Source organism: Cyprinodon tularosa, unplaced genomic scaffold (genome assembly GCF_016077235.1).
Source record: "Cyprinodon tularosa strain WSP-4 unplaced genomic scaffold, ASM1607723v1 ctg31, whole genome shotgun sequence".
In the NCBI taxonomy this organism is placed as follows: Eukaryota; Metazoa; Chordata; class Actinopteri; order Cyprinodontiformes; family Cyprinodontidae; genus Cyprinodon; species Cyprinodon tularosa.
The window spans coordinates 1,077,346-1,188,022 of record NW_024039019.1 but is presented as its reverse complement, the minus strand read 5'-3'; the positions used below and the strand labels follow the sequence as shown (position 1 = coordinate 1,188,022).

Genomic DNA, 110,677 nt, shown 5'->3' with positions numbered 1-110,677 from the left:
AGTTTAGGTGATAGCAGGAGTTCCCAAACATTTCAGCTTGTAACCCAAAAATAACTATGCAGCAGACTGGAGATACCATAAAACTACTTTTAATTACTTAAATCTATATGCATTTACACTTGAATAATTACATTTATTTTACAGTATTTCATTATTTAATTACTCCTTTTAAATCTGTTATAATGGGATATTTAATTACTTAATTGTGCCTTTCACAATTTAATGGGATATTTATAGAAAAAAAATAACAACATTTATATTGAACTATGTATTCGATTAATAAATAGATAAAGGTCACATCTACATATTTTATGGTACATTTGTTTATTTCATGGGACATTGTTATTGATGAATTTTATGATACTTTGTCTCTCTATATACTTTCCGTTTAGGTTCAGCTGCAGGTTTGTTTTTTTACATTCATTACTGAAATTAATTTACAACAAAGTAAGTAAATAATTACAGTTCGAGCTTTATTAGATAAACAGATTTTTTTGTGTTGTTTTAAAGAAACAGAGCCGATTGCATTAAATCAGTCATCTGCAGAGTAAAGAATATTTTTCTAGTGTCTGTAAATGGCTCACATGAAAGCTGATACTCTATCTGCTCCTTCTAAAAGGCCTCCAGCGTCTTTATTGTGTGAAACTGTAAGCTGAGTTAAATGTCCTAAATACATTTTCCCTTCAGAACCCTTCCTCCCATATCACATCCTCCTGGGAGTCACTGGAGAGAAGCAGCGGAAAGGCTTCCGGAGCAAAGCTTCCAATGCTTCAGTTTGTCATTAGAACTGTGGCGGCATTTTTATTCTCTTTGGGAGTAATGGAAAAATCTGCCTGGTGTGGTTAAAGAAAAATATGATTAATTTAATTTCAGCATTTTTCATTTTGAAGGTATGGAGCAAAATACGTCCAGTTTGGTACAATGCAACTGATCCGGATTCATGAAATTTACACCAGAACATTCTGATATACCACAGATAGAGAGCCTGCCAGGAAAGTTGCTCAATTACCAGCTAGTAATGTCTTAAATCCTGAGCAAGCTTACAGTGAAAGTGGAGCGAAATGACTCTAGTTTAACACGAAAAAACTTCCAGGCTCAATGTCTGCTGATATGATGCAATTTCATCATTTTAATTTGTTTTTATGCCAAATTTTACATCACACCTCTGTCTCATTTTCTGTCTGACTCATGACTTTCCTCTCTAGGTGCACTGTAGGTAATTCCAAAACAGACTCGATATCTATCATTGTCTAACAAGATTGACGAGCTGACTGCACTGAACAACCAGCGGATTTATAGAGAAAGCAGCCTGCTCATCTTTACAGAGACATGCCTTAACTAACTCGTATTGGACGCTAATGTAGACATGCTGGGATTTACTGCATTGAGAGCCAACAGAGACACTAAAGCTAGTGGAAAATGGAAAGCTATGTTAGAGAAGCCAAAGGCATCTACAGGGGGAAGGTTGAGCAGCAACTGAGGGAGAATAACATAAGAGTCGTCTGGGAAGGTATGAGAACCATCACAGGCCAAAACACAAAGACTAGAACTGTTGAAGGCACAATGGAGAGGGCAAATGAACTGAACAATTTCTTCAACAGGCTACTGAAAACCTGTGGAACTGAAGTGGGGGAACCACTACGATTGGACGGTGGAAGAGAAAAGTACATTATGAACAATGCCAGTCACCCTTTGCACACTGTCTTCACCACTCAGAGGAGCCTGATCAGTGGGAAGCTTTACAACTCCTCACTTGGGGGAAGGAGGCAATGATAGGAAGAAGTACAATGGTCAGCACTTCCGTCCTTAGACTTCTTATGACAACATTACCTATTGTCACTCGTGAAATATTCTTCTCTCTCACTATAAAATTATACATGCCAACTACTGTGTAGTCTGTGCAACTTTTTACTTATTTATAAGGTCAGTACATCTCTGCAGTAGAGGTGGGCGATACCGGGATTTTTTAATCGATCCGATACCAAGTAAATACTGGGTCAGTATCGCCGATATCGATACCGATACCGATACTTTTTACATTTAAGCTGCACTTGCCTGTTGCTTTTTTTCTATAAAGTTCTCAATCGTGGAATAAATAAGAGATTATCTAATGTTAGCTTATTTTAGCTAACAATTTTTAATGGGATAAATGTACTGGGTTTTTTCAAGGTCTTAACTACACTTTCTGAGTAATATATGATGTATAATGAAGTGCTGCAGACGATGACCACTGTTATCTACCTGGATATTCTCTGGAGGACTGAAACGCTTGGGTCAAAGATGTCTGTCTGAGGCTGGAGGCGGGTCTTTGGTCTCTCTCTCCATCCAAGTCTGAGTGAGCACTCACCCAGCAACCGGCAGCGCGGTTGTCTGTGTGACGTAGTGCTGAGTGGGCAGGCCAAGCTAAGCCTGCGCGCTGATTGGCTGGCGCCGCTGAGCCATGTGACTGTAGGAGAGGGGAGGGGGAGCAAAGTGCTGTTACACATATGGGGAAACTGGTGACTCCGCAGCAATCAGCGCGCGCGAGAGAGGATAAAAAGTATCGATCTTGTTAAACGAATATTGTTCAATATAAATACCAGCGTTGGTATCGATAGTATCGATCCTGGGATCGATCCGCCCACCTCTACTCTGCAGAACAGGCGCAGTAATCCAAGTCAACTACTCTGTTGTCATCCCTTAGCTCTCTACTGTGCAGATATTTTCCTATCTAGGGAAACATAATCCAGGACATTATGACTTTTACATGCTGTTTAAACAATATATAAACACTTTTTATATTGTTTGTTGTATTTTTGTCTTTAATGAAATCTTGCTTTAACTCTTTGTACTCTATATAAGCTACTGGAACCAAAATTTCCCCAAAGGAGTTATCCCAAGGGATAAATAAAGTCTAACTCTAATCCAACTTTTCACAAACACTAGGAAAAGACCATTGTGCTTTAATCATCATCCATCCATCCATCCATCCATCCATCCATCCTTCCTTCCATCCATCCATCCATCCATCCTTCCTTCCTTCCATCCATCCATCCATCCATCCTTTCATTCCGTCATCCATCACACCACCCATCATCCATCTATCATCCATCCATTGATCCACTGATGGATCCATCCATCCATCCATCCATCCATCCTTTCATTCCGTCATCCATCACACCACCCATCATCCATGCATTGATCCACTGATCGATCCATCCATCCATCCTTTCATTCCATCATCCATCACACCACCCATCATCCATCTATCATCCATCCATTGATCCACTGATGGATCCATCCATCCATCCATCCATCCATCCATCCATCCTTTCATTCCGTCATCCATCACACCACCCATCATCCATGCATTGATCCACTGATCGATCCATCCATCCATCCATCCTTTCATTCCATCATCCATCACACCACCCATCATCCACCTATCATCCATCCATTGATCCACTGATGGATCCATCCATCCATCCATCCATCCTTTCATTCCGTCATCCATCACACCACCCATCATCCATGCATTGATCCATTGATCGATCCATCCATCCATCTTCCATCCATCTATAATCATCCATCCATCCATCCATCCATCCATCCATCTTTTCATTCCGTCATCCATCACATTACCCATCATCCATCTATCATCCATCCATTGATCCATTGATCGATCCATCCATCCAACTTCCATCCATCTATAATCCATCAATCCATCATCCATCATCCACCCATCCATCCATCCATCCATCCATCCATCCATCCATCATCCATCATCCATCCATCCATCCATCCATCCATCCATCCATCCATCCATCCATCCACAAGTAACTGCTTTACACACAATTTCCAAATAGTCAACACTCCTAGCAAAGCTATACACATATAAGGCTATTATTGACAATATTGTGTCTGGCACACTGCCACTTCTTAAAACTGTTTTAGATAATTACGTAGTTCAGTTTTCTATTAGCCTGAGCAACACAAATAAGCTACAGTGTGGAGAACAATAGAGGGAGGAAGAAGAGTGGGAATTAGAGGAGGCAGAAGAAGAGGACATGGAGGTGAAGAAACACGAGAAAGAGGAGATCGAAGAGGAGACCAGATATGTCATTGTATAGGACAATGTTAGTTTCAATTGGGCTGCTTTGGTCTGCTACTGCTTTACAAATCAACCACTGCTCACTGAATTCAACCTCCCCCGATAATCTCCACCCTGGATTCTGATTGGAGATCTTCTCTGCCTGGTAATGACATGATGTGAATTGGAGCTATAGAAATAACCTCAATTGAATTTAATTGAAAGCTTAATGTTTATAAGTGGTTTCATCTTAACACCAAAAATCTGAGGCAAAAATTTGAATCTGAATTACTTTATTAATCCCTAGTGAGAAATTATTGTCTTTTAGTGCAACCATTTACAGAAGAAGGAAAAATAAGATTGTAAGTACAATAGAACAAAACATGATATAATATATAACAGAGTAAAATAAGTGAAATCACAAACTTCCCTCATAAATAGTGTAAAATAAGATATGGATCACATTATACACAATCAACAGTATTTTTAATCTTAAAGTCTGCCAAGTACCAAATTACAATTATTGCACATGATCATGTTATTGCGCAAACTGAAGTAATGAAATAAATACATAAATAAATAAATGAGTAATAAAATGAAATGACTGTCAGAGAGATGAATTAATGATGACCACAGGCAGGAATAAATTCCTGTGGCACTCTGTGGTCAAGCAGGATGAAATGATTTTGTCTGACTGAAGGTCAGATGGTTCTGCTCACACCAGGTGACAAAGTTGTCCACCACACCCCTGTACTCCATCTCCTCACCAATGTTGATGCATCCAAATATTGCAGAGTCATCAAAAAAACTTTTGAAGGAGGCAAATCTTTGTGCATTAGCTGAAGTCCATGGTGTACAGGGTGCAGAGGAAGGGAGAGGGAACAGTCCCCTGCCTTAGGGGCCCCGGTGCCGCTGATCACCTTTTCTGACTTGCACTTCTGCAGGCGCACGTACTGAAATGTAGGCAATATTAATTTTTATTTTGTATACACAGAATTTGTACAAAACAAAATTTCGTTTTGTACAGCTTTCATTTAATGTCCATTCTACAAAATGCAGCAGGAATCAAATCAAATCATAGTAGGAGAAAAAAATATTGTGCAAAAAAACTCATTTATATGGAATTTCAAAGCAGTGCAAAAACAAACGAATATATATGGTGCAATAATGCAGTAGGAAATTTTTCTTTTTCTTTTTTGTGGTCTTCCAGTTAGGTAATCCACAATCCGGACACAATGGGGACTTCCGCCTGCATCACTCAGATTCCCACCCAGTACAGCGGGGCTGATGGTGCTGGGTGCCCTGGAAGGAGTCAAAGAACATGACTCACACAGAGGTGTCTGGCTTGTCCAGGTGGACGTAAGCATGGCTGAGCAGGTAGATGATGGCGTCCTCGACTCCAAGTTGGGCTGGTAGGCAAACTGGAGGGGGTCCAGAAGTTGTCTGACCATGGGCCGGAGCTGCTCTAGGATGAGTTTCTCCAGGATCTTCATGATGTATGATGTCAATGCCATGGGTCTGTAGTCCTTGGAGCCACTGGGGCGCAGTGTTCATGGTACAGGAATGATAACAGGTGTTCATAAAAAGTTAAGGTGAACAACAACTCCGGTACAGGTGACCGTGGGTTCAATTTCCGGCATGGACATCCAGGTGGACCCTTAGGCAAGGTCCTTAGTGATTAGTGGCCTACCTCAGGCATGAGTGAAACCGCAAATACAAGAGCCATACCGGCTCGGACGTCGCCCGGGTTAACAAGGTCCGCGTCAGTTGAAAGGGAACCAGGGCAACTTGATGACAAATTGGCTACTGGAACAAGACATAGATGGACTAGAGCAGAAAACTTGGAACTGATGAAATGCTACTATATATTTATATATATATATATATATATATATATATATATATATATATATATATATATATATATATATATATATATATATATATATATATATGAATGTGAAGAAGCCAAAGGACATCATCGTTGACTTCAGGAAGAACCGTCCTAACTACGCTCCACTGCTCAACTCCAGAGCTGAACTGAGGTGGTCAGCAGCACCAAATTCCTGGGGGTGCACATCACAGAAAACCTCTGGTCTTTAAACACCACCTCACTGGTCAAAAGGGAACAAAAGCACATGTACTTCCTGCAGAGGATGAGGAGAGCCCACCTGCCCCCACCCATCCTCACCACTTTCTAGAGAAGCACCATAGAGAGCGTTCTGACCAGCTGTCTCACTGTGCGGTGTGGAGGCTTCAGCGCCTCAGACTGGAAGAAGGTGAGAAGAGTGGAGTGAACAGCAGGAAGGCTCGTCGGAGCTCCTCATCCCTCCACAAAAGACATTTCATCCCAGCGCTGCGTGTCCTGAGCCTGTAACATCATCAATGACCCCTCACACCCCCAACATGGACTGTTCTCCCTGCTGCTGCCCTCTGGGAAGAGGCTTTGCAGCATTCAATACAGAGCCAGCAGATACCGAAACAACTTCTACTCCACCATCTGACAGTTTACCTGTTAAAAAAAATCAAAATCCCGTCAGAGACTCTGTATCAAGGGGTGGCCATGGCAACCCTGTGCAATGCTTTGGCCACCACACTGGCCCCCCACTCATCGGTGTAAATTGTAGTAGCATCAGTTTTGCGTTTCATCCCATTATGCACAGCCACCGATGTATCATTAAATATCACACAATACACCAAAATATGAGTAGGTGTTTACTTAAGTCTTTATGATCTCTACACGCAGGTTTACCACAATACTAGATTAAAACCATGAAATTATAACTTTGAGTTTCAGTGTCCCACCCCAAGGTTTTTAGTGGCCCCATCTGGGAACCCCTATGAAACATTTCTGGATGTTGCTTTTTTGCCCCATGTTTTTTCCCCCACAGTGTTTGATCACTGCAGAACTTTAAGGAATGGAAATGTCATGAGAGCCTTACAAAACAAAATGTCGTTTTGTATACAGTCTGTGTATACAAAATGACAATAAAAGTTGTCTAAGTCTAACTGAGGCACGGTAAGGCACAACTGGGTCAGGCTGTCATCTAGTGGACATTAATGAAAAGAGCAGGTTTATTGGTTTTCTGTACCTGTGGTGATGTTAACACAGACCAATCTCTCTTTGAAAGAAAAAATAATAGGGTCACCTATTGGCCATATTCATAACAAAATGTGTGAGATCCCTGGATAACAATAGAAAAGTTCCCACATTCCAAATGTTTAGAGTTGGACGCGAAAGGATAAAAGGTATTTCAAGCTCTTAAGAATGTTGAGCTGTATACCTGATATCAAATAGCCAAACTTGAAGCAATGTTTAGTCCCAATTAAGTAAAGCCAAATATTAGGGCGGAACAAGATTGGGAAAAATACAAAAGGTATTTTTTATTTGAATACTACCAATCAGATATAGCTGCAATATCGCCAGATTTTCCTGACTGTGCTGTTCCTTCAGTTACAGTACGTGCTCAACATTCTCTATATGCATCTCAGCTATTCTAATTTCAATCATGCACTGCTATCCACTTCAGAAAGAGTGAGGTTACTGTAAAAACCTTTGACAGATGTGTGCACAAAACCTGTTAAAACTGTTTTAATGGGGCGACTTGAGCAGAGCAGTGGAAATAGGAAATCTATCCTATTTTTCTCAATGGCTCTGGACTTAGGTGCTTAAGGATTTTTGTTTTGTTTGTTTTTTTCATTATTATTTGTTTGAAATTCTTTCAGAGGCATCCATAAACTTTTCCCCAGATAATGACAGATTGGAAAGTTTGTGTATATAAATTTAAGGAAGTTGCTGAGTTAACATCCTTTAAGCGCCCAAATAGTGCCCTTATTACAGTTTCCAACTTTTTTGGACGAAAAAAGTCCCTTTGAGTTACAGTAGATTCTGATGTAAGGCTCTCAGATTGGAAAATTTGATAAAGAGCTGCTGACTTGCTTGCTGTTTATTTAGGCCACAGAGACACAAATCACATTTTGATATTAGGAAATGACCTTACACTAAAGTAATTCTTATTCATAATGTATACTTCATGTTAGATGATTATTTTCTATTTAATCATATTTTTTACATTTATTTTTCTGAGTTGTCCAAATATCTCCAATTAAAACTCATCAGAGGAAAGAAAACTCTTCAGCATTATTTCTGTTCTTAATGTACTGACTTTAAAGAGCCAATAGAGGTCGACAAATACCTTACTAGAAATAAAAAAAACGACCAATCGTAAATAGATTTTTAAAATCAGTTATAGCTGATGGATGAAGTTGCTCTAATTTCGGTCTGTGCTCAGTTATATTATATGTTTAAGTTAAAACACTAAAAGCTACTGAAAGTTAAAAGACCTTCACGGCCACAGCTCAATTGTTTGGGATTAAAGAGATCTGCCGTAATTATCCCAAGCCAACAGTTAATCTACTACTACTGAGCCTGGAATAGATAGCTTACTGGATGTTACTCATCTGCTCCACCTCTTTGGCTTTGGTCTATCTTATGACACTGAGATGGATTTCTTCTGAACAATACAGAGGCCAGAGGAGGAAAGCAGTGCATTGTGTTCTTGGATAAACACTGAGTGTTTTATTTCTATCTTCTGCATATGAAGTAAAAACTTTTTACTGTCACCAATGTCTAATCAGAAACGTGAATTTAAAATTCTCCTGTAAACTGGCAACAAGTTCCAAAGGTTAAATATTTTTCAGGAACTTGGCTCTTATTGCTGGCTTAATTATTCCTTTCATTCATCTGTCTAACTCTGCTTACTTTCCAATTACTGCTCATTTCATCTCTAGCAGTGGTGTGCACAAATTTTAGGGGGGCCGGTGCTCAGGTTGGAAAAGGGGCGCCTTATACGTCTCATGGAGCAGCCAACAGCGTCTGTTACGACGTTTAATAATTTTCCTCAGTCCAAAGGTAGCAATTAGAGCTGGGGATAAATCAAATTAATAAGATTAATTAATGTTTTTAAAAGGCCACGATATGAAAATTTGCTAAATCAATAAATTGTGGAAGTCTCTTCTTCTGCAATTTTTACTTGCACGTTTGCTTCCACCGCCTCTTTCCTCCTTCCACCTGATGGCATGCTGCACTGTTTACTCACGCTGCTCAATCTGAAGAGTTGGTACCAACAAAAGGGACTCATGTTTCGTCGATTATGTGGAAGTAGTTCAGCTATGACAAGGCCAATGTGGAGCAGACTACAGTAGTGTGCAACTTACTTGTTTCAGCATGTCCTGCAAAAGCCCCCCACAGAATGGGAGCAGCGCTCACTGCTTTTGGAGTGCAGCGTTGGTAGCACGGGCAAAGACAAACACGACCACGACATGAAAAGACCACAAACCCTGGCCACCTCATTTTCTAAAGCGTTGCCGACCGATAGGTGTAGTGTGGAAGCAGATGACCGACGCTGTAGCTGTTCATATAGGGATGGACATGGTGCCCATTGACACTGTAGATATGCCCGGCTTTCTACACATGCTAAAAGTGTGTGATCCAAAATATGACCCGCCGAGTCGCAAATACTTTGCTGAGGTTCCTCTCACCAAAAAAGTTGGACTGGGCTTTGTTATTTGCAACTACTACAGACCTTTGGTCCAGTTGATCTTTTCAGCCATTCATGACTTTAACTGCATTATATCAACATGAACTGGGCTCCCAACAGCTGCTGCTTACAAACCACCTACTTGCCAGAAGATCAATACAAGTCATTGACTGTTTGATAAGATATATACACTCACCGGCCACTTTATTAGGTACCCCATGCTAGTAACGGGTTGGACCCCCTTTTGCCTTCAGAACTGCCTCAATTCTTGGTTGCATAGACTCAACAAGGTGCTGGAAGCATTCCTCAGGGAGTTTGGTCCATTTTGACATGATGGCATCACACAGTTGCCGCAGATTTGTCGGCTGCACATCCATGATGCAAATCTCCCGTTCCACCACATCCCAAAGATGCTCTATTGGATTGAGATCTGGTGACTGTGAAGGCCATTTGAGTACAGTGAACTCATTGTCATGTTCAAGAAACCAGTCTGAGATGATTCCAGCTTTATGACATGGCGCATTATCCTGCTGAAAGTAGCCATCAGAAGTTGGGTACATTGTGGTCATACAGGGATGGACATGGTCAGCAACAATACTCAGGTAGGCTGTGGCGTTGCCACGATGCTCAATTTGTACCAAGGGGCCCAAAGAGTGCCAAGAAAACATTCCCCACACCATAACACCACCACCACCAGCCTGAACCGTTGATACAAGGCAGGATGGATCCATGCTTTCATGTTGTAGACGCCAAATTCTGACCCTACCATCCGAATGTCGCAGCAGAAATCGAGATTCATCAGACCAGGCAACGTTTTTCCAATCTTCTATTGTCCAATTTCGATGAGCTTGTGCAAATTGTAGCCTCAGTTTCCTGTTCTTAGCTGAAAGGAGTGGCACCCGGTGTGGTCTTCTGCTGCTGTAGCCCATCTGCCTCAAAGTTCGACTTACTGTGCGTTCAGAGATGCTCTTCTGCCCACCTTGGTTGTAATGGGTGGTTATTTGAGTCACTGTTGCCCTTCTATCAGCTCGAACCAGTCTGGCCATTCTCCTCTGACCTCTGGCATCAACAAGGCATTTCCGCCCACAGAACTGCCGCTCACTGGATGTTTTTTCTTTTTCGGACCATTCTCAGTAAACCCTAGAGGTGGTTGTGCGTGAAAATCCCAGTAGATCAGCAGTTTCTGAAATACTCAGACCAGCCCTTCTGGCACTAACAATCATGCCACGTTCAAAGTCACTCAAATCACCTTTCTTCCCCATACTGATGCTCGGTTTGAACTGCAGGAGATTGTCTTGACCATGTCTACATGCCTAAATGCACTGAGTTGCCGCCATGTGATTGGCTGCTTAGAAATTAAGTGTTAACGAGCAGTTGGACAGGTGTACCTAATAAAATGGCCGGTGAGTGTATATCAGCAAATTAAGCTTTTTTCTCGCACTTGTATTGAATATAAAGGTGTACATTTTTTACTGATAAAAAAAAAATCAGTACAATTATTGTTGGGTGAACATTTGTGTTACTTGCACAAGATTTATGTTATGAATACTTAAGTTTACATTTTTTTTTACAATACATTTATTGTTGGCTAACTATTTGTTTCTTTGCACAATATATTTTTGAATAAAGTCAAACTATTTTAAAATACATGCATGTAGTTTTTAACACTTCACTTAAAATCAAATTAAATTGTAATCATCCAAGATGTCTAAAAAATCTAGATTTTATTTTTTAGCCATATCACCCAGCCCTAGCAGCAATGCCACATTCGTGAGTACACAGTCAGTGTAGTCCTGTGGAGCTGGTTGACAGTTGCCTTTTGTATCTCTGCTTCTTTTTCTATGTCTGCTTCTGTCACCTAGAACCCCAGTCGCCTCAGCAGATGGCCGCTCACACTGAGCCTGGTTCTGGGTCTGCTGGAGGTTTCTTCCTGTTCAAAGGGAGTTTCCCACTCAACTGTCGCTACATGCCTGCCTGGTGTGAGGGAAGAGTTGCTGAAGAGTCAATGAGTCGATGCAATGAATTGGTTTTCCAAAGATAGAAAACTTTGAATAAATCTGACTGGATGATCTGGTTGAATTGTCTCCTTAAAGAGATCTGAAATGCAATGATGTAAATTGGCGCTATAGAAATAAACTGAACAGAATTGAGTTGGTGTCACTTGAATAAATAACCATTTCAAATCCACCAATATAAAGCAGAAGAATCCAGAATATCTTAAAATTTATTGGGTATATTTGACAATTTGCATATGATCCAAGATTTACAAAATGTTCATGTAAATCCTTTTATTGTCTCACACTGGTGAAATTCAACCTCTGCATTTAACCCATCCCCTTGGGGAGGAGTGGACTGCCATTGTGCGGTACCTGGAAAGAAGTGTGGGGTTAAGGGTCTTTGCTCAGGGAGCTAGAGTAGCATTCTAGTCCACCATACCCACACCATTTAATTTCAAGTGCATAATATATAATAATCTTTTTTTAAGGTTTAAAACCTCTCATTCCACTGATGGATCATTTTATTCTCCTGTTTAGATCTGGGAAAATAGTTTTTTTTAGAATATTTTACGTATTTTCAGGTCAGTTACCTGTACTGGCCCTTCACCAGGGCATCATGAATGGATGCGGAGCTACAAGTCTTATGGAGCAAAATTACAACAATATAGACTTTGGGTTTGATAGAATTTTAAATTCATAAATAATATTCTGGGCCAAAGACTAAAAAAATAATAAAAACAAAAAACATTTCAGAAGGGTAGTTTTTTGTCCAGTCAGATAGATTGCTGCCTCCGCGACCCGGCACCGTATAAGGTGGAAGAAAATGGATGGATGGATGAAAGGATCCAAGAATCCCTGCTCCATAAAATAAGTTATTCATAAATTTTTGCATTGCACTGCTTTGCATTTCCAATCCAAATGAAATAATACATACCAAATATTTTAAATTCCCTTACCCTTCGTCACCATGAAAACCAAACAGACTACTGATACACTATATTGCCAAAAGTATTTGCTCACCCATCCAAATTATTGGAATCAGGTGTTCCAATCACTTCCATGGCCACAGGTGTATAAATTCAAGCACCTAGGCATGCAGACTGTTTTTACAAACATTTGTGAAAGAATGGGTCGCTCTCAGGAGCTCAGTGAATTCCAGCGTGGAACTGTGATAGGATGCCACCTGTGCAACAAATCCAGTCGTGAAATTTCCTCGCTCCTAAATATTCCACAGTCAACTGTCAGCTGTATTATAAGAAAATGGAAGTGTTTGGGAACGACAGCAACTCAGCCACGAAGTGGTAGGCCACGTAAACTGACGGAGCGGGGTCAGCGGATGCTGACGCGCATAGTGCGAAGAGGTCGCCAACTTTCTGCAGAGTCAATCACTACAGACCTCCAAACTTCATGTGGCCTTCAGATTAGCTCAAGAACAGTGCGCAGAGAGCTTCATGGAATGGGTTTCCATGGTCGAGCAGCTGCATCCAAGCCATACATCACCAAGTGCAATGCAAAGCGTCGGATGCGGTGGTGTAAAGCACGCCGCCACTGGACTCTAGAGCAGTGGAGACGCGTTCTCTGGAGTGACGAATCGCGCTTCTCCATCTGGCAATCTGATGGACGGGTCTGGGTTTGGCGGTTGCCAGGAGAACGGTACTTGTCTGACTGCATTGTGCCAAGTGTAAAGTTTGGTGGAGGGGGGATTATGGTGTGGGGTTGTTTTTCAGGAGCTGGGCTTGGCCCCTTAGTTCCAGTGAAAGGAACTCTGAATGCTTCAGCATACCAAGACATTTTGGACAATTCCATGCTCCCAACTTTGTGGGAACAGTTTGGAGCTGGCCCCTTCCTCTTCCAACATGACTGTGCACCAGTGCACAAAGCAAGGTCCATAAAGACATGGATGACAGAGTCTGGTGTGGATGAACTTGACTGGCCTGCACAGAGTCCTGACCTCAACCCGATAGAACACCTTTGGGATGAATTAGAGCGGAGACTGAGAGCCAGGCCTTCTCGTCCAACATCAGTGTGCGACCTCACAAATGCGCTTCTGGAAGAATGGTCAAAAATTCCCATAAACACACTCCTAAACCTTGTGGACAGCCTTCCCAGAAGAGTTGAAGCTGTTCTAGCTGCAAAGGGTGGACCGACGTCATATTGAACCCTATGGATTAGGAACGGGATGTCACTTAAGCTCATATGTGAGTCAAGGCAGGTGAGCAAATACTTTTGGCAATATAGTGTATTTCAACCCCCATAATCCTAAACTTCATCTCCATAACTGTCACATGACCAAATACCACATAACTGATCTCCTTCCCATTATAAATCAAAAATAACAACTACATGAAATATTGCTTGTTCTAATCCTTATTCATATGGAGCCAGTTTAACTTATAGAAATTATATAAATGCTGATATATCATGCATTGCTATACTGCATATTTTTCTCCATTTTACTCTCAGTTTTAACATTTGTCCAATAGTAATGCCGGCCTGGGTGGAGAGCCTCTGTCCTTCAGTCTATGCTGAGGCTGGGAGCTTCTTTTTACAGTGTAATTCTGAACTCCTCCCACACCATGTCACACACGGATTATAAACACAGCCCAACCATGCAAGCTCAGGTAGGGAGTCCACTTTGGTAACTCCTGCTGCACAGCAACAGGTTCTGGTTCTGCCGGTTGTTCTGAAGACATATCTGGACCGCTGGTTCTGCTCCATCCTCCTTTCTGATCTTTTGTGTGCGGAGAGAGATGTAAAGGTCTTTGGGAATAAATGCAGAGTTTCTAGTTGTTCAGCCCCAAAGAGCTGAAGGAGACAAGGTGAGTGTTTGTGCGCACTTTATTGGATTATCTTCATATAATCTGTGCCTTGGCCTGGAGAGGGATCATTCTGAGCTTAGGTTGACTGATATGTCCTCCTGCAGTTTAACTTTGTTTCTTAAGTTATAATTATAATATTAAACACAGCCTTAGTGTAATTCATATATTGTCCAAGCAAGATTGTTAATCTGCAGTAATAACTGTTGACTTAATTTAACATGTGGTGGAGAAACCAGTTTATTTTGCCTTTTTATGAACAAACAGCTACCTTAGAAAAAACTAAAATAAATTAAAAAGGAGAGGGACAGAAGGTGAAAACTTATCCATCAGATAAACCAAAGTAACTAAATGCAGAACTCACACTTTAAAGTTTATCAGTTTCAATATTACCAGGTGACCTGAGGCAACCTTTTTTTTTAAACTCATCCTTTCTCTACATTTACATTTTGTAGAAACTCATTTTAATTCATTGTTAAAGATTTGCAGTGTGTCGTCTTCTACCAGCAGGTCTGTGGAAGATAATCCATTTAAATTATTTCCTTTGCTCAACAAATACTAAATGCAAACTTTATTTGAAGACATTATCAACCAGTATTGCAAGAATGACATTATCATCAAAGCCTGTATTTGTCTGAGTCTCTGGCTGCACATGAGCTGCTTTGGTGGTAGGATTCATTGCATGCAAATCTGCACCTTAACTTGGAAAGGTTTTCTCTTGTCCTGTGAGCATATGATCACCTTGGCAGCTGGTAATCTCATTGCCTTTGTTTCCTGCTTGAAGGCTCCCACTGTTTCCTTTGTGTAGATATAGAGTCACTAATGAAAAGCAGTCTTGTCCAGCTTAAGCAGGAGTTATTATTAATACCTGCTGCAAGAAAGCAATGACTTCAACACCAAAGTGATCACACCTTGTTGCTATTTTTCACAGGATGAAAGAGAGCACATTCAGTTAGTCACAGTCAGAGAAACAGGACTACACTGAAAAACAGGCCAAGCGCCAACATATAGAAACAAAGGTGTTGATGGCAGCAGCACAGTTGATATTTCTCTACAGGAAGGAGTCACAGCCAAACAGGAACAGACCAGATGGAAAAGGGGTCCCTATGTCCTCCGGCAGTCTAAGCCTATAGCAGCATAACTATAGAGATGGTACTGGATAACCTGAGCCACTCTAACTCTAAGCTTTATCAAAAAGGAAAGTTTTAGGCCTACCCTTAAAAGTAGACAGAGTTTCTGCCTCACGGACTGAAACTGTTATTGGTTCCACAGCGGAAGAGCCTGATAACTAAAAGATCTGCCTCCCTTCTAGGTACCACTAGCAAACCTGCAGATTGAGAGCAAGTACAGGCAGTTTTACTATAAATACTAAGCAATTTTTTATAAGTGAGACAGACACCTGGACATCTTTTGAATATTAGCTCAATGTTTGGAGAACATTGGAAGCGAAATGGTTTTGGGATGCTCTACTGCAGCAGGACCTGAACAGATCATAAATCCAGAATCCAAAAGATGAGTTTATCTAGTGTTTATCTAAGTTTTAATTGTCCTTTTTCATTGAGACATGATGTATTATAGAGCTAAAGCTTTGGAAAGGTTTGTAATTTTATTTATCTGCTCTTCTTTTGTAAAATGAGATTATTCTGATGTGTATTAACTTCTCCATCTAATCAGATGACAGTTTTCTTTATAAAACATAATTTAATAAGCAACTATTAAATGAAGAATATTGGTGTAAATAAACCGATTTAGCAAGATAAAATTTTTTTATCAATTTGTTTGGATGATGATAAGATGTTTGCAAACATCAAAAGGTCTTTCACATTCCGATTTACATTTAATTGATAAGTCTATGATCGATATGATGCAACATCATCTGCACATCTGATACAATTACTTATATTCATAACAACTTCCAAGATACAACTTAGATATGATTTGATTATTTTATTTTTCCAAGCTCCACCAGGCTTTAAAACTAAAAAATTTTATACTAATTATGAAAAAAGGATATTGATTATAGACAATATCTATACAATGTCTACTGTCACATTATCTATTAGGATACATAAATTTGTTTTACTTTTGAGGTTTTCAGACAACATAAACTTAGTTTTATCCAAATTTAGAATAGAAAAGAAAATATCTTTATTGTCATCGAAGGGGAAATTCTGGTGTTTTCAACAGCAAAAAGATTATAGAAAACAAATGGTCAGCCAATTAAGGACCTTAGATAAATGTATAAGAATACAATTATAATAAAGAACTAAAAGTTAAAAGAAACTTTGCAAAACCGCATTAATGTAGCAACTTATTGAGGTTGTTGGGAACAGTGGTGGTTATAGAGTCTTACAGCTGCTGGGAGGAAGGATCTGTGATAACGCTCCCTGGTGCATTTAGGGTGCAGCAGTCTGTCACTGAAGGAGCTCTCCAGTTCTGAAACAGCATCATGCATGGGGTGGAAAACATCCAACAGAGATATTAATTTAGTTAGGATCCTTTTGTTTCTCACCTCTTGCACTGAGTTCAGAGGGCGTCCAATCACAGAGCTGGCCTTCCTGATCAGCTTATACAGTTGCTTTCTCTCAGCTACAGATAACCACCGCTCCAACATACAGCTCCATAGAAGATGGCTGATGCAACAACAGAGTCATAGAAGGTCTTTAGAAGCATCCCCTGCACTCCAAAAGACCTCAGTCTCCTCAGCAGGAAGAGTCTGCTCTGCTTTCTTATACAGTGGCTAAGTGTTGTGAGTCCAGTCCAGTTTGCTATTCAAATGAACACCTAGGTACTTATAAGAGTCCACTATGTTCAACGGTGTCAGTGGAATGGATCTGCTTCTGCGAAAGTCCACCACTAGCTCCTTGGTTTTCCCTGCATTAATTAGAAGGTGGTTCTGCTGGCACCAGACCACAAAGTTCTGGGTCCACTGTCTGAATTCTGAGTCGTCGATACCTGTGATGAGGCCAACTATGGCAGAATCGCCAGAGAACTTCTAGAAGTGTCAGAGATGGGAATTGATAAGGAAGTCTGCAGTGTAGAGGGATGGTGCAAGACTGTTCTCTGTGGGAGAACATGGTCCTCACAGTGCTTTCAGGTTTCTCTAGGTGAGCCAGGAAGATAATCGCATCATCTGCCCCAATCCCAGGATGGTAGGCAAACTGCAGTGGATCTGATGAAGTCTTCACCAGGAGGGGTAGATGGTGAAAGACCAACTGTTCGAGGGTCTTCATCAGGTGTTAAGTCACCGCTGCAAGCCTGATAATGATAGTTTGTTAATATCAAACTTGTCTTAACTCGACATAACTCAAGATTGATATCAGCCATAAGCTGATCCAAATTACCATCTGTACAAATGATGTTAGTAATGTCTGCAAACAAATCAAATTTAGGCATTCTAGAAACTTTGCAGATGTCATTAATATAAAGAATAAATCATTTTGGCCCCAATACTGACCCCTGGGGGACATCACAAACAATTTACGAGCACGATGACTGGCAGTCACCCGTTTGCGCAAATTGTTGCCTGTTGCTTAGATAATATTTCATCCAGAGTAGTATTACTCCCTGGATGCCATAATGATCTAATTTTTTTTTATCAATATTTCGTGATTTATTGTGTCAAAAGCCTTCTTGTGATCAATAAATACACCAACTGCAGATTTCTTTTTATCTAAGTGACTCACCTAAGTCAGTTAAGTGACTTCTTCTATCAATTCAATGACGGCCGTTGCTGTATATCTTTGTGATCTAAATCCTTACTGACTTCCTTAAAGCAGTTTCTGTTTAATCTAATCTATCCACAAATAATTTTTCCAAAATTTTGGAAAACTGTGGAAGTAGTGAAACAGGCCTATAAAAAATTCATCAATTACCTTCTTAATAACAGTCATATTAATGTCATCACAGTCAGTTGATCTCTTGTTATTACATTTATTGACAATATCTGTAATTTCCCTTTCTCTCACAGCAATGATATACATTGAACAACGATTTCTGCTGATTAATGTTTCATTCAGAGCTCCAGTTATTGTAGGATCTGGGAGTTTTTCTGCCAGTTTGGGTCCCACAGTCACAAAATATTTACTGAGATTATGAACAACGTCATTAATATTCTCAAAGTTGTTATTGTTATTTACAAAAAACTGCAGAAATTTCTCAATAAAATTATTCCATATATTCTAAATCCCTTTGATATTATCTTTATTTCTATCTAATAATTTACTGTAATAATCCTGTTAAACTATTCGCAGAATAGCAGGAAATTTGTTCTCTACCTCCTTATGAATTCTCACTATAGTTTTTTCTCTTTTTTTTTGCAGGCATTTTTATAAACCCTTTGTGATCTATGAAGCTTCTGAGTATTTGTTTTTATGAGAGAACATTATTAATGGACAGTTTTTATCATAAAATACTTAAAAAGATATTCAGAAAATTGTCATAATGCTATATCGACATTATCTTCTTGCAAAACAGACTCCCAGTTATGTTTTAATAAGTCCTCTTTGAAAGAATTTAGTTATTCCTCTGTTGTTACTTTTTTAAAGTGTGGATTACTTTTATCCTTATTTTTAAATAGAAGATATAAGTAAGATTTTGTGACTATACTATCAATGTGACACTGTGAAGTGTGATCCTGTTGGGTCTAGTGATTTTGGGAAAAAGGCTCAAACTGTATGTGGTGTTAATGAATTCTTTAGTAGGTTTATGATTATTTGAGTTAAGTAGATATATATTAAAGTCCCCACAGATGAAGAAAACCTTCTGGGAAGTAATTGTGTTTGTTTGTTCAAACCATTCTCTAAATATTTCCAAGTTGGAACCAGTAGCTCAGTATGTACAGTACAACTAACAATTACATTTTTTGACTTTTCCACAAATATTTAAACTGTTAAACACTCAAATGCATCTTTAGTCCCTCTGGTCATGTTTTCTACTATTCTATACTTTAAGGTTTTGTCAACACACCAAGTTTTCCCTTCTGTATTGATGTAATATGCTGGTGAAGACTGTCAGTCATCCAGGTCACAGTCATTCCAAAAAAGTTAAACAAAAAATAATCCACTGGACTATTTTTCCAAGTTTGAAAACATTTTGCTTCCCATCCAGGAAGCGATTTTGAATTCCGAATGACAGAAATAGCATTGAGTTTGAAGCTTTATAGAGTTGACAAAAAATAAAGCCTTGTTTTAAATTAATTCTTCTTAGGGCCCATGCTGGCAACAGAAATGTAAACACCGCCACATCTTCTCTAGAGAAGGAGTCCAATAATTCAGTCAGAGACAGATTTAGCTCAACTGTCCCGTTAGAGATAAGGACAAAGGAGCATTTTGGTGTTTAAAGCTTGTTGGTAAACCTGGAAAGTGGCCCATATCAGGAAAGGAAGTGGCTACTCGTTCCAGCAGATTTTCAACAATATCAATGAGGAAGATCTAGATTTTGGGCGAGATTAGATAAATTTCATACATCAAAAAGCCCTTCTCATATTATGATTAAAGAAATCTATCAATTGTCTCCTCTTTAAAGTAGATTTCAAAAAAAGAAAATTGATATTAAAAAGGAAGATAGAAGTTTAATTTGTGTTCACTCAGTTTCCAAGTTAGAACAATGAATATCACAAGCTATTTATGGGTTTGTTCTAGAGGTAAAATAATACATTAAGGGGCAGATCTTTAAATCTGGACATGTGTAGAAAGTGTTACGGCATAGTTTTATCATGTAAATGAAGATGAGAAAACAATATCAGCTCCAAAAATTGCCCCAAAAGATTGGAATTGCATTTCTCTTTTAGGTGAAGCGACTAAAGGAGTTTCTGCTGTTTTTGCTCCTTAAGGATAAGAAATTGATGGAATCTGGTAGATTTTCTAGACAGAAACGTTTTTTTTATTTAGGAAATGTTTAGATGGAGATTATTAAAATTAAAAATGTGTCTCTTTCTTTCTTTCTTTCTTTCTTTCTTTCTTTCTTTCTTTCTTTCTTTCTTTCTTTCTTTCTTTCTTTCTTTCTTTCTTTCTTTCTTTCTTTCTTTCTTTCTTTCTTCTCTCCCATAGGTTACATTTATTTTGGATTAAGCGTTTCTAGAATAAAGCTGCCACCATCTTCTGAAAATAAAATAAATCCACATTCACACCAAAGACTGACTATCTGACTATCAGAAAATGTTCCTTCCTCGGGTTGAGGTATTGCTGCAATGTTAAAAACTAAATTGAATTGGTGAGTGTTATGGGGGATAGAAAATGGTTTAATACTTAACATTAAATTATCATTTAAAACTGACAACGTGGTGTTATATTTGTGAAAGAGTCCAGATGAATGGGATAAAATCTGTATGATTGAATTGGAGTGATCTAAGCTGAGTTTGGATTAAATAAGATTAAACATATTATACACCTCTGTGTCTTTAGCGGCTTGTTTTTGAATTAAGCCAATATAAATCACACTATTTAAGCTGATTAATCTGTCTGGAAATCATAAACAGGTTTCGTCCGAATGAAAGGAGATGTCAAACTTACACATTAACATAATGTTTAAACCCTGAAAACCCCATTTTCTTTTTAAGAACACTCTGCATAATTCTGAGAAGAGAGCAGAGATCTCTTGCTCTTCTATAGAGTGGCTCAGGACCAATATTACTATATATGCCCAAAATAATTCAGAAACCAGTAAATATAAAGGCAGCTGTCATGAACCCAGTGAGCTTTTTTCTTTTGATTGCCAACCTGCTGATTTCTGTGTTTTACGGTCTGCAGATTGCCTTAGGCTGACTCAGTGTTGGCTAAACACAAACCATATCATTATGTCTGTCCTAGACAAGAGTCACCAGTAAGTAGCTTGTTGATTTATTATTAGAAGTGTCGTCACACCAAACAAGGCTAAACTATGTAAACATATTTACATTGTTGGGTCAAAAAGGTGTCCATATCTCAGCAACAAGACATGACACGGCATCTAGGGGAAAGTGTAATTAGTTGTTGAGCAACAAGGATGTTTTTGAAGGCTTCACTAAAACCTTCTTGCCTTCTTCAGGGTTCCCAGCTCTGAGTGGGATGTTAACAGACTGGTGGCGCGTTGAGGCTGAAGGAGCATGGTGAAACACCAACCGTTACAGGTCTATGAGAAGCAGGTCTTTCTGTCTTTGGTTACTGGGATCTATGGTTGCCGCTGGAAACGCTACCAGCGTTCCCAAGACGAGAGCTCCAAGGTAAGAGTATAATGCACAATCTTGTATTCGTGAACATCAGAATAACAAAAAACTGGTGCGAAAAAAAAATCTGTAAAGATATATATTATTTTTTGCAGGAGAAGGTGGACAGATATCAGATATATTTAATTCCATTTTAAAACTGTGAGGAGGACAAAATGATAGTGTTATGTCATGATTTTTTAGAAGCTTTCTAAAGTCAACTATAGATAGAGGGATACTTTGTTAATCCCTAATAAGGGAAAATCACCATATATACATTAGTCGAGTTGTAAAAAAAAAAAAGAAGGGGGATGGTGGAATTTCTTTTTTGAAAGCATACATAGCCTAATTAAAATAGTCTATTAACCTAAAGCAGTATGCATGGCATAGTTGTTACATCTCAGGTACGTCGGTCATTGACCTTGACCAAGGCACCTTACAGTAGAACTGCAATCTGGCATGATTGGCATGGCTGTCTGTCACTGCCCTATAGGGACAAAACATATTTCCCACTGGGGTCATTTGATTTTACTTAGGAAAATCTTTTTGAAATGAATACATTTAGATTTGGAACAAGACCTCACAAAACATTGCAAATGAATACCTGAATCCTTTCAAGTCAAATATTTTTTTTTTTAATTTAAATTGAACTAATTAAATAGAAACAGCTGAAACAGTTTTTCAAAATCTGAAAAAAAAATTGCTTACAAATTAACATATATTCAAATTAGCCTGAAAATGAAATAAGCCTATATAAAACCTAATAATTTTACTCACCTTTCAACTATTCATTTAGAGTATTTATTTGATAAAATAGACTGTTTATCAGAAAATTAGTATTGCTCCTATTGGCTAATTTAAAGTAAGCTAGACTACATGCTGGCAATGAATGAGTTAAAACTATTCTAACAGTTCCGTCCAATTAAGCAATATACCATTGATCAGACGACAGGCTTTCTGCAAGTAACACGAGAGACCACGCAGTCAGAGGTCAACATTCAATTCATTTATGACCGTTGGTCAGACATTTACATCACATTTGGCAGTTCCTTCAAGATAATATTCTTAACATGTGTCTTAATTTGCTTAATTAAAATGCATTTTTCAAATGTTCTATTCTCTCCTCGAGGTTTCCTCCACTGCTCTCAGCCACAGCTCGAACTTGTCTCACCAACATCTTCTTGATTCTGGCCGTCACCTAGCAAAACAGCAGCAGCCTACAGATTAATTTATGTTCGATTCACAACCAAAATGCAGATTTTGAATGTTCAGAAAAATGTTTGCGCTTCAAACTAGTTTGCCTAGTTTTCCATGCTATCGCTATGTCCGGAGATTGATTAGGACTTCTACAAATTTGACAACAAAATGGTAAGCTTGTAAAGGTAATGTCTTCAGACTCTTGACTTGAGCTGAAGTGTTAGTTTTTGCCTTCTTAAAAATTAAGTCCCTCAAATAGCGTTGTCTTTGCCGCTTGGTTCAGAATACCGTCACCTGCTCCACTAGTTGCGCCACTGAGGTCGAAAATCAAATTGCATGTGTGCCCTCTGGGCCACAGTAAATTGGTCAGGCTACTCGTAAGCACACAGCCTGCCAAATGTTGAAAGGGCAATATTATTGCCAATAGAGTTTGCTGTTAATATATAATGGAAATGTACACATTTAGTGATGGAATGTTACAGGAGATGGTATGTGAGGGGAGGCCATCACCCCACAACTCGAGTACTGTATATATTTATATATATATATATATATATATATATATATATATATATATATATATATATATATATATATATATATATTAGTGCTGTCAATCGATTAAATTTTTTTAATCGCGATTATTCGCATCAATGACTGAGTTAACTCGCGATTAATCGCATTTTAATCGCAAATTTTTTTTTTGATTGAAAATCATTTAAATACTCTCGATGACATACAAAAAATACATACAGGCTAGGTTTGTGCCAATGTTCTTTTTTTTAAATGAAAACAGGTCACAGACACTGATTTATGCCATAGAAACATATGGCAAGAAGATGGGGAGGGATGTAGCAAAAAATAACAAATATGTAGCCAAAAAAAAGGCCATGAAAACAGGCTGATGTAAAAGACAGTCTTTACAGTTAATACAGTCTTTTGAACAAAGACAAGCATTTTACCCTACTGCTATAAAATGTAGTACAGTTAACATTAGATGTCAATTAACCAAGGTAATAATGAACAATTTTCAATCAATACATCAAAATCAATAGACCGACATCACTAGATGGTAGAGGTGGGCGATACCGGGATTTTTTAATCGATCCGATACCAAGTAAATACTGGGTCAGTATCGCCGATATCGATACCGATACTTTTTACATTTAAGCTGCACTTGCCTGTTGCTTTTTTTCTATAAAGTTCTCAATCGTGGAATAAATAAGAGATTATCTAATGTTAGCTTATTTTAGCTAACAATTTTTAATGGGATAAATGTACTGGGTTTTTTCAAGGTCTTAACTACACTTTCTGAGTAATATATGATGTATAATGAAGTGCTGCAGACGATGACCACTGTTATCTACCTGGATATTCTCTGGAGGACTGAAACGCTTGGGTCAAAGATGTCTGTCTGAGGCTGGAGGCGGGTCTTTGGTCTCTCTCTCCATCCAAGTCTGAGTGAGCACTCACCCAGCAACCGGCAGCGCGGTTGTCTGTGTGACGTAGTGCTGAGTGGGCAGGCCAAGCTAAGCCTGCGCGCTGATTGGCTGGCGCCGCTGAGCCATGTGACTGTAGGAGAGGGGAGGGGGAGCAAAGTGCTGTTACACATATGGGGAAACTGGTGACTCCGCAGCAGTCAGCGCGCGCGAGAGAGGATAAAAAGTATCGATCTTGTTAAACGAATATTGTTCAATATAAATACCAGCGTTGGTATCGATAGTATCGATCCTGGGATCGATCCGCCCACCTCTACTAGATGGAGGTAGTCTATGCTCTAGAAAGTTACTTTTCAGCCTCTTAACAAAAATGAGAACACACACACACACCCACTCACAGACACACCCACCCACCCACACACACACACACACACACACACACACACCCACCCACCCACACACAGACACACCCACCCACACACAGACACACACACACGATACCGACCTGTTGCGTACACAGACAGCAATAGTGCCGTAGCAGATTCCATTTCACCTCAGTAATCTGTTTTCTCAGCGTATTTCAGGTTGCTACTAGTTACCAGACACTCAACTTGTTTGTTGGTGGTGGGGCTTAAAGAAAAGGCACTAGCGTCACCCAGTGTATGAGCGTCTTTTTTCCTTGAGAAGCTCCGCTCTCGAAGCCTATGAGAAATGCATAGACTGGGGGAAAATAGCCCCGCCTTCCCGCAGGCTGCAGCGGGATGTACTTGGAAAATTGTACCATAAAACCACATAGCGTTAATCTCACGTTAAAAAAATTATCGCCGTTAAAATGGCCTCGCGTTAACGCGATAATAACGCGATAATTTTGACAGCACTAATATATATATATATTTATATACACACCTGCGTTTAGGCACTTCATTTGGCCAAAGAACACCTTGCCAGGACTTGAACAAAGAACATTTGCTTTCACTGCTCTTATCTTTGGGTTAAAATGATCCCATTTTTAAAGCAAACTCGTTGTATAACCTTTCTGTAGTGTCTGTACTGTAACCGACCCATTACCTCATTCACTGTCTTGCACACAGCTAAAATCAAATAAATTAGAAAAAAATATTCCTGTCAGAAAATAAATAGTTCTTATATATTAAAAAAAATATATAATGCTGACTAATAGCTTCTCCATTATTAAAGTGGTACATTCTTTTTTTTAGGTTTGTGACACAATATTGAGCCATGCAAAACACAGATTTGCCTTCACAAAGCCTCAGATGGGCTAGATGTATGTACAAAAAGTAAACCTGTACATGAAATTAAGTTTTGCTTTATAAAGTGTTTTTGTAATATTTTTTTGTTGTCAGCGTTCAATAGAGTATACTGGAGTGTTGGCCTAGAGGTTAGAGCAGTGCATTTGTGCTCTGAGAAGATTGCAAGTACGCGGTTCGAATCCCACAGCTTCCACTCTGGGTTCCTGAGCAAAGACCTTTAACCCCACACTGCTCCCCGGGCGCCACACAATGGCAGCCCACTGCTCCCCAAGGATATGGGTTAAATGCAGAGGTAGATTTCTCCAATGTGAGATCAATAAAGCTCAATTATTAGTAGTATATATTTGATTGTTTTTTTGTGAACATCTATTTCACAAGAAAAACGAAGAAAACTCCACTAGCCACCACTGTAAACTAGTACTCCTACTCCAACAAATGTAATTCACATTTCTCTTGTCATAATCTCATGGCTCAGCTTAAGTTTTCTCTGATGTTTTAAATATTATTTCAACAGCCTGAATCTAAACCTTTAGAGGCTGATCGTATTTGTGTTGTGTGGTGAATTCCTGAAGGTCTTCCTCATTAAGCCTCAGTTACAGCAGGGACTAATGTTCTCTATAAAGGTTGCAGTAAATTTAGTGCGGCATTGAAGTGATTTAAACAGGTTCCAGACATCCAGCTGTGTTAATGATGTGTTGTGCTGCAACAGCTCCTGCTGCTGCATGTCTGCCTGGATCACAAAGAACCAGCAGATTTGCCATAAATTAGCCTAATTACTGTTTCTAAGCCGGGAAGTGTTGATATATAAACTAAGAATATGAGAACTGTCTAAGCATCTATGTGTCGATGTTTAACCCACCCACCTCCCCCAGTGGGGTCAAACTCTGTTAATGTCTTCAGCATTCAAAATGAGAATGAATGTCTTCTTCTATAGCCTCAGTGATATTTAACAGATCTTTCTCTCTGGGGTCAGCCGGTCTCCCGTTCAACAAGATTTTGAACTTCACAATTATTTTTACCAAAGGGAACCTGTTTCCCAGGAATGAACGATCTGGGAAAGGTAGATCGGAAAGTCCAGGAATTGGTTTGAAACCAGCGATTTGTTTATCTACTACTTTTTGGTCAAAATGATTCTGATGCTTTTTTTGTGTGTGTTTTCAAAAAACAAAAAATCAAATGGCTGACTTTTATTGAATACATTTTGATTTTGAAATTGGATGAAATGAAGCGATTATTCTGTGACATAAAAATGAGTCCTAATTTGCATCTTGTAACAACAAAATTTGGGTTGAAATAACAGTGGATTCTTTTCACTACATTATTTTTTTTGACATACTTTTAGAACTGAATATACGATAGCTAACCTGCATGTAGAAGGCGAAACTTATTCTGAAGGAACTGGTTCTTGAATGTAAACTAAAGTCGTAAACTAACCCGGTAGCATTAACTTTGTTGTATAACATTATTTAACATTTTAGTGTTACTTATTTAGCCTGTTCAATAGATATACTAGTTTAATGCAAAGTGCTGAAAGTACTTTGGAGTAGCTCCACTTACCTGAGAACTTCCTGTAGAATTTAGATTGATTATTGCTTCGTTACATTATCTTATACTGTAGGTACAGACAATAGCATGGGTTTGATAGCACAAACATTGCACGAGGTCACATGCAGATTTTTAATGTACTGTACTTCTGAGTGTTCATAGTAATCAAATCCTTTTTGTCCTGTTTCCTGTTCAGGGGCTGCTGAATAAAACCTACTGCTACTGTAGACAAAAACCTCTGCAACATTCAGATTCATCATCTGAAAAACAAAAAACCTTAAAAGATGCCAGAGACACTGAATCTGAATTAGACCCAAGTTGCAAATCAAGGGTCATCAAATTTTCATTTGTTTTTCTTCACAGTGGGAATGTGCATGGTTCATCATCTTGAGCAGTTCTTTCCTCCTGCTTCTCCTGTGGGCCTATTTTTGGTTGGTTTCTCAGAATGATTTTAATGACTTCAACTGGTAAGTGTTTTTCTCCATGTTAAAATTAGCATTTAGCAGAGGTTTGCTTAGAACATCTGATAAAGTCAGAGAAGCCTTGATGAGTTCAGTATCAGAAAATCATGTCAGGAATAGAGAACATATGATAAATCTACAATTTCCTGATTTAAAGCCTTTACAGTATTTCACCATAAGATATAGTTTACTTTTCTCTAAATGTTGTTCCATAGATCATATGCCAATGACCTATTTTCCGATGGAGAACCCGTTTTAGTCCAGTGGTGTGTTCAGATGAAACTTGATGAGTTTTTTCTAACCAAAACCTTAAAAGCTGCTTTGAAAGATGAGGGGAGATTTGCTTGTTCCTGGTTATTATTCAAACAAGACAAGCCTGTTGCCTTCTGCTTGTCTCAACTCAAAGGGTAAAAGAATAAGCAGGAAAACCAGACATATTTTTCCCATTCAGGGGGAATCTCAAAGTAATCTCAACACAGAAGGGACTCTCCCCTCTTTAATAGTTTCTCCCAGTAAAGTGCCCTGGATATAAATATGGAAGGCCGTTTACCATTTATTAGAAGCACTGTCTTCTCAGTTATTTGTTGATCATTAAAATAGGATTCTTCCTGGTTATAACTTCATTCCTACTAGTCAGAACTGTAAATATAGATTTCCTAAATTGCATTTTTTGCCAGCACAAACTACTTCAGGATGCAAAAAAAAAAACCAAAAAAAAAAACCAAAAAAAATAAAAAATAATAAAATATATATATATATATATATATATATATATATATATATATATATATATATATATATATATATATATATATATATATATATATGTATATGTATATATATATATATGTATATGTATATGTATATATATATATATATATATGTATATATATATATATGTATATATATATATATATATACATATATATATATACATATATATATATGTATATATATATATATGTATATATATATATATATATACATATATATATATATACATATATATATATATATATATGTATATATATATATATGTATATATATATATATATAAATATATTTATATACACATCTGGAATGTTCATTTAGATTAGAGGAAAGTTATTTTAGATAAAGCCCAATACACATGAATAGGAAATGTGATTTAATTTGCATTAATAAGAATTACATTTAAGGTATCTGAATTAGATATTCAGTCAAGGAAATAAATGTCAAAATGGTGTGCCATATTTCTCTTCATGCTAAGGACCAGCACATGAATTTGGTCTAAAGGTTGATTTCAGTCACTGGAATCCAGGAAATGATGCTAGCCTTAAAATAATGATGCTTATTTTTTTTTTTAGTTGTTTTATCGGAGCCCCTCCTTAGATAGCTGAACTTTATTTGTTCGTACCACAGGTCCGTCTACAATCATTCTGGGAAATGGAGGGACGAGACCGTCCCCATTCTCACCTCAACCACTGTGGGACTCAGCTATATCACATTCCTCTTGGTAATAGTTTTTTTAGTTTTTTTTTTTTTATCCAAACCCTTTAATCAAGAGACCACGTGATTGACAAATGGTGGATTGGGTCCTGCTTTATTCTTTCAGATTTTGGCACTTTTCCACATATCACTGGGTCAACAACTGAACCTATACTGGGTTCATAAGGTGCTGTATGATTTTCCTTAATTGTTAGATATCCCATATTTGAACTCTGGAATTACGGTTTCTTTTTATCCTTCGTCTGTACAGATCGGAGTTCTGGCTACGCTACTCACCACTGTCTCTGGTTTTGTCTCTGTGGACGACATTTGGGGAGATGAGTGGGAAATCATTCATATTTCACTACAGGTGGGCCTAAAACCAAAGTTGTTTCTTTTTCTTTAAGCCACTGTTAATACATCCTCAGATTTATAGGAATTATATCTTTTTAAGAGACTTTAATGAAGCTGTTCTGTTTCATTCCTTCCTGACTGCCAGTGGCAGTAACAATTAACAAGGTGTATATGTCTCCTCGCACTCTGCCCAGGTCAAGATAAAATGCAAACAAAGTCACGCACGTGACACGTAGCTCACCTGGGCGTGCGTCTATAAATAGCCATTTGAAGGCTACGTTTGGTCTCTTTGATCTTCTCGCTGTCAACTAGGCGTGTTTCGCAGGTGATTGCTCCTATAAGTCAGTGATTCAGAACTTATTGGTATTTGCAGGTCTAAGGGGTAAGAGTACAGCGTCATCCTGCCTGTGATTTGTTAGTCATAGTGCTCTTGGTAGCCCTCTAAGGTTGTGGTTGATGTTTTGTCAGTTTGTTTTAGTAGAGCAGACGGCTAGCATCAGCTTCTGGCTTTCATTGTTTATTAGCTGCTGAAGCTTCCTTCCCCCTTTGATATCGCGCTGAACAAGGTGTTCTTCAGCCCTTTTTGAAGTCTCACTCTGGTTGGTCAGTAGCCCCACATGCAGGCGTGTGCTCCCAATATATTGATCGTGTTCTTCAGTTTTTTTGAAGTCCACGCTTCTTCCAGGAAAAGGATAGCCATGATCTGTGCCCTAAATGCTTGGGGGTGGGTAATCTTAGAGAAGCTCCGACTGACCCATGCATGAACTGCAGCATCCTGCAGTTGTCTGTCAGGGAGGACAGGCTACGTCAGCTGTAGAATCTGCTTTTTTCGGCTGAGCTGGCACCCTGAGGTGCACCTCAACCATGTTCCGGGAGGCGAGGGGATGCTCCAGCTAAGAGCGCCATAGTCTGCTGAGATGAAGGCCTTAGCTGGACCAGGAAGTAGATTCGCTGGAGGCCGAGGTGGAGCAGCTCAAAGCTTACTCAAGGTTCCAGTCCCCACTTCAGTTCCCCAAGAAAGAGCGGCGTCCTGGGAATCAGGGGAGGATCTGGAGGAGGATGGAATCTCTGTGAGGGCTTCCAATTCGAAGTTTCAGTTCCTTGGAGAGCAAGGAGAATCCTTCCCAGATGCTTGTGATCAGGAGTTTTTGAAGCCAGGATTGTTCAGGAAATTCCCTGAGGAGTTCAATTTGCTCTGACCCAGGGGAGGACCCATGTCAGCTGCACGCAATTATCATGGCAGCCTTGGCCAGAGTGGGCCTGGATGATGCTCCAGCATCCCGTCCTGTCGGAAATCCCTTTTTCCGCAGGGCCCCAGCGGCACCTCCATTCCCCTCATTGCCGCCCATGACTCCCGGCCGTGCATTGTTCTTCCGTCGTTGGTGAGACAGAGCCTATCTGCAGCACGGAATCCCCCTTGGTGTGGTTCCCGCAAGACACGAGGGGGTTACTACTGATGCATCACCCCATGGACGGGGAGCAGTGTGGAAGTGCAAGCCTGTTCAGGGTTTTAAAAGACCTGTCCTCTCCACTTAAAAAAAAAAGCGCTTGCGAGAGCATGCATGAGCCCATTTCTCCTCGTGTACGCTCTGTTTAAAAGGTGCTGTTCTCATTGCTCATACAAGCTTACTGTGTCTGAACGTCCACCCTAATCCTTACTCACTATAAAGAGCGAGGACTATATTGTGGACTTTATAGTGAACTCAATTATCTTACATTTCGGAAAGATGATCACTTCTCCGTTTGTCCACTGCGCGGTGCCAGTGCCATCTTTGTTATTAGTTGCCGCTGTCGGGGAGCGGCAGGCTATGGCAGCAGCCTATGGCGACAGCAGGCCGCCGTGACAGCAAATCCCATAATGCTTTGTGAGGAGAGCTCTCCGCAGTGAGAAAGGTGAGCTTCAATGACCGTTTGAAACCGTAGTTCATCACAGATATACGCCGGAAAGTGCGCATGCGCAGAAAATGATAGCTAAAGGGACGAGCACGTAGGACGGCTTTACGTAAACATATCACAAGAATGAATGACAATTAGGTGGACCACTTATTTAGATGGTCCACCTGGAAAAAAAGATTGTTCACTATACCTTTAACTACAGTAATGAAATATTTGTACGTCATTAAATCCCACCACAGAACATAACTTAGGTTGTAATTATAGTTCTATGAATTCCTGGATGACTGCCTCTCGCACTGGTCAATCGGAACTTCTCCCACAGCGAGATGATCACAGGAGACTGAACATAGTCTTCAACATACCATTTATGGACGCACACCCAGGTGAGCTACATGTCACATGGGTGTTTTGTTAACATTTTAAATCGACCTGCGCGGCGTGCGAGGAGACAAATCCACTTTTTATACTGCCACTGGCAGTCAGAAAGGAATGAAACAGAACCCTAGTTACAATGTAATTTACATTATGGACACTGCTCCTGAGATGAGGTTCTTTGGAGCAGTTAGCGTTTATTATCGGCAAACATAACGGTTTAACTTGAGCTTGTAAGTTGGCCCTGAGCTAAGATACAAGATGTTTTGTATGAAGAGCCCAGAGAAAACAAAACTTCAAGAAAATCTGAAATTTGCTTTTATTACAGTCTTGAATTGATATAATTAGATTTACTGCTTAACTTTAGTTTTGTTGTTTTTTTAATCTGCGTTCCGGCTTAACAAAAAACCTGCTGTTTTTTGTGGTTTATTTTTATAATTTCCAATGAATTAATGTTTGTCTAATAAATGGGTGCACATAAAAATCTGAACACAGCTGCTGATTTTGTTGTCAAAAGAGGCCATTTCGCCTTTCATGACTTTTTGTAAGATTTAATAACAAGATGTATTTTTCATATAGTATCAGTTCAACGGCACATAAGATATTCAAATTTCATAAGTATCTTAGTATCAAGCACATATTTTAGATTGGTTTAGAAAACCATCTGCCATATTCTGATGACTAAGAGCTGTCCTATAAATCTCTTCCTTATTGCCAGTTCACTGCCCCTTTCCTGCACATCGGAGGCCTGGTCACTGTCACAGCTGTCAGCTGGCTGGTAGCCGGCTATGTGGTTCGCAAAGAGAGATCCAGTGAGTGTTGACCTGACATTTAGTAAATACTTGGAATAATCCAGCCTTTGGTTTCTTCAGTGTTTGGGCTATTATTACAGACAGCATGTTGTACTTTCTAATTGTACAAACCTAACTGATTTATTTATTTTCCTGAAAAATACTGACATCACCTAATTAACTGACTCTTAACTTTATTAACACTTATTCTGTTACTCCTGTTTTTTTTTCAGATTTTCAGGGGATGGTGTTGGCAGTCTTCATCATAGTCCTTCTGGCTCTCTGCCTTGCTCCTCTTACCTTCACCTGCCCCTGTATTATGGACCGTCATGTCCTCAAACCACCACCAGCCATTATTGGTCGACGAGGAGCTCCTATGGTGAGCTGAGACTGCTCCGGTTAATTATTGAAAAATAGCCCCTTTCAGCATCATGGGGAGCCTGAATAGAGGCCCCTGCCCTTTCTCCGGCATTGGTTGATTTAACGTTTTCTCTTAAAACTCTGGCATAATGGAACTGTTTTTTGTCTCTAACACATAAACTGAATTTGCATGACTGTGCGCTACATTTCAGTGGGATTTTTTTCAACTAGGTTTGGGGTCAGCAACCCGCGGCACCAGAGTCACATGCGTCTCTTTATAGCCCCTCTAGCGGCTCACTTTTAAACATGTATGAACAAGGAAAAAGATGGATTATTTTTGTTTCTTTCTTTCTTTTAATATAGTGTGTAGGAAGACAAACAAACATTCATTATGTTTCCATTGCTATTTGTATAATAAAGAATGTAAACAATAAATGTAAACATTTCTATCAAAAAAGAACAGCCATTGCTAGGCAGGTGGCTGTTGTAAACAAACCGGTGGGTGCTGTAATTAAAATATATCTGCTTATTTTGTTTCCATACCCTATTTAACTCTTTAAAAGGCTGCTTGTTGCAGGCTGTGTTTTATTACACTGTTGCTCCGATAAGGAGGGAAAAAGAAAGGATTGTGTTGTTACTGCGGTTTGAAGATGACAGCATTTTATTTCCACACGAAGGTTTGAAATTAGAGAAGTCCTATTATGCACATTTATTTTTTTTTTCCAATCCTCAAAATAAATATAACATCAAAATTGGATTTCTTTATCTTATTTCTACAATTCCATTAATTCCAAATAATACTTTAATACTGTGATGGAAGTTAAACCTAGAGCAGCAAATGTTGTACAGCAGATTAGATATATGGGGTCATTTTGTCCAGGATGCGCTGCTGGAAATATAAACATTTAATCATTAATACTTATATTGTATTGAAGCCTACTTAGTCATTTAGATAATGGGCTTATATACACTTAGAGCCCTTGGAGGCTTATATAAGACTTTTACTCTTATTGCGGCTCCAGGCGGATCTGTTTTTTGTTTTTTTGGTCCCATATGGTTGCTGACCCCTGAACTAGGTGCATGATGGTAACAATGGTTATTGAATTGATCAAAATGACTGACCTCAAATTCAATTCACTTCAGTTTATTGATGCCATGCAGCACCAATTCACTTCATGTCTTTTAAGGCAGTCTACACTGAAAGAAATCGCAGTAGACAGACGGGGGAAAAAAAAAAATCTAAGAACCACAGAATCAGGGGCTCCTTCTATGTTAAAGAAAAGTGCAAAGGTAGAAATAGCTACTATGGTACTTTATCTAGTAGAAAAACACAGCTAAGACCACAGGCAAAAAAGATCTATTCTAGATTTAACAGTAAGCAAAATAGGACGGATATGATCTCTATTTTTTATTGTCTTTGTCTTGGATAAGCTGAAGCTTTTAACCGAATTTTGCAAACTTAATTACATTAAAAAATTACAACAGACCTGCTTTGAAATGTATGGAAGAGTATTAGGGCCACAGAAAAAAGAAAAAAAACATGTTTTTTAAATATTATTTTCATTTAATATGGGAAAAAAAGTCAGAAATCTGACTTTTTTCTCAGAATTCTGATGGAGTTCTGACAGCTACATAACAAACATGTTAGCATCAAGCTGTAGCTATGTCTGTTTTAGAGACTAGCTCTCTCTCCATTAATTAAATAGCATCAGCAGGGACCCCTTGGTCACATAAAAATTTGCCTAATTCCTACATTTTCCACCAATGTGTTACTGGGCCTCACAAACAATTCACATCTTTGTTAGTGTGCTGAGTGCTCCCACATCTCTTTCTTCTGGTGCCCATCTACATTAAGATCCAAAATTCTGAGATCAATGTCTCAGAATTTAGATTTTTTCTCTGACTGAGAAAAAAGTCAGAATTCTGAGATTAACGTATTAAAAGGTGTTCTGAGATTAGCGTATTAAAAGATATTTTGAGATTAATGTCAGAATTCTGTGAAAAAGTCAGAATTTTAAGATTAAAGTCAGAATTCTGAGATGAAAGTCAGAATTCTAGCAAAAAAGTCAGATTAAAGACAGAATTCGGACTTTTTTCCCATATGAATCTGAAATTAAGTTTAAAAATCAGTTAACTTTTTTTTTTCCTTTCCAGTGGCCCTAATCCTCTTCCATAGAAATGATGATTTTCCATGTCTCTCCTGGACAGGATTGTTTTCTTAGTTTGACAATTTTCCAGAAATAAAAGATAGAAATCGTACAAAACTTAATAATATGGGATTTACATGGTGAAGTATTTCATATTCTTTATTTTATTATTTGTGGCATTTATTGAATGATTGAACTAGCAGTTTATGTTTTTTAAGACTCTGGTTCAAAGACGAGCTAAAGACACATAACTTGTCAAGGTAGGTTGGAGATTGGTTTGGGGCCCAAATGCAGAGTTGAGCTTTGCTGATTTAATGAAGGGCGACAACAGAAAAACAAATCCAGGAACAAAATACAAAAAATAAATAAATAAAACACCAGGAGATACCAGGGAAAAGCACACATGGGGGCAAAGTCACAACGAGAAACCAGCACCGAGGAACTGCAGAGGAGGAGTATATATGGGACACAGAACAATGACTGGGGTAATCAGCTAAAAGGGAGCAGGTGTGGATAGAAGCCAATGAAACTAGGGGAAAGGGAAGGGGCACTTGGAGGCAACAAAGAGTAACACCAAAAACTCAACACGTTCAGAAAAGTATAAAGACATGAAATCACAGTGAAACTAAAAGCTTTTAAAAGAACCCTAAACAAAGGGCAGAACCATAAACATAACTGGGTAATTAGCTCAACGGTCAGACTTACTAGAAGATATTTCTAGTTTTCAGTGCAGTAAAAGTACACTAAGGTAATGCACAGAAATAACTGTAGTAAATCATAAATGTAACAAGAAATGCATGTATTTACCCTGGAGGGGAGGGGGAGGGGTGTGTGTTTGTGTGTATGTATATGTACATATGGTAGTATATATGTGCAGTTCTCTCTTGTAAGGTATTCAAAGTTTCAGGTGACCTGGTTTATCGTGCTGCATTTATGTTGAAATATTGTATATGTGGCATCAGTATTTCTGTTATTGATTTAATTGCTCTTGGCTCAGGGAATGTTCTTTTGTTGTGAAAAGGTTTTGAAAATAGTTCTAAAAAAAAAGAAATGCATGTATTTTATTATCTCCCTGTTTTTTACATAATTTTAGTGACTGACTGTAGCCTTCTTTGCTGCAGCTGGCCCCTGAAAACACCATAATGTCATTTAGCAGAGCCCTTCAGCATGGAGCTAGCTCTCTGGAAGCAGATGTCACCATCAGGTAATTAATAACCATTTATTTATATTTATGGTTTGATTCTCCACATATAAATTATTGCTGACATGTGGGTTAGTAGAGTTTGATTGAAAAAATGCAGTAAATTTTAAGCAAATTCTGCTTCATATATTTATTTTATGTTTAGCTGAAGACAAAGCAAAGTCTTTTTTACATCCTGTAGTGTGGATGGAGTTCCTTTCCTCATCAGGGACCATACTTTAAGTCGGACTACAGACGTCAGTAAAGTCTTCCCCTCCAGAGAGCACGAAGATGCCTCCTTCTTTAACTGGACAGAGATTCACTCTTTAAATGCAGGGCATTGGTTTTTGGAGGTACTGCATACCCTAAATGTGTCAGAACCGCTGAAATATAAATGTTGGCATTAAGTTGCAGTCATACATCTAATGAAGCAAGGAGTTTATGCAACAAACTAATCTCAGCTTCTCAGTTGTATTTTATTTTATTTTTTTATCCTCCAGAGCGACCCCTACTGGACAGTAAAAACCTTGAGCACGAAGGATCGCACCAGGATAGCAAACCTGACAATTTGCAGCTTGGTAGATATGCTACGTCTAGCAGCCAGAGCCAACTGCTCTGTGTTGCTCAACATCCGCAAGCCTGCACCAGATCACCCCCGCTTCCGCAGCTGGTTTATGGACACACTGTGGACTCTGCAAAAAGCAGGGATTTCCCAGAAAAAGGTGACATTGAATATACAAATCTTCTGGTTTTGAGCTTTTTACATTTTTAACCTGTCAATCTGAAAAAAAATTAAAATCCCATGTCCTAATACTTTGCAAAAATTGAGACTCAGGCTTTAGTTATACTTTTACTCTGACTATCCAACATTATTCTCTGGCAAAAGTCTCAGGAACAACATTTTTGTTGTGTAATCAGAGGCAAAAGTAAGACAATAAAATGGCCAATGACCTGAATTTGTTGAGTGCTTTATCAGGTCTGAGGACCTCACACTACAATCAGTCATTCAATTTGTAGGCTGAAGATGGGAAACTACACTCCAGTACTGAGACAGACAAAGCTGGATTTAAAACCGACAACCAGTTTGTCTTGCTACTGGTTAGTGGAGAAGCTCTTACCTGTGTTAGGTTTATTCAGTTTCTGATACGGACAGCTAAGCATCCACTTGATGCAACACAAACTCAGAAGGTATAAGAAGCAGGAGATGACGTTGTCCGGGGCTCAAACTTTGCCGGACGCTCGCGGATGTGATTTTTGAGACCACAGCTGTGCAAGCTCTAAGCATTTTTCTCTGTCCTGTAACGACCTGATCTAGAATAAACTCTGTTACTTTTTTACTCCTGTTTTTATAGTCATTTTTTATATGGTTTTACCCAGTTTGAGTTAAGAGTAGTAAATAACTTGCTCCCAGGAAAAGAACCAATGAGAAGGCCCCTGGGGCACTACAGCCTTCCTTACAAGGGGACAAATCCTTCTCATTTTAACACCTGCCAAGGTAATTTCAACCAGTGGCTTATCAATCAATCAATCAATCGATCAATCAATCAATCAATCAATCAATCAATCAATCAATCAATCAATCAATCAATCAATCAATCAATCGATCAATCAATCATTCAATCAATCAAGTTCTTCATTGTCAACTACAATTTGCATTGTAATCAAGATTTCAGTTTGAGTACAAACTGTTCATCACTTACATCACAAAAAACACCTCTGTACAAAAAAAGCCCATATAACATGAGACAAACATTTCACCAAAAGAAAAACATTGGAGGCACATGAAAGTCAATCTGACATCTTGAGCGTAATTTTATGTATGCATGATGAATGCATTCTATTTATCCATGAACGCGGTCCTCAGGCCATTGACCTTGATAAGATGGAAGGGTAGATGGGGGGGAGCCAGCAGTTCTGGGCCCTTCCGCCATAACATCCAGGGGAGGTTTGATAATGTGGAGCCAGCCTTTGAGTCTTTTTTTGCTGGCTCCACATGGCAAATCCAATATTCTGAATTTTTTTGGCTTTTCCACCTTGAAACGAGTGTGAACATCCAAGATATTATCCCATCTCACCTCTAAGTTAAACCACCACACCCAGCCTATGTTAAATCGGACTCAGCATATGGCTCATCTCGCGGTCCTGCTCATTCACAGCCTTTGTGAGCGTGTCAACCGCTGCCGGCAGCCTGATCAATGCCCAAATTGCCGCCGACATCCTCTGTAATTGTAGATGCATCGGGTATTCTCCAAACCCAAACAGGAGAAATCAGAGTATCATAAATCCGAAAATCCATGTATCTTTGACATCCTCCACTGACAACGTTGTGAAACACACCAACCTCCAAGCCTTCCATGAGTCCATGGTGTATCCCACTAAGTATGTCCCAGCAGGACAGGAAGGGTCTACTTTTCCCTGTCTTCCAGTTGAGAAAATTTGATCAATTGCATTGACAGACCAGATGACCAGTTCCATTGTTTGAATTTGGATGATATGAAGAGAGGGCTCAGAAAAGACAAGACACAGCAAAACAGGGACAGGCATGGATGGTAGTTACTACACTAGCATCACCCATCCTTTACACCACATTATTTGAAAACCTCTTCTCACTTCGAGGCATATCTCTGTTCTGTACTAGTAGACCAGATAAACTGTCCAAGGATTGAAGGTATTTTGTGGCTCTGGTCTGTCGTGCTATTTTTTCTTTATTAGCACACGGGCTAATACTTTCCACTTTGGACCTCACGCGTGTTAGCTGGGTTAGATTTTTGGCTAATGAAAAAAGCTCTGCTTCCCCTCACACCAGAGGAGGCAGATATTCTGAGACTCACCTCTGCAGCAGCAGGAATGAGACTTCTAGCAGAGATCCATAGTAGAATAGTTTGAAGCCCTGGGATCCTGGAGAATTTGGTCCCACTTCATTACAAACCGCGTTAATAAATGGCTAGCATGCTGAGCCAACCTCTCTAGCAGGTTCCCCTACTTGCTGTTGAGTGAGTCGCCACCTAGCAATGACATTTGGGCCTCATTACAGTTTTGTATTCTTGTTGTAAATTTCACTTACTTTTTGTCTCTTACAAATGCCCCACATAAGATTTAACAAACTTTCTTAACTTCAGTACAAGATCGTAAATGATGTTAGTGAGCGTGTACCCAAGAAATTGTAAATCTGCAAAATTACTGCCCCAATAATGGCATAGAAGGCTATGGCTTCTCATGCCTGTTTATTCACAGAAATAGCATCGAAGATGAGAGACTTTTACAGTTTTGAGATCTGCCCAGCAGAATTAAATGATCAGCACAAGCTAAGCAGTGAAATGAATCAAAAGAGGTATAAATGATGTGGTTGTACTATTAAAGATAAATTTGGATCATTTGATCTAAAAAGAGTAGATGAAAACTGCTGATGGAGGAAAGAGGTGCAACACATAATATAAATGCTTAATATGAGTTCACCATCAAACAACACAAGACATTATGCAAAATCTTCTTTTAATACACACGCACATGTGTACCCTACATCTTCAGTTAGACCACGTCTGCCATCCCTTTATGGCACTCTCTCATTCAACGCATTAACATAAAGATTTTGATGACAAAACTCTAGTTTGACAAGTTCAGACAGACCAAAATCCTAATCCTCTACAGTTTATATAATACAAAAGTCTGACCGTTAGAAGAGCAAGTTACTTAACTTTATTATGAACTTTCCATCCATTTCTGTTCCAGACGTTATTTCAATAGTAGCTTGATCTCACATAGAGCTCAGTGACCTTTTTTTAATGAAATAACAAATTTATTGGCCTCCACCATTCTTGACGTTCATCTCAGCCATTTGCCTATAAGGGATTTTCCACACTGGTCAGCAATGCACTGGTTGGTGGATACACTGTATATCAGCTCCTGAGTGGACAGACATGGCAGGTCCTGCTATGGTAGGACATCTTTGGCAGGGAGGACAGTGTTTCACTCACAGGCAGATTACCTAAACTATAGGCCTTGCTTCTGAGTGGTAAAATGTAGAGGCAGCAGGGCGATAAATACCATCCTCTGATTGTAAGCAAAAGGTTTTTGAGAATTGGTGCTCTGGCAGGAGACTGCTTGACAGACAATAGCCTTTCTGCACAATTAAGATATACAAGGGTCTTATCTCAACCGGCCACATGGGCTTTGAAGGTAAAACTGCTAGCCAATGTCCTTTGGTAAGGGATTTTATGAAAGGGGTCAAAAGGCTTTTGTGGGTTTCCAGGTTTTAGGCTGTCCCATGGGATCTGGTGGTGTGTTGGTAGGCTTCACTGGCCCACCATTTGAGCCTTTAGAGGTAGGCTTCTTGGATAAGGGACGAAGCGTCTTCTAGAAAACTTTGCATCCAGTTGCCTTAACTGAACTTTTCAAGTTTGAACGTGACCTGGATAGATGAAAATCTTCACAGATACCTTTAGAGGACGTTGTTTTCAAATGTTTACACCTCATCAAAGTGTTATTGTTGGCTTTAACTCAGTTTTCTATTCACTTTATTTAAATAGTGCCAATTTACAAGCCATCTCATCACAGGACACTTTACAGAGACAATATAGTCACTTTGTTTAAGAAAACCAGTTGATTGCATCCAGTCATTGACTTGTAAGAGATGCTCCTGCAGGATGGGCTTCGAGTGACGATTTTCGCTTGTATTTTGTGGTTGAATCTTCAGCAGTCCCTCACACCAAGAATGCTTGTAGTAACAGTGGAGAGGAAAAACTCCCTTTGAACAGGAACAAACCTCCATCAGAGCCAGACCCAGGCTTAGTTTGAGCGGCCATCTGCTGAGACTGACTGGGGTTCAAGGAGACAGAAGCAGACATAGAAAAATAAACAGATATTTAGAATCTGCTAAATGTGTTAGCAATACCCACTCTCTTAGTGAGCTCATCATGCATCAGGTTTGGCGCTGGGGATGTGAGCCTCTTACTGCAGCTCAACCCAGTTTTCGTGCTGAAGGTTTTCGGATCATTACTATCAGAGCCTTCTCCCCACTGCCTGGAAGGGCCACTGAACAAACTTTGTCAAGTTTGGGCTTTGGGTGCCTACTTGTACAGAACTAGCAACTTTTAAAAAAAAAACAAAAAAAGCTATTTTATCCTGTCCAAATCCTCATGGGGGAAAGCCCATTGCAAAGCAGCTCCTCTTACTGGATTGTGAGAGCGAATGTGTAGGCCCAATGGTTTCAGATATAATTGGGCCAATAGTTGCATAGAGTACCATGCTCTGAGAACCAGGGTCACACAAGTAACCTGAAATTATTCCCAAAAAATAAAAACAAATTCACTTGACTTGATTGTTTTTGTTTTTATTTTTTTGGAATGACTATGACCCGGATGACTGAGAACCTTCACAAGCAACCTGAAATTAGTGTAATTTAAAAGTGACATCAGGTTTAAAATCAAACATTCTTCACTTGTAAAGAAACTCAGCAATAACCTTTGTTAATGAAATTCTGATTTTTTTCTTTACATAGATTTCTGATTATATTTTTAATGGAATAAATGTTAAATTTAAAAAATGATTAAGTCCTGTTTTGTGATTTTTTTTTTTACAACTATTTGGTGAATTATTGACTCTGGCACTGAGGAGTTTCATGTGTAATAATGCATTAGCTATAAAATATGAACCTTAACTTATAGCAGAAATGATCACTCTCTGCCTGTAACTGTTTGGTCAGGATCTTTATACTTTTCTTTTTTGTTAAACAGGTGACATGGGCCCCTGACACAGACAGAGGACGGGTGCGAGCCCTTCACCAAACCACAAACGAGAAGCTGTCTGTGGAAGAGATAAGGCACAGGGGAATTACAAGTGTGACCCTCCACTATAGAAAGATCAGCTACGAAGACATTCAGTAAGCACAGCCAGCTATTGCTTAGCAACCGATAAAAGGCTCAGATTCAATATGAGGAAGATAAAAGGAAGCTTATTTTTAGCTTAACTTGTGATAGTTTAGCTGTCATTAGTTTAGCTTTTAAACATAAACATCCTCTGATTTTATTTATTTTGCTATTAACCAAGTGATGTTTTTTATTTTTCATTTAAAGATTAAAAGACGTTAAAGCAATCCGGTAAATGTCCAATTAATTTCAATTTAATCAAAAATACAGCATGAATCCTAAAGGGAGAGATGAACTTTCTTGATAGTTTATATCAGAATACCATTTTATAAATAGCAATTTTGAAATATATTGTGATATAACGTTTGAATATATGGTCCAGCCCTAAAAATGCCTGATTAGTATCTGATTAGTATTATGATTTCATGATAAAATTATATAAAACACTAACATCTGTGTCCTTAAAAAAGAAAGACAATAAGACTCATCTCTATGGTGACCTAAAATATTTTTTTCCAAGGATAGGGTCTACAGGTGCTGGTCATAAAATTAGAATATCATGAAAAAGTAGATTGATTTCAGTAATTCCATTTAAAAAGTGAAACTTGTATATTATATTCATACATTACATACAAACTCATATATTTCAGATGTTTATTTTGTTTAATTTTGATGATTACAAATGACAACAAATGAAAATCTCAAATTCATCATATCAGAAAATTAGAATATTACTGAAGACCAATAAAAACAAAGGATTTATAGAAATGTTGGCCAACTGAAAAGTATGAACATGAAAAGTATGAGCATGTACAGCACTCAGTATTTAGTTGGGCCTCCTTTGGCCTGTATTACTGCAGCAATGCGGCGTGGCATGGAGTCGATCAGTCTGTGGCACTGCTCAGGTGTTATGATAGCCCAGGTTGCTCTAATAGTGGCTTTTAGCTCTTCTGAATTGTTGGGTCTGGTGTATTGCATCTTCTTCTTCACAATACCCCATAGATTTTCTATGGGGTTAAGGTCAGGAGAGTTTGCTGGCCAATTAAGAACAGGGATACCATGGTCCTTCAACCAGGTACTGGTAGCTTTGGCACTGTGTGCAGGTGCCAAGTCCTGTTGGAAAATGAAATCTGCATCTCCAAAAAGTTGGTCAGCTGCAGGAAGCATGAAGTGCTCTAAAACTTCCTGGTATGTGGCTGCGTTGACCCTGGACCTCAGAAAACACAATGGACCAACACCAGCAGATGACATGGCACCCCAAACCATCACTGACTGTGGAAACTTTACACTGGACTTCAAGCAACGTGGATGAAGTGCCTCTCTTCTTTTCCTCCAGACTCTGGGACCTTGATTTCCAAAGGAAATGCAAAATTTACTTTCATCAGAGAACATGACTTTGGACCACTCACCAGCAGTCCAGTCCTGTTTCTCTTTAGACGCTTCTGACGCTGTCTGTGGTTCAAGAGTGGCTTGACACAAGGAATGCGACAGCAGAAACCCATGTCTTTCATACGTCTGTGTGTGGTGGTTCTTGAAGCACTCACTCCAGCTGCAGTCCACTCTTTGTGAATCTCCCCCACATTTTTGAAGGGGTTTTGTTTCACAATCCTCTCCAGGGTGCGGTTATCTCTCTTGCTTGTGCACTTTTTTCGACCACATCTTTTCCTTCCCTTCGCCTCTCTATTAATGTGCTTGGACACTGAGCTCTGTGAACAGCCAGCCTCTTTAGCGATGACCTTTTGTGTCTTGCCCTCCTTGTGCAAGGTGTCGATGGTCGTCTTTTGGACAACTGTCAAGTCAGCAGTCTTCCCCATGATTGTGTAGCCTATAGAACTAGACTGAAAGACCATTTAAAGGCTTTTGCAGGTGGTTTGAGTTAATTAGCTGATTAGAGTGTGGCACCAGGGGCCATCAATTTTGAACCTTTTCACAATATTCTAATTTTCTGATATGATGAATTTGAGATTTTCATTTGTTGTCATTTGTAATCATCAAAATTAAACAAAATAAACATCTGAAATATATGAGTTTGTATGTAATGTATGAATATAATATACAAGTTTCACTTTTTAAATGGAATTACTGAAATCAATCTACTTTTTCATGATATTCTAATTTTATGACCAGCACCTGTATTCTGTATGGAAAGATGTCTTATATTAAATTATCTACGTGAACATATTTCCAAAGGCCAACTGATGCTCTGTTTCTTAAGAAAGTTGAACTTTTCACTGGCTGCAGAGTGACACCACAGGACACAGGACTGTAAAGGGAAACTAGGGGCCTCTTTTTTCTCTGCTGACATGTACTTTTGCTTCCCCCTCCTGTCAGGGAATATCTGGCACACAATGTGAGCTTGACTGTCTACCCTGTGAATGAGCCTTGGCTGTACTCCATTCTGTGGTGTAGCGGGGTGCCTTCCGTGTCCTCCGATGCCCCTCAAGTTCTTCACAAAGTGCCTTACCCCGTCTGGCTCATGGTAAACATTTCTGTCATCTGGTAGATCTCACACACATAAACAAACTAGCAATGAAGGTTCCATAGAGAGACATGAGGACAGAGGGGGAGAGGATAGAGACTGGAGATGGTCCAGTAAGGCCGGACCTTTTGTCCAGTCCTGGGAAAGAGGCCAAGAACAGATCTGATGTGATGACGCTGTCTTGAACTATTTTGTGTTCCTCACTGCCTGTTATAGCTTAGAGTAACATGTGACATCCAGTGGATATAGCAGGAAACTACTTTTTCTTTCCTTCTCTCACAGAGTCACAGTGCTTACAACTTCATCTGGATCTCTTCAGACATTGTCTCTGTTGCTGTCATCATGGGAATTTTCTTTTTCCAGAAGTAAGTAACTCTACCTACTACCCGAAAGACTGATTCAGTTCAATTCAGCTTAATTCAATATGATTTATTCTATACCCATGGGGAAACTTCTTTTGGGCCAAAAAATTCTTCATTAAAGTAAATATGGTTTAAAATGATGCAATTAAACAATTACATATAAACAGTTCCACATTAAATATAAAGCCCTTGTGTTGTTGAAAAGTTGGTCTAAGCCGCAAGGAGATGGAGAAGAAGTTTAGGTCCCGTCAAGACTAGTTTGGGTATGTATGACACACCAGTTGCGTTTCCAAACTGCAATGTGCAGGAGAGGCTATAAACTGGTATGTGCGCATGTGAATGCCAATCTAGAGTTTACGCATCTTAATGGTGCGCAGGCAGTGACTAGAGCAAGTGATTTTCAAGTAATAGCCATTTAAACATGCATAAAGGAGTGGGTTGGGTTATTGGCAATCAGGATAAAGCTGTAGGCGATGTGGAAACACAGAGAGAGGGAAGCAACATTTTGTAGAAGTTGAAAGATATTAGAGTTTCTTTGTGTTGCATATACCGGTCAGGGACTGGATGTGGTTGTGATTGCTGCTGGATTTGACATTTTTCATTCAGAAACTGATCAGCGCTGTTACTCGCTCTTAAAAGAGCCATGGTGCAGAGATGGGGGATCCTCAGTCAACTAGTCATCTCATTTGTTCTGCTCAGCCACTGAACCAGGTGAGTCCAATCTGTACAAGTTAAACCAGATTGGACTCACCTGGTTCAGTTTAGCTGGACAGAACAAATACATGACATAGAGATGACTTGATGGCTCCAGTCACCCATCTCTGCCACGGAGCACAGAATTTTCCTGCGCTATATGTAGTTTGTCTGAAAGGAGAAATGTCCAACGACAGGTGAATCACATGAAGTTGCTGATTTTGTTGTGAATGGACCTTTAGAGTGATTTAGATTGTATGTCAGGGACTATTTAATTGTTTATAGATTTTACAGTTTGGCCTCTTTTCCCTTTTGTTTATTGTGTACATTCTGCTTCTCTCTTCATTCTTCTACCTTATTTCCTGTGAGGCAGTATCATTTATAAATGGAGTGGTGACCTAGTGGTTAGAGCATATCGCTTGGACCTTGGATGTTCTATGTTCAAGTCCCACACACTCCCACAGACTGCCACTTTGGGTTCCTGAGCAAGACCATTCACCACAGACTGCTCCCTGGTGAGGTTGTCTGTGATGTGCAACCCCAGGAATTTGGTGCTGCTGACAACTTCTACAGCTGAGCTGTTGATTAGCAGTGGAGTGTGGTTAGGCCGGTTCTTCCTGTAGTAGACGATGATCTCCTTCGTCTAACTGCTCATAATGACTATTTATTGGGTTGATATTATCCAAAGCGCGGCTGCAAACAGACACTCAGTATCTATTTAGGGAGTGTTGGCCTAGTGGTTAGAGCAGTGAACTTGTGCTCTGAAAAGGTTGCAAGTACCGTTTCGATCCCTACAGCCTCCACTTTGGGTCCCTGGGCAAGACCCTTAAACCCACCCTGCTCCCCGGGTGCTGCACAATGGCAGCCCATTGCTCCCCAAAGGGATGGGTTAAATGCTTAGAGTTAATTCCCCCATCGTGGGAGAATAAAGGGATTTACATTACATAATATTCTGTAGCCAATTAACTGTTGCAGTTCTGCACTGATAATTGTATTTTTTTACATTTCCTAAAGATGTGGGAATGATCTATGTTTAAAGATCCACAAGCTGTCATTCTTTTAAATTTTGGTCATTTGTGTATTTCTGTTTGTCATCTGTGCTGAAACCTCTCACTGTCATCCTGTCTTCTTCTCCTCTGACTCTCTTTCTTTGTCCTGCATTCTGTCTGAACTGCATTCAACCCTCCTCTGCTGCTTCCTGGCATCTGTCAGCTATCATATGATCAGGTAACTGCAGCATCTCCCTCAGCCTTCATTTCCAGCTCTCCTTCTTGTGCTTTTCATCCCTCACACCCCATGGCTGACCCCCCGTTTGTCCACACTTCTCCTTTACCTGATGTTCACTGATTGTGTCACCTATTTAACATGTCATGTTACTTTTTTATATAGAGTAGTTTGCTTATTCTTTCCAGTGTCATTATAATGGCTTGAATGTGTTTTTTTTTTCTGACAGGTGGAGAATAGGCGGGATGCAGAACTACAATCCAGAACAGATCATGTTGAGCGCTGTGGTGCGACGACCCAGTCGAGACGTCAACATCATGAAAGAGAAACTCATTTTTTCAGGTGCAGCTCAGATTGCAATCATACATAAAACATTTAACAGCTGTCATTCCACTGTTTTTATGTTTCTGGATAAGCTTTTAAGTGAATGGTATAGTGTGATGTTACTTTTATAAAATTTGTTTTGTGAAGTTTTGACATCTAAACTGTTTCCCCTATGATGTATGATTGAAGCATTAGGAAACCTTGGAGCAATAAATTAGGTGATTGCCAACGCTGCACATAGTTATAGCAGCTAAAACTGTACAGATCAATCTCAGTATCATATTGTTTTTTGCCTTTCAGAGTTGAACAATGGGCTGGGCAGCACTGAGGAGCTGTCTCTGTTTCCTGAGAACGGTCATGTCAGAAGCTCTCATGGACGCCTCAACTGCTGAACAACACAAACTGATATAAAATATATTCTGTCTGATGCAGTAAAAAAAACCACTGATTATTATTCAGACTAAAAAGGTCTCTTGTTAGCGGCACTGATGGAAGGTGCTGCTTCTAGCCGAAATGCGGATAAATGTTTCCCTGTATAGCCTGTTTATTAACTTGAATATTATTATAAAAAGGCTGTTTTGGTCAAATAAATAACTTTTTGATGTGTTTTATTGTAAATTATTTTCCTGACGTTTTCAACAAACCTGCAAAAACTAAAATAAAAACATTATTCATTAGGGCAACAGTGGTACTGTAGCCTTAAGTTTGAACAGCTGGCTGGTATCCTTCATTAACTAAGAGACTGGTTCAAAAATGAGATGAAGAAATGAAAATGCATTCCAAAAAGTAAAAAACAATCCACTGGACTTTGTTTCCAAATTTGAAGACGTTTCGCTTCCCATCCAGGAAGCTTTTTCAATTCGAAATATCAGAATTAGCTTTGAGTTCAAAGCTTTTATAGAATTGCCCAAAAACCAAGCCTTGTTCGGGAAAAGACTCGGCGGTACATCTAGACCTTATGGACAAAGGACATTCTTTTGAGGACCAGAATGTGTTAGGATTTGTTTGTGGATAGTGGACCCAAAAGCAGAAGGCAGAGGTGAATTTATAGTAGATTTAATAATGAGTTACTGGAAACAGAGGCAGGTTATCAAAAAATCTAAATGTAATCAAAGTCCAAAACAAACAAGAAAGCAGGAGTCCAAAAATGAAAAAGTTCAAAACATGAAAATAAGTAAAACAAACCAGAAACAATGGAGACATCAGAGGAATGACTGTAATCACGAGGAAGGCTCAGAGAGACAAGTTGGAGGAAGATTGACGAGGTTAGACAGTGTTTGACGAGGACCCAGCAAAGGGGAACTGAAGAGAGAGGGCTTTTAAAGGAGACTGAGAAAAAGAGAGGGCTAATAAGGAAACTGGGAGCAGGTGTGCACAGAACAAGAGAGGGAAAGTGCTAGGGAAGAAGGAGAATATAAGAGGGCAGCAGAGGGCAACAAATAGAAACCTGGAAGAATGGAAATAACAACAAAATAATAATTAAACTACTAGGACTATAAAACATGGAGAAAAGAAAACTAAACACTCAAAAGAAAACATAACAGAATCCAGACTAGGACAGTAACTGGGAAAAAAAAAACAAAGAACACAGCAAAATAAAAATAAAACCACTAACACTAGAAAACGAAGAGTAAGGCAAGACTGAACACTAAAAAGAAAATATAACAGAACGAAGACTAAAACAGTTACTGAGAAAAAACCAAGGAACTCAATAAACTAAGACTTAATCCACTAAAACTAGAAAGTGTGAAGAAAACCATTTATGTTAAGAAAGAAAAACAGACCTTTAACAGAGGGGTGGAGGTTTCAGCTCTCAAAAACCTGCAATGCAGTGATAGAGTTGATTCCTTCCCGCTATCATTGCAACCCTCGCCCCCATACAGCAGACCAAAACATCTTTCCTGTACAGCCAGGCCAACAATTCCCCTAACAACCCCCCTTTTAGAGGAGTAGGCCAGTTTGGGTATTGCAGGCTAACAAAAAACCCAAACGGCTGCCCATTCCTAAAGGGCAGAGCATTTCTTCTGGTTCAATTTGCATGTTTTCTAAGCCAAAACAAGGCTTTGTTTTTGGTCCACTCTATAAACTATCAACCCAAAGCTAATTCTGACATTTTAAATTGAAAAAGCTTCCTGGATGGGAGGCAAAATGTTTTCAAATAAGAAAGAAACGACTGGATGAGTGAGAATCTTCACCAGCAAAATGGAACTACATTTCTATTTTCTTTTGTTTCTCCTTTAATAAAAGAGTAGCTTAAACACATGAAAGCTCAAATGATTTGCTTACTACTACTAATAAAAGTAATCTTGGCGCTGGGGCTGTGATAAAGCTGTACTATTGGTTGTTCTGGTTTTCCACATTCAGATTTCTCTTTAATTCAAACTTAGCTGGACATCTTTGTGTGATTAACTGATGTAAATATAACCTTTATGTTTTTTTCCCTCTCAGAAGATTTTAAATGTTTTTAACTGCTTGGATTGTTTGATTTGATTTCTCATCTGTGACATCTATTGATATGTTGGCTAAGGAATATGTAAAGATTCTATTTTTCTGCATTTTTTTTGCTTAAAATGCTTTGGGGGCTTTTTTAAGGATCTTGATAATATTCTGCCTCTTCTCTCATGTCACCATTGTTCTATTTGTACATATTTTAGCTGTTGGGACTTTCACATGATGCCTTTTAAAACTTAATAATAATATGACCTTTGTAGCGTTACATAGCGATATTGATTTCCTCTTCCTGCAACTAATTTAGCCTCAGTTAATACTTAATAAAATTTACCTTTTATTATAAATGAACAGCTTGTCTTTTTTGAAAAAGTTCTGAAGAAAATATGCTTTATTGTGGACTTTATTGCTTTCTATGGTTCTATTTTTGTCTGTTAGCAGGTGCAGGCTAGTTCAAATTTTCATTAAAATTATCTAAATTAATAACATGAAAAATCTTGGTGTTATTATTGATTAGGACTTGTCATTGAAATCCTGCACCAAACAGATATCTAGAATTTCCTCTATAGTTATGCTGCTATAGGCTTAGGCTGCTGTAGGACGTAGAGACCCTTTGCATCATTCTTCTTCTTTCTATTCCTTTCTCCCATTTTGCAGTATCTCTTAGTTCAATCTCTAATGTTATGCCCTCTCTACTTTTTCTCATAGTAGCTTCATCTGGTCGGTTCCTTTTTGGCTGTGACTCCATCCTGGAGAGAAATATCAGCTGTGCTGTTGCCATCAACATCTTTGTTTATAGATGATAGAGTTGGCCCTGTTGGGTCTTGTGACTAAGTATACAGGTGCTGGTCATAAAATTAGAATATCATGAAAAAGTAGATTGATTTCAGTAATTCCATTTAAAAAGTGAAACTTGTATATTATATTCATACATTACATACAAACTCATATATTTCAGATGTTTATTTTGTTTAATTTTGATGATTACAAATGACAACAAATGAAAATCTCAAATTCATCATATCAGAAAATTAGAATATTACTGAAGACCAATAAAAACAAAGGATTTATAGAAATGTTGGCCAACTGAAAAGTATGAACATGAAAAGTATGAGCATGTACAGCACTCAGTATTTAGTTGGGCCTCCTTTGGCCTGTATTACTGCAGCAATGCGGCGTGGCATGGAGTCGATCAGTCTGTGGCACTGCTCAGGTGTTATGATAGCCCAGGTTGCTCTAATAGTGACTTTTAGCTCTTCTGAATTGTTGGGTCTGGTGTATTGCATCTTCTTCTTCACAATACCCCATAGATTTTCTATGGGGTTAAGGTCAGGAGAGTTTGCTGGCCAATTAAGAACAGGGATACCATGGTCCTTCAACCAGGTACTGGTAGCTTTGGCACTGTGTGCAGGTGCCAAGTCCTGTTGGAAAATGAAATCTGCATCTCCAAAAAGTTGGTCAGCTGCAGGAAGCATGAAGTGCTCTAAAACTTCCTGGTATGTGGCTGCGTTGACCCTGGACCTCAGAAAACACAATGGACCAACACCAGCAGATGACATGGCACCCTAAACCATCACTGACTGTGGAAACTTTACACTGGACTTCAAGCAACGTGGATGAAGTGCCTCTCTTCTTTTCCTCCAGACTCTGGGACCTTGATTTCCAAAGGAAATGCAAAATTTACTTTCATCAGAGAACATAACTTTGGACCACTCACCAGCAGTCCAGTCCTGTTTCTCTTTAGCCCAGGCAAGACGCTTCTGACGCTGTCTGTGGTTCAAGAGTGGCTTGACACAAGGAATGCGACAGCAGAAACCCATGTCTTTCATACGTCTGTGTGTGGTGGTTCTTGAAGCACTCACTCCAGCTGCAGTCCACTCTTTGTGAATCTCCCCCACATTTTTGAATGGGTTTTGTTTCACAATCCTCTCCAGGGTGCGGTTATCTCTCTTGCTTGTACACTTTTTTCGACCACATCTTTTCCTTCCCTTCGCCTCTCTATTAATGTGCTTGGACACTGAGCTCTGTGAACAGCCAGCCTCTTTAGCGATGACCTTTTGTGTCTTGCCCTCCTTGTGCAAGGTGTCGATGGTCGTCTTTTGGACAACTGTCAAGTCAGCAGTCTTCCCCATGATTGTGTAGCCTATAGAACTAGACTGAAAGACCATTTAAAGGCTTTTGCAGGTGGTTTGAGTTAATTAGCTGATTAGAGTGTGGCACCAGGGGCCATCAATTTTGAACCTTTTCACAATATTCTAATTTTCTGATATGATGAATTTGAGATTTTCATTTGTTGTCAATTGTAATCATCAAAATTAAACAAAATAAACATCTGAAATATATGAGTTTGTATGTAATGTATGAATATAATATACAAGTTTCACTTTTTAAATGGAATTACTGAAATCAATCTACTTTTTCATGATATTCTAATTTTATGACCAGCACCTGTATGCTCTCTTTCATCCTTTTGGCATTAAAACTGGCTCAGATCTCGTCCGCTAAACTGTTTGTGAGAGATTGCTGTAGAGTCAACGACATAATAGAGCCTCCAAATCCTTCAAAGTCAATGACTGGAGGTAATCAGTTTTGCTCATATATAGCATTTTAACTAATCTAACTGGATGGTTGATTAAGTTGTCTCTATAAGGCTGTTTTGAACCAGACTCACATAAATAACCTTACTTGAAATCTAAAAGAAGTTTTGTTAACTTAGTTGCAAAATATTTGCAAGTCAAAGATGGTGCTGCGCATGCACCAGCCTGTTACTTTGGCTCTGCGCTCTCTATTTTTTGTGTTTTTTGGAATGTTTTTCTATTAGTGAATACCGCATCTGATATTCTGAATGTATGCACACAGAGTAAGCCAACTTGGGACTGTAGTGCTGAGCTTTCTCCTACTTTCGGCAATTTTGATGCTGCAATGTGGGACCCCATTGTCCACGACTCCGAACGCCATATTGTTTATACAAGAGACCAGCTCCTTGGACTACATGACTCTATGTACAGCAGCCCTGTTCCCCACCATGCTATGAGATTACAAATCCCTGCAGAAATAAGGAGAAAACAGAGGCAGCAGGGGTGGGAGGATGAAGCGGAGGAAAAGTTATTTACCATCGGTTGTCATGGGTAAGATCTCTCCGCAACAAGACTGAGGAGCTTGCAGCATTAACCTGTTTTCAGAGAAGGTACAGGGACACTAGTATCATGTGCTTCACTAAGACGTGGTTAGATGGATTTGTCCTGTCTTAGTGGTTTCCCTGGACAACTTTAAACTCATCCACACGGAAAGGAATTTGGCGGGGGAAAAAAAGAGCAGAGCTGGCGATGTTTGTGAGTGAGAGATGGTGTAATGCTCCTCATGTCCATGTGAAGGAACTAATATGCTCCCTGGAGGTGTAGCTACTCGCAGTGGGTGACTGTACTATCTTCCACAGTTTGGGAACGTGATCGTACTGTGTGTACACATCCCCCTCTCTACAGACCTCATTGCTGCTTGCGAGCGGATCCAGGCTGCAGACAAAGCACCCTCATGCTCTTGTGCTCACCAGAGACTTCAATCCAGTCTACCCCCCTTTCACACTCACTACGCTCAACCAGTACGTCACCTGTGAGATGATAGATCCCAGGAAGTGGAAAGACTCCACAGTGTCAAATGTAGAGTCACAGAGGATGATGGGGATACAGTAGCTGGGACTGGGCTCTTCCTGAAGTCCACAATCATCTCCACTGTTTTTAGAGCATTGAGCTCTAGATTGTTTTCCCTGCACCAGGTCACCAGATGGTCAACCTCCCACCTGTAGGCAGACTTGTCTTCATCAGAGATTAGTCCAATGAGAGTGGTGTTGTCCACAAATTTCAGAAGCTTGACAGACTGATTACTGGAGGTGCAGCTGTTGGTGTACAGGGAGAAGAGCAGAGGAGAAAGCTGTGAGTCGGAGACATGTTTTCCCAGCTTCACACATTGCTTCCTTTTAGACAGGAAGTCTATAATGCACCTGCAGGTGGAGTAAGGCACACTCAGCTGGGAGAGCTTCTCCTGAAGCAGACTTGGGATGATTGCATTAAAAGCAGAGCTGAAATTCACAAACAAGATCCTGGTGTAGGTACCTGCAGAATCCAGGTGCTGGAGGATGTAGTGACAGTGTTGTCTGCAAACCTGTTGGGTCTGTAGGCAAACTGTAAGGGGTCTAGGAAGGGGTCAGTGAACTGTTTCAGGTGTGAAAGCAGAAGGTGCTCAAAGGACTTCATAACCATGGCATGTATTGTGAATGGCGCTATATAAATAAACTGAATTGAATTGAATAACCACAGAGGTCAGGGCGACGGGTCTAAAATCATTAAGTTCTTTGGGGACCTTGGCTTCTCGGAACAAAGATAATAGTGGATAGTATGATTCTTTTGTTTCACACAGCAGTTTTTTACCCCCAAACATGTTGGTTTTCTCCATTCAAATTGAGATTCAATCCCAAAATTTTATTTAATATCACACCTCCTCCTCACATCACCAAACTGGATTGTCAGACTCTAGTGAAAAGCGGTGCTATGTGAAACTTTATTGTCACTATAAACACACCAAGTGTATAAAAAACTAAATAACTAGAAAAACAATAAAAAAAAACACCTGTTCTTTGTGGTTGATTTGGTATTCTTTCATATTAGATTTCTATTTTGTCTGGGCAAGCTAAACACATGCCTGTTATACTGTTTGCCTTTAATACTGAATATTTCAGATAGAAAATAGCAGATAAAAGTCTGCCTAAAAATCACTACAGAAGCGCTGATTTCAGGGAGGACAACTTTTATTCATTAAATCATAATTACAGATAAATCATTTTACAGATCATGTGAAAGATCTCACACATAAAAATTGCTTTAAATTCTCCAGCATTATGATTATTTGCAAAAGAACCTCTTCAAGATACTTTTATTTCTGACGGTGCAGCGCATTCAGAGAGAGAGTGAGGTTCGCTATCCTCTGCCATGAGGCAACCAGAGTCTCTGGGATTGTTTATATCTCCAGTCTTGTCTTCACTGGACGTTTCTGGCGCCGGACGGGCTTCGTTCTCCAGAAGACAGTCGGCTGTGAAATAGAGAGTCAAGCCTGGTTGTATTGCATGTGTAACCACTGAGGTGAGTAGGTAACTGCTACCCCTGCTATGATTGGGGAGGAGCCTATCAGCCTTTAGCTTCTGCACTCATTTGTCCTGCTCTATTCTCAGAAATGCTCTTTGAGGTTATCCTGTTAACTTTAACCTGTTTAGCTTTGCACCGGATATCTTCCTAATCACATCTACTTAAGCTTTAATGTCATTTGTCACCATTCCCTTTCTAAAACCTCCATGCCCTTAAGTTTGGCCTCAGATTGTTTACATTTATAAATGTTTCTAAAAGATCCTGAATAGATTTGTTTCTGAAACGTCCATCACTTACAGTGGAGTTGCTGCAGGGAGCTAACAGCAGCAATCAGCCGTTCTCTCTCTCCTGGATCAGTGACATTCAGCTGCATCAGGCTGCTCTCCCTCCGCGTCATCAGGTCATCTACTGTCTGATAGCCACTCAGCTGCAGGGCGGAGGAGGATTCCTGATGAAGCAAAAATCCCTGTTTAGGACATGATGGGGATCCTACACTGAAATCAATAAAAAAGGTGGATAAAAAAAGTAGGAACTGTACCTCTAAAACTTCCTGTACCATTGATTTCTGTCCCACTTTGTGCAGGTTTGGGCCAGAGCTGTGTGTCAGCACGTCCACATAAATAAACTTAAAGTTTCCTATCCGGCCGTTCAGTGAGCCGGTCCATATTCCAATGGGGGGCTTGGCAATGACATCAATTACATCTCCTACCTGCAAACAGACATGCATCAGTAAGATAGTTTCTATACAGGTTTATAAAAAATTCCCAAACATGCCTCAAAGAGCAGCTGTATACATAGTTACATTTGAAGTTAGGCATTTACATACTCGGTGTATAAAGGAGATTTTCGCCTGCTGTCTGATTGATTGACTGAGTGGCAAAATTCTTTCTGTTTACTAAATTCCAAAGTAAGATATTTTTGTAAGAATATCCAATTAAAATTTTCAGACTCACAAGTTTAAATACATAAAAATTACTTTGCATCCAAGCTATCTACCAAAAGTCTGATGGCTTTTTCAGCTTCCTACGGTATGAAGTTGACACTGACTGATTTGTTTCTGGATGCGCTTTTAAAAAGGCTGGTTCACGAACAGAAACACCAGTCAGTCTACATGAACCTTAGCTAACTGATGCTGGTCTTGCCTTTATTGACTCGTGTAAGGGAAGACTTACCCTCCGTCTTCTTTAGTCATGGCTTCACTTTTTGTCATCTGGCAGAAGATGACAATTTACATAAAAAAATCAATTTTGATATGTGTGTGATACCTATAAACCTGGCGGCTTTATAGCTGCATCCAGGTTAGTATTTCACTGCGTTAACAGTAGGCCTACACACAACACTGATTCGTTCTTGCCGCCAGATATACATCCGTGGCAGATCTTTAACGGACTGTGAGAATAGATTAACGGCAATATTTTTTTTATCGCCCGATAAGAGTCTGGTGTTAAGCACCATTTCAACGCAGATAATAGCACAGCATTAATATATATATATATATATATATATATATATATATATATATATATATATATATATATATATATATATATATATATATATATATATATATATATATATATATATAAAACTGTTTTCTCACCCCTCGTGGGGTGGTATGTGTCATCCTCAAGCTCGGGTCCTCTACCAGAGGCCTGGGAGTTTGAGGGTTCTGGGCAGTATCTTAGCTGTTCCTAGGACTGCGCTCTTCTGGACAGAGACCTCTGATGTTTTACCTGGAATCTGCTGTAGCCACTCTCCCAGTTTGGGGGTCACAGCCCCCAGTGCTCCAATTACCACTGGCACCACTGCTGCTCTCACTTTCCACATCTTTTCTAGCTCCTCTTTCAGTCCTTGGTATTTCTCAAGCTTCTCGTGTTCTTTCTTCTTGATGTTGCTGTCGCTTGGAATTGCCACATCTATCACTACTGCCTTCCTCTGCTGTTTGTCGATCAACACGATGTCTGGTTGGTTAGCCATCACCTGTTTGTCAGTCTGGATCTTGAAGTCCCATAGGATCTTAGCTCGGTCATTCTCAACTACCTTAGGAGGTGTCTTCCATTTTGACCTTGGGACTTCCAGCCCATACTCATGGCAGATGTTCCTGTACACTATGACAGCTACCTGGTTGTGGCATTCCATGTATGCACTTCCTGCCTGCATTTTACACCCTGCTGTTATGTGCTGTATTGTTTCAGAGGCATCTTTGCACAGTCTGCATCGGGGGTCCTGCCTGGTGTGGTAGACCCTGGCCTCTATTGATCTTGTACTGAGTGCCTGTTCTTGTGCTGCCATGATTAGTGCCTCTGTGCTGTCCTTCAGTCCAGCCTTTTCCAGCCACTGGTAGGATTTTTTGATATCAGCCACTTCTTCTATTTGTCTGTGGTATACGCCGTGCAGCGGCTTGTCCCTCCATGATGGTTCTCCTTCCTCACTTTCGGTTTTCTCCTGCCCGAGGTACTCACCGAGCCATTTGTCTTTGGGGGCCATCTCGTGGTTTCCGTTAGCCTGTGGCACCCCAAGGTATTTGTAGCTGTCCTGAACATCTGTTATGAGGCCTTCTGGTAGTCCAACCCTGACCATGCAACCGCACTTGTCCAGTCCGAATGACATCCCAATGTCGTTGCTGTAGATCCTGGTAGTGTGGATCAGTGAGTCGATGTCTCGCTCACTCCTGTAGAGGAGGTGACTGATGATTGTTCCGCTTCGGAATTGGTATCTGGCTGAGGGGGTTAGTGCATATGCCGCACTTGATGGTGATTTGTGCTATTGGCTTTGCATTGGCTTCCAGTCCTCTGGTGTTGCTGCCTATTCCCTTCTGGGAAGGGTGCATGTATTGAGCCATGTTGTACATAGGCAAGTTATTGGCCGGTAGTTGGATGGGGTTGTTCCCTTCTGCGGATCCTTCATGATCAGGATTGTCCGTCCTTGGGTTAACCATTGTGGGTGGGTCCCATCCACCAGCAGTTGGTTCATTTGTGCTGCGAGGCGTGCATGAAGTGCGGTTAGTTTTTTCAGCTGCTGTCCAGCTCTTCATACCTGCCGCTTGGACGCGGACCTTGTTAACCCGGGCGACGTCCGAGCCGGTATGGCTCTTGTATTTGCGGTTTCACTCATGCGGTCACTCCGGTCACCTGTGCCGGAGTCGTCGGTGTTACCTACCGAGCTATCCAGTTGCTTGAAATATATATGTATATTATTGCTTGATATATATATATATATACACTATATTGCCAAAAGTATTTGCTCACCTGCCTTGACTCACATATGAGCTTAAGTGACATCCCGTTCCTAATCCATAGGGTTCAATATGACGTCGGTCCACCCTTTGCAGCTAGAACAGCTTCAACTCTTCTGGGAAGGCTGTCCACAAGGTTTAGGAGTGTGTTTATGGGAATTTTTGACCATTCTTCCAGAAGCGCATTTGTGAGGTCGCACACTGATGTTGGACGAGAAGGCCTGGCTCTCAGTCTCCGCTCTAATTCATCCCAAAGGTGTTCTATCGGGTTGAGGTCAGGACTCTGTGCAGGCCAGTCAAGTTCATCCACACCAGACTCTGTCATCCATGTCTTTATGGACCTTGCTTTGTGCACTGGTGCACAGTCATGTTGGAAGAGGAAGGGGCCAGCTCCAAACTGTTCCCACAAAGTTGGGAGCATGGAATTGTCCAAAATGTCTTGGTATGCTGAAGCATTCAGAGTTCCTTTCACTGGAACTAAGGGGCCAAGCCCAGCTCCTGAAAAACAACCCCACACCATAATCCCCCCTCCACCAAACTTTACACTTGGCACAATGCAGTCAGACAAGTACCGTTCTCCTGGCAACCGCCAAACCCAGACCCGTCCATCAGATTGCCAGATGGAGAAGCGCGATTCGTCACTCCAGAGAACGCGTCTCCACTGCTCTAGAGTCCAGTGGCGGCGTGCTTTACACCACCGCATCCGACGCTTTGCATTGCACTTGGTGATGTATGGCTTGGATGCAGCTGCTCGACCATGGAAACCCATTCCATGAAGCTCTCTGCGCACTGTTCTTGAGCTAATCTGAAGGCCACATGAAGTTTGGAGGTCTGTAGTGATTGACTCTGCAGAAAGTTGGCGACCTCTTCGCACTATGCGCGTCAGCATCCGCTGACCCCGCTCCGTCAGTTTACGTGGCCTACCACTTCGTGGCTGAGTTGCTCTCGTTCCCAAACACTTCCATTTTCTTATAATACAGCTGACAGTTGACTGTGGAATATTTAGGAGCGAGGAAATTTCACGACTGGATTTGTTGCACAGGTGGCATCCTATCACAGTTCCACGCTGGAATTCACTGAGCTCCTGAGAGCGACCCATTCTTTCACAAATGTTTGTAAAAACAGTCTGCATGCCTAGGTGCTTGAATTTATACACCTGTGGCCATGGAAGTGATTGGAACACCTGATTCCAATAATTTGGATGGGTGAGCAAATACTTTTGGCAATATAGTGTATATATATATATATATATTTTATTTTTTTTTTATCTGAGAAGTTGAATACCTTGAGTGTGAGGGATTCTGTGTCATATGGACTTGGCACAAACTCTGTATGGACTCTTGCTTGGCAGCAGAACTGTCCTGTGAAGGTTGGCTCATCCTCCAGCCTCAGACTATCTCTGTTGCTGGAGCAGTTTGACCCACTGGTGACTCCACCTGATGTACAGAGCACAATAAAATATACAGACTTCGTATACATAATTAGAAACAACGATTTTCCTGGGCAGTTCTCAACAACTTGTGATACAAGTAGTACAGGGGGGCAATGCCATTAGTGGCCTTACACAATCGCTTCAATCTGAAAGACAAATGTGATTACCGGCAGGTCTGGTGGTAACCAGGCAGCGTTAAAATGACAGAATTTCATTGGCCCTCTTTGTTCTGTACTTCCCTTGAAATATATGATACTGGTAGCCTACTTCCACTTAGCCTGCCTCGAATAAAATTTCACTGTGATGGCAGAACAGTTTCCATTAATTTTTTTAAAAACTTTGTTTCGCAAGTTAGTTTTGCCAAGATTCCTTGTCTTTTTTTTCCTTCGTATTGCTGTGCAATAAAATTGTAGCTGCTGGAAGATGTCTGAATAATGTTCTGTATACTGTTATGGTAACTGTACAAAATCTTGTTTTTATTCATTCCACTGGTAGTCTGTTTTGATCAAATAGAAATAGAAGCCTGTTTCTAATTCTGGCCTCCTTCAATAATGGCCTGGACCAAGATGTACCTGAGGGAAATAAAGGCCCTGTCCTATATTAGAGGATTTACGGTATATGTTCAATCTGGTAGTAGAAGACAGAAATACCATACGTTATTGGTTTGTGCTGTGCAAACTTACTGGAGGAGCTTTGTCCACTCTTGAGGCTGTAGAGACTTTCTATTGAGTTTCTGGATTGTCTGTGTCCTTTAGTACATGTCCTCCTGTGGTCTGCTTCCCTCTTTACCGCTTCATTGCTCTACATATTGAAAGGAAATATTATCACTTGCCTTCTAATATATTTGATGAAACTTCTAACTAACTAGCTAACTAAATATAAAGTTAGGAGAAAGCAAGCAGATAAGCTGAGTCAGGCACCAAGGTACAGTTTAATGTCTGGTGTGACAGGGCGGTTTAAATTCAGCCCTTTGCTGAGACACGGGGCCTCTCTGGGAAGCAATACACCTAATCCTGTGAACATTGCCTTGCTTTTTATAGTCAACACCAAGGTGGTTTATTCAGGGTGTAATCCCTGACTACAGCTCAGCGTTACCTTCCCTGCAAGCCCCAAACTGTACAGTATGGGATGATATTCACTTAGAAGAAGTGATAGAGGACTTTATTCAATGTGCCAATAATTCTGCAGCAGCTAAAAACCCTGCGAACATACAGGAGGAGAAGCTAAGCCTATCTATAAAGTCTTTCTTATGATGAGTCCTGCTGTGTTAGGATGAAAGGCTTCAATGCATGGAGACAATTTTTTTAATGCTACTCCACTGGGCATATCTTGTTTTACCTAAAATTTAATATTCATCCAGAGATAAAAGCATTAGTGGTGTGTCAGTGAAAGAATTATTGTATATTTGCTTCATTAGGCAAAAAATAGGAGCAACTGGAGTTGCTTCAAGCATCTTGCTTACTGCAGTGAGTGAATCATAATCAGGAACATCTGCATTTGTTTAAGGTCTGTAACAGTTGCACATTGGTGCCTTAAAGGAGAAGTCCGGTCATTTTCAGAATTCAAACTTTTGAAAGTACTTTAAATATGAAATTATTATATACTGTTCAATAAGTGATAAATATTTTCAATTAAGAGTTTTCTTTTTATTTGAATGTGCTTTACTGGAGACACCCATGTTTGTCAAAGAACACCACTGCCACCTCCCGGTTTTTGATGTCATGATGCGGTATCAGCTGTTGAGGAAGTCCCAGTGCTGTATCTGGTGTTTTTCACAACGCGCTATTATCAAAGTCATCTGGAAAACATTCTTCTTTGAAATGTTGGCTCTATATTATGTGTTTTTTCTCCTGCCAGAAGTTCAATGGCAAATCTTCCCTCTTCAATTTTACAATCCAATGACAAACCCGTCCTTGGAGCATAATGATTTGGAAAGGTGAAATAACTTCTTTTTCTTTTTCACTTTTACCTGATGTATTACAACATCCAACTGCCATGAATGTGGGCATTGTCAGTTTAACTATAGCTCTCACAAATTTCAATGGTAAAGTCCTCTGGAAATCTTAAATATTTGTTGTTGATTAAAGCATGTCTAGTAGTTGCCATTGATTTTGCTTGTAAAGCGGGGAGAATGGTGCTAGGCGTACCGCACCATGACGTTACTGCCGGAAGATGTCAGGAGTGAGGTGTTACTATATTTGGGCATAAATGGCTGGTCCTGCAATCAGTGAACACGATAACATTTTTTATTTTGATTTTTTTACTGATTAAGGCTAAATTAGTTTTAGGTACAGATCATGATCTATTGATTATTCCTTGCTGACCGGACTTCTCCTTTAAATCTGGTGGCTCTAACCTTTAACAAGCTCATGCAAGACAATTGTTTAACACCTTCAAAGCACACCATGGCGATCTGTCAGAGGCAGCAGATGAATTGTTAATCATCTTTAAATCCACATCATATACTTTTACATGTATTTTTGTCGGCTGTATGTCCGTTTATGTGTATTACCTTATCAGCAAAGCAAATTCCTCATACTCTACGTGTAAAAGACTAATTGGAAATAAAGCTTTTCTTATTCAATGGGTAGATAAACAAACCTAGAGTCACCCCTCTTCATCCTCAGTTTACCTAAATTCATGTGGCCACACCACATCCCCTCAATAATGCACCCAGCCTCCATTTGGAGCGACACTATTACTTTATTTACATGTGTCATTTATAAAACTGTAAATCCTTACAGTGGGTCTGATAGAAAGTTGGTTGTGTTAATCATCTTTTCTGCTTGTATAAATCAGCAAACAGGTAAAAACTTAAAGCAGGGAGATCAGCATGTCACTCAAATGAGTTTTTGGAACTTGGGATGTCTGTTTGTGCATCCTCTAGAATATAGTGTTATTCACATCAATTAAACCCATTTCTATCAATCCCTTACATTCAACAGCTATAAGCATAGATATGTTAGCTTGGTGTGATACACAGCCTGGTTGATAGTTGGAGTCTGGCATTGCAGGTGTTGTGCTTACAGCTGTGGGTAGAATTATCTCCTTGTTTCAAGCATAACTTACATTTTGAGCTGCTTGTGTTTTCTCTGGTGAGATGTTGATGTAATTTGGGTCACTTTCTTTTGAGGTCTCCATCTCCCTCCCCTCCGACTTTAGTCCAGTCTCCTTCTCCTGTAAACAACAAAGCAGGTTTAAACCAACTTTATTTGCGTCCTTTCCTCTAGTTGCCTATGGTAACCATGAAATAACGATGATCAGCTATGTCATTTTAAATTCATGAGTGATTCATGTGATGCTTTACATGTACAACTTAAGGTTGCATGTGGAGGGCTACACACATGGCCGTAGGAAGTGGGGGTGCTGCAGCACCAACTAGTGGCAAGAGGGAGATTTAAAAAAATGTATTACAAATACTTTTATTAAAATATACTTCCGGAAATGATTTTGACTTTTTTTTATTTCACTTTTGCATGTATTTGGATTTTTATTTCATTATTTTAAGGCCTAATCAACACAAGTTCACACATTCTTCTTCATGAATAAAGCTATTATTGTAATAATTGTCAACTAATTTAGCAATCGATTTATTATTAACTGTAGTTTAGAGACTGTAAAATAGGCTCTAGGTCACAGATCAACAACCTTTCAGCAGCAATTAAACCAAAATTGTAAAACAGATGCATAAACATTTTGCATTTAAGATAAAAAAAAAAAAGCATTATTGTCTGGCAATTTGTCAGTGTTCCGCCCTCTGCTTGGGTTTATTTTTAGTTCCTTTGTGTTCTGTGTCTTTGTAGTTCTACCAGTGCTGAGTTCTTTAGTTCCGGTGTTGCTCTCTGTTGCCCTCTTGTGTTCGTTTCCTTTTCCGTTGGTCCCTTCTTGTTAGTCCACGCACACCTGCTTCATATCTGCTGATTAGCTTGTCTAGGTTCAGTCTCCCAATATTTACCTCACCTCTGCAGTCACTCAGTGCTGGTTTGTTGTGTTGTGTTGTCTCCCTTGTCTCTGGCTTCCTACATGAGTTTTCCCTGGTGATTTTGGTTTTTTGGGTTCTTTGTATTTTTGTATTTTTCCTCAGTTGCTCCATTAAATCTGCAAAATTCACCTCTGCCTCTCTGTCTCTGCATTTGGGTCCTCCAAACCTCAACCCGACCGTGACAAATATGCTCTGTCCAGAACTCCTCAAGTGGAAAAGTTTTAGTTCCTCTTGGTTTAATTTAGTAAAATTCTTCTTTAAGGAACTTTTTGATATCCGATTATTAATCGAGTACTTGAAAAGATAATCAACAGATTTATCAATTTACAAAATGATCGTTAGTTGCAGCCCCAGTTGATCTAGTGTTATTTTGAAGTTTAATTAATAGCGCATATATTAACCTGAGAACTGATGATGTCTGTGTGTTACAGACCCTGGTTATTCCAAAAACGTAAAAAAAAAAAAAAAATCCACTGGACTTTATTTCCAAGTTTAAAGACCTTTTTTTTTTATTCAAAATGTCTGAAATAGTGTTGACACTGGTTATTGTATTTTAAGTAGGCCTATAGGTTCATAGATCTTTTGCCCCAAAAAAGAAAAAACAAAAATTTCCATAAAAATGTCCTGTTCAAAGATACTTCCAGCGGGCCTGGCTGCACATGAGGTAGCGCCTTGAACGCAACCTTGAGGTAAAGCTGGGTTTTATAAAATGCTTAGTTTTGTGCGGCAGGCTTCATAAATCAAGATTTGTTTTTCACTTCAGGCTATTAGTATAGATCCTATGCAGTGTTTAATAAATGAGACCCATGCTTTCAAAGGATATGAATCAAGATAATTTTGAAGATCAGTACACATGTTTAGCCCCCTCCTCTCCACCATCACATCCCCCCCGCCACAGGACTACATAAACAGTACATTGTCCAATCTATAGTTTCATGTGTAAAAGGGCTTAACCTAATTCTAGAAGAAAGTCAGACAGATCCAGAAGCTGTTTTTCCACAGTATTCTCCTAAGCATGCAAACATGCCCATCTGCCACTGCTATATGCATATTTTAATCCCTCTATAACCCAAACAATTGTTCCTGCTTGGGAGATTTATCACTGGAAAACATTCGGCTCAAATGAAAACAGATTACAAATTCGAAATCTGTTTGGCTCTGGAATGCGTCGTTTGTACTGTACTGACTAAGAACTTCCTGAAAAGTTAAGCTGTTTGTTTTCAGCAATATATTCGGTGGTTTCTCTGAGTTTTAACGAATGCAACAAAATGGATGCATTGGTCTTTGGATTATACTCAACATTTATGTTTAGCACCGTACATTTCAGGCCACATTTTGTGCATATGAGACTTCAGGAGTTTAAATAAACTGTCACCAGATTATATAACTATATTAATTTACACAATAACTTGTAAATTTATCCAGAATTTAAACAACGAGGATTATCCTCTTAGCGACTGACACCTTCACCCATTTCCCACTAGGGGAAAAACAATGTACCACCTGAGAACAATGCGCTTTTAGAGGCAATGGAAACAGCTCACTGACGCGTGTCTACCCAGTTCAACGACTCTTAGAATTAGAGTTAGACAAACTTTTTTGTCATTTTGTAAACAGAGTCTAAACAACAAAACATTTGTTTTCAGCCTTTCGATAGTGAATGAGCAGTTTAGCGGTGAAAAATTAACATTTTCATTTATAAAGTGCAGCGGTATTAACAGTGTGGGAGACACATTGTGCAAAAAGACATTGATGTGGAAGGTGCTTTTTTGCACCATAAAAATATATGGTGCAAAAATGCAGCAGAAACATATTGAAGTTTCACCATGTAGTACAATTATGATGTTATCAGTGTGATGCAGAGTCTCAATTTTTGACTTATTAGAGTTTTTAACAGTTTAACAGTCTTATGGCAGCGGGGGAAAAGCTGTTGCATAATCTGCTGGTCCTGCTGCAAACAGGTCTCCTTTCCATCCATCACAGGGCAACACAGACACAACCACACACTCACACTGATAACTTATCGAACCCTTGACCTTTTGCAAGGCAGCAGTGCTGTAAACTACTGCATGGCATTGTTGCTCTCTAATCTACTTTAATTAGTGAAAACATTATTGGTGATGTTTCCAACTGTTTCCTGTTTCTAAAAGCTCATCAATGATTTCAGGAAATCTCTGTCATTAAAAAAGAATTTTCATTTAAAGCATACATAAATACTGATTTTACACATCACAGTAAAGAGTTAATAGTAAAAATATACATAACGTTCAATTAGAAGATGTGGTTGTAGATCTTACTGGGATTTTTAAGGGCTGCAGATCTGCAGGGGGGCGGACCATCTGTGACAGAGACAGATCCGACTGTCTGCGGTCCAGTTCCTGGATCAGACTCTCAAAACGATCCCAATCCGAGTTCCAGGATAGGAAGGAGCTGTTGCCATCGTGGACGCACAATCCATCTGGATTTTGCTGGCAAATGTGTTGGCATGGAGGCCAGGCCTCTGGACGCTCAAAAGGCTTCCATGTATAATGTCCAATCTTAGGGATCCAGAACTCTCCCTCTATTGGATCTTCATGGGAACTCCTGGTGTTCTCTGGTAGCTGAAGTGGCTCTGATGCTGCAGCAGCTTTATATGAGCTCTTCTCTGTCCTTCCTGAGAGGCTGATGCATGTAAGCGCTATGCTGTTGCGTCTTATCCCCTCCACCAAGCAATCTAGACATGAGCAGAGACTATTTATTTTATTCCCTTATTCCACACAGATCACTGAACTGACAGAACAACTTAAAATATCTCACCGTGTTTCTTAGCTGTGCTTCCATCATTATCACCATCATTCTGAGGGCTGGTCTTTAAGGGTACCAGTTTCTGCAGCTTTTTTAATCTTCCTACGGTCTGGCTGCTCTCATCGGAGTCTGTTAAAAGGTCGGAATGCTAAACACAGAAACAATGCATTCATTCAAAATGTCACAACTATAAATAAAATAATGAACATGGTTTTAATATGGTTCATTTCAGCTTATTTCAACTTTTAAAAATTGAGGAAAAGGATAATGAGGATGGGTGGGATAAACAGTGCTGTAAGGTAGGAGGAAGACAATCAGGAATGAAAATGGTGAAGGAGAGGAATACTTTCTAAAGAGGGAAATTAATTAGATCAGAAGTGATGCTAAAACAAAAAGGATGATAAATTCAATAGAAAAAGATTGTAAAGTGTAATAAAGAAAATATGCTGAAATCAAAGATGTAAAAAGAGGATCATTTGAATAAAAGTGAATTCATATATATATAGAGGAGGTTGGTGAGTTAAAAATTAGCACAATTGGAGAATTTGGGAGGATAAAGTATGAACAATAGAAGAGCAATCGGGTGGGGAAACCCAAAGTCAAAACAATGAATTAAAAGGGGAATGGTGAGGAACTGTTGCAAGAAAAGAGAGAATTTGAGTTTTAAAGAAAAGAAGAATAAGTGGCAGCAGCTCTTAAAACATGAGGGCAATAAGTGGAATGAGAATGGCTCCAATGGAATTACAAATTCATCTCTGAGTGCTCAGAAATCGGCCCAAAATATCCGGAAACACCTTAAAAGGCATATATCAAATCAGCTGCCTTTCTTCAACCCTTAAGAGGATCTAATCTGCCAGCACAGTAGCCTTGTTGTGGCAATATGAGGCTAGAAGTTTAGAGGAACCACATTATCCCGCAGACAGGACTGGACTGTTAACCTTTAACTGAAGGGATTTTAAAAAGGAATGGGAATGATAAGAAGGATAAAAACTAAGGTAAAGATTGGAAAAAAAGGTTTTGAAGGATGACCATAAGAAAAGTGCAAAGAGTTATAGGGAGAATGTGAGATGAAACAGCGTTAAAACTAGTAGCAAATACATTAAAACAGAGCATAAGGAATAAAAGAGCATAAGGTGCCAGCTGAACAATCTCTCCAGATTTTCATGGTAATGACAAAGATGAAATGAAAGCCGTAAAATACATCTTCTAGCAGTCTAGACTATAAAGCGAGACAATAAGTAGGTAGATTATTTTAAAGAAGGCGTTGAAAATAGTTAATTTCACAATAAACAAATTTTAATAGTTTCGAACAATAAGTTAGATTTAGGAAAAATTTGTCAATAATGTATTTTAAGCATGAATACGGAAGTTAATTAGGAGACGAAAGGAGTGATTCAAGGAGATGGGATAAACAGGTTTCCTTATTAAAACTCCCTACACAAGTATGGAGTTATGTTCTTGGAGTTATGTTCTTGTAAGCAGGAAGGATCTCCTCTGGAGGTCTGTCTTGCATCAGATCTGGAGAAGCGTTTGATCAAAGACACTGATGATTTGACTTTATTGGTGTTTAAAAATCTCCTAAAGAGGATGGTCACTGTGGTCCATAATCTTCCTTCTTCTCTGTGAAATCATCTCCAGAGGTTCTACAGGGGTTCCTAGAATAGAGCCAGCCTTCTTTATCAGCTGTTAATTAAGTCTAAGTAAGTTAACACTCAGAATTGTAAAAAAAAAAAAAAAAAGTTCCTTTAATAGGGTAGTGCAGTAAAGCTTCTGTCACACTTTTTCCTGCATTACTTTTATACTTGAAATGTTTTAAAAATGGTGCTTTAGAACTTTGACTGGGGTAAAAATATTAAATAAATAAAAAACAATTGATCTTTATTGATCTTACTCTGGAGATATGTAAATCTGCATTTAACCAATCCCCTTGGCGAGCAGGGTGCTGCTATCATGCGGCTCCCGGGGAGCAGTGTGGGGTTAAGGGTCTTGCTCAGGGACCCAGAGTGCAGGCTGTGTAGATTGAACCAGGTACTTGCAACCTTCTCAGAGCACAAGCGCACTGCTCTAACCACAAGGCACCACTCCCCCCCACTTAAACCTAACAGTTAAGTTGATCTTCTAACTTCTACAAAAGTGTTTTTAAACAGTAGGATTTATAATTCTACTGGAGTAATAAACATTAATACTTTTGACACCTCTGAGCCTATAATTATCCTTCAAGTAGATTGATCACAATGACAAAGAGGCATTCAAATGTGCAACAAACATTCCATACAGGTGTAAATAGGATGTGATCTGTAGTGTACCTCAGTTAGTAGATGCGTCCTGTTTCTTTCTGAGACCGTCTCCTTCTCTTGAACTTGCCTTGTTAACACACCACTCTCATTGCCAGCTTCATAAACCAGAGAAGGGCTTTCAGTTAAAGTTATGATCAAACACACAAATAATAAACCTTTTCAATACAATGCATATGAAAATGAAAATCTCAAACTACATGATTACAGAGATTTCTAGCTAAATCTATACAATGTGGATATTAACCATGTCCTTTGAAATCAAAGAAAATAACCTTAAAGAACAAAATGAACTTTTCAGACTTAATTGACATCAGAAAAACACTAAAATCAAACAAAAATACTAAAATTATGCTGTATGGAAAAGTTCAAGTCAGGGGTTGTTTTAATGACTTTAGTGTACGTTGGAGAACCAGTCTATTCTCTCAATATAACAGTGCACATCTACCAGCAGGGGTAGTTAGATCATGCTAGGCCTAATTGTCTTAATTTGTTAAACTTTAACCAGAGAACTCATCATAAAGTCAGATATGGGTTTGCAGAACAAATCAGACTAATTTTGCTTCCGCATAGCATTCTCAGCATGCAGGTATAATATTTTGTACGTACCAAAAGTTTCATTCTCCAACATGAGAGTTGCCTGATATGATCTAAAAGGACAAATAGTATTTAATAAAGATTTTATTTATTGAAGAAATAGTGAGTTGTTTTTATAGATCTGAGTCAATAAACCTTGATAAAATACCTGCTGTTTTCACCTTTGGATCTGGTCACAGTCTGATGTTTGTCCTTGGAAACAAAGAATTAGTAAAAAATAGATAATTTTAAAAAAGCTTAGATTTACTGCTAAAACCAGTTAGATTGTGTATATGATTTAAAACTTCCTCCTACATGAGGAGCTTTTGTTCCAGTGAGATCTGAGTGTGTAGAGGAGGCTTTTATGTTGTTGCACCAGAATCACACATCAGCCCCATTATGGGCGATGTTGTGTAAAACTGGAAAAATTACTTAAGAGTTCAACATTAGTGTCTGTTTATTGTGCAGTAAAGAATAGAGGGAAAACTTACAGATGGATCAGAGCTGTCCCACTCAGCCTTGCAGCTCAGAGACTCACAACTGTTCTGATTCTTTGGTAAGGCTTCTTTTAGATTTGGCTTTTTCACGGCTTCATATATGCTTTCCGTAGATCCCTCCTAATGAAACAAAACAGTCAGATATAATTTTTTTCTTCTCAGCTTTTATTGTCATTACACTGTCACAAGTAGAGAGCAATGAAAAGAGCTCTCTGCATTTAATCCATTCCCTTGGGGAGCAGTGGGTTGCCATTGTGCGGCGCTCAGGGAGCAGTGTGATGTTAAGAGTCTTTGCTCAGAGACCTAGACTGGCAGTCTGTGGGAGTGGGGCTTTAACTCAGAACCTTTTGATTCCAAGCACAATGCCCTAACCAGGCCGCCACTCACAATAGGGGGTTAAAAAACTGTTTACAAAGTATGACAAAAACTCCAACTAAAAGCTAAATTGAAACCTTAAGTATTAAACGTCTTTTTGAACTAATCACCATAATAACAAAACTACTAACTTTTACTTTTCCGCTTAAAAATTTGGTGGATTTTTTTATTTATTTTTTTTTTTAATGACTTGGGGATATGTTGTTGGGTTGTGGACACATAGTAGAGTTCACCATTGCAGATTGATCTCAGATAGGGAGTTTGACAAAGAGCAATTTAGAAATCTTGGTCACTGGTAACAGCAAAACAAATGGTAGCTACCATAATGTGACTGCCCCAATCTGTATTGAGTTTGATGTCAGGCTAATGGTGTGTTCACACCAGACATGAATCCAGCAAAGAAAAAAGAAAAAAAAGAAGTCACCACTCTCTGGTTCTTCTGTTCACCTCACATTGTGACAGAAATTCATCTGGAAAGCAGCAGCAATTCACGCGACAGGTGACTGATTCAACCAGCTGGTTGTCTGTTTGACCTCAGCATGATGGATCTGGATTCTAAGGAGTGTGTTGTGGTACTTTAGGTACTTTGAAGATCCAAACAAATGGGTCCAACAGATCCTCCATGGATGCTCCCAGTTTGGGGAGTTTAGTTCATCAAAGTTGCACCACTAAGGAATTAAGAGTTAAAAAGGCATGGAGAAAATGAGCTGCATGGGCCTCACCACTCTGGTTGTGGTTCTAATTGTTTTTTTGCTTGTTTTGATATGTGTCCCTGTTATCAATACAGAACTGAGCATCTATGTCCTGGTGCTGGATAGCCCAAAATATTCGCTTTCAGAAGTCAGGGCTATTTCTCTTAGCTTCTGCTTGGTAATTGTGTAGGGAACTTTATTAGAAGTGTCTTTGGGGAAGGAAAAAAAAAACATATGCAATGACCACAGAGGCAGAAAAGGAGGTGAGATAAGAATTAAGAGAACAGAAAAAGACAATTAAAGAAAACAACAAAACACATGGCCACACAGTAAATACATGCATACAAATATCAAAAGCAATGAAGACACACGCTGGTATTCAGAGCTCTAAATAATTGAAGCAGCTGCTTGGTATAAATTGTAAATGTGTATCTGGAGAGGGAATGTTTACTTATCATTTCACTGTACTTCACACTAATTTATCAAAACATCTCCATGAATACCTGCTGTATCCAAACCAAAGTCCTGCCAACATTCATAATCTACAGATCCTCAGACAGAAACATTTTGGTAGGCATCAGTTCATCGTTAACATCACGTAAGTTAAGCTTATTTAAAAATGTATTTGAGTAACAAACTTTATTTGCAAAACAGAGAAAAAATTGTTTATTGGTGCCATTAAAACACATAATTTCTAATATTTAACTAACTGGAATCAGTTGTTTAACACTAAACCTATCACAGCGCTTACAGTCTAGTTAATCACCTTCTAAATCTTTATTTTAAAAGTAATTTTTTTAGTCATAGCTGGTGGTTTTAACTGCTGTTCTTTAGCATTACATTATCATTATACAATTTAAACTATTATCTCCAAATAAATACTGATTCCAAACATGTTTATTTTTGAAATATTTGGTCAAATTGTGAAATATCCAGTTAGCTGTTTTTTGTATCATTTGGTAGAATAGATACATTTAAAAGCAAAAATAGAAGTATGCTAATCATTAACCTAAAGAATCCCCTTTACACCACCACCAGATTGGACAACACTTTTTAAATTCCTCAGCTCACTGGCTACTTTTAAGGTTACGGGAGCCAAGCAGTCTCCAAACCAACATAAAACATTTCAGTCATTTTAGAAGCGTATCCTTACCAGCGTGAAGCAAAATAGGTCCATGTTGAACATTCAGGGCAGGAGACACCAGAACCAAAAAAAGAAAAGCTACACTTTATGGCGTCTGAGCAAACTCACTGTCACACAGCAACACATGTTCTCCAACACACCCCTGTAATGTATAGAGTCACACGGCCCACATGCCGCCTCTCAACCAGAGGCCTAATCCTAGATTTAAATCCGTTCTATAATCCAATAGATGCAATAAGCCATGACTGTCCACCGTTGGCCACAGACAGAGTCAAAGCCCTGTAATGACAAAAGGAATATAAACAAGACAGCCTCTTTGTTTATCATGAGGATCAGACGATTATAATAATCTAAGCCTGGGTCTGAATAATGACTATGTGATGTTAAATTTTTTGTAATAACCTGTTCCAATGAAACAATTGTAGTGTGTTCCTAAATATGTTTTTTTAGGTTTGGATGCATAAAAATATTCAGAGGACAATTTGGCATTTATTGTGATCCCTTTGTGTTTTGGTTTTGATTTTTTTCATTGACCATTTTGTTTTTGAACAATCAAAGCCCACACATATTCTCTCAGGTTTGTGGTGGTGGTAAACTCCATGATGCGGGATGTCCCATGCTGTTTTGTTGTCCAGCTCTTGTTCTGGCACCTTTTCTACATCTCCGTAAGTTATAATGTCATTCATGAACTTAAAATTATCTTTATAGTATTTTGTTCCAATGAAGACAATCTGTTTTCAGCACTTTGCTTGTTATTTGGGAGATTCGGATTGTCTGTTTTGAATGGTAACGGGAGTTATTAATGACCATCTTTCTTCTTTTTTATGCGGTTGGTCACCTTTAACATTAATTTAGGTGCCAGAACACTCCGGTGGTTAGCAGCCTTGGCTTTACTAGGTACTGCAAATTGCTCTCCTAGCCCTTTTATAGTCTTGTTGTGACCTAAGATCAGATAACAGGGCCGATGGGACTTAAGAATCCTTTTCCTGAATGGTGAACACTGGTGGCTAAAACCCAAACAAATCATAGAACGGGAGGAGCCCTGTGGTGCTAAAAGGCTCCACCTAGGGAAGTTCGCTGGACCACTTATTGCAGAGGTGTCAAACTGGTTTCAGAGAGGGCCATGTGGCTGGAGGTTTTCTTTCCAACCAAGCAATAGCACACCAGACTCCAGTAATCTCATCAAGTCATCATGTTAAGACTGGACTCACTTGACGAGATGACTGGAGTCTGGTGTTCTATTCCTTGGTTGGAAAGCAAACCTGCAGCCACACGGCCCTTTCTGGAACCAGTTTGACATCCCTCACTTATTGGGATCTTTCTTCTTTGTCAGGTTTTTGTTGTCATTACACTGTCAAAAGTACAGAGGAACAAATGTAACTGCATTTAACCCATCCACTTGGGGAGCAGCGGCCCCTCCATTCAAGGGTTCTCCATCTCCAACCTTCTTCGAGGAGCTTCATCATTGTTGAGCAGATCCTAGGTGCCACTCCCACCCTGGTAGAGATGCGTGGACGCTGGTATCTATGAACAACCCTGGGGACTGTGGTCTGGACCTCATTCTCCCAGTGGACCACTGCATTGCGAGTGAGAGTATGACATTGCAGCTTGCATGCACGCATCAGGAACTCACCCTCCACTCTCCTGTTGGCTCATTCCTAGACTGAACCTTGTGGGACCCTGGAGGGGCTGGAGAGGTGCCGGCGCACCTGGGATTTTAACGAGGTGCATGAAGGCAGTCTTGAGCCCTCTGTGCCAGTCGGGTAGATATTTTGCCATATCTAGATGACTGGCTGATTTGTGCTGTCCCTGAGCAGCAGATCCAGTGACGTTGAGGGTCCTGACCCACGTCGAAGGTCTAGGGCTAGCAGTGAACAGACAGAGGAGTGCCCTAATCCAAGCGCAGCAGGTGATCTTTATGGGCATGGACCTAGATTTGGTGATCATGCTGGCCTGAGTCACCATGCAGAGGATGGAGAGAATCCTTTACTCCAGTCCTTTCAGGTGGGACACCTGGAGAAGACACCCGTGTGCGGGTTCTGTTTTTGGACTTCAGCTCTGCTTTCAACACCATCATCCTACAGCATCTGATAGTAAAACTGGAACAGCTGGGCTTCAATATAACCCTCTGCAATTGGCTGCTAGACTTTCTCACAAAAAGACCTCAATCAGTCTGGATCAAATAGAACACTTCTGATGTCATCGCCCTAAAGACAGGCTCCCCTCAGGGCTGGTCCTGACCCCACTGCTGTTTGCTTTGATGACAAATGACTGCATCCCCAGGTTCACCACCAATCACATCGAACTTTGCAGAAGACACTACGGTGGTGGGCCTCATCTGTGCTGGTGCAAAGATAACAGCCTGATCCTGAATGTGGAGAAGATGGTTCTGGAGTGAACAAATGATTGGTAATGAGAAACTGGGGGGAGCTATAAAGGTGAATGGAATGAACAATCAAGCCAGTCATCAGTACGAAGATCATCACAAAAGCATTTAGTTTACAGGGATATGTTTAATAATCTCACAACTGAAGTTTTTGCATTAATACTTTATTAAATTAATATCTTCACTGGGTAAAACACAAGTTGAGAAAGTTTAGATATTTGCAATCACTAAACATCAATAATTTCAAACTATTATCTAAATTAGTAGAATTTGATCTTGCTATAAAAGCGAAAACAATCAGTTCCAATTTGTTTTATTTAAACCCCTTTTCATGAAGAATCATAATATGAGTTTTCTGACATTCTGATTAAACACTTTAAAACACCAACTATGCAATGTAGATTATTATGCTCACATGTTTTAAATGTGGGGCTGCCACCTGTGGAAATGACAGGTTGTTGTCATGATGGGTTCACTAATAGCGACCCAAGTATGCAGAACACCACTGACGGACACAGGGATAAAAGTTCAACAAGTTTATTTTAGCACAAGCACACAGAAGGTACTGGTTCTGGCTCGTGCCTGGACACTGGTTCACCGGAGTCTGCCTGAGAGACAGTTCAGTTGCGTTGCAAGCTGGAGCTTGAATTCTTGAAGATAACTGATTGTACCTTGAGGGTTCTTGAGGTTAGCTTTGGGAGAGTCACTGTTGGATCTGGAGAGGAGTTGATCAGCAGAGTCCGCTTGCTGCTTCAGCGTCTCACGTCTTATAATGAACAGACCTTGGCTTAGGATTTTCCAGCTCTTAGTCCTGAGCTGCATGGAAGTTCTCTATGAATCTTCAGGTCTGAGGGTCGGCTCGGCAGGTTAGCTCTTCCTGAGCTTCACAGAGGAGACACTGGTTTCCTGGAAGACAGAGACAACGGTTAGAATCCAGGCTGGATTCAAAGTCACAAAGTAACACTGAGAGTCTAGGCTTAGGCGCTGACCAACTGGATCAACACTGCGGCGTTGAGGCAAGGTCTGAAGACAGCTTAAGTAGTGGATCCTCTGATGATCTTGATGGGCTGCAGCTGTGCAGGAGGTTCCCTCACAAGGATCCACGGCGGACTCTGCTGGAGAAAGGTGGAACTTCTCCAGCTCCCAACAGTTGTTTGGAGAAGACCTACATATAGTACCACAAAGACCCCTTTAAGAGAACTTTAAATTGATATAAGGTTAAAGTTCATATCAGAAAGAACATCAACAAGCGTATTTTGCAAACATATCTATTTTTGATACACTACTTTCATTTTTCAACTACGCATATTTACTTTAATTAAAAATAGATTATAATCTGATTTCAAATTATTGAGCATTTCCTTTACTTGTAGGCATGTGGCCAAAAAAACCTCCAAAAATGTCCTAAATGTCAGTGAAGCATAAATGCAGTCACTGTAGGACCACTAACCCATAATTTGTTTGCAGTGTTATAACTTGAAAATAGCTTGTCCTTCATTTTGACAAATCACAGGAACCTCAAAATGCCAACCTTAATTGGAACTTTTTGTTGATATTTATAATCTATTGTGTAACATCAGTGAATCAGTCTTGTTTGCTGTGTTAATTGAACACCCTAAATTAGGATTATATCTACCATCTCTGCAGTCATGCCCATGCATGTACCTTCCTGCAGCTTCCTGGCAGGCGCCAGGCAGAAATAAAGGTAACTTTTCATGAATGATGGTTCTTACAGACATACTTTGAGCTGTTCCAAGTGAAAAATATGTGTTTGCAACGTTTGTGTAATCTGTTTTTTGTAGTTATTTTGTGGCAGCCTACTTTTCCAAGTATACCTGTACCAGCATCATCATTCTATTGTCCCATATTGTTATGGTATTCATGGCTGTCTTGCAATCCAGAGAGAAGACCCCTGGAGAGGTGAAGGGATAGGAGCTGTAATATTAGGTATACAGATAAAGCCAATGACTTTTCCACAACCAGGGGACATGATTTTGATGTGATTATAAACAACCAATTTAAATCAGTTTCTCACAGTTTACTGATGTTTAATTAACTAAATCCTAGTTAACCCCTGCCTTATCTTTGCTGCTCGTTTTTATTCCCTATGAAAATACAGAAGCCACTGCTTTTGTCCATGCTTTGGATTATTTGATTATTTCAATAAGTAGAATAATTACTCTCCTTTTGGTGTGGTGAGTGCTAAAAGCTTTGGCTCTGAAGATTTTGAGAGTCAACTTTTAAACACTTCATAATGTTCTAAACAGAAATAGGAATACATTAGGGTGTGAACAGAAGTGTTTTTAGGTTTGACTTTTAACAGCTGCTGTGTATTAAGCTCCACAGCAATGTCAAGCTGCTGTGTGTGCAGGTGGGATCTCAAGAATAACCAAAAGCCCAGGGACCAAAAATTAGCACTCTTAGGAAAAAAAGATGGTGAATCTTAACAGGTAATGTTATAAAGGAGCGTCCTTATCACATGTTCTTGAATTATGTGACAGTATAATTCAAATTCTTCCCTCACTTTATAATTAGAGCTCACCCAGGACAACAAAGAATGGCCTCGGATCATGTGGTAGAACATGCATGCCAGGTAACAAAGATTAATGCACAGTTTGGCATCAGTTTTGACATCTTTTTCATCAGGCTGTGCATTTTAAATACTGCTGCTTGGCCCACAGTCAAAGTGTCCCATGTAAAGCATTACCAATGACACTGTTGTCATTGAATGTTAATGCACTGCCCTCTGCTGGTAGTAGCCAAACATACAAGTTCATGCAGTAGTGTCTTTAACAAACATTCTAATACAATTTGAGCAAAGCAACTATAGCTTCTGTTGTCTTTGTTTCTAGATGAGACACAGACCACATGGTAACACAATTGACTTGTGATGTGAATTGGTGGTGTAAAAATCAACTGAATGTAATTGAATTAACACAAAAACACATAGAAAACAATTTTATTAGACGACACACACATAATAATTTGTTTGGTGGAAATATGTAAGTATAACAGCTAAAAGATGTTTTAATATTTTACCACTAGATTATGAGCATATTAATAACTAGATCTGGATGCTGCAGTTGGATAATAGGTCATTCAAGTAAATAATTTTACTTAAATAGTCATAACGTTCTATGTGCTGATTTTCAAGGTTTTATTATTCCCTGACCTTTGTGGCTGGACGTCTTGAACTGCTTTGTAAAAATCCAATGTGTCTACACTATCCTTAAATATGAATCAATTGGTTTATAAGTCAGGTACAGTTCTTAATAATTAATCACAAGGGAAATATCTGTCTCTGTTTATTAAGGGTAAACAAAAGGGAGGGAATCTGGCTCTGAGTGATAGATCGATGGACAAATAATCACAAAAATTTCTTTATTAATTAATAAACCAAATTATAGTGTATCTAACATCTATGGAAATACTACACACTACTAAAAATAAACACTAGTTAAATGAAAGCTAATAAATGCGGAAAAGAGCTAAGATTCCTTTCAGAAATTCCACATTTAAAGTTAGATAGCATTAATGCATTGTGTGATGTCCATTAAAACATTAGAAGGAATACATGTGAATAATAATGAATGCATAGATCTTAAATGCAGTCAAAAGAGTTTTGTTTTATCCAGTTTACAGTGAATAATGGCAGTGATTCTGAAAATGCAAAAAACAATAGCAGCATAGCAGCAGAATGGTTTATCACACATAACGCTTGAGGCTCAGCTAGGAGGCGGGGCTCAACAAAGAAAAAGAGTCATAAAACCCATAACATGGCTGCTTCCACACCAAGTGACCATAAGGAGCTGGCCAGGAACTAAGAATGCTAGCCACTCATTTTTAGAACCTTAACTTCCAGAGAAAAAGGAGGGAAAGAGAAAACCAACCCATGCGCAGCTAGGGTTGGGAATTGATAAGATTTTCACAGTTCTGTAAAACGATTCGATTCCTTATCGATTCTCTTTCTGTGAAACAATGAACTTGGTAAGTGCACAGTGACATTCGTCTTACCTTCGTCTGGGACTTTCTATTTCTGCCTGCCACGTCGAAAAACAGAAGGCAGTAAACAGGAGCTGCAGCCTCTGAGCCAGCCAGGCTACCGTCTCCTCACAGTCATCCTAATCTTATGGAGAAGGCATCCGTTTAATGAAAAAGCATTACTGTACAATTTCGGGAAATAAACTCATCACCCCCTGATTTAAATAAACAAGCGTCATCTTTCTCTCTCTCCCTGAACTGCGGAGCAACTTCGTAGAATGTTTAATAATAAAGAAAGGTAGGAAATTGGTTTATTTCCTGAAATGTCATTTACTAGGTTCCTAGGATTTACTAGGAACCACATTAAGCACAGCCAGTGATATAAAACTAGCTACTTACCACCAGAGTTGCCTTCCATGCTGATCATAACTTTAGCTTCTGACCCGACACATCAAAAACACTGCATTCGTTAAAATGAATACTATGTTGTGTGCACAGGTGTTTCTGCATGTTGGATGTATTTCTTCCCGCGGATGCAATTGCCACTTTGCAAGGATTGCAAAGCGCCTTGTTGCATTCTTTCTCTTCCTTAAAATGAAGCCAATCTTTCAATCGCTTTGACCGCTTTGGTTTTGCTTTTCTAGACTTACGCCTGATTACGTCATACTTGCTTACTGAATGCCGTGTGCGTAACTTGCGTAAAAAACGTGATGTAAGTCGTGCTGCATAGTGCTAGGCTCTGGTGCTGCCTGGAACCATTTAGAGAACCGTTAAGCGAGCTGCCAAACGGTGCCATGGAATTGGAACACACTTAACCGGTTCTGAATAGGAACCAGTTTTCAATTACATCCCTGTGCGCAGCGACTCACACTCATTCACACACACACTTCATAAAAACAGTGTTTGGTTCAGAACTTTTTCATATGAAACCATCAACTTTAAAAATCAAGAGTTTAAATAAATGCATCCAAAACCTAACCAACTACACTCGCCAAAGCATAGAGTACCTTAATTTAGATGGAGAGATTGAAAAAAGGTTTTACTGTCTGTTGATTCAGTGGACTGGAGCACATGATTCTGGCGGTCTGGCCTGCCATCCTCACTGATGATGCGAGCTGTTGCTGGTGCCACGCCTCTATAGCAGTGGGTCCTCACGGCAGGGGGAGGCCCAATCTCCGTGGCAGCAGCATAATAGTGTGCTCGACCAATGGCAAACTCTGCAGTTCTCATGATTCTTGGCACTCGTATTGGTTTGATTCATAATTGAAATCACCTGTCAGTTCTGCCCCGTTCCCAATCAGTCACCATCATATTCACCTGTTTATCTGATTATATAACCAGCTCTTAGACCAGTGACCAGGGCTGGGTTGTTAACAGCCATCTATGAGTTGAGTGCAGCATTCTTGTCTGCCTGCCTGACTGCCTGATTCTGACCTGATTCTCTGAGCTTGCCTGAACCCTATCTGACCTGTCATAATGTGTTTTTGGATCTCTGACTTGTTTTCTGTGCCCTGGCCTCGCTCTCGGAATCACCCCTGGATTGTCTCTGGTTCTCGGATCATCTTGCTGTGACTCTGGACCGGCTCTCTGATCCCCCACCCTGGTTTGCCTTATTTATCTTTCTGCCTGTCTCTGCTCTCATGGATCTGACCCTGTGCTTTCCCTGGACCAACAGCTAACAGTCAAAGAAGGATTCCTCCAAACCTACCTGGGTGGGTTAAAGATTCCTCCGAGGACCGCCTGTGATGTCACACACCAACCGGCATCTTCAGAAACTCTCAAGGTCTCTCCCAAAACCCCTCAGAGAGGGTTAGTGAACCAGAATTCAACCTTGGGAACATCCCCCTCTGTTTCTCCCAACTGTCCAGTCTCCTTCCAGAGCATGTTTGGGCAATTCCAGTTCCCGAGATGTGCCTTTCTTTCAACACACCTGAATCAAGTAATTAGAGGATTGAGAGGACTCTGAAATAACTGACTGAACACTGAGGAAGTAACTCAGCCATTTCATTCTGGTGTTTTGAACCTAGGCTAGATGTAAAAGTTGCAGGAAGTTGCCCCCAGGAACTGGAATTGCCCAACTCTTTTCCAGAGGTTCTTGTTGATGACTCGGGTGAATCCCTTCCAACCTGACAGTTCAAATGTTTACTGTTGCCACTGATTGAATTCTGGGTCTTCCATTTTCTGGTCATTATAGCAGTTTTCATCTCAGCAGCAGGCAGCATTGCACTGCAGTCAGAGCTTCTGATTTGCAGTAAAGACATGGTCTGGATTAGTGGGCTCCACTCCCTTTTCAGGCTGGCAGCCCTGGGTGGAAAGAGGCCAATCCAATAACCGCGTTTCTCTTAAAAAGCGGCATGATGTCAGAGGGTTTTCTGTGCCCGCATAATCATCATTTGAGCCAGCTGTATATCTCAAGAAGTGACGTGCACCACAGCCATCCGATTTGGGTGTGTCTGTCTTAAAGAGACACGCACTAGTAAATTGGCCAGCAGCATTTGTCTTAAAGGGATGTACAGTCATCTGGCTTAATCAGACTATAGTGATGTGGTCCGGCAGTCTTTGTATCACAACAAAGACATTCAATGAATTTGTTCAACTCTGCTAACAAAATTTGTTACAAATTGATCCAATTAATAAAGTAATGATAATCAATTTGTGATGTTCCTTGACAGCTACTCTTTACTCCCGAGGATCACCTGATTAATGTGCAGTACTGCAGTAATGTAATGTACAGTAAGCAATCATTTGCCACAATATTCGGTGTCTTTTTGATTCCACCACAGTGTTTGACTTGTCTTCTTTTTTTCTTCCTTTGTGTTCCTCACATGAGAAATATGGCGCATTTTCTTCTGCATGATTGTGATTGATCTGCTACCTTGAACCCGCCCCTTTATACATGCCATTCACAAATTCATGATGAATCAATGCTGGATTGAGTTAGTTGATAAACTGGGGTCTGTTTCACAAAGCAGGTTTAAGAAACTCAGATTCCAATCTAAGACTCTAAAATTATCTGTCATGGTTGGCCTTAAGGATTTTACCCACATGCAGAGAAACACTCAGAGAACCAAGGATAAAAATTAACTGGTTTATTTGAAGGTTTACAAAAACAGAGAGTGAGATTATACTGCTGGGAAAACTCAGCTGGACCTCAGCAGACCACAATGATCAGTTCAGGGTCCGTAGGAAATATGACAGAGACCTGAGATTTGTGGGAATTGGACTCACGTTTGGGGGGTTCTTGGTTTTCCCTTGGATCCAGTTTGTGGGGTTTAATCCAGAGATGAAAAAACTCTTTGGATGGCGGAACAGGCAGACTGGCGTTCGATCCAGAGGACTAATGGAGCGGACTGTCACCTGGTTTTCCTGAAGTTGACTTGAAGTTGACGAGTCACCATGACGACAGGCAACAGGAAGAGAGAAAGAAATGAAAAAAAGAATAATAATTTTAATAGAAAGAGAAACTGCTCTACAGCTCCAAAGGAGAGGAAGATGGTGAATGAGGAGATTGTTGCTGAGTTAATGCGTAAGTTTATATGAAGTGGGCTGGTAGGCCGTTTTTACATTTATTAAAGCTCTCTCCTCTCTGTTGTTCCATTTGTAGATCACTAAAATAATTTATTCCTGATCTTAATCACAGTCCTGGACCTAACTGTAATAAAATATTTTCTAAATAGAATTTTTGCAGCAGAAAAAGCAAAAAAAAAAAAAAATCAACATGATACTAGTAAGAATTTAGTTTTATATACCTAGAAATATTTACACTTTTTAAGTGGCCGTTCTGACATTTTTCAACTTGACTGAATATGCATTTATGATATCTGAAATACATTTCTTTATAGTCAAAGTAATACAAACACTGACAGTAACAAAAGGAATATGTAGATCTGAAATTGTCAGGAATCCAGTTTGTGTGGTCTGGTTTTGTGTTTCCTTTTTTCTTCCACTAGGTGGTGCCCAGAGGCGCACCTTGTCAACAGGCAAACCAAGCAACTGCTTGGAGCCCCGTGCCGCTGGGGGGCCCCCGAGAGCCAGCTACTGTACACCCGGTAGATAAACAGCAACAGGCGAGCATGAAGTGGCAACGCTATAGTGACTGAGGAGATGCACAACCGCATATAAAAATTCAGATTGGATGGAATGTTGATTGACAAGACATTGGCTTTGCCCAGTCAAAATCCAGCCCTGCCCAGGTGGATAACTTCCCTCAATGAAAATGAACGTAGCCTAGCGAATGGGTGACGTTGTAGGCCTATCGTTCAGTAAATTGGAAAGCAATTATGTAACTCAGCTGAAGGAAAATTATTCATTTTCCATGTCTCAAGAGAGACTTTCAGGACTGGCGCTTATTTCTATAGAATATAGTGTGCAAAGGTCTTTGGATCTGGAGGACTTATGTCTGCATTTGCACAAGCCAAGGCCCGTAAGCAGCAATTCTGGAAGCAGTATAGGACCCCAATCATTTCACTACACTTACTATAACTACTTTATATTTTGTACAAAGTTTATATTGGGTTTTTAAAGTAATTTACTGTTTTTTTTTTATTTTATTATACATTTATTTTGATTTATTAGTTTATTCTTTACTTTTATTCTTTTATATTTTCCAAAATAACAAGGTTGTTCATGTTTAGAACATTTGGAATAAAAAAAAAGGTTTTATTTAATACCGTAACAATTAAAAAAATATCCACTGGACTTGGTTTTCAAGATTTGAAAACGTTTCGCCACCTCTCCAGGAAGCTCTCTCAATTCAAATTAGGATTAGGAATGCGCACAAAAAGCTGCTTAGTGAGAGGATTAGACAGACTCACTTCACAATTGAAGCTATCTCGCACAAAATAGATCAGATAAGGCAGAAGCTATCCAAACTTCTCCCCGAAACCTTGTTTGAAGAAGTTGCTATTTTTGTCAATAAAGCCAAGCTTTCACAACATCATAAAACAAAAGAAAGACAAAAAGCCAAATTCAAAAGATTACAACAGAAAGCAGCAATTAAACAAGAGAGCAACATGACTCAGGAGGATAACATCAAGGTTGAAGACAAGTGGGTAAAAAACCTATCTAGCAGACCACTGACAAAACCAGAGATGGATGTACTGAGTAAAGGGCTGAATTTTGCCATTGCTCCACAAGAAGTACCCATTGTGGAACTGATCACGGCCACTGAATCTGCCATCAGGAACAACAACCTGGCTGAAACGGAGGCAGAGCAACTCAGAATGAAGATAACAGCCACCCTGTCCAGCGCCAAACCACCTCCTTCCAACCTCACACCCCAGGAAATGAAAGCCATAACATCCCTGAGCCAGGACCAAAGCATCACCATATTACCAGCAGACAAAGGAAGATGCACCGTAGTCCTCAACACCTCAGACTACCAAGACAAAATTATCACTCTCCTGAAGGACACTAATACGTATGAATCCTTGAAAAGAGATCCAACCAGCGGCTACAAAAAGAAAATAATAGACTATCTCAAACAACTTGAAAAAGACAAGGTAATTAACAGCACAGCCTATTTCAGATTATATCCAGGGGAGGAAATTCCATGCTTATATGGACTTCCAAAAATTCACAAAGAAGGGGCACCACTCAGGCCCATCGTCAGCAGCATTAACTCAGTAACATACAACATTGCTAAAACAGCTTACTAATATCTTAGCTCCCTTGGTGGGGAACACACCACATCACATAGAAAACTCCAAAGACTTTGCCAACAAAGCCAAACATTTAAGGATGGCTCCAGGAGAAACCCTGGTATCGTTTGATGTTACTTCACTTTTCACATGCATACCTATAACAGAGGCAGTGGAAACAGTCAGGACACGTCTTGAACAAGATAGTGATTTAAACAACAGGACTAATTTCACTCCGGACCAGATCTGCACACTACTGGGCCTTTGTCTTTCCACAACCTATTTCAAATTCAGAGGTAATTTTTACAGACAGAAGCATGGCTGCGCAATGGGATCTCCAGTATCACCAATTGTAGCCAATCTTTACATGGAAGAAATGGAAAAGAGAGCTTTAGACACTTTCAATGGAATACCACCAAGCCACTGGTTTAGATACGTGGATGACACTTTCGTCAAAATCCAACTAGAGGAAGTGGAAGCTTTCACCAAACACATCAACTCTGTTGACCGTAACATCAAATTCACCAGAGAGGATGCCAAGGACAACAAACTACCCCTTCTGGACTGCCTGGTGAGCATGGAAGGAGATGGAAGCCTAAACATTGAAGTGTATAGGAAACCTACTCACACAGACCAGTATCTTCTTTTTGACTCACACCACCCACTGGAACACAAACTCTCAGTCATCAGAACCTTACAACACCGGGCAGAACATGTCCCTACTAAAACAGATGGGAAGCAAAAACAACAGAAACACATCAAAGATGCTCTCCGAAACTGTGGATATCCAAACTGGAAATCCAAAAGACACGCAACAGAAGACAGCGATGGGAAAATTAAACGCAAAAACATCACAATCCCTTATGTTGCTGGAGTGTCTGAAAAGCTCAAGAGGATTTTCTCCAAACACAAGATCCCAGTACATTTCAAGGCAAACCAAACCCTTAAACAGAGGCTAGTGCATCCTAAAGATAAAACCCCCAGAACGAATATGAGCGGAGTGGTATATGCTGTTCAGTGCAGCGAGGAATGCTCTGATCTTTATATTGGCGAAACAAAACAACCTCTCCACAGACGCATGGCCCAACACAGAAGAGCGGCCGCCTCTGGACAAGACTCCGCAGTACACTTACACCTTGTGGACAAAGGACATTCTTTTGAGGACCAGAATATCCATATTTTGGATAAAGAAAATAGGTAGTTTGAGAGGGGCGTGAAGGAAGCCATCTATGTTAAGAGAGAAAAAACAACTTTAAACAGAGGTGGTGGACTCAGATTCCAGCTTCCAAAAACATACAATTCAATCATAGACATGATCCCTTCCAGATATCACCAAACCCCCCATCCCATCACAGAGGAACGAGGGACCTACCCGCCCCATCCGGTGAACAATACCTCCTTAACGACCAACCCTTAACATCATTGACAGGTTTCAGGTATTACAGGAGACAATCCCCCCCCCTTAATGGCAATCCCCCCTTTAATGACCAACCCCTAGAATCATAGACAGGTTCAGATATTACAGGCTAACGATGGAACTAACGACCCATTCATCGGTTACCATTGCATGTTTCCAAGCGATACAAGGCGTTGTCTATATAAGACTCAAACTCACTGCGGATCCAGACATTTGAATTGAGAAAGCTTCCTGGAGAGGTGGCGAAACGTCTTCAAATCTTGAAAACCAAGTCCAGTGGATATTTTTTGAATTTTTACGGAATGACTTTGACCTGGATGACTGAGAACCTTCATCAGCGTTTTATTTAATACATTTTTCATTGGTGTCAGATTATTTATAGCCTAATAATGGTGATGAACAATGGTCAGTAAGGCCCCCTAGGATTTTTTGCTTGGGGCCCCCACAGACTCTAGAATCGCCTCTGGTGGTGCCCCGTCCTCATTGGGCCTTCCTGCACACCTGCAGCTAGTTGCTTTATTACCTGTGGAGTGCTCTTAAAGGAATAGTACACCCAAAACATGATTAGCCTTCATTTTCTACTCACCCCCATGCTGAACAACACTCTGGAGTACTTTTTTGATATCTCAAATGCATCTGGAGATCTGGGAGGCTTCTTGCTGTCTGCTGACATTCAAATAATGGAGGTCTATGGTGACCGAGACAGAAAGGTCCATAAAAGTCCACAAAAACGTGTCAATATTCCTCCATACTGGTCGTCCAATGTATTCCAAGTGTCCTGAGTAGGTAGCATCCAGAATTTACTCGAAACGAAGTCATTTAGAATGTTTTTAGAGCAGAAACAGTAGTGTAAAGGATTTCCTGAAAGCGCGCACATGCGCGATCATGACGCTACGGAAGCCGGCAGACCAAACCAGATGAAAGTGCGCATTCAGCGTCTGCTCTGCCGATAATGCAAGCGTAGAAGAAGAAATGTGCTGTTTACCTGTGCAAAGAAAGAAACAACGAAAGAAAAATGTCTGAGGACTTCAGTGTTGAGGAAGAGCATGAGTTCTTTGCCGAGCTGAATGCCCTGGTTTGGTGTACCGGCTTCCGTAGCGTCGTGAAAGCGCATGTGCGCGCTTTCAGGAAATCCTATACACTACTGTTTATGCTCTAAATTCTGGATGCTACCCACTCAGGACACTTGGAATACATTGGACGAGCAGTATGGAGGAATATTGACACGTTTTTTGTGGACTTTTATGGACCTTTCTGTCTCGGTCACCATAGACCTCCATTATTTGAATGTCAGCAGACAGCAAGAAGCCTCCCAGATCTCCAGATGCATTTGAGATATCAAAAAAGTACTCCAGAGTGTTGTTCAGCAAAGGGGTGAGTAGAAAATGGAGGCAAATCATGTTTTGGGTGTACTATTCCTTTAAGCTGCTGACTGCCACTACCTTGATGCCAGAGTGTTTGCCAGTTAGGGTACTCTAGCCAAGCTGAGTTTTTCTTTATCTGAGTTTTAATCTTGCTGTTTTGTCCTTGCCTCTCGGCAGGAAGTCATCTTGCAACTGGATGTTTCGGACCTTCTCTACCCTGGAAGGATCTTCTGTGAACCAAACTGAGCTGAGGATTTAAGTTTGTGGTTTGGATCAACCATTTCCCCCAAAGGATTGTCTGGGGCTTCTCTCTGAGCAGGGGATTCATCTCCACAGTAACCTGTTCAAGTACCGCAGTAAATCCAAGTGGCAGTCAGCTTCTCAGTTCACCAAGGAACAACCGCAATCTGGGTAAACCCTGTCCGCCCTCCATCAAACAAGACAATCACTGGAACATCCCACTAAGACTGGATTCAATAAAAGACACCTTTTTCTGGAAACGTGAGTCTGCAACCTATTCCTCCTCTTCAAGTCAAAGAATCTAATTTCCCACTGAGCCTGAACTAACCGCAGTGTCTTCCCCTCACTTTCCAGTTCCGGTTTGACAGTGTCCAGAGCAGCACTGGACTCATCTCTTTAATCAACGACATTTTGTTTTCTCATTACATTTCCATTTCTTAAAGTGCAGCAGTGATCAAATATTAACATTGGGAGAAAATAAAAATACATGGTGCAAAAAAAAAAAAAAAAAAAAAAAAAAAGCATTGATATGGTTAAATTGAGAGACTGTGTTTTTTTAACATTCAGCTTTTTTTTCCAGTTTTTTTTTTTTTTTTTTTTTTCCAACATTCAGCTGTCTGTTCCACCACTCTTCTCACTTTCCCTCAGTCTGCGGCGCTGCAGCCTCCACACCACACAGGGAGACAGCTGGTCAGAACGCTCTCTATGGTGCTTCTGTAGAAGGTGGTGAGGATGGGTGGGGGCAGGTGGGCTCTCCTCGTCCTCCGCAAGAAGATGTGCTTTTGTGCCCTTTTGACCGATGAGGTGGTGTTTACAGTCCAGGTGAGGTTGTCTGTGATTATTCACCCCCAGGAATTTGATGCTGCTGACCACCTCTACAGCTGAGCTGTTGATGAGCAGTGGAGCACGGTTAAGCCGGTTCTTCCTGAAGTCAACGATGATCTCCTTCGTCTTTTTCACATTCAGGATCAGGTTGTTGTCTCTGCACCAGTCCACCAGCTGCTCCACCTCCTATCTGTAGTCCTGGCTGTTGTGGTCTCTGATGAGGCCCACCATTGTGGGACGCAGGTTTACCACCAATAGTAAACTCTCTTTGGGAAACGGAAAACCCCTGATGTTTTCATCCAGGCCTTAAAAACATTAATTTTCAAACCACTGTTGAAAAACAGAAGCTTGCAGATCATTGAAAAAGTTATATTATGTATTTCATGCATTTCAGAGACAGCACCTGCGCAATAACTGGCTTCTTTTGTGAACTTAAAACAGGACACCTATTTTTCCATGTTTACTGTATTTTTTATGTGGATGCAGGTCAGTTTGGTGCCACATATAGTTCAGATAAAGGTAAGGGTAACAAGTCTGTTTTTTTTGGGGGGAAAATATCTTATCCTAGCTTTAAATGCAATGTCAACATAGCCATAGAGTAACAAGTAACTTCAGGAATGGGATCTGAAGAGGTCCACCCATTTTTAGCTGAGACCATTCTAGTTGAAATGAGATTTATTTGAAATGAGATTTATTTTTTGAACATGATACAAATATAAAAAAATAAAATAGTGCACAGTAACAAGAAGTGCATAAAAAAGAAAAGAAAAATACAGATATTTGTTTCCATTGACATATCATGCTCAAAAATGGGGTAGGAAGAAGTGAAAACTTATTAACTCCTACCCCCTAAACACATAAAAACTTACAGTCCTACTGTTATAAAACAAAAACAAAAACAAAAAAGAAAAAAATCAAAGTCAAGTGAAAGTCAAAGTGGCAGTCAGCAGTTACTAATATTTACCTAACACATTTCCCTTTTTATGCTGGTTTGTCTTTTCAAACCCTTACACCAAGTTGTTATCTGTAATACACACATTTTTGCTTTCTCTCACTCATATGTCTATCTCTATTGAAAATGACCTCCTTATATTTTCTATTGAATTGTATTAAACTATTGCTTTGTTTTAAATCTTCATTTAAGTTGTTCCATAACTTTACAGCTTTAATTGAAATACAGAAGCTTTTTCTTGTTGTTCGCAACTTGCGCATCTTTAAGTTTGAGTAACCCCTTAAATTATAACCCACTTCTCTTTCAGAAAACATGCTCTGTATGTGCTCAGGTAACAACTTTTTAGATACTTTGAACATAAATTGAGCCATTTTAAATTCTACAAGCTCGTCAAATTGGAGAATTCTGGATTTTTTGAAGAGTGGGTTTGTATGCTCATAATAACCAACATTATGGATTATTCTAATGGCTCGTTTCTGTAGGATGGTTACCGGATGTAAAGAGCTCTTGTAATTAACTCCCCACACTTCACAGCAATATGATAGATATGGTAAATCAGAGAATTATATAGGATATGAAGTGATTCAGCATTCAATACATGTCTAGCTCTAGCCAATATAGATATGCTTCTACTAAGTTTACCCTGTAAATGTTTAATATGAGGTTTCCAACTGATTTTGTCATCTATTATTACGCCGAGAAACTTATTAGCAGATACCCTTTCTAAAGTTACGTCCTCTATTTGAACTTGGATTTCAGTATTTTTGTAACAGTTCCCAAAAACCATGATTTTTGTCTTGTCCAAATTTAATGATAATTTATTATTGTCAAACCATATCTTTAACTTACTAATCTCTGAGGTGACTGTTGAGAGGAGATGTTCTAAATTGTCGCCAGAGACTAGAATATTTGTGTCATCAGCGAATAAGATAAATTTTAATACATTGGACACTTTACTGATATCATTTATATAGAGATTAAATAAGACTGGTCCTAATACTGATCCTTGTGGTACTCCACAGACAGTCTCCTGCCAGTCAGATTCCACATCTCCCAGTTTCACAAATTGTTTCCGGCTCTTTAAATAACTCCTCATGCAGTCCAAAACTACTCCCCTAATTCCATAGCGTTCTAATTTTTTAAGTAGAATTTCATGATTTATTGTATCAAAGGCTTTCTTTAGATCTATAAATATCGCTATTGCCATTTTCTTACTATCTGTTGCATTGGTTATTTCTTCTATTAAGTCAATTAAGGCCAGCGATGTTGACCGGTTTGCTCTGAATCCATATTGATTGCTGTTAAGTAACGAATGTTTTTCTATAAATTGTTCGACTCTTTTCTTAAAGAGTTTTTCCAGGATTTTAGAAAATTGTGGGAGAAGAGAGACAGGCCTGTAGTTAGTGAAGAGGTGCTTATTGCCAGTTTTATACATTGGTTTGACCTTAGCTATTTTCATTTTGTTGGGAAATGATCCCGTTTGAAATGATAGATTGCAGATATAAGTTAATGGTTTAGCGATTCCTTTGATTACTATTTTAATAGTTTTCATGTCCAGATCTTCACAGTCAGTGGATGTTTTATTTTTACATTTATTCACAATGTCTATGATTTCTTCTTCTAATACAGGGTTGAGATAGAAGGAGCTGGAATTATTCTCAATTTGATATTGCTGAGTTGCAGTTGTTATAGTCGTTATTTTTCCTGCTAATTGAGGTCCTATATTAACAAAATAACTATTGAATTTATTGACGACACTTTTCAAATCAGTAATATTCCGTTCATTCTCTATAAAATAGTGTGGATAGTTATTATTGTTAGAAGATTTCCTAATAACTCTATTTAAAATGTTCCATGTTTCCTTAATGTTGTTTTTATTACTCTCCAGTAATTTATGATAATGGTCCTTTTTACATGTTTTTATAATATTAGTTAACTTATTTTTATATTTCTTATATTTGTTTTCTAATTCTAACGTTCTATATTTTAAAAATTCTCTATAAAGTTTGTTTTTCTTTTTACATGCCTTTTGTATTCCTTTTGTGATCCACTGTTCATTTTTTTGATTACTTTTCCTTTTATATTGTTTGATTGGGCAATGCTTGTTATATAGTATTTTAAATGTTTTTAAAAATTCTTCATATGCTGAATTCACGTCATTCATTCTATATATTAATCTCCAATCGTAGGCCAACAACTCAGCTTCTAGAGCTTTTAATGTCTCTTCAGACGTAACCCGTCTGTAACACATCTCTATTTTTTGATCGTCTGTTATGCCCTTGAAGTCGTAGACTATGAACACTGGTAAGTGATCAGTAATATCATTCATTAATATTCCACTAGTTAAATTATTTTCCAGCACATTTGTGAAAATATTATCAATTAAGGTAGCACAATGCGATGTTATGCGACTGGGTCTGGTGATTTTAGGATACAGACTTAGGCTGAGCATGGTGTTAATATATATAGTTGTTTTTCTGTTTTTCCTGTAGATGTCAGTGTCCCACTTACAGATTATTAGTCAGCATGTCTCTGCAGCTTCAGCTGAAGGCCATCCCTGTCTTCTATGCTAAATGTCTTTTATGTGTTTATCTAAATTATTAAACATCTTACAGTCTTTGAATGTATTTGCAGAACTTCATTTTTAGTCTTGTAAAAACAGCTGCCATGGGATCTTATATTATGTGCATAAATTTTCAGATGTGCAGCAGCGCTTAGTCGTGAAAGATTTAATTAAACCTACTAATTCTTCTGTTGACGGACTGGATATAATATGATCCATTGATTCCCTTTAAATACCCTTCATTGAGTGTAATTAGAATATTAAATCAGAGCTCTACCTTTAGTACCAGCCTGCTCCTGCCTCAGGTGAAGCTTGACCTGCAGAGTCAGAATAACAGAGTTATTCCTTTTACTTCAACTGTTCCTCCAGAAAAAAACTGAGGACTGGGACCACACTTCTGAACCTGGCTCACAACCTCTCTTTACCATGCATTCCTGTGATGACCTTTGACCCCAGGACACCGAATTTTAGCCCAGAGGCTGCAACCTGGTGCCCTCTGCTGTGACCTTTTCACCTCCCAACGCCCCTCAAGTCAAAAGTGAAACAGCTCATCCCGGTGGAACAAACGACCTCTCGTCCTCTTTTCTGGCAGAGGTATGTGAATACGATGACCTCGCTCAACCTTTCATTAGCGCTCCCTTTTATTACGCTGTTTCCATTCTGCTACTTCGTCAGCACATTATAGATGGGGTGGAGGCGGAGGAAAGGACAGGTGGAGGGGGGCAAGGGAGAAAGAATGTGGGAAAAAAAGAAAATGTGGTATAGAGAGGGAGATAGGGATGTAAAATGATGGCAGCAGGCAGAAAGTTGCAGCATCCGCTGTACTGACTGAAAAGTAACCTTTAAATGGCTTCCCTGTCCTTGATGCTGGATATCCTTATCTGATCTCCCTTCTCCTAGGGAGTTGTAGCTCTGATCACTAAAGTGAGACACAAAGCAGATTGCCTGCTAAAACAATCCCTGTTCAACATTAACTGCAAGCAGAATCATGATACTGGCTTTTCTGGACTTTTTGGTTCAAGTTTTTGGCTGAAGTTTTCTTTTTGGAATCAGAGTTCTGCTTTATTTTATGTTATTCTGTGTTTGTCAAGATTTATATAATTTTTGAATTCTTACTTTTACTCTTAGTTATTTCTTTCAGTTTCTTTTCATCATTTTTGGTATTATTCATTCCTTGGTCTAAGTTGAGTTGTAATCATTAGCTTATTTAATTTAGCTTTATTTAAGTTTTTTCCTAGTTAAAGTTAGTTTACTCTCTGTTGCCCCCTAGTGTCCATTTTCTTTCCCCTTTGCTCCCTATAGTCACTTCTATCCACACCTGCTCCCTATCAGCTGATTAGCCCAGTCTTTGTTCTGTCTCCCATATATAAACCTCCTGTGCACTTCCTCATCCCTGAGCGTCTCCTAGTTTAGGTTGCTTGTGTTCTATCAACATCTTAATCAAATCTGCAATAAATCACCTCTGCCTCTCCGTCTCTGCATCTGGCCCTCAACAAACACCCTGCAAACCTGACAGTGAAATCATTTCTAAAGTGTCCTTTTGCTCTGTCAAAATGTCCCTTTTTCTGAATGAAGAGAACAATTAAATATTTTTTTCTTCTCTCAGAACTTGAAATGTTACTCAAATTTTCAGCAATGAAACTTGAAAACATTTTTCCTGCTTTATTTTGATATAATATGAAACAAGATTTTCCATGGCTACACAATATGACACCCTGAACCTTCTAAAACACAAACCCTAAAACTACATTTCTGTTTCACGTGGACAGTGGATAGTGTACACACAGGAATGCATCCCTCTGAATTATTCTACTGTAGTTTTTTACTGTGTATTAAAGGTTACCTTCTTACTAGACTATGAAATATTGGCCCAATCTCAGGTTGTCTTTATAATATAACAGGATTTATGCTGAATGTAACCCCATCCATCTTCCCATCAAGTCTGAATGACTTCCTTAATTCAGCAGGACAAAGGTATTCCTACAGTTAGATTCTGCCTCCAGCATATATATATATATATATATATATATATATATATATATATATATATATATATATATATATATATATATATATATATATATATATATATATATATATATATATATATATATACATCCATAGATTTGGTGTTAAGAGTGATGTACAAACTTTTTCTTTTACCACATGCAATCTTGTTATTTAGACCAAAACGTTTATTATTTTTTCACTCTCACTGAAGCGCCTCGTTGACTGTGTTAGCAGCTTCCGCCAATCAGCTGGAGATTAGCTGCAAATCAGATTTTATTTTGATTCTCTTAACAATCTTTCATCTTGCTTTCATATCTCTTCAGCTTCTTCAAAGGTCCTGTGGTTCTCCTTGCTTGTAAGTTTACACAGGTGTACAAAATACTGTTGGTACCGCTCGTTTGAAAAATCCACAATGGTTACGGATATTTGTTGAATATTGGCAAAATTCATACCAAATACAAATTCTATAAAAGTAAAGATATTGTAGGTTTCCCATTTCAACCAATCTTCAACAGAATGATTAAAAAAGGAACACTGAAGAACACTGTCCCTACTTTGAAACATGGAGGAGGCTCTGTTATACTCTGGGGCTGATTCATCTATAAGTCCTGATCCACATCGTACTGGTTATCTTGGGTAAGAAGATATAAACTGGAAAAGGCAGCCTTCAAAGCTGAGACACCTGGAGCAGTGTGCTCATGAGGAGTAGAAGTTTCATTGACAGTTACAGGAAACATTTGATTTCTTTAAAAGGTTTTGCAACAGCACATTGAGTTAGGGAACTATCATTTTTGTTCAGGCCTGTTTCGTTTGGAACTTAATCAGTCACAATTTTCACAAATACATATATGTGATTCATACAGGTACAGGACAAGTTCCACACACACACACAGCACGATTCACGCAAGCAAACAAGATTCACACATGCACAGCACATGATTCGCCAAAGTATTTCTGGTCCATAAACAATAATAAAATAAAATACAAAGTACCATTGGTCTATAAACTCCACGCCTTTTGTGTGTGGATATTTGAGACTCTCCTGACGTGCCTCGATACACAAATGCATTTTTTCATACAGGATATGGTTTGCAACCAATCACGGCGCTCCCTAGTATAAGACAATCATCAGAAACTATTTCATGTGGGATAACTATTTGCACCACTCGGGTGTTCTGTGAGCTCATCATACCTTGTCAGGCCAGCATACCCTTAGTAGTACGCATTACATAGAGTTTTCTCTGTCTTCGCTCTCCTTACATTCAAGTACACTGTTTTATTTCGCAATTTAGTCTGGTTTTTGTCGTAGTTTGTGCATAAAACAAAACAAAACAAAACAAAAAACCTTCACTAGGTTCGTTTCACACATTACGTTTAAAAACAAACACTGCATGTCCGTTAGATGAGGATCTTATTAAAGAATGATCTGATTTTTTTTGCAGAGAATAAAATATTTATAGAGAGGGGATTCTACAACTCAGTTGACAGGATATAAATTTTTTTTGTTTTTAGTTTGTTTAATCTGAGCGACATCCGGATGATTTTGTTTTAATTTATATATTTCCTGTGAATGCATATATTGTATGACCCTAAAAGTTCTTCCATCTTTTTGTCACTTTTCTTCCTGACCTGCTTCATTACTTGCTCTAAATTTCTCTAATGAACCTAATGTACTGAGCATATGTAGACTCTAATTACGTGTTGGCTAAACTGAAGTTAACATTTTTTTTTTCCTTTTGTTTTACAGTTATTTGCTAAGTTGTCATATAAGACCATATATAAATACTGAGGAGTTTGAGGTTCTAAATCTGCCTCAAGGCGAAAGCTGCACATCCACATGTGGAAAGCAGCAGATCTTATTAGCTGGCGCTTCATATGAGAAGCAGCTGACACGTGTAAGACTCTTCTATGTATGCGTGGTCATGACATTGGCGCGGTGGCGGTCCAAAGCATTTCGGGGCTAAGTCAGATTACTCTGACATTGCCTCCATACGGTGGCTTACTACAGGGGCCGTGCCATGCTAGATGTGGCTGCCATCTTTTATGTCACTGTCTGTAAGCCCCTCGCCAACTACTGGCTCTCCCCCCAGGGTCATATTCACCCTTCAACCTGACAGTAACGCTGCAAAAATGAGAGGTTGACCAGATCTCGTCGTCACTTCTCTAAGGCTGCTGTTTACTCCTCTTTTGCATAATCTATTGTGTCACTGTAGGACGTTACACTGAGAGATACTGTTAAGGTTTAGCCGACATAGCTATGCTGGGAGTTTACAAGGTGGAAGGAGCTGGATCGTCAGCTTTTATTGGTGGCCCTAAAATGACCTTTGATCTGGTGTGACCTAGGGGTCGTAGCACAACCTTTCCATCCCAGCAATAGGGTGACGGACTGCCTGTATCTGAGCGCCATGCATTGACTTATGGCTGGTGGATCACAAACAGCCATAAAGCTGCTGCTGCTGCTGTAACTGAGCATCGGAAGGTGAAGAAGAGCATGTGGGTTTAACACGGTTGTTGACATTTCAGCTTTGATGAGAATTAAATCTTTGTTAATTTCACAAACAAAGTTTGTTGTATTAATTTGAGTTTAATGATTTAATATAAAAAAAGCCTTGTGCCAACATTCTTGACCCGGAATTCAATTCTACATTTTAAATATTAGCCTCCTGTAAAAAACGTTATGATTATATCGATGATACATAAATTTATGTGCTTTTTAAAAATAACATTAGCAACACTACACCCAACTTTTTTGTATTAGCTTTACAAAAACTCTCAGACAACATTGTCTTTTAAATCCAGTTGGATATGATCGATATTTACATTTCATAAAACAGAAAATGATTGTATGTTTTCAGGTGATGCTATAAGTTTAAAAGTGAATTTTGTTAAACTGAAAGTGTATTTAATGTGAAACTGATCAAAACAGCATTTAGCGATTTTAATTGAACTTTATTGCAATAAAAACTCACTTTGGTTAATTTCACTTTCAGTTTAACTAGATGTTTTTTCGTGCCACACTTCCAGACATGAGTAATTAAAGAGAGAATCTCATGAAGTTGAATTAATGGCAGCAAAACTCTCATTTGCATAAAACATATTTTATGAGTAAGAAGTATCAGGTTAACAAATGTCCCTAAACGTCATTGTTGATACGAATAAAGGTTGTCCTGCCCATTAATATATATCAGTGACTGCTACTTTAGTATAAGTTCGCCACAGGCTCCCAGGGTGTGCAGCTATAACTTAGACTTAGACAACTTTCATTGTCATTTCGTATATACACAGAGTGTTTCGTTTGGTAAAGCTTTCATAACAATTCCTCAAAGTGCAGCAGTGATCAAATGTAAACAGTGTGGGGTGAAAAAATGCATAAAATGCATTGATATTGAAGTTCAGAGCATTAACCCTCCTGTCTTCCTTGGGGTCAATTTGACCCCATTCAATGTTTATCATTCAAAAAATAGTAGTTAACTTTTTTTTTTTTTTGCTTCATATTTCATGACTTTTCCTAATTTGATGGGGACAACTGGTAAAGCATAAAATTTTTGTGATGTTATTTTTTTAATGTGCTGAACACATATTACACGCATTGGTTGTCCTCTGGGGTCAATTTGACCCCAAGCTGTTTTAGCTGCTAAAACTTGTCAGTGACCTAACATGACCACACCTGCAGGTGCAGAGTTGATACATTTTAGTTGATACATTTGAACTGAGACATCTGGGGATCTGTGTGACCTTCTGAACTCACACCTGCCAAAGTAGAACTGATTTTTCCCGCCTTGTGAAGGGCGGGTTATTCCTACAACGCCATTGGTAGTTCATGCCAAATCAGGGAGGAGCAAACATAAGCTTGCACTACAGTCCTCTTTCCAAATCATTCCTCACTGTGCTCTGAGTATACTGCAATCTGCACACTCTCTCTTTGAAAATGTCTTCTGGAAAAAGGTTTACTGTCAAAGAGGTTTTGGAGCAGCTATTTGACAGTGAAAGTGACTTAGAGGAGACTGTCTCTGAGACTGAGGATTGTGTTGAGGAGGACCCTGATTTTGAGGAATTCTCATCTGATGAGAATGAGAGTGTTGACCCTCCTGTTGTCCCTCACCAGCAGACACAATTTCTTCCAAAAATGGAAAAATAATATGGTCCCTTTCCCCACTGAAACAGCAGGGTAGACATAGCGCAAGTAATATAATCAAAATGGTTCCAGGACCCACCAGATATGCAGTCAGCCATGTTGATGACATCAAGTCATCATTCGAGCTCTTCATAACACCATCAATTAAAAATATTGTGCTTGGGATGACAAATTTAGAGGGAAAGCGTGTTTATGGGGACAGTTGGAAAGACTTGGATGTAGTTGACTTGGAAGCCTACATTGGCTTGCTAATTTTGGCAGGAGTTTATAAGTCAAAAGGTGAAGCAACAGCAAGTCTTCGGAATGCTGAGACTGGAAGGGCAATATTTCCAGCCACCATGTCTCTGAAGGCATTCCACATTTTGTCTCGTGTCATACGCTTTGATGACAAACAAACAAGGCAGGGCCGTCGAGAACGTGACAAACTTGCTGCAGTAAGGGATGTGTGGGACAAGTGGGTGCAGCGTTTACCCCTGCTTTATAATCCAGGAGCTCACGTGACTGTCGATGAGTGCCTGGTTGCGTTTCGTGGGCGCTGCCCATTCAGACAGTATATGCCTAGCAAACCTGCTAAATATGGCATCAAAATATGGGCAGCATGTGATGCACAGTCCAGCTTTGCCTGGAACATGCAGGTGTACACGGGCAAATCTCGTGGCGAAGCACCAGAAAAAAATCAGGGCACAAGGGTTGTGCTTGATATGGCTGAAGGACTGCATGGGCATAATATTACATGTGATAATTTTTTCACGTCTTACGCCCTGGGTGAGGAACTGCTCAAAAGGCAGGTTACGATGTTGGGGACGGTGAGAAAGAACAAGCCAGAGCTTCCCTCTGAACTCCTTGCTGTCAAGAGCAGGAAGGTAACATCTTCCATGTTTGCCTTCACTGAGAAAGCAACTCTGGTCTCCTACTGTCCCAAGAAAGGGAAAAATGTCCTGCTGCTCAGCACCATGCACAAAGATGCTGCCCTGAGCAGCAGAGAAGACAAAAAGCCACAAATGGTGCTGGACTACAATAAAACAAAGGGAGGGGTGGACAATTTAGACAAGGTCACAGCCACATACAGCTGTCGACGCATGACTTCCCGTTGGCCCCTTGTCATCTTCTTCCACATCATTGATGTGAGTGCATATAATGCGTTCGTGATTTGGTGTGAGATAAACATAGACTGGAATAGGGGAAAACTCAGCCGAAGGAGGCTTTTCCTGGAGGATCTTGGCAATGCACTGGTCAGGCCTCAAATTGAGAGAAGACAGAGCCTTCCAAGAGCATCACCAGTTGCTGCAGCTATTGTGAGGGACATACAGAGGGAGAAAAACACCCCAACTCCCCCAGTGGCACAAACTGCAGGCAAGAAACGTGGCAGGTGTCAGGTCTGTCCCACCCGAAACGACTGCAAGACCAGCATGACCTGTTCAAAATGCAAAAAGTATGTCTGCAAGGAGCATGCACACACACTCTGCACATCCTGTGTACAGTAGTGCAGACTAAACGCTTGGCTACTGTGGCATGAACTGTTCCACGTTTTAGCTACTGACATTATCACACTGTTCAAAATGGATGGATTTTCATGTTGTTTCTCTCTAAAAACTGTTCCATGTTCTAACTACTACGTGACATGTTATCATTATCCATTTTCTGTCACACAAATGAATAAAAAAAAAAAAAAGACAAAACAACCAAAAAAAATCATAAAAAACCAAAAACAAACAAAAAAACTCTATAACTCTGCCACTGCCGGTCCCAAGCCCGGATAACAAAAGAGGAGGGGTGAGTAAGATCCTACAGTAACTAGCAACAAATATATTACAACAAAATAGATAAAAATAAGTAAATAAATATGTTTATGAGAGGAAAGGGGGAGTCACCAACATTAATCAATATGGTTCATTTGGTGAGAGTCATGAATGTGCTCAAAACCTGTAAATTTGAAAAGATTTGTATAAAAAAATCAAAATAAACTCATTTTCATTTAAAGGTTTGGCCTGATGGTGGCGCTAGAGGGAAGGTCAACTCACTGATTTTCAAGGGGTTATTTATGTATTCAACAAATAAACAAAGTGCCTGTCACAAAAACTTGGTCAACAATATTCTGTAAATCATTTTCTGCAGGTAAATATCCCTGGGGTCAAATTGACCCCAAGGACCAAATTTGTTACTATATTTGAGGACGATAGGAGGGTTGAATATGTATTGTGCAAATATGCAGGATTTTGGTTCGGTGTTGTCAGTGTGATGCAGAGTCTGTGACATGATTAAGAGTTTTCTCAACAGTTCAGCTGTCTGATGGTGGCGGGAAAGAAGCTGTTTCAGAATCTGCTGGACCTGCATCGAATGCTGCAAAGCCTCTTCCAAGAGGGCAGCAGGGAGAACTGTCCATGATGGGGGTGTGAGGGGTCATTGATGATGGGCTCAGGATATACAGCGCTGGGATGAAATGTCTTTTATGAAGGGAAGAGGAGCCCCGATGATCCTCTCTGCTGTTATCACCACTCTTCTCACTTTCTTCCAGTCTGAGACACTTCAGCCTCCACACCATACAGTGAGACAGCTGCTCAGAATGCTCTTAGCACTTAATACTGAGTATTTTTCTCTGGAAACTTCCATATGAGTTCAATTTGTAAAACATAACTGAAATAAATTGTGATGATAAAAGATGATAAAAGAGGCCTGCTTATCTGTGTCCTTTCTATGCATTCAGTGTTTTAATTTAAAGGTATTAAACTCTTCCATCAGCACCACCACAGAGCGGAAACATTCAAAGAACATCTATATATATAGATATATAATGCAATGACAGTTGTATCAAAAACACACAAACACAAAAGACATAATCCATGTGTGACCTATTTCTGTCCCTGCATGCTCTGCATTGTTTGAAATAATAAGAATTGTTTTTTTTAAATCTTCCGCAGCCGCTTAAATATCTACAAAGCCCTTCTGCTGACAAAGGCCCGTCATCTTGAGAGCAGGAAGAAAATGAGGAGTTCTGAGCAAACAGGGAGATTAAAACAGTCACATTACTTTATTCCAACAGTGTTTTCTAATTTAGTCATTCATGCATATATAGTATGTGAGCATCCAAGTGTGAGAACTCAGAGTATTGGTGCTGCTTTGATCACATGGCGGGAAAGGAAGGACATTATCAATATGCTTGTTTTAACTGGATAGAAAAGAAAACCTTTGTGTCCTTAAACAACAGATTCATCAGGATGGATAAAAATGGAAAACTATGTAAAATCATTGCCTGGCTGCTGGTTCAAACATACATAAAGAAAAGGTCTGATATTAATTCCTACTTAGTGCAAAACTGTTTATAGATATTTATTAATATGCTGTCCTCCAAACCTCAGCTTGAACTGTTCTGCAGAGGTTGATGCTTTCTGAACGCTTTTCATATTTATTCCTGGTTGGTTTATCCAGCAGTATCTGTTGGCTTATGTGTTGGCGGAGGGATTATGATACACCTTTATCTAAATGTATTATCTACCTTACATTCAGTAGGAAGTCCAGCACTTTCTCTGCACCTCACTTCAAGTCCACTCTCCTAGCTTACTGATTCTCTGCAACTACCTCACCATATGACCTGGAGGCGCCATGATGGCCATCAGAAGTATTGAACAGAGTGACTGCAACTGTTTTCCTGAGTGGTTTTGCGAATATAGCCATGGCTGCTGCTTGTTTAAATCAGACTGTTTTTTCAGTGGAAGAAGCACATCAAGCTGAGGCTCTTAGAAAGTCATATTCAGAAAACTGGATATAGACTTTGATACTCTCTGTCTCCTGACGTTACTGTGATTTGATCAAATCACAGACTTCAGCTGAATTGGCGCAACATGACTTAGACTAGCCTAGCCAGGTGGGCTAACTTATGCCTTGTGTGAATCAGTCTGGTTTGCCTGACTAGAATTACATCAGTTTGTCATAAAAAGCATTTTCCATTAAAGTGGAACAGATTAAAAGCTTAGAAAGCTTTAAAGCTCATGGTGCTGCTACTCATACATGTTGGAGAGAAAATATCTAATAATGATGAACACTTGCTTGTTAATTCTATTGTGATGGTTTTTTTTATTTATTTTAATGTACCCCTATCTTAGATCAATATAATTATAAGAATCTATCAATCCCAGCTAAAAGAATTGCTAGATGCTAGTTATGATTATAATGATTGTTATTCCAAGGGAACCAATTAAAACAGGTCAAAACAGTTGGATAGGAGGTGCATTATTAATTTATAGCCAAAACATTTTAAATAATCGCCAGAAAAAAAATTAAAAAATCTTCCTAAATAGTAAAAGGTGTTTGGTACAAACCTACAACCTAACGATTAATGTGTATACTTTATAGAAAATATGCTGTGGCTCACAAAGCAAAATTTTAATTTCATTGTAAGGTTTGCATCTATAAATATTATTAAATGATAAAATATTTTAAAGGACAAAGAAAACCTGCTTTGCTCCTTCATGACTTGTGTGACCTGCTGTTTGAAATGACAAATTCTGCTTTTCTTTTTTTATTATTATTTTACTAAAAAAACATGATATTCGCCCCAACATGAGTTTGTTGACCTTAAGCTCAACCACACTTTGTTTATTCCATTAAATCAATGATCTAGAGCATAATTTATGTCAGCCTAAATGGCACAAAAAAAACAACAAAATCCAGGTTTTTAAGTAATAAATATTTTTTCTTTGAGAGCAAAATGGAAATTTGCAGTGTGGACATTTATTTCAGCATCTTCCTCTTTCAAAACTTTTACACTGCTTATTTTGAGAAAGTGAATGTGATGTTAGTGATATTCCTCTCAGTCAGATGCCAAACGCATAAGTTGTTTTGAACTTCATAGACAAACTGTGTTTGAATGGAGGTTGTTCATAAAAGCAAAGCGGAGTGCATAGAGAAGCCTCAGGGGCTGGCGCCGAGCCGCTGTGATGCCGCCTGACATCTTCCTCAGAGGTGTTTTGGCCAACAAATAGCAGGTCTGTCTGCTGTCAGCCTGCAGGCCACTGGGGGGTCAGGCCTGACACTCAGCGCCTTGACAGCAAATGCACCCACTCCAACCACCCCACCACTGCCTCTCATCCTCGCAATCCAGGGCCACGTTGGGGTCCCAGTATGCACCGGGAGCCGTCACGACCGATGAGGAGTGATGGCGTTGAGGAGGGAGACAAATCCCTCTTTCCTTAAGGTGCAACAAAAGGTCAGCAGCCCAGTATCATTGGGAGAATTACTCACCACACTGCCTACCTTGACGTCGGCAGAGAGTTGACCTGCAGGCAGCAAGACAGAATGAGACAAGGGGGGAGAGAACAGGTGGAGGGATGGAGAGCGCTGGCAGATAGGTGGTGAGGGAGTAATGAGTAGGGGGAGATGACAGGGTCAGAGGGAGGCAGAGAGACAGGCCAAGGTAATAAGCTGCATAGAGTGTGAATGTTTGTCCTGGTCCCTTAGTGTGTGAGAAGGTCAGGCAGGTGGGTGGGGGATATGGTCGCTGGGTCAGTGAAGACGTCTTGCCCTTGCAGCACTTTGCTGCATTCAGTTTTTCATCCACGCTCTCTGAACTTCTTCTGCATTTTTCCGCCCCACTTGATCCGGTCAGACAATGCGATCAGAGTGTTCCTATGTAGGCGTTGTGCAGGCATTTCACACCCTTTCACTTTGGATTTTTGCAGAGTGCACCCTCTCAAGGTCGACACCCTAATGAGAAATCCTCAGGGACACCGTAAATTATCAAATAACCAGCAGAGTAAAGCCACTCACTTTTCTCCTCAGGTTATCCCAGGATTTCATCATTTCTTCTGATTTAGAGGAGAGTACTTTTCTCATAACTTTAAATTGCTAAAGTCTGTGTGGTTGTCACTTGCAGTCAAGCACCGCCAAATTTGAATTCTGGAAACATCTGCTCTGTCATACATCCTAACTAATAGCTGTGTGTTCGTCTATCAAAGCTGTCCTTCTATCTGACATAATGTAGTTTTGCATGAGACACTCAATATTCAACTAAGCATTTAAAATCTGACAATACTGTCATGAAGCACTCTTCCAACCTGCCAGCACATAACATGATAGAAATTTAAGCGGAAGAGCTCTTGGTATTTAACTGCTGTGGGGTCTGAGGTGCATGGAGAGAGCTGGGTGGAGGAATGAGATTGATCAATGGTGAGACAGTGGTTGTGCCGCTTGCTGAGTGTTTCAGATTTTTTAAGGTCACCTTTCCTGAAGCCAAAAGGGCGCATCAATTTTAGAGCCCTCATGAGGAGGCGCCGCGTCTCATCCTCGATCACTCAGCCCCCCATGGAGAAACGACATCTGAAGGTGCACTTGATTTTGTGTGGAATCTGCACGGTGCATGATTGGAATAAGAAGTAAACAAGCACAGGCTGCGTAAACAGATGGATAGCATTTCAACATTAGGCACCTGACGGCTTCGGAGAACATGGAACAACCGGGAGGTAACTGATTGGTATAAAGGCAGTTGTCAAAAACAACATGCTGCTCTGTAAGTTAAAATTACAGAGCATTTGGAAAAAGGTTTGGGGAGCTTATGAGATCTTATATTTTGCTTTCAAGATTATTATATGTTACTATTATATTTGTCTGTTAGTTTCTGTATTTAAATAATCAACATGAGGAAAGTCAAACAGTTTTCTGAAAAGAACAGAAATACTTGCGGCATTTAGGAAATTAAGCATGAAGAATGAGTATAAACTTTTCCTGCTCTTCTTTTTCTCCCTAAATTCTACCACCTCATTCAAAAAATATTTTTAGGTTTAGGTGGAAGAAAAATAACAGTTAAACCATTTTTATTGTGAAAAAATAATTTAAAAAAAGCCTGTACAGAATGAATAATCCACTCAGTTTGTAATATAAACAGCTTTGGCTTGCAGGTTCTATTTAGCACAGGCCAGCCTCTTCCGGGACATTAAAGCTGTTTCCGGGCCTCTCGGAGCTGCCGGTGAGCTCCTCAGCTCACTCCCAAGGCTAGTAGCAGCAAGCCGTGCCTCTGCCGTTGTGGTTACTTAGAGGGCAGCATAGCTGGCCGGCTCGCCATGGTTCTGGTGCTCTCTCCTGAGCAATCTTTATAGTTATGCTGCTATAGGCTTAGACTGCTTGAGGACATATGGACCCCTTTTTCATCATTCTGCTTCATTGTATGTCTATTCTCCCACTCGGCAGAATCTGTTAGTTGAATCTCTAACGTTATGCTCTCTCTGCTTTTTCTCATAGTAGCTTCATCTGGTCTGTTCCTGTTTGGCTGTGACTCTATCCTGAAGACATATATCACCTTTATTTATAGATGTTGGAGCTTGGCCTGTTTTTCAGTAGTGTAGTCCTGTTTCTCTGACTTTGACTAACTGGATGTGCTCTCTTCATCCTCTGACATGGGAGCTGGCTCAGAGCTCGTCTGCCTGGCTGTGTTTCCTGGACGGGGCCGGCTGTGGAGCTGGTTGACAGTTGCCTTTTATAGCTCTGCTTCTTTTTCTATGTCTGATTCTGTCTCCTTGAACCCCAGTCGGCCTCAGCAGATGGCTGCTCACACTGAGCCCGGTTCTGGGTTATGGTTCTGCTGGAGGGTTCTTTCTGTTCAAAGGAAGTCTTCCTCTCCACTGTTACTATGGAACGAGGGCAAGAGAAAGAGCAAGTCAGCTCAGAACCCAAAGAGCAACGTTGGTCCTCGAGTGCCATTGTCCTGTAGCCTTTGCATGCATCCCTTGTCCAGCATGCCTGAAGCTAAAGAACATATTACCTCCTTGCCATGTCAGTATCTTAAGCGAAGGCCAGGGGTCTGTTTCACGAAGCAGGCTTACTGAATACTCTGAGTTTCCTAAACCTGAAATATGGGAAACTCTGAGTTTTCCGTTTTACAAAGAGAGTTTACTTAACCTCTGTTTCTGTTGCCATAGTATCATTCTCCCCAGAGCTAACCTGGTTACCAGCAGGTTTGGTTCAGTGAACTCAGAGTGTCCTCTGTCTCTGCTCTCCTTACAGCCAATCACACTGTTTTATTTCAGGAGATCATTTACTAGATCCTTAGACACACTGTTTTTTTATTTTTCTTTAAAAAAAAAAAAACTGCATGTCTGTTTGATGAGGATCTTACTAAAGACTGATCAGCATTTTCTTCACTGATAATTAAATATTTATAGTGATAGGATTCTACAACTCAGTTGAGAGGGCATGAGATTTATTTGCTTTTATGCGGGTCCTCTTATTTTTATTTTGTCACATGAAGAACTACTGAAATTATTTTCAGATTACACATAAATAGATTAATTGATTAATAAAATGCTTTACTTTAGGGTTAGGATTAGGATTCACTCAGTGATAACACCCTACTGAGCCTACTGGCACAATCTGAAACCATTCAATGGGACTCACAGCCGCTAATAATGAGCTTTTGTTGAGATGATAACATCCGAAGTGGCTGCAAACAGACACTCAGTATTTACTGTGTAAAAGACAGAATCAACATGAGGAGGGACCTATGATATGACAAACAGGTTCTATATATCAGAACAACATTTGTATTCTTCTTCTTCACCTGCTGCCAGATGATTTCACCTGAATAGATATTGTTGCAGTCACAACAGACATTTTGATATGTTCTCGTTTTGTATTCGGGCTGCTCAGAACCAAGGCAGCAAGAAGGTTCTGGGTTTGATTCCCTGCCCGGGGTCTTTCTGCATGGAGTTTGCATGTTCTCCCTGAGCATGCGTGGGTTCTCTCAGGGTACTCCCACAGTCCAAAAACATGACTGTTAGGTTAAATGGCTTCTCTAAATTCTCCTTACTGTAGGTGTGAGTGTGTGTGAAAGGTTGTTTGTTTGTCTTGTTTGTCTCTGTGTTGCCCTGTGATGGACTGGCGACCTGTCCAGGGTGTACCCTGGCTCTCGCCCATTGACAGCTGGAGATAAGCACCAGCACCCCTCGTGACCCCACTCGTGATTAAGCGTGTTCGAAAATGGATGGATAAATATGTATTCCTGATATCTGAAGAAAAACCTTTTTTTCCTTGTCAAAATGACCATTTCAAACCAAAATTACATTCTTCACATCTAGAATAAACATTCTGGTTGTCTGGAAATAAATTTCAGATCTCCATAATCCTTGTGTTACTGGTCAGAATTTGTGTTATTTTGACCATGAGGAAATGTATGTCAGATATCATAAATAATTTTCAGTCAAGCTGATAAATGTTAAATGGTCACTTAAAATGTGAAAACATTTCTAGGTATATAAAACTTAATTCTTATTGGTATTATTTGTTTTTTTTTTTTTTTTTTCTGAAATTCAGTTTCTGCTGCAAAAATGTAATTTAGAAAATATATTATTACAATTCAGTCTGCGGGTGTGGTTTTGTTCAGGAAAATCTTATTTAATGATCTATAGATGGAACAACAGACAAGAGTGCTTTTAATAAATGGCCTGCCATAGCCACTTCATATAAACTTATGCATTAACTACAATCTTCTCCTTCGTCATCTTCCTCTGTTTTGCAGCTTTATCACTGTTTCTCTGTCCTTAAAACATTCTCCATTTTACTTTATTTCTTCAATAAAATCTCTATTTCCAGTGAGGTGAAATAGGCACTCTGTTGTCTGTTGTCATGGTGACTTGTCGAATTAGGGCTCCACTGATAAAGGATTTTCATACTTGTTACGCACGTGTTAAACTCTGAGTGGACCTACTTAGAGTTTTTCAACTGATTCATAGAAGCCGTCGTTAAACCAAAAACTCAGAGTTTCCGATTTTAGGCTAGATCAATTTAGAGTTGAGGATTTGATACCAAGTTTGTTAAACCTGCTTCTTGAAACGGACCCCTGGACACTAACCATTTATTTTTGTATTTTGAAAAAGGGATGCATGCAGAAGCTGCAGGACAGTCATACTTAAAGGATGACGTTGCCTAATCCTGGCTTAGATAAATAAAATAGTCTTGATGACTCTGAAAGTTCAACTGGATTAAAGCAGTCTAAGCCCGGTTCAGATTCCATGGTTACCTCAGATGCAGCCTCATCTTCCAGAGATAAACAATGATAGTTAGAGGAGTGCTAATGATCTTATTGTCAATAAAATTAATCCTATTTATAAAGAATTCCATAAAATCATTCCTGCTAAGAGCAGGTGGGATGGACGGTTTTTTAAAGCATGCATACAATGTTAAATCCATAATAATTCATAATAAAATAAAAACTATTAGCTATCCATAAGGGGAGCACTATTGTAAAGTGTTACCCTATGGAGTCATAATTTGTCATGATATATAGCTGTGTTCTTCCAACTCAGAAGAAAAAATATTTCTGAAGGGATGTAGGCTTATGGATAGAGATGGATGGCAAGTTCTATGAGGACTGTGATTGAGGTTGGCACTACTGAAGCTTACTTGGTTTGTCCACCTGCAGGTGGTGGTAGATCCAGAGGGCTGTGGAGAGTGAACAGACAGGCTAGGTGGAAACAGCAGAGCAAAGGAGAAGTTTGTTAGGTTCTGGGAGTGGAGAAGTAACTCAGACTAAAGTTTGATTCACAGCCTGGAAGTAAATTGGTTCAAACCAGGGCATATGAGAAAGAAAGAAAGAAAAAAATAATATAAGTTCCAGACTTGACTGAGAAAACAAGGACCCCAATCAAGTTACCCCTTGAGGCTCTAAAAGACCAATGCCTCCCTCTTGGTGTCCTGCTACTTAAAAAGCCCTGTTGATAGAAATGAATGGAAAACACCAGATAAGTTGCCTCTGACGGTCACATCCTGCAGAGAGAGGAAGAGAGCAGCATGAAACAAACACAAAATCCTGCACTGTAAGATGGCTTTATTAAGAATTTAATAGACTTACAGAAATACAAAAAAATAAAAACAAAAAACAAAACTAAGTGTAAATTGCAACCTTCAAGGTACAGGATTAACACGCATAGCAAGTTAGCATACAGTACAGCGATGTACACAGTTCAGAAGAGGTGAATAAGGAGAAAATGTGGCAAGAAAATACATAAACTAAGGAAAATTACATTGTAAGGTGATTTCCAAAACCACATTTAGGTAGGACTCATTACCATATCTCTCGCCCAGAAGGGGCCCATATTTTAACAGCGGTTTAAGTACAATCAGACAATTTTTTTATATGAGTACAATTAAAGAAAATAATAAGTTGAATAAAAGTAAATTGAACTGACTCAATAAAATGCATGAAAACAAATTGTGGACATGTCTAAAAACTGTAGAACTAAGAGAAATGAAATCAGAGCTAAGCAAGTCATCCCATTAATAAGAAATGAAAGAAAACTAACATTTAAGTTCTAAGCACCATGACAGGTTGAGTTAATACTTTTAAAATGTATGTAAAGGATAGTGCTCCCCCAGGTGACTGTATTTGAAGTAGCTAGTTGTTCCTGATGTATTATTTTTCACATAACCTTCCTTTGAATATCAAAGTCTGATTACTAGACATTTTTATTGTCTAGTTTAAGATGGAAAGTTTTTTGCTTTTTTTTTGTTGGGCAATTTTTTTATGCATATCCAGGGCAACAGCTGGTTTTTATTACAACCAGACCAGCTGATCATCACTTCAAAAGATGAATAACACTTTATCTATACCCCCATATCCCTGCGGCTGGCTAGTAAGTCACAGGAGCCCCTGGGTTCGCATGAGCTGCCAGTGTGGGTCCTTAGGCAGGACCCTTCGCACTAATGCCTACTTTGGAAGTTGCTTTGGATAAAAATATGTGCTAAATGCATAAATATAAACATAAACATGAGTCAGTAAAATGTGATGAGAATCTAGAAAGAGAGAAGAGAGAGAAGGAGGAGATTCAAGTCATCTCATCTATCAAGCAATACAAGACCTTTAGCAAACCAAGTAGATGAACCGACTGCTGTTGCCAACACTGTAAGGTGCCTTAAGAGGACATGTGCTGTGAATTGGCATTATATTAATAAACTTTAATTGCATGTGATGTTAATAATTCAGTTGTTGCTTATCCACACACAATAGCCCGATTCCTTTGCTAGCACACTTTTGTGTCCTAAGGTCTCATGCACCCCCTGCACCACCTCCTCCACGTAATTATCTGGGACTGCTCATCTGGGTCTTGTTCCCCTTCTCGGTCCCAACAAAGATGAGTCTCGTTTGTTAAACATATCTTTTAACCTTACTATTTCCCCTCCATTGAGCTCCCTCACTGGTGTGTTACTTCAGGTTTAGCCTAAGATAAGCTATCTTCTGGTCCCTTTCTGGAGCCGTTAAAGTCAAATTCCTGCTCTGGAGGCTCCACCTGGGCTGGCTGCATCAGCTGCTTCTTGCAGATGAGTTGTGCTTCTTCATTCTCTAAGTCTGAGTCCAACAGGAAATCTTCCATTAGCCCCATCTTGTGTTGGTTGCTTTGGTACTCTTTATTGTTCCTTTTCTCAGGTATTTGTGAACCTGTCATGACTTTAATAGACTGACCTTGTGCTAAGTTCCTTAAAACACCACAGTATCTGTCTAACACTGGTAGTTCTTCTTCTTCCTGTGGAAACTTCTTCTCCATTGGTGAAAAGGTATATGCCCAATGGTCACTAGGAGCCCTTCTTCATTGCTGACCTTCACCTGGCATCTTCATCTGTATCTTGCTGTCAAACTTCTAGGCTCAGATCTCATTGCCTCTCTGATTACTTTTCTGAGCTGTTGTAGATGGTTCTGATTGAATGCAGTCCATACCCATTGTTTCCTTGCTTCTTCATTCTTCTAATACTCTGCTATATTCAGGCAGGCATATGGTGGTTTAGCATACTTCTGGTAGTTTGGAGCCTGATCTCCAACATTGTTGCACAGGCACAATATCTTCTTCAGATCAATCTCAGACTCTGGGGTTCTAATCCTGTGTAATTTCTCCCAGTAACCTACTAAAAGCCAAATATCAGTTGTTACTTGGAACCCAGATAGTTTACCTGGAACTGCCCAAACTGACACTTTATTAGGTTTAACTTTAACTCTGCAGCAGTAATTCTACTACTTTCTTCTGCCTATGTATCTGTTCTTCTTCTGGGTCATCATCTATGAAGACATCTTTTATACACTGTAGGCCGAAGGTCCCCCAAAACTTCTATAATTGCTGACTGGAATACATTACTTGTATGCCTGTGGTAGCCTTTTTCACCCATAGCTAGTGTCGTTATGGCTGAACGCTGTCTTACCCTGTTACTGCTTAGCTAGACTGACTGAAAAGAATCCATATGCTAGGTCAATGCAGGACTTACATTTCTGGGCACATTGAATTTTTCGTGTGATTTTTTTCATAATTCTTTAAAATAGATTTTCAACGACAATTTTCAAGTGCTTAAGAAAAATGCTCAATTTTGTTTTTTGGTTAATATTGCGGCTAGATTTAAACAGCGTTTTTTATTATGGTTTGTCAATTTGTTATTCAAAGCACAAGATGTTACAGCAGTTTACCATCATGTAATATTAGCCAACCTTTTAAAACAATGATGCTGCCAACATGTCTATTGTGTGCCTGGTGTCTTGTTGCCACTTACTCCCACTGCTGTTTGTAGATGCTTGCAG

At 39.6% G+C, this 110,677-nt stretch overlaps 4 protein-coding genes and 1 pseudogene across 5 annotated transcripts; 3 read left to right on the top strand and 2 right to left on the bottom strand.

The window, feature by feature from the left end:
- The first annotated feature begins 14,210 nt into the window (after positions 1-14,210).
- On the top strand, positions 14,211-47,637 carry gdpd5a (glycerophosphodiester phosphodiesterase domain containing 5a). Of its 2 annotated transcripts, XM_038292173.1 has the most exons (17): positions 14,211-14,425; positions 21,449-21,623; positions 27,421-27,524; positions 28,920-29,013; positions 29,113-29,172; positions 29,257-29,355; positions 32,326-32,419; positions 32,632-32,777; positions 36,027-36,109; positions 36,288-36,438; positions 36,586-36,807; positions 41,818-41,963; positions 44,281-44,428; positions 44,711-44,793; positions 46,696-46,710; positions 46,937-47,049; positions 47,332-47,637. In XM_038292173.1, the coding sequence occupies exons 2-17, from the start codon at positions 21,507-21,509 to the stop codon at positions 47,421-47,423; spliced, it is 1,767 nt and encodes a 588-aa protein (XP_038148101.1). In that variant the 5' UTR covers positions 14,211-14,425; positions 21,449-21,506; the 3' UTR covers positions 47,424-47,637. The 2 variants fall into 2 exon arrangements, with proteins under 2 accessions (XP_038148101.1, XP_038148102.1); XM_038292174.1 differs by lacking the exon at positions 46,696-46,710.
- A 6,625-nt stretch (positions 47,638-54,262) lies between these two features.
- Positions 54,263-62,290, bottom strand: samsn1b (SAM domain, SH3 domain and nuclear localisation signals 1b). Its single transcript, XM_038292220.1, has 6 exons — positions 62,261-62,290; positions 59,965-60,082; positions 59,134-59,285; positions 55,153-55,323; positions 54,912-55,062; positions 54,263-54,561 (listed from the first exon to the last, which is right to left on the bottom strand). Exons 1-6 carry the CDS (start codon positions 62,288-62,290, stop codon positions 54,395-54,397), a joined length of 789 nt encoding a protein of 262 aa, XP_038148148.1. The 3' UTR covers positions 54,263-54,394.
- LOC119788069 lies at positions 62,263-71,867 on the bottom strand. Its single transcript, XM_038292203.1, has 8 exons — positions 71,635-71,867; positions 69,409-69,534; positions 69,087-69,130; positions 68,951-68,991; positions 68,354-68,439; positions 66,060-66,195; positions 65,561-65,976; positions 62,263-62,458 (listed from the first exon to the last, which is right to left on the bottom strand). Exons 1-8 carry the CDS (start codon positions 71,665-71,667, stop codon positions 62,336-62,338), a joined length of 1,005 nt encoding a protein of 334 aa, XP_038148131.1. The 5' UTR covers positions 71,668-71,867; the 3' UTR covers positions 62,263-62,335.
- Positions 71,868-73,151: 1,284 nt separating this feature from the next.
- LOC119788082 lies at positions 73,152-84,934 on the top strand (annotated as a pseudogene).
- Positions 84,935-96,930: 11,996 nt separating this feature from the next.
- On the top strand, positions 96,931-98,694 carry LOC119788081 (piggyBac transposable element-derived protein 4-like). Its single transcript, XM_038292219.1, has 2 exons — positions 96,931-96,991; positions 97,108-98,694. Exons 1-2 carry the CDS (start codon positions 96,931-96,933, stop codon positions 98,619-98,621), a joined length of 1,575 nt encoding a protein of 524 aa, XP_038148147.1. The 3' UTR covers positions 98,622-98,694.
- The last annotated feature ends 11,983 nt before the right edge of the window (positions 98,695-110,677 follow it).

What these genes read in the sequence shown, in the direction of transcription:
- gdpd5a (XM_038292173.1), top strand. Translation starts at nt 21,507, where the DNA reads ATGGTGAAACACCAACCGTTACAGGTCTATGAGAAGCAGGTCTTTCTG. An exon ending in CAGGGCATTGGTTTTTGGAG is followed by an intron (nt 36,439 to 36,585) that starts GTACTGCATACC and finishes TTTATCCTCCAG; the next exon opens with AGCGACCCCTACTGGACAGT. An exon ending in ATCAGCTACGAAGACATTCA is followed by an intron (nt 41,964 to 44,280) that starts GTAAGCACAGCC and finishes CCCTCCTGTCAG; the next exon opens with GGAATATCTGGCACACAATG.
- samsn1b (XM_038292220.1), bottom strand. Translation starts at nt 62,290, where the DNA reads ATGCCAGACTCCAACTATCAACCAGGCTGT. An exon ending in CCAACTATCAACCAGGCTGT is followed by an intron (nt 60,083 to 62,260) that starts GTATCACACCAA and finishes TTCAATATGTAG; the next exon opens with AGCAATGAAGCGGTAAAGAG. An exon ending in CTCCCTGCAGCAACTCCACT is followed by an intron (nt 54,562 to 54,911) that starts GTAAGTGATGGA and finishes TCTATTTCACAG; the next exon opens with CCGACTGTCTTCTGGAGAAC.
- LOC119788069 (XM_038292203.1), bottom strand. Translation starts at nt 71,667, where the DNA reads ATGTTCAACATGGACCTATTTTGCTTCACGCTG. An exon ending in ACCTATTTTGCTTCACGCTG is followed by an intron (nt 69,535 to 71,634) that starts GTAAGGATACGC and finishes TTGTTTCATTAG; the next exon opens with GAGGGATCTACGGAAAGCAT. An exon ending in GTTGGAGAATGAAACTTTTG is followed by an intron (nt 68,440 to 68,950) that starts GTACGTACAAAA and finishes TGGTTTATGAAG; the next exon opens with CTGGCAATGAGAGTGGTGTG.
- LOC119788081 (XM_038292219.1), top strand. Translation starts at nt 96,931, where the DNA reads ATGTCTTCTGGAAAAAGGTTTACTGTCAAAGAGGTTTTGGAGCAGCTA. An exon ending in GCAGCTATTTGACAGTGAAA is followed by an intron (nt 96,992 to 97,107) that starts GTGACTTAGAGG and finishes GTCCCTCACCAG; the next exon opens with CAGACACAATTTCTTCCAAA.